General features: G+C 42.8%; 1 protein-coding gene across 3 annotated transcripts; it reads left to right on the forward strand.

Moving 5' to 3' along the window:
* Positions 1-37775: 37775 nt before the first annotated feature.
* On the forward strand, positions 37776-121674 carry CTDSPL (CTD small phosphatase like). 3 transcript variants are annotated; one of them, XM_058806863.1, is made up of 9 exons: positions 37776-38251; positions 86173-86327; positions 93230-93262; positions 96742-96795; positions 99850-99951; positions 104800-104856; positions 113081-113173; positions 114780-114965; positions 117183-121674. In XM_058806863.1, exons 1-9 carry the CDS (start codon positions 38176-38178, stop codon positions 117306-117308), a joined length of 882 nt encoding a protein of 293 aa, XP_058662846.1. In that variant the 5' UTR covers positions 37776-38175; the 3' UTR covers positions 117309-121674. The 3 variants fall into 3 exon arrangements, with proteins under 3 accessions (XP_058662846.1, XP_058662854.1, XP_058662864.1); XM_058806871.1 differs by lacking the exon at positions 96742-96795; XM_058806881.1 differs by lacking the exons at positions 93230-93262; positions 96742-96795.
* The last annotated feature ends 2663 nt before the right edge of the window (positions 121675-124337 follow it).

Genomic DNA, 124337 nt, shown 5'->3' on the forward strand with positions numbered 1-124337 from the left:
TGCTGTGCCACCCACACCACAGCCAAGAGCTGCAAGGAGCTGTGGGCCCTTTGTAGGCACCCTGTTCCAAATTGCCGGGCAAGATGTTTTCTATTACATCTGTATGGCAGTTGTCTTTTGTCACGTGGGCAGTTTGCCTTATCTGTCTCTCTGAGTGATCGCAATCACTCCTCCCTCAGGAGGGGACATCTGCTGATAACAGCTATTGAATGTCACTGCATGGCTGATAAGAACTACAGCATCCCATTGGCAGATGCCCCACACAGAGGGAGGAGCCAAGCATTCCTACCTGGATATAATCTCGAGATTCTGGAACACCAGCATGGCTTCTCCACTGGATCCCCCAGAGGAACAGCAGCTGCCTCTCCTTCCACTGGATCTTCAGAGGAAGAATCCATCCTTCTCTACAGGATCCCTGCTCCAGCAGAACCACCCCTGACACTGCAGGAGGGCTGAGCCACAATTCCAATGGGACTGCCGCCAACACCCTGACCCACAGGGTGTCAGGTTGGGTTCTGGCTCTGTCAGTGTTGTTCTAGTGTACTGCATTGTTTATTTTATCCTTTTATTTTTCTTTCCTATTAAAAAACTGTTATTTCCTGCTCCCATATTTTTTTGCCTGAGAGCCCCTTAATTTTTAAATTTATAGCAATTTGGAGGGGTGGGGAGGGGGAGGCTCCTGCCTTCCTTAGCAGACTCCTGTCTTTCCAAACCAAGGCACACCCGGGAGAGTCCCCACACCAATCTGGGTATGGCCCCTCTTGATCCTGCGTTGGTCTCAGGGAGTGAAGGGCCAGAGAACATCTCCCTGTGACTGCAGAAACACAGTGTCAGTGCTCTGTCCTGCAAATCCAACCCCTGGGCTCGCATCCATCCACCATCCCACCAGGAATTGCTCCTGCCTTGCTCTTGTAGCTTGCCCACCTTCAGGGGAGATGGGTCAGGGATGGCTCAACACCCCCGAGCCCTTTGGTGCCTCTGTTCTGGCAGAGCTTCCCAGAAATGAGCTGGAAATTAGGGTGAAAAGAGGGTTCATAAGAGGGTTCAATTTTTTTAAAAACGCCATGACCACATTCCATGGGTTTTGTGATGTTTGTGGAGTGATCCCTAAATCCGAGCCCAGCCGTGCTGTGGGTTCCCATCTGAGCTGGGTCTGTGTGCAGAACGTGCTGCAGCTCCTGGGACAGAGCAGGACAGAGGGAGGAAGAGAGAGAACAAGAGGGAGACATGCTGCAGATCCTTGTACACCAGAACATCACGTGAACATGTTTAGTATTTTTCCAGAGGAAAATATCATCCAAGAGGCATAATTATATCTTAGGTTCCTTTTTTTTTTTTTTTTTTTTTTTTTTTTTTAAACAGGGCTTTTAAAGCTGTTGTTTTGTTTCATTCTTCTCCTTTTTCTATTTTCGAATTACAGCGTTTGCAGAAACAGGAGGAGGATGACAGTGAACACAAGAGAGAAGCCACACAAGAGAGGGGTCCCTGAGAGGGAGAGAGATGCTGCTGTTCCTTGCCATCCCTGGAAGTGTCCAAGGCCAGGCTGGATGGAGCTCTGAGGAACCTGGAAGGTGTCCCTGCCCATGGCAGAGGGGTAGGAGTGACATGATCTTTAAGGTTCCTTCAAGCCTAAACTGTTCTAGGATTCTGTGACTCAAAAGCAGCTAAATTTAGGCCTTGTTCTGCAAGCTGGCTCCCCCATGGTAACTCACAAAGGGATTCTTGCTTGATGCTTGCTCTCAAAGGACAAGACCTTGGGAGGAGAGAACCTCTTTGAGTTCCCACCATCCCAACATGTCCAGAGCTCAAATTTCCCTGGGAACACATTGAAGAAGCATCTCTGATAAGCTGGATATTTTGCACACCTCTATCCTGACAGGTGAGATGCTCACCCACAGGCACCATTGGTGATGCTCACCCTCTTCCCAGTCATCACTTGGAATTATTTTGTGCTGCTCCACTGGCTCAGGGCCCCAGCTGGATGCCAGGGGAGCTGGGAACACAGCACATTTTCACACACACACAAGTGCCCAAAGGCATTTAAGATAGCAAACTCACTCCTTCCAGGCTGTCACCACAGTAACAGGGGGCTTCCCAAAAATAATCAACAACACGATTCTGTGCCACTCACTTGTCATCTTGGAATTAGCAGCTACTCAATATTTTGGCTGAAAAATGAAATACCCAGCAGGCATTGGTGAGTGGGTGTTCCAGAGAGGAGTTTTACATCAGGCACCTTGTCCTTGGTCACCTGTGGGACCTGTGGCAGTGGAGGAGAGATCTCTTCCTGGCACCAGGATTGTCTGCCCTAAAGCATGAGAACTGTGACAGCAGGGAACCATGAAAGCTCTTATGGGTCATTAAGTCACTGGGGTGTAAAAACCTCTATTTACTGTTTGAGATCCCAGCTCTAGCCATTGCCTCCTGTAGCACAGACACCTTCCAAGGAGAAATTTCTCACTGTTTATTCTCCAGGCATGGAGAGGGTGAGGTTTCCAGTGATGCTTTTATTGCTCAGCTAACAGTGTTAACCTCTTCAGCGAGGATATGCACCCATCTAGCAATTGTCATTTACTGAAATTAGCTTTGCACTTCAGGATCTGTCAAGCTGCAATTGTACTAAATGCTTTACTGGCTGCAAAGTGACAGTCCTGACACAGCTAATGCCATGACCCTTTGGCCTCAAAGCAGTGTGAGCAGACCCCTTGGTCCCTTTCCTCTCCTCAGGATTTGCATCTCCTGACATGTGTGTCACTATCATTTTTTACTTTTTGTTTCAGCAGGATACTTCTTTTCCATGTTGTAAGAATTTCAAGCTGTGCATGGATCATGTTTTCAAAATCTCTTCCATATTTACAATGATCAGAAGCCCTTTTTTATGTCTACACTTAATTACTTCATCAAGCACCAGAGTTGGGAGTGGGGAACACAGCACTGGGTATTTCAGGTGTCAAAATAAAATTAGGTGAAAGAAAGTGCAAATAACTTGCAGGGCTGCAGCAAGGATAAGAGACAAAGGTTTTCTCATGCTGTTCTGTAGAGGACAAAGAGCCCAGTGAGGGCAGGGGTTTAGGGCTCAGTCCTAGCTGGACTGGGGGCTGAAAGAGCAAGGTACCAGCTGGTCCCAGAAAATATTTAGTAGAATCAGATCTCCTGGTCCTGCCTGTTCAGGTACCTTGTGCTGTCTCACAGGGTGGCATTTAGTGTTTGGATAAGCCACCAGAAAAAAAAAAAAAAAAATTGATCTTAGCTCAGAAGGTGTTTAGTCCTGTTCCTAAATCCATGGCACCGCCCAGCAAAGAGATTCTGTTTCCTTGAGCAACAGCAGCCCTTCTCCAAGTGGCACCTCTGGGATGTGACACCGTTGAAGCTCACCTGGCTGATGAACATTTGTGATTAATTAAACCCCCACTGCCCTCCTGTTTTCCCTACAGACGTCCCATTAGGATCCAAGCAACAGCCACAGTCAAGAACGCAAAGACAATTGCGCACTGGAATTTAAAGAAACCATTAATTACCAAGATGCTCTGGCAGATGATGGCTCCAACAATGCTTATTACAAGAACCTTCATCAAGTTATCTGCTCTTTCATGTGAGCAGAGGTAACGATCCCCACTGAGATGGGAAAAATAATTAAAAACCACACAACAAGATGTTTTATTAATGACACGCACAGCTCCATAGCTCTAAGAAAATTGGGCAATCTGTTCCTACACCACAGCTCTCCATCAAGGGTTTGGATTTACCATCACTTTAATAATGGCTTGCTAGAGTGCTATCTAGTTCCCTTGGGTTGGCTTAGAGGAGGAGAGGACAAAGGGAGGGTTTATTTTTGAGTGGCACCCATTGAAGAGCAGATCTGTGGTACAGAGTGGAATAGAAAAAAAAGCCTTGCAAAGAGGGTCCCTGCTTAACTCATTGGTTTTTAAAGAAGGGGTTCAGCAATGCATTAACAAAATTCAAAGCGCTTGAAAAAAAAAACAACTATCTTTAGGGAAAATAGTTCCTCAAACGAAAAAACCCTACCTTGGTTTCTCTCTACAGGTCTAGATCTGATCTCAGCTGATCTGGAGTCAAATGTTTGAATCCCATCAGGGGATTCACAAGGTTTGGTGAACCTGAGTTCAGTGATGGGCCAGCAGAGCACAGCCCTGGGACATGAAACTCCTTTTCATTGCCCGTCATGGAAAGCAGGAGGCTGCCATGCATGAAAATTGAAGCCCTGTCTTGGTGTCTGAGCAAACCCCCGACAGGACAAGCTTTTCCAGCCTGCTGTGCCAGCCCAGCCCTGCTGCCTGAGGAGTGCAGCAGGAGCATCCATCCGCTCCTGCCGCCCTCGGGCTGGCACCAGGGATGTGACTCACCATGAGCACCTTCCCTCTTCCCACTGAGCGCTCATTTACTTAATCACCACAGATTAAAGCCTGTCTAATTAAGGACAGGCGTTAGATGTGATGAGGACCCGGCTCTTTCCCTGTTCACACACTACCCAGTGTCCCTCACCCGGTTTCAGGCTTTCAAACGGAAATGTTTTGTTCCTTTCCCAATGGAAGTTCAAAGTGTAGGTTTCACCTGAAAGAAGAGGGTGTAGAAGAACCTATAAAAAATACTTTAGTTGCTGAAAGTATTTTAGAGGAAACTGTTTTTGTCTGTCACAGGTATTTACGTGCATGGGTTGGGTTGCAGCAGGGGTGCAGAAGCTTAGAGTGGGATGGAAAAATAATAAAAGATTGTTATGAGGGCTACAGAAGGAAGCTCACTGGCCACAGGCTCGCTGCCCAGCATGACCACAGCTCTGCATGGAGACAAGACAGGGCCAGGACCTTCTCTGCAAGGGTTGCTTTGCTCTGTGATGGTGTTCACAGGGGTTCTTGGATGAGGGAAGAGATGAGGATCTGACTCCATGTTTCAGAAGGCTGATTTATTATTTTATGATATATATTACATTAAAACTATACTAAAAGAATAGAAGAAAGGTTTCCTCAGAAGGCTGGCTAAGAATAGAATAGCAAAGAATGATAACAAAGGTTTGTGGCTCAGGCTCTTTGTCCAAGCCAGCTGACTGTGATTTGCCATTACTTAGAGACATCCAACATGTTTCTAATTAATGGGCCAATCCCAGATGCACCTGTTGCATTCCACAGCAGCAGATAATCAATGTTTACATTTTGTTCCTGAGGCCTCTCAGCTTCTCAGGAGGAAAAATCCTAAGGAGAGGATTTTTCATAAAGGATGTCTGTGACATTGCTCTGCTAACCTGATCTTCAGTGCAGGCACAGCCTCAAGGGTTGTGGCACTGAAATCAGTCCTGCCTCATCCACATATTGCTGGGTAGCTGTGGGTGAGTCACTCAGCCTCACTCAGATGCACACTGCACAGCTAGGGAGCCATGGATACTCCTTTGTACTCCATGGACATCACTTGGCTGATGGAATTGTCAGATCTCTGTTGTGGTATCCATTGGCTACGAGGTGTGGGCACATTTCTGACATTGGAATAAATAATAATGGCAGTATTTGGCTTTTCTAAGATACTTAGCACAAGCAGATCTTGAAGTGCCGTCTAAAAGGTGTACAATTTCATTATTCTTGGTTGGTAAATAGGACCTTAGCCCAGGCAGGAGTTTCCAGAGACTGTCACAGAGCCTTTCATTCATGTTACTCATGTTGTCTTTGAAATTCAGTCAGCAACTGAGTTGCCTCACAGGATCACCCACTGGTGGCTCCTGACTCTCATTCATCAGGGCGCACTCACAGACGTCTCCCTGACCTCCAGCAGAGCCATGTGCCTGCTTGGGTTACACACAGCCTTCAGAAGGCATCTGCTGGGCTGGCTCACTGCAGAAGCTCAAGTTTCACTCCCTAAAATGACGAAACACTGAACACTTTTTTTAGCTGGATGTAGCCATGGAGTTACTCAACTCTGCTGAGGTTTCACTGTGAGAAAAGACCAAACAGTTGAGGACCAGAGCTTTTCTTTGATATTTAAATAATTCCAGCAGAAGAAGCACTTGCCTAAGGCTGAGATGAACCAGGGCATGCCCGGGGGTGTGCAGCACAGTGAGCATCACAGCTGCCCACCCCAACACTGTCAGCGTGTGGCCAGCACCACATTGAAGACCTGCAAAGGGTCTCCCGTTGTAAAAGGCCACAACATGAGGTGCCAAGGGCTTCCCACGGGTCTGGCAGCTCCTTCCCAGCACAGGTGGGGTTTGTAGGAGGCAGAGCAACCAGCAGTGTCATCTTTCTGGTTGGAGAAGGGATGGCTGCAAGGTCGGGCTGGGAAGGGGGTGCTGTGAGCACCGTCTGTGCTGCCAACGCCGCGACGCCGAGGGAGGAGGAACGGTCTGCCAGCCAGGGAGAGCACCAGCCCAAGGCCAAGGGAAGGGATATCTGCTCAGGAAAAGCAGGAACTCTCTCCCCCAGCAGACCTTGCAGGCTCACAGGCCCCAAGAACTGGTGATGTGGACAATGCAGACACCTGGTGCCAGCAGTGCCCTGAGCCGTGCGTGCACAGAGGCCACCACGGGTGCACTGGGGACATTTTGGGCTCACCACGGGTGCAGTGGGGACATTCAGACCTCCCCAAAGCCCATCACCCTGCCCTTGCCATGGAGAGGGCCTGGATCTGTGGGTGGGTGCCTCACTGGGATGTCAGGAGCTGCCAGGAGCAGAGACAGGAGCAGCAGGGAGCACACGTCTGCATGTGACCTGAGTGACACGAGGCTGCAGGCACCAATTACACACTTTGCAAGTGACATTTGCTGTCACGGGGGGAGGTTAGAATGAGGCTGTTTAAAATTCAACTAAACTCTGCCCAGAAGCAGGGCAGGACATGGTCTTCTTTTCTTTTCCAGCCTCCAGGGTGGCCCTGTGATGTTTCCAGCAAGGAAGTCCCTCTCCCTCTCCTGCTTACAGGTTTGGCAGTGGGCTTTGCCCCAGGGGTGGGATTCACATTGCATGGGAATCTCCAACTGCTTTACAAGCTGCAGGCCAAATCCCTGTCAGTAAATACCGCAGGAATTGATTTACACCATCAGAGGTCTGAATTAGACCTGGCAGACCCCTCACAGCTGAGGAGATGCTCAGTAAAACCTGCAGCTCCACTGTGCAGATGGAGAAATGTCGCAGATATCTTTTCTGAAAAATACTTTCCTTAGGACTTTTCCTCCTGAGAAGCTGAGAGGCTGCAATAACAAAATGCAAACATTGATTATCTGCTGCTGTGGAATGCAACAGGTGCATCTGGGATTGGCCCATGTTGGATGTTTGTAATTAATGGCCAATCCCAGCCCAGCTGGCTCAGACAGAGAGTCCAAGCCACAAACCTTTGTTATCACTCTTTCCTATTCTATTCTTAGCCAGCCTTCTGATGAAATTCTTTCTTCTATTCTTTTAGTATAGTTTTAACGTAATACAGATCATAAAATAATAAATCAGCCTTCTGAAACATGGAGTCAGAGCCTCATCTCTGCCCTCATCCTAAGACCCCTGTGAACACCGTCACAGAGAAACTGAGGCACAGCAGCTCTGTGTTCCATCAGGAGAACTCATAGCAAGATCAAGACCTCTGCAGAGCAATCCTGTTCTTTTTCTTCCTCTAGAAATGATGAAAAAGAATGGAAGGTTGTTTCTGAATTCTGCTCAAATCCATTTTCCAGATAACTCAAGAAGTGAAAGTAAAAGGAATTATTGCTCCCCTTCTCTCCATTCAGCATTCCTGTAACTACATCCATTGGATATTCTCCCTCCATTTTTCTGGTCCTTCTGCCTCTCTTTGGACACACACACCTTCATATACTCTCCCATCCAAGAGTTGCTTGCACAAAGCTTTGCTCTGATTTGTCATAGATGGCTGTACCATGATGATGCAGTTATCTCATAACACAGAATTACTTAATAATTTGCTCCATTTGTCCTCATTGACGGAAACAATGTGCTCAACAATATCTTATCTCAGTTCTCAAGGATTTTAAGCACTCTGTCAAAGCCTTGAGCAGCTCCAGCTCTTCATTTTATCAATGGGAAGATCAGAGTATGTGACTCACTGCAGTGCTGAAGGATCCTTCAATCTGCAGAAGAGAGGCAGGACATAAACCGAGCTGGGCAAATTCAGATGAGACAATTACCAGTCACAGAGAATATCTATCAAAGGAATTGGTAGATAGTCTATGTCCTGAAGGTGCAATTCTTCTGATTAACGCCTGTATCCACAGGGAAAATCAACAGTAACTCTGTCTTGATGTGCACATTTAGACCCTGCAGAGTTCTAGTCACTGTGCTCAGGAGAGCCAAGGGGTTGTTCTAATCTCTCTAGAGGACACTTCTCACTGGGCAGATGCATTCTGCCCTTGGAGTGCACATTTCCCACCACCTATGGTAAAGGAGCTGGGATTTGCCACGTTAGATATAACTGTGTTATAAATGTCTAGTTGTGAGAGATGGACTCAAATTTTGGTGCTCATCTCCATTTCCAACTTCCCAGTGCTCTTTGGTGGGTATCTACACACATCCCTGCTGGCTGACATGATAAAGGACCCATGGAGACCTTCATCTCTCTGGAATTTGGTGTCATCCAGACTTGGTCCTCCTTTAAGTCCTTTGTCATGTCTGCAGATGCCAGAGGAATCCATGGTATGTGCTGGCTGGGACAGGCTGGAGCATCTCACAAATTAAAAGATGCCATTGCTCATAAAGCTGAGTCCCTCCTAACACAGCCAACAGAGCTGTTCTTCTGGCCAAAGGCATCATTCCCTGGGGTCTGTGGAGAGATAGACAGACACCCATTGCTCAGAGAGCTGAGTCCCTCCTAACACAGCCAGTAGAGCTGTTCTTCTGGCCACAGGATCACTCCCTGGGGTCCCTGGACAGATGGACAGACACCCCTTGCTCACTGGACACCATCCTGCAGACACTGTAATTCAGCCGTGCCTCCATCTCTCAGCTCTGCCCCTCACACCATGCAGGGAGCTCAGCCCTGCTGACAGCACATCACTGTCTCACACCCCTGGAGGGCCTTGGGGCTATCTTGCCCAGCTTTCAGCAGCTGCCCCAGGAGGGAGGAAGCTTGTAGGCCTGCATCATTTCCTGCCAGATGTGTGTGGATGCCTCAGATTCTCACAGCATCCCAAAAAACCCCCATGCACCTCCATTTAGACAAGTGAACAGTGCCCTGCATGTTTTCCAGGAACACACACATTACTCAAGAGTGCACTGCTGGATACATTGCACAAACACGGGGGTGAGTTTTTGTGGTGTGTGTACACAAATGCTCAGACTCAAAGACCTTGTCTCTGGCCATAAAATTTCCAAATGATCCTTACCTATCGTCCAGGATGTTTGCTTTGCTCAGTTCATTAGTGCAGGCAAGACACTTTTCCTGTGTTTTATCACAGGATCTCAAAGGGTAAACTATTTATACGAATACCAATGTTTATTCTATCACCAGGAACATTCAGTAAAGTTAAAATACAGTCAAACAAGATGCACTAGGACAGAAAACCACAAACTACATTTCATGCATGACCATAAACAAGCTCAGCTTATCAGAAAAACAGGTCCAAATGTGTCAGGAGCCAGAGAAAGGTTTTGATTACACAGCATTGAGCCCATGGCCAATGTGGCTGTTGGCCTCTTTTCAGAGGAGCAAGTTATAATCCATGTTGGCATGTGTGAAATAAGGAATTGGCGGCACTCATTAGGAAAGAAAAGGAACGGAAAAGCGTGAAAAGGAAAGTGGCTTTACCAGTATTTCCAGTGGTGAATCACTGGCATTCAGGGCTGTGGCCTGGTTAGGGCAAGAAGGCTTCTAATTTGGGTGCCCAACTCTGACAAATCCTGCTAGGGAAAAATGCTAACCCTCTTCCCCTGGAAGGTGAAAGGGAGGAGGGTTAGGGCTTTGCTGTTGCTGCAAGGGATTATTTTTCTCCACATCCCCCTTTCAGGCTCCTCACTCCACCCTGGCCAGACCCCAGCATTCTGTTCCCAGCCCCACAGGATGTCTTCAGCCCTGTCTACAAAGATGTTCAACCCCTCCTTTCCCAACAGAGAGGGAAAGTCCTGGTTCCTTGAAAACCATTGTCAATATTCTCAGAGACTGCAGGGAAAAATCCAGAGGGCTTTAATGTTTTCATCATCTTCCTGAGTCTGAGCTCTTACTGGTGCAGACTGGGAGCAAACTCTGCTCCCTCTCACCAGCAGTGCTTTCCCTATAAAAATAGGAGTTTCCAACAGAACAAGTTTTGCCTAATTGTTCCTGGCAGGTGTTTCACTGTCAGTCTCTCTCTGGGCAAACCTGCTACTGGTCCCTCCACTAAAACCACAGCAAACGAGGCCTGGAGAACACAGCTCAAGATGACAGGGAGATCCTTCAATAAAAAGGAAGGAAGAACAAAACCTACAGCAGGCACATCATCAAGAGAAACCAAAGGGTTTGTCCAAGCCACCAACAGCTGTGTGACAAATCTGCCCGTCTGGCATGCAAGAGCAGAGAAAGTGGCTCAGCAAACCATGCAGGGGCTGGAAGTCAGCGGCCTGTGATGAGTCATTGGGGCCAGGACTTGAATTTTGGGTGTCTGGGAGTGGAGAGGACAGCCCAGGGCTGCCTGGAGCCCTGAGCTCTCCAGGGAGATGCCTGTCCCCAGCTGGCCCAGCACTAGAGGGTAACAGTGAGTCAGGCTGTGGGCCAGCTGCTGGGATGGGGTGTGTTGGTGGTGATGGAGGGGTTGGAGGTGGTGATTCCAGGGACGTCAGAGCAAACAAAGGGGCTGATTGCACTGCCCTCTGCATTGTCCTTGCTATGGGGCCCCTGTGGGGCTGGGCTGCCCCAAGGACAGAGCTGTGGGGTGCTGGGAGGGGCTCTCTGTGCACTGGTGGGAGAAGAAATGAGGTGACATCAGAAATGGGCCACTGAGCATTGAGGGAGCGCAGGGCCATGTCGCAGACATCTTTTATGAAAAATCCTTTCCTTAGGAGTTTTCCTCCTGAGAAGCTGAGAGGTCTCATGAACAAAATGTAAACAATGGTTATCTGCTGCTGTGGAATGCAACAGGTGCATCTGTGATTGGTCCATCTTGGATGTTTCTAATTAATGGCCAATCACAGTGAGCTGGCTCAGACAGAGAGCTGAGCCACAAACCTTTGTTATCACTCTTTCCTATTCTATTCTTAGCTAGCCTTCTGATGAAATCCTTTCTTCTACTCTTTTACTATAGCTTTAATGTAATATATATCATAAAATAATAAATCAGCCTTCTGAAACATGGAGTCAGATCTTTGTGTCTTCCCTCATCCAAGAACCCCTGTGAACACCACCACAGGGCCATGGGGTGGGAGCCCAGGGAAGGGAATGAGGAGCCTGGTGGAAGGTGCTTTCTGCCCTTACAGGATGATTTTAAGCCAGGAGCCAACTCCCTGCTCTGCTCCTGCCCCCCCCTGAACTCCACGTTTCACTCTCAAAGCCCTGGTTGCTCATGTTCAGCAGCTGGATCACTCCTGAGCACATAACACAACCAAAGCCCAGCCTGAGGTGCAGGCACTCAGCTTGAGGTGCAGACAGACACACAGCTTGGTGCTGCTCCAGTTCAGGACCTCATCTGCTGGACATGGCCAAGCAGAGCCCTGGCAGCCACCTGAGCAGCCCGTGGTGGCAGGAGCCAGACCTGTGCCAGTGTGTGTTGGCATCCAGCCTGGCACCTCATGTGTATGCAGAGCATCAAGGGATCAGCTCCTCTTAAACAGTGTCTGTGTTCCCAGGGGGGCTGTGCCCAGTCACACATCACTTGGTAAAGTCGTAGTGAATTATTTTTCCTTTAAAGCTTCATTTTTAAAAAATATTTAATCAAAATTGTAAAGCCTAAGAGCAGGTTGTCTAGCAATTGAAGCTAGGTATCTAGTGGTTAGGAAAGACCAGCAGTCAGGACTCCTGGGTCCCATTTTCAAATCTCCCACTGACTCTTTGAGTGACCTTGAAGAAGTCAATTAATTTCTGTGTCATTTTCCAGACAGGTAAAAATGAGGAAATAATTCTTCCCTGGTTCACTGGGGGATTTTGAGTGTTAATTGTTTGCAGGGCACTTTTCTCTCCCCAGATGAGAAGTGAAGGCTGCAGGAAGGCTGAAGGTTGGCATGGCCATGAACACTTCAGGAGCACAGTGCAGTGCTCAGAGGGCACATCTGTGTTTGCTGCAGGGAGAGGCAGATGCTTGACCCTCCATCCCATGCCCTGTGCACCTGGATAGAAACCTGTACCTGGGCTCCAGCTCTCCCCACAGCTGCCCCAGCCTCTCAGCAGCTCTGGAGGCTGATGTCTCCTTGCAGTCATTTTAAGGAGGCAGTGAGAAGGAGCCAGCTGTCTCCATCCAGAGCCTCTCACACTTGTCCATCTCTCATCCCCCCAGGCTCCCAGCCTTGGCACGTTTGCTGATCCTCACCAATGACATGCTGATACCTCACCAACAGGGATGCATCACCAGCTGGCAAAGCTCTCAGCAACCAGCCACAGCTATGAATTCCCATCTGGGCTATCAGCTGCTTTGTAGACCCTACCAAAAAAATCCTTTGAGGATTTGGCTTTGTTCTAAAATGGAATATTTTCACATCTAGAATGAGGTGATCCTTTTTCTGTTGAGTGGAGCTGTGTCAGGCCAGCCCAGCCTGCCCTGGGGTGGGAATGACTCCTGCAGGGAAGCATCTCTGAGCTCATAAATGTGGAAGTTTATTTTTGCCTTGGAGGGAGGCTTGTCACTGCCCTGTCTGCAGAGCTGATCACTGCACAGGTTTCCCCAGGCAGGAGAGAGGATGAGGAGCTGCCACCCGGGAACCCCATCCAAATTAACCTACTTACCAGGCTGCTCTGCTGGCTGCTCCAGGACAGGGCTGCTTGTTTGCTTTAGGCCATTTCTGTGCAAGCAGGAACCAGAGATGAGCAAAATTCAGAAAATTTCCACTCCCATGGGAAATTTCAGCCTTTCAGAGGTGGTTTGCATCCCAAATCAGGCCACTTCAGCAAAATGAGATTCTGGTTCAACTCACTTGGAGCGGTCGGATTCTCCCTGGTGGAAAAGTGCAATCTGGAGAAAGAAGGGAGGGCAGAAATGGGGGAGCTTTTCTTTTACTTACAGGAAACTTCCCTTGATGAAAAATTGTATTTTTTTTCATTTGTTCCAGTCCCAAAATGCTCCAGAACTAATGCCAGGAATTCCCTCATCTATTTATACTGTTTTGCTGTCTGGGTCTTATTGTACCTGGCATTTGCTGTGACATATGACTGTGCTGCAAATAATACCAGGAACATTTACCTTGTGGAAGCATCATGGAGGGAAGGCATCCAAAAGGGCCCTTTATCAACCTGCTGTCAAAAACCTGCAGGGATCACCCCAGGCCTGCCAGCAAGGGTCCAAAGCCCTGTGGATTTTAGAGCACTGCAGCTGCAACAGTGTGGGCGTGTTTTGGGAGGGATAAATGCTTTTTCTGGTGAAAGAAAGCAGCAACACCGTGAATTTTTGTCGGTTGTGCCAAGTGAATTCATTTAGAGTTAAAAACCATAAGTTGCTTGAGATGGATTTCACTATGAAATGTGTCTTTGTTCAGAGATTTCCTTTCGCTCTGTTTTTCTTCTTAATGGGAAAAATCCTTAAAGAGTGAGCTGAAATGTTTTCTCTGGGATGGAGTGAATCTTTTTTTATTAGATCAGGAACAATATAGACGTGTGCAATTATCTTTCAGCATCGCCAGCAAACCAAAACATCTCTTACTCACCTCGTTGTAATTGAAAGCATCGTGGGACACCCTGTTAAAACTGAAGCTGCTCACAATTGGCTCGAACCCAAACAAATAACTCTTAACTGAAACTCTTGTTTTTACAAAGGGAGCCATGAAAACATTACCATAATGAAGATCTGTCAGAGCTTACTTTGGGGGAACAACTGCCAAGTGGTGGTTCTGTACCTAATCTCATCAACACTGCTGTAATTACAAGCAAAATCAGGCCCGTGGATTGCTGTTTTCTTGGTATTAAGTTCATGTCAGCGTGAGACAGACCAGATCTGGGATGGAGTTTGGCTGATTGCATGTAAATGTCTAAATTTGAGCTCCCTTCACAGCCACAGGAGTCTAGTTATGACAGCCTGTGGTGTTTAGGGAGCAGCTCTCTGAAGGAGGTGTCTAAAACAGTTTGGCTGAACCCCACCTTGAAAGAACGTGTGTCACTGCTGCAAAAACAGCCTGGCTGTGATGGAGACAGAGGCTGTAGATGTGCAGGAAGGAAGATAGATGCCTAAATAAAGGCATTTCAGGCTTTTTGGGATGCCCTGGTGTATCTCACCTGGCTTCTGCTTGCTTCTAGGAGGACACAGGTGACACAGCCTCATGTCCTGGCTAACATGAGGTATCCAAAGCAGCACGTGGTCACTGGTTTAATTCTCCTGAAGCTGCATGAGGTGAAAATCATTCCCAAAGTGCCCAGGTCAGCAGGGCATGGAAATACCCCATTTGGAAGCTCTCCTGATGGGCCTCTGTTCCCAAAGATGGATCATGTAGCAGCAGCCTGCAGCCCAGAATTTCGGGAGGCTGCCCAGCTGAGCAGGTCAGGCTCTTGTTACCTTACATAATACCCACAGCCAGAGGAGGAATTGCTGTGGAGACTGCATGGGGCTTTCTTGGACAGCCCTGCATTCACTTCCAGCCTTTTGTCACCTCCTGCAGAATGGCTTCCATGATTTTCCGGCTGACAAGTCACACCTCTTGCCTTGTGGGGGCAGGGCCATGCCAAAGTGCCCCCAGTCTTTGCAGAGTTTGTTTGCATCAGCTGGGAAGCTGGAGATTTACACCAGTGGGATTGCACAATCCCCCCAGATAAGGGGAATGTAACATGTCAGCAGTGTCCATGTCTTTATCTCTGTAGGAAAGACATACAGGAACACTCAGACCTCTGTGGCATTGATAGAAAAAATATCCTTCCCCTGCATTTCATCTGAACATGAGCACTGAGGAGTGAGCAGCACTGTCTGACCAACAGCCCCAGTGCTGCTTTATCTGCTGCTAAACCAGAGCTGGCACTGCTTTAAATCACACATTTCCCTTCCCCTGTCATTTTTAATCAATGGAGATAGTTTATGTTTGTGCAGCCTCTTTCATCCCAAGGATCCCTCAGTGTGTTATGGGGCATGATCCAGATTCTGCCCTCCTCTTCTGCAAGTGCATTCACTCTTGAGGACAACCCAGAATCATGAGATTATTTGAGTTGGAAGGGACCTTAAAGATGACCTCATTCCAATCCCCTGCCTTATGTAGGGACACTTTCACAATCTCAGGTTGCTCAGAGCCCCATCCAACCTGGCCTTGGACACTTCCAGGGATGGGACAGCCACAGCTTCTCTGGGCACCTGTGCCAGGGCCTCCCCACCCTCTCAGGGAAGAATTTCTTCCTGATACCTCATCTAAACTTGACCTCTGCCCATTTAGGCTCATCCCCTACTGTCCTAACTCTACATGCCCTGGTCAAAGGCATTTCCCTCTTACATGATACCTTCAGGGACTGTGGAGGGTTTGGGCTTTCTGCCCTGGTGGCTCCTTTGTTCATGGATGTACTGGTCCGTGGTGGTGTCCCAAGCAATGATGGAAAGAAGCACAACCATCCTATTTGTATTCTTCTGTTAAAAATACATCCTAGAGGATGGTTGGAAGGACAGTGCAAGAAACCCATGAAAGCACGACTTCTGCAAAGGGCCATATGTGCAGATTTTAGGGACTGAGTTCACATCATATCTTCAAAAGAGGGCAAATCCATCTCCAAAGGTGACTTACTGAAGGGAAAACAGACTGAACAGAGGTTTGTTTTAAAATCTGAGACCCAGTAAAAACTGGGCTCTGAACCTGAGGCTCTCCAACCAAATGTGAATATCTCAGTTGTAGATGTCTGTCCCTGAGCTTATTTGATAGACCCCACTGTGGTGATTCCAGGTGTGGGTTTCTCTGGGTCTGGATTGAAGGCACTTGAGACAGTAATTCATGTTCACACTCAGGTGTTTATTATTTCTTATCAATAAAACAGTCTCACTGCTGGGAGTTCTGCAGCTTTTCATTAGAAGGCACAAAATGGCCAACAATCTCTTGTTCCAAGGTATTTTCAGACTAAACTATCCAATTCAGAACTGACACCTGGATTATTTTCCCTTTTAACCCAATAACTGATCCCACAGAGCTGCAATGGGGACTTTTCTGCCCAATTACAAAATGCCACCCAAACCTATGGAGAAGGAGGAAGAAGCAGCATGGAGAAGAAACCCAGGATGACACCCTGTGCCCTCCATCTTGCTGCCATCCACAACACACTAAAAATCCCAAAACCTCTCAGCAAGTGACACACCTACACTGCTCTCTATGATCTGTTTCACACTTTTGTGGATTCTGGTCTATCTTGGAGTCTGGGAAACTTTCTCCATGAATGAGGGCCAGAGTCAGTGCTGCCCTGGGGGTCAGGGCACCCCAGAGCAGACACAGAAATATTCCCAGTGCCCTGGGTTTCCACACCCCATTAGAGTTCAGGAAGACAACCAGGGGTTTTTAGAGCATAACCCAAGAGGGCAAGTGTTGAAAATGTCTGCTTCAGGGTGAGGTACATTGCTGGACTGTAAAGGGAGTCCAGGATGACTATTCAGAAGTAAATGTCCATGTTGCAGATGTCTGAAGTTAGGAGAGATGAATCTTACCATGTAGCAGCACCTGTGAGCCCAAAACTAAAGAAGGGATCTAACCAGAAAACAGGAGTCCTTCTTTCATCTTGGCCAACACCTCTGCCTTCTCTGTCCTGCACCTTTCAGAGAAATGGAGAAGAGGTGGCAAGCTGCACTGGGCTCTTTGTTGTTTTGGATGCAGGTGAAAAGGCAGTGAAACAGGCCTTACCAGAAAATCCTCTAAAAGTAGCCAAAAGCTTGCTTGGTTTAATTACCAAGGCCAGAAGGGGATATAGAAATCAGCCAGGGCAGAATGAGGGATTCACACCCAGAAATAACAACCTTGATAGTCCACTGAAATAAACAGAGTGTGCTGGAGATGGGATGAGAAACAATGATCTTTGAAACACAACCCATTTTAATGTTTCTTTGGAGATCATAATGAGAACTGTGGAATTACAGAATTACAGGAGGAGATGAAAGTTTCCTATTTAGCAAATTAAAGAGAGGTTTTGAGGTTTTCCAAGAGCTTCAAAACAGAGTGCTCCAAAACTAAGCATCACCCAGACTAACCACAGCTCTGGTCAGGAGAACAGATCCAAGGATATTCTCTCTGAGCACCTGAGTCACAGCTGATGGGAGTGTTCCCACTCATGGGTTTTGGACACATGTGGAGTTTTTTCCCCTCAGACAGATGATCTTGGACCCCTGCCCAGCGCTGCTAACAGAGGCAGTGTTTGCCTGTCTGCATTCCAGAGCTAGAGCACATTCCAGCCCTGCGAGGACTTTGCCTCACCTCGGATGCACAAGGTCACCTCACCTTTGATCTCTGCCTGGGTGTCAGGCTAGAGGAGGGCTGGGCAGTGACTCAGCAGCTCCCAGCCCGCTCTGCTTCTCCCTTTAACCAGATTTTTTGCTCCAGTGGAGCTGCTCCCAGCCTGGCTGGAGCTCACATGCCCGATCTTGAAGCGCAATTACGCAGCAGGTGTAAAGGCAGCACAGCCTGCCCCAGGCACCACGGGCTGGCAAACCTTACCACGGGGAGAAGAGCATCAGGTAACAACAAATTATCACATGTCACCTTCACCTGCCCCACCAGGAGGAAGGGACAGTGAGCTGGGAAAGCTGGGGATCTTCGGAATATGTTTGATGAGTCCTATTTGTGTTGCTGAACCCCAGCAGTGACTGGTGTAGCCATGATTTTTCTGAAAAATCCTTTCCTTAGGATTTTTTTCTCCTGAGAAGCTGAGAGACCTCAGGAATGAAATTATCTGCTGCTTTGGAATGCAACAGGTGCATCTGTGATTGGTCTCATAGAGTTGTTTGTAATTAATGGCCAATCACAGTCAGCTGGTTTAGACAGAGAGTCCGAGCCACAAGCTTTTGTTATCATTCATTTTTTTTCTATTCTTAGCTAGCCTTCTGATGAAATCCTTTCTTCTATTCTTTTAGTACAGTTTTAATATAATATATATCGTAAAATAATAAATCAGTCTTCTGAAACATGGAGTCAGATCCTCATCTCTTCCCTCATCCCCAGACCCCTGTGAACACCACCACAGATTGGTTGTCCTGAACTCATGGGAGATGTAGCAGAAATTTAGGATGGTCAAAAGCCACAAGGTAAGTGACCAGTGGAATGACAGATTGAGGGTAGGGCTTGAGAAGTAGCACACAGACCACGTTTGTCAGCTGCTTCCCTTTGTGGCCATCTGTTTTAGAATCACAACAACTTGGGCTAGAAGGGATCTTAAAGACCATTTATTTCCAACATCCCTGCCATGGGCAGGGAGAGCTTCCATTAAGCCAGATTGCTCAAAGCCCCATCCAACCTGGCCTAAAACACTTCCTGGGATGGGGAATTCACAACTCCTCTGTGCCAGTACCTCACCACCCTCACAGTGAAGATTTTCTCCCTACCATCTTACTTAAATCTCTCCTGTTCCAGTTTAAAACAGGTATGGGCCAACACCCAAGGTGACAGCCCTAGGTGGTCCATGAGAGTGACTTCAGTAGGAATCTTGCCTGGATTCCTGCTTAGTTTTGCTTCACTCCATATCACTGGGCTCCCACAATCATGACTCAAAGTCCCACTGATCACTCCCCCATCCCACCACACCACACAGCTCAATTTAAAGCCCTTCAGGACCTGGCTCTGAAGACACACAAGTACCCCCAACACACCTGCTGCTGAAATGCTCCCTGAATTTCAGCCATCATTTATGTACACTAATTAGTACTGGTTGGAACCCTTGAGAAAAGCATGGATAAATACTAGGAAACTACTTAATGCCCCAAAGCCTAAAACATCTTGGCTTTAGCTATTTTATGCTGTATCATAGTACCCAACTTGCAGCAGAGGGCACAAAAATAGCTTCCAATGATATTATCACTTTGTTCTAATGGGCTAAATTCAGCCCTGAGGGGCTGTAAAAATTAACAGAGTTTGGCCCAACATGTAGTTAATGAGGATGGTCTATTTCAAACCCATAAGGTACCACATTCTGCCACTACAGATTGGCTGGGAATAACTCACCTCTTTAGAGACACTGTATTCACTTGCAGCCCTGGCTATGTTTGCTCTAAATAGAGGCAGCAAAAATAGACATCAAACACAAAAACATTTCTTTCAGCCTCCAAATGCCTCTGGCTCTGATTTTGATCTTGCATGCAGTAGAAGCTCAAGTGAGTGGAGAGGTTTATTTCTCATTTGTGTCAGTAAAAATGAAATGGGCCCACTATGTTTAACACTGCTACAGGATGCAGAACATTTGAGACAGTATCTAACAACCTAGAAATTGTTAATCTTTGTTCAACAAGGCTAACCTATAACTTCTTCCAATCTCTTTCTATTGATAATCTCTTGGCATTTTTGATTTCTGTATCCTCGTAATTTCTAACTTCCCCTGACCATACAGCCAGACTGTCCTTGGCAGAATTCCCTTCTCAGGAACTTCAGAATCAAACTCATCCAGCATCAGATTTCTAGCTCTGCACAACCCTCTCTTGATCTCTAGAGTTTGTTCATCTAGCCAGACCAATATGTGTTTAGCTTTTAGAAGAGGTGCACAAGCATGTTTTTTTGGAGTCTGCCCTGCTGCTCCCTCCTTTTGCATCTCAGTCTTAGACCCCAACTTGAACTTGAGCTTTAAGCCTTTGCTGCTGTTTGTTTGTTTTGAAATAAGGCACAACCACAGAGGCTCAAAATGCACCCTCAATTCCTATATCCCAGCTCTCCATCATGCCTTGTATTTTCCACAAACACTCTAAAAAAAGCAGAATGCTCCAGAAAGTACTAAATTTCAAATCAAGTGGTGTCAGGTCTTCCAAAAAGTAATTTTTAATGTGGATGATTTGTGTAGGAAATCTCTCACCTTCCCTCTCCGTCTTATATCTTATCCCAGCTGTTCTTAGCTGGAGAGGAAACTGTGGAAGGATCTCCTCTGAATGTCTGTTCTGGCTTCTTGGGGTGGACTTAATTCAGCCAGGGGACATTTTATGGTCCAGAAGCCAGCTGCCACAGTCCAGCTGTGTCAGAGTCCTCCAGCTTCCTGAAAAGGGTGGCTCCATCCAGACTGCCTATGGGGAAAGACCCCTCAACCATGGGAACTTCCAAACACCAGCTGGAGACTGTTTGGGACAGGTCTAGGTGGTCTGGGCCAAAAGTTGTGCCAGGGATAATTCTAACAATAGAAAGGAAATTCTGGGGGCTCAGAACTATTTCACTATTGTAGATGTATACTTAAAAATCTTGCCATCAGTATATAATGGAAAACCATACTGGATCTCTTTTTTTTTTTTTTTTTTTTTTTTTTTTTTTCCCTGGATTAGTTACTTTTATCTCAAGAATTGTTCTCCTTTCCCTAGAAAGAAAGAGAAGTGTTTACTGCTGATGAAGGTTGTGCTGAAGAGGAGCACATCCACCTCTTTCCTTTGGGATAAGCTTTTGATTTTATTCTTACAGCTCATAAACTGAACTCCCCAAACTTGCTGGCTTTTACAAGACAGACAAGGGTGGGACTTAGGACTGTGAGTGTGGCCTCACAGCTTTGGAGATGAGGACTTTCCAAGGAGAAAGAGTTCACCTCGCTCCCAACCCAAAGGTTCTTCCCTGACACAGACAGCACCTCCCAACACCACTCCACGTTCCAGCAGAGATGAATGGGCTGATAACCAGTTTATTATATTTGATCTTTTACCACATCCAAACACAGCCCATTAATTACTTGGATCACAGAAAATAAAGAGCTGATTTGAGATTCTCTTCTACTTAGTCATTTGTTAACTTCTGATAAAACTGAGCTTTGTCTTCTTATCTCTCTTTGCCAAACAAAGAGGCCAAGGCCAGCAAGTGAACCTCATCTTTCACACTACCCTCCTGATTCAATCAGTCACATATTGTAGTTGATCATTAAATTTTTTAGATAACTACTTGCCCTCTATTCTAGGATGTAAGAAACGTTTGGTGCACTGACCAGCTAAATAGGAAGGAGGAGGAAATGCAAAGCTCCGCTGATATCACATCTTTGTTATCAATTTATTTGGTGTAAAACTGGCAGTAATTTCACAATTTATTTGGTCTCTAACCAGATGGAATAGCTTATCTGTCTGGAATGAAAAGAGTCTTTATCCTCAATATACATCCATTATACCTCATTCCCCAGGGACCATTCTAACACAAGTTTCTCAGCAAACAAATGTCACCATCTTATCTTTTATCATTATAAAAAAGCTGGTCTTTCCTCAGGGAGTTGTGACACCACTTACTACATCTCACAACTCAGGTTTAAGGCCTAGCCCTCACTCTGTGAGTATCCAAACTTTCTCTCAAACACAAACATCATCAGGTCCATTCTTCTGGCTAAAGCATCTGTTCACATCTGCCAGGCCTCTCATTTGGGGGATATTGGGACTTTCTTGGGAACAAGATGACATCTCTAGCCTACGCTCTTTGAAGTCACATTCCTAATTTGTCACCACATCTAAGGGAAAATGGAAATCTTGAAAATGTTGAAAATCAACTTCAGAAACTTTGCCATCAATTCTGAAAATATCAGCTTTGGGTTTATGCCCTAATAGTGGAAAGACCTGACTTCATTTGGTGGCAGTTGATAAAATTTTGCTCTCGTTTTGAACAGCATGATTTTGCAGCAGATTTAATTATTCCCTGCAAACATTTCCTTTGGCTAAGGGTAGATTTACACGTGTGTAACAGATCATGACCTTTCTCCCAGCCACCCCAAAGCTCTGGCACCGCGTGTGCTCATGGCAGGGTGCACACATCGCCCTGCAAGACAGCAAGGCAGCTCTGCAGAGTGAGTTGCTGCCAACAGCAAAGAAGTGGTTGGTCAAAAGGGTGGTTAATGTTCTGACATACTGAGTGGTTAACAACACGTCAAGTGGCTGTGGAGAGAACGCTCTTATTTACTCAGAGGTCAATTATTCACTCATAAATTTATTGGTTTAATTTCCTTGTAGTCTATTTCCTCTATTACATATTCATAATCATCTTCTCATAAGTTCTCCTCCTACAGCTACTAATTATTCTCTATGTTCACCACACACCCTTTTGTGCCATATAGATGGGGAATATTAATTTCTGTAGAGCAGAGATTTTTTTCTTAATTAAAGCAACGTTCTTTGGAAATAAATGCAACAACCATCAATTAAATTCAACAAATAAGGAAAAGTCATTTTCCTTAATGCCAATCAAGATGCTGAGCTGAAATTCAAATGACATCAATCACACTTCTGTCGTTCCAAAACACTGATTTAATCAATGCAGAGTCCACAGGGCTTCAGTAAGGGAACCATTCGCACACATTACTTTTTATTCCTCTGGAAGATGCAGTTACAGCTCTGTACCTGGAACAGTCAAACATCATCTCAGCTACTGTGGGAAAAGGTGTGCAAAAGGTCTGCTCCATGCTCTGGGTGTCTGAGAAATCAACACAGGACACATCTCAGGCTCTGTATGGTATCTTCACTCCTCCATGTGAACAAGAGCAGGTATAAATAACTGAAATATTTGAAATATTTCACTGAAAATAAGGGCTCACATCCTCTGGAGACCCAGAACTATTTACTTTTATGGCAATCAGGTGTCACTCCTTTTTCAATGAGGATCTTCCAATATGCTTGAGCCTTTTAAGGTCTGCAAGGGAGTCTTTCTGCATCAACACTTCTCTGTTGTATTTAGCCAAAGCAGCAAAAAGGGAAGAACATGGTCAACAAGAAACTAGAACTAGATTAGGAAAAGTAATCCGGTGGGTTTTAAAAATTTTAAGGGAACAGGGTAAGAAACTTGCAACTCTGTAACTGGTGATGAAGGAGTTACATAGGACAGAGAGTTTCACGCAGTCATTCATGCTGTAGTTACGCAGAACAATAAAAAAACCCCATAATGTGCATCTTGCCAATTGTGTTTGGCCCCGAGTTAGAAAAACTTCTGCAGCAGAGGAGCCTCTTGGTCCAGAGGCTGGATTGTGTCCTGGAGCTATCTCATAGATCTGTTTTCCAGAGCGGTGGCCAGACGCACACAAGTCCCATTAAAGTAATTGATTGCTCTGTGAGCTTAATACTTCAACATCCCGGGATCCATAGATTACAGCACCATGCACTGGGTCATAATCTATGGCAAATTGCACTGGAGTCAGCTGGCCCTGGCTAAGCAGAGACCAGAGGGAAGATGGATATCAGAGTGCAGGAAGAGGCACGAGGGATGTGTTAGAAGCCAGCAGCCAGCTGTGCAGAGTTTAACCTTCCTGCGATATTTCTGTGAGGGCTGCGCGCAGAAAATCCCATCCCATTATCTCCAGAGAGGAAAGAGGGATCATGAGGAGAGAAGGGTGAATTATTAAAGGATAGGCTGAGTATGACTGAGAGCTTATTAAAAAGGGAGGAGGATGGGCAAGTGGAGAAACAGCTTGCTTGGCTGGTTCTATTAAAATCTAAGGCCAGATCCTCTGTGTAAATTAGCATAGCTCCATTGACTCGGGTCGACTGGTTGACTTCTCTGGCTTTATGGCAGTTTACCAGCTGACATTTTAGCCCATTAACTTGAAGCATTGCATGTTTTCCTGGGAGCTTGGTCTTTGTTCTGTCCCCCACTCTTTTTTTTTTTCCTGCCAGAACTGACAAAATTCTTCAGCTGAAACATCTGAGGAACGACATCTCATCAAAGATGGACGTTTCCATGGAAATATGTTTCGGATGAAATTTTTTTGAGTCTTTCACAGATAAAATATAAATAACTGGTTGGACAAGTTTTCAATAAATCAAAATAGAAACTTTTTGCTGGAGAATCTGAAATGTTGTTTGGGTTGCATTTTTCCTCTGTTTTCTCAAATAAAGAACATACAATGCCTGGAGAAAAGAAATGGCCAAAACGAAAATTTGCTGAAAAGCTTCCAAGAGGAGACAAAACCCTGTATTGGGTTATTCCCCCACAGATGCCTACATTTATACCCCTGAGGGCAGAAAGAGATGATGAAGAGCTGATGGCAGTGAATGCAAGGCAGAGGAGGGAGAGGGAGAGATAAGCACTCCTGGTTTTTCTCTGGATGAGTGCTTTTTCTTTTTTTTCCTTCTTTTCCCTGCTCCTTCTCTTCCCACTCCTTGCAGCTAGTGCATCAAAATGTAATCTGGTGGGAAAAAAACCCAGAGCAAGCTCTGCCTCCCCTGCACCAGGCACTGCTGATAGAGAGATCCTCTGACATGGATCCAGAGGGTTTTTTTCTTCCTCATTTTGAACCCTGATTCACCCACACAAAGGGACCAACATTTAATCATATGGGGAAATACATTCCAGGGGTGAAACTGCTGGGGCTGTTCCCCAAAATATGATCCTCAGGAAGAAGAACTGGTTATGGAAGATTATGCCCTGGAAACCATTTCAAAAATGAATATGTAAAATAAAATAAAGAGCTTTGTTCAAACACATAGAGGAGTCTGACCACAGTGGAAGTTGGTAACTGCATCCCTGAGGGTCTCATGGGGAGTTTCATCCCAAGAATATTAGAAGAGTAGGAATGCATTGAGGAATCCTGAATATATTATTACACCTCCACATGTGCTGCCCCCATCCCCCAAAACAGCACTGGGGAACCACTTCTGGGGGTTTAACCTCATAAGTTTAGTGACACCAAGGCTGTGATTTGCAGTGCAAAAAGATTATCAGAGATACAAGACTCAGTTGAGTATTTCCATGGCTTTGCCTTACATCAACTGCCCAGAAAGTTCTCCATTAATGGAATAATAGAGTTATGGCAATATAGAATGGTTTGGGTGGGATCTTAAAGACCATCTCCATTCCAACCTCCTGCCATGGTTAGGGACACCTTCCAAAAGACCAGTCCTACCTGGCCTCAAATGCTTCCTGTGAAGGGGAATCCACAACTTTTCTGGGCAACCTGTGCCAGGGCCTCACCATCCTCACAGGGAAGAATTTCTTCCTAATATTTAATCTAAACCAGTTCTCTTTGAGTTTAAAATCACTTCTCTTTGCCCCATCACTCTCTGCCCATGTAAAAAGTGTTCCAACTTAATCAATCCCTGGTTCTGGAAATGAAGTTCCAGCTTCCTTGGCACAGCTCAGAATACCAAAAAAATTAAGATGCCTCCTACGACCAGGGAACAGAGTTTGAGCTACCAGCTGCTTTGAACATTTGTAGAGGAATACTTGGGGACTGGGTTGCAAATACACTGCTATATTCCACTTTCGAGCAGCCTGAAGTGTGTTTGGCAATATACAAGAGAGAGCTGCTGTTGATGTGAAACACCAACCAGAACAGGGCCTAATCCCACACATGGGTGAATATGGCCATGCCATTCTACTGCTGTGCATGAGGTGCCATAGAGAATATGTCACTCGACTTACTTTCCCCACACAAAGCATAAAAGATAGGTTTAAGTCAGTGCTTAGCTTTAGGCAGTGCGTAGCTGCTGACCAGCATGGAAATCCCATCTGGAAAAGATGCAGATTCATCATCACTGCCAAAGTGGTATTCTACAGCAAGTGCTAATGCAAAATGAGACAAGAACTACTTACTTTGGTGCAGGCAAACTTCAGCTTTTCCTGTGAGCTTGTTGGGTGAGGTCAGCAACATTAAAAAAAAAAGAAAAAAAAAAGGTTTGCTAAACTATAAATACAATTAAAACCAAAGAGGGTAAGAGGGTGCATATTCAGATTGTTTGAGGGGGTGCCAGAATCTGGCTCTGAATAGTTTTGATTAACAAACCTGGGTCTGAATTGCTGAAGAACTGTTCATTTCGTTAAGCCATTATTCATGGCCTGTGACTGGTCATAAGTAATGTTCTGCATCCTGATGAGAGGATTGAAGCTTAGCTGGCATGATGAATGCCTGACAGCAGATAATGAATAGTGTACTTCCCTCACAATTCACAAGTGCTCCAGGGTTTCTGAATTGTAAACTACCAGGCCAACTCACTGAACAAGTACATTGAAATAACATTCCCAAAAGCAGCAGGATTTCAGCTCTTTCTCTATGGGGCAGAGTTTAATTTCCTTAAATCAAAGCAGTGCAGGTCAAGCAGGTGTCCTAAGAGCTGTTTGTTGGTTTTGTCTCAGGCCCAAGCACCCTGCAAATAAAAACCAACCCCTAAGCCACAAATCCCTCTTCAGGGAGAGAGCTCAAGGTCCCTACCAGGTCAAAACCCAACTCTCCCCAAAAGTTCCATCCCTCCATGACTCTACCAGTCCCACTTGTAGCTGGAGCTGTTTAAATACTTGCAAACAACAAACCACATGGTCACATAAATGGCAGCCAATGGAAGCCCAAGTAATTAATTTATCAGTATATTGGACAGCGGACTGTTTTAATTATTTAACTATTCTGGTAAAAGCTAATGCATAAAGAACCTAACCAGTGTGTGGATCTTGCACAGGGCCTTCAGCCAAGGGGAAAATTCAGGCTGTTCAAAGCCTTCCCTGCATGCAAATGGGTTGGAGAATGTTCCTGCAGCGTGGAGCTGTGGGATGACTGGCCAGGGGCAAAGCCTTGCAAGGGATGCTTGGACCAACACACTGCCATGCTGCTTTCCAGCTTTAGCACAGCCTCTAAATACCAGTTTGACTTGTACCCAAATATATCCCCAACTGAACATAACACAAGTATGCAAGGAAAGTATTTCATTCACTGACCCAAGGGGAAGTGAAATGTAGGATAGCTGCCCCGTGAAGCCTGGAGAAAATCACCTGGGAACATCAAAATGCAGGTGCTGCAGCTGAACACTTGACAGGCAGCCATGTGTGGAACACTTTACCCACAGCAGACAAGGAAAAAATTGTTTGGCTTGAGATATTTGTACTTCACAGGCTGATCTCTCAACCACGCTGAAGAAGCAATTAATTGAATTAACAGGGCATATCAGTCTCTGGAGCACTCAGCACTCTGTTGGTGTGACGGGCCTGCCCACACATCTTCATCTGAGAGTGCTGCATCTCTCTGCTTCCACTCCAGCCACGTCCTTGCTGTACATGACAGCCCTGGCACTCGTTAGGTTGGTGGCTTGGGACAGGCTTTAGGTTGGGAATGGCTTCTGTGAGAATCCCAGTGCAGCAGGATCCTGCTGGCATGGCAAATCCAAAAAAAAAACAAGTGGAGGCTTCCCTCTGACCCAGTGACCCAGCATGGGCTACGTTTTCACACTTGGCACCTTCCTAACAAACAATTATTGCTCTGGGGCCGTGTGAGGCCACTGTGCACGCTCCGTGAGCCCTTTGTGTCTGCTCAGACTCCCCATCCCACTGACCCACAGGGGCTCCTCTTCCTCATCCATGGGGGACAGCACCAGGAATTATGGACATTGCCTGTCACAGACATCTTTTCTGAAAAATCCTTTCCTTAGGACTTTTCCTCCTGAGAAGCTGAAAGGCCTCAGGAACAAAATGTAAACATTGATTATCTGCTGCTGTGGAATGCAACAGGTGCATCTGTGATTGGTCTCATGTGGTTGTTTCTAATTAATGGCCAATCACAGCCAGCTGGCTCGGACAGAGAGCTGAGCCACAAACCTTTGTTATTATTCTTTCTTTTTCTATTCTTAGCCAGCCTTCTGATGAAATCCTTTGTTCTATTCTTGTAGTATAGTTTTAATGTAATATATATCATAAAATAATAAATCAGCCTTCTGAAACAGGGAGTCAGATCCTCATCTCTTCCCTCATCCTGGGACCCCTGTGAACACCCTCACAACTGCCTGTCTTCCAGGAGGGGTACACTATCCAAACAGGATGACCCCTGTGGCAGGGAGGAATGATGAGGAGGACTCCATCTGTTGCCCTGATTTTTTAAGATTTTCTAAGCCTTCTGATGTTTCCATTCTTGTAACAAAATTTCTTCACACACTTTCTGTAAATAACTTATTGTTTTGCATTCTTTTATGGAAGAGGAGAAATTTGATGGACTCTTGGTTTGTCTAGTGTCATTGGAGAGGTGGCATTGTCACCCTCCAGTCCACTGTCACTTTTGGAAAACTATAAATGTTGGAGTCAGAAAATAAACTTCCCTTTTTTCCCCTTGAGAGCAGCAGTGTGTGCGCTCGTGTTGTTTCACATCCTATAGTGACATCCATCTTATCAGAAGGCTAATTAATTACTTTATTATACCATATTATTCTATATTATATTACACTATATTACATTACATCTAAACTGAATCTGCCAAGCACTCCACTCTGCACACACTGCACAGAATCTCGTGACTGTCACTGACAGTCCCAACACACACACACACACACACCTGGCCCTGACAGGCCAAGGAACAAAGCACCATCACTGTGGGTAAACAATCTCCACATTGCATTCTACTTTGGCACAAACACGGGCACAGCAAATGATAAGAATTGTTTTTCCTTTCTCTGAGGTTCAGAGAATGTGAAACCCAGAAATATTCTTGGGAAGAATTGTCCCTTGCTTTTCTCTGTGAAGAGAAATGTGGCTACACTACACACCTTATCACATCACCCTACCTGTGCCCGACCTGCCTTTACCAGGTTGGTTATGAAGCTGTTCAAGGGTATCTTGAGCCTCAGACAGGAGAGGGAGCAGCCTGGGTAGTCCCAACCCTGCCAGAAATTCCCTGTGTAATTGCAGTCCAATTACTCTTTCTATGCTTCAGTTTTCCACAGGAAATTATATTTCCTTTGACACTTAAAACTGTAGATCTTTATGCTGTGGGTCACTTCCTACTACTTTTTGTGCAGAACCCAGCACAATGAGACTAGTTTTGACAGGATTACTGAGCTATCTTGATCTCACAATCAAATATTTTTATTAAGCTCAATTTCATCCTGGTCGTTCAACATAAGTGCTTCTTCCTGAGGCTTAGACACTTCTGTTATTTGTAGATATTTATCAGGGAACATTTTTCATGGCCTTTTTAGTGGAACACAAATGTTACAGTAAAAAGTGGAGGATATTGCTTCAAACTAATGGTGGGTGGCCAGTGCCTCTGGCTTTGGGAATCACCAGAAACCAGTCAAGCAGCAGCACCTGTGTTGCTTTACATATTCAGGAAAACAAAGTTATACGGAGCCCTTGGTGCATTCAGAACTGGATTCCTTTTTATTACACAGGCAGCAAAAGAGACAATTGGAGAAGACAAAAACACTATTTCCAAGGACAGCCACAGAACTCCTTTAAATCATCTCTGCTTTTCCAATATCTAAAGTGCCTTTTCCCAACAAAGGTCACCAGGTTTCTTTGCAGCTCTCCAGCAACCGGGTGCTGAAAACCACTCTACGTTTGAAATTCTGAGGGAAAGACACCAGGATTGAAATGTCAAGATTCCTTAGGAGTTTTTCATCAAGGATTTCCTATTTCCTCCTCTTTCTGTAGGTCATTTTCCTTTCCTCTGCCTTACCATTTCCTCCATCTACACTTTCCCCTCGTAGCTTGTGTACAGAATTCACAGACGCCTTTCATAAATCTGTCCTCTTTCCTTCACTCAAACCTCCCCACTTTCACTCTGATTTCTCTACTTCCAGCCACACAGACCACGCCACATCATGAAAAATGTTCTTTCACATTCCTGACACTCTCAGGTTCCACTAGCAGCCACGTGAATGAAATCTCAATTAGAGGAATGGTGCAAGTGGAAGCGTCATAGCTCCAAAGGCTTCAAAGAGTGCCTGTGGTTTCCACGCCAGTGTTTTTTGTGGTAGTCACTCACTGCTAGTAGGGTCTGGTATCAGCCTTAACCAACCAAGCCACTTCACTTTCCACAGCCAGCCCATAATTTTAAAAGGCCAATGGACTCTCGGTGATGATGCAATGATGTGTTCTCAGGTGCTTCTCTAGGCATGAGGCCAAAAGCTAAGTTACCATTTATGCAATTTGAAATGAAAGGCACAGAATTAGGCAGTGACTAGAATTTCTCATTGCAATTCTTAATCATTTTGACTTTATTTTTCCAACAGTCAGCAGGTTTTTCCTGTGAGGAGTCCTTTAAAAAATAAATTAGATGGCTACTTACCATGACTATCAGTTGACTCAGATGACAGGACATGGCACTGACACGACCTTTCGTGTTCCTCACTCCTCCTTTTCTGTTTCTCAATTAGGCCAGATTCTACTGCCTTTATTCACACTATTGCTTTATTCCATAGCTCACACTAATGGTTTCAGCAGTGACTTCTGGAATAAATTACCGCTCCCGTGTGCCAAGATGACCTGAAGTCCTTGCCAAGGGCTGTTTCAGGCCCTTGTCATGACTTCCTTATCCCGTTTCATCCTCCACAAAGCCAGGAGTTTCTCACAGCTCCTCAGCTGGTTCCCCCAGAATCAGAAGACAATACCTGTTTGCTGTGCCTCATGGGAAACCACAACTGTGTCACTAACAGGGCAAGTATCAACCATTGCTGTCATTAACTCAGAAACCCCGCCATGGAACTATCAGCAAGAAGGTGTTTGCTGTCCTGTTTTATATGTGACAATGGTCAATGCCTCACTGAATCAGGTATTACATGAACATTTCCCACATTTGGGGAAAAAACACTTTTAAAAATGGGTACCAGCAGCTGGAATGAGAATGCTGAACATTTAGAAGCATTTAAAAATATTAACCTCTAAGACTTACCAAAGCATCATGGACCCATCCTATTTCCCTCCAGTGAAAGTCCAGTCAATCCCTTTTAAGTGCTGTGAAATCCTCACTGGAGCTGGTGCACAAGGTAGAGCCTAATTATGGAGCCTCCTTTAAATCAGCTGGAATCTTTGTAAGCATAAATCATAGAGCAAAATCAATTGTTTCTGAATCATGTCTCAGAAAGAATTACCAAGAGCATGCACAAAGTCAAATCCCCAAAAGACAGAGAATGCCAGAGTTAAGATGCTCATGACCTAGTCTGGAAAGGACAAGCTGCTACACTTGATGCTACGTAGCCTCAGGGGAATGTGCAGTAACTGGTTACCCCAGTGCCTTATAAAATCCACTCTCAGGCTTTCCACAGTTGCTATTAATAGGAGTTATAAACAGCCACGGAACCATAACATGAGATTAGCTGTTGTTATATCTGTTTCACAGATAAACTCTCTGACAACCAGTGAAACTGAAATGGAAACCAAGTCCCTACAGCAGTATTGGCAGGAGTGCTGCAGCAGGATACTGGAGAACAGAGTGCTCACAATGGGTAACCAGATAAGGGCAAAGCCACCTTTTATCCTGCCCCATTCTTGTGCTCAAGTGAATCAGCACAACAATCAAAAGTGAAGCCCTGCTGCTGTTGACACGTTCCATCTCTCATCTCTCACCAGCATCAAATGGTTGTAGAATCATGGAATGGTTTAGGCTGGAAAAGACCTTTAAAAGTCACCTAGACCAGCCCCCCTGCCATGGACAGGGGCATCTTCAACCAGATCAGGTTGCTCAGAGTCCCATCCAACCTGACTTGAATGATTCCAAGGATGGGGCATCCACCAGGGATGGGGCATCACCACCTCTCTGTAGCATTAATATGGTCTAAGGCTGCAGATAAACAAATAGCTGCACTGCTTGAAGTTGCTGTTGCCTCCTAAATCATTGGGTTTTGGCCCTGTGCTATTGCTTCTGGAGTTTGAAAGATTCAAAGTAATCTCTGATCTGATCTAGCACAAATGATTTGGGGTAAAGAACTCAACCTGCTGCCTTCTGTCACTTGGGTTTGACAGAGGGAGAGCTTTACAAATGTTACAAATGTTCCTGCCAGCTGCATCCTGGCAGCAGCTCCCCTCCAGCTCCAAAAGGTAGAGGAGCACCTTAGGGCAGCAGGAGATGGTTTAAGCTTGACCAGATGAACTAAAAAATGCAATGAGCACATGAATGGGACTTTTCACCAGCCTCTGACAAGGCTGGAAGATGATTTGGTTGCTTGCCAAAAGAAAGAAAAGAAAAAAAAATAGCAGGCTGCCTTGCAAAGGTGTAGCATTTGCAGTTAGGTAGAACTGGATATGTCACTTGTAGGTCACCTGGTGATGAGCCCTCAGAGCCTTCCAGCTCTGGGTCACCAGCTGAATTCAACCCAGAACCAAAATTACAGCCAGGCATTTTAATTATATGTTTGCTTCCCTCTGGGTTGAACACTTTTCAGGCATCGTATCTCCTGGGGGTGTCTGACATCTGGCACAGCCAGGCTTCATTTTAGTTGGATTCCTTAATCAAAGCTTTTGGATTAGCAGTCTACAGAAATTTGGGATTAAACATAAATTGTTAATGTTAGTAAAAAACCCGTTCCCCTTGTCTTCAGCACTAATTTAGTCCAAGGTCAGAAACGACATTTTCTATCATGGAGAGTAAAAAAGTCACTAGAACTCATAATTTCCAGGGTTCTTTTTCCCTAAAAACCTTTATTTGGGAGAAAGAAGAGAGACAATTTCTGTTACAGTACTTGAAAGCCAGTTTCATGACTCTTTCTCAGATTGACAGTAATACTGATTCCACCCAAACAACTCAGCCTGAAACAGACAACTCATAATGTTAAAGTTCAGGACAGTTACAGTTGACTGAAAAAGGGACTCAGAATGGAAATTGTTGTACAACTGCTACATTATGACTTGCTGCCAGATCTGGAGATAAAACTAAAAGCAGCCATTTCTTCTGATTGATTCGGTTCTCTCTTATCCTTCTGTGGAATGACAATAGTAACATCTAAATGACAGCACTGCTTGGAGTTTTCTCTTTTTTTACCTCAGGAATAAATGCATTGTATTCAAAGGCACAAAATCCTCAGAATTCACAGCACTCAGTGAAACCAAAAGTGATCAAACAAGCACTAGTTTAATAAATTCTGATGTGCACATATATTCCAACAGGGAATATGCTGTGTTTTACTTGGGTAAAAGCAGAGTCCCAGCACACTTAAAGCTCAACTCTTTCCTCATCAGAATCTCTCCTGTCATAGCAAATAGGTCACTGTGAGGAAATCACAGCCACATCTTGAGGAGATTGAGTTAACTTTATGAATGCATCATAAAATGGGAACTTCATAACTTCCTATTGACACTGTTTTACTGTTGCAATTTACCATTCTAATGGCACTATGTAGGAAACAATGACTGAGCTGCAATGAGATAATTAAGGAATAATGTCCATTACTTCAAAGTATACAAAGCAGTAAACAGCTGCCAAAAGTGATTAATAGCTGAGGTGAAGTTAAGACATTTAATCAATCTAATAAACCATTTATTGCAAGAATATAGCCGCTTACACTAAGTATGAGACATTTATCTTATTGATACCAACTGCAGTATTTTCCTTTCTTTAGGATGTAATATCACGAGACCTTGATTGTTCTCCCATTAAAGTCAAGGATAAAACTCCCATTGTGGGCCCAGGGTCAAGACTTCACAGAACTGATACCAATGAAAATAAATGCTTCCTTTTAATGTAGAACAGTTCTGCTAAAAACACCCCCCTCCCCCCATTATAAAACATCCTGTGGCATTGAGAGAGGAACACATTTTAGTAACAAGGACAAATGTCAGAAGTCATGATGAAAACCTGGATCCCCTATTAGCTGGTGCTGCAATTCCTTGCTAAGTATTGCTTTGTCTGTACCTCCACCTCTGATCTGTGACAGGGAGATGAAACCATTCCCTTGTTCCGTGGGATTATTTAGGATTTAGCTCATGTAGCACACAAAGAAACATGGACAGAAGATACTGTACACACTTCAGAGTGTTCCTACAGTAAAACCAGAAAGGATACAACGTGGATTGCTCTCGATTCTGTAACATCTCTCTCATAACTGGCACAGGACTGGGAGTGGTGGGGGTGGAGAGGCTGATCCCACAGCCAAGGGAAGGGACCTGTTTGAGGTTACAGCTGGGGTGAGAACAGCTGCATTTCCTCAGCTTCCATTCTGCTTCTCACTGCCCTGCAGGAGTATGGACTTTCTACAGCTCCTTGTGTGCTGCCAGTATCCTGCTTTTTTACCTTCCATCTTAGGCTGGAAGGGTGAGGGAGCATCATGGCAGCAGCAAAGGGAAAAGCACCGTGAGAGACAGCCCCTCTGGCATATCCTCTCACCCTACTTCCCCCTTTTATATCACCACAAACAGCAGTTACCCCTCCAAACTGAACTAAATACCAAATTCCTGATGAAGATGAGCACACAGGGAGCTGTTGGACTGGAGTTTTACCACATGAGTTGCAGAAACAATCTTACCAGCATTAAAATCACACAGACCACATTGGCTCGAGGTGAACCTTGTATTTGTCAAGCCTTGCAAAACGTGCTTTTCATCAGACAAGATGTTTCTGTCTCCTCATCCCTGCATAGAAAAGAGGCATTGGAAGGCTTGTTCTTCCACCACACATTACAATTTCCCTTTCCCTGCACAGAAAAGGAATGTGTTCTTAGTGCTGGCTGACTCCTGAACCTGCTCTGAAACAATTCTTTTGTCTTAATGGTAGCAGGAAGCTTCTTTGGTTTTTACCCAAATATAAATATTGATACAGAAACTCATACCAGATAATAACAGAGGTATGAATTTATTGTTTCAGCAAAAGCTCCTATGCAAATGAACCCTCAGATAATTAAAAATGCCTGCAGTGCCTGGGCGGGTAAAAGATCAAGCACTTGCAGGGTTACAACACAACCAGAGCTGTGATAAAGCTGCATAATAGCTCAGGAGCAGCAGCTGCCAGCCTTCACAGGCAGCAGGGCTAATTCCAGCAGCCAACATGTACCAACTCCTGCTCCTCTGTGCCCAATCCAGCCTGTGAGGGACTGCTTGGAACTGCAAGGTTCTTGTCTGGAGGAGCCAAAGCAGGAGCAGGTTGGAACTTGCACAGCTGGATGCAATGCAAGCAGTGGCATCGCGCTCACTCCCCATGCAAGGGTTTGTCATAAAGAGTAGGACAGGAAAACCTAAAATACGAGTCCCAGAAACCTGCAATACAGGTATCTCTGCTCTGCAGGGAGTGTTAGTTTTGGAGACAGAAAGCACAGGTAGATTTGGAATGACTTTTTCTACACTGAAAAAAAAAAAAAAAAACAGCAGTGATTTGAAGGCTTGCAGCAAATTGTTTAAATCTGTTGACTGCAGGAACAAAACAAAGCCCCCGAGCTGTTAAGTCATTTTCTCCAGAAACTGGATGTGGCACTGCGCAGAGCAGAAATTCCTCGAGGCTGGGCCCACAGTCTTCTTTCACAGTGAGGAAGAGCTGCAACAAAAACAGCTGCTTAAATTGCTGGAATTAAACAAAATGGTCATTTCTGGAATCCAGCTTGGCAGCTGAAAGGAACCACAGAATCCCAGAATGGCTGGGGTTGGAAGGGACCTTAAGGATCACCAAGTTCCAACCCCCTGCCATGGGCAGGGACACCTTCCACTGTCCCAGGTTACTCCAAGCCCTGTCCAACCTGGCCTTGGACACTTCCAGGGATGGGGAGTCAATGCCATGGCTTTGTTACTGTTAGGGAAAACTGTTCATAGATAAATTTTAAAATATTTTGTTAATGTAAATTGTCACCGGTTTCCCCTTTAGTGCAAAAAGAAGATAACTGTAACCAATATTACTAAAATTCATGTGGCCTGGGTCTATGCTGGCTACAGAAGGATTTTCCCCATTTATTTAAATAATTATAAAATTATACCTATCTTTAGTGTAGCACGGTTACAACAGAGGCTTGAATATACATTAGTTTGTTTTTTTCTAGGAGGCACAGGAGGTTGCAATTCTTTATTTATGTAAAAAACACCACCATGCTTTTTTAAAGGTTTTCTCTTGGTTCTACACTCTGGCAGCCCCACAAAAGAGCCATTATTTGGGGTGGGTTTTCCCATGTACTTTCCCCAGTACTGGGCCCGAGGCCCTGGGTAATGGCAGGTACCAAGGAGGGTGGGAACAGGACAGGTACAGCATAATTTATATCCTCATGCACCAGCAAACAGCAGCTCTGGGAATTCCTGGAGAACCAGACATGCCTTTTAGAAAAAAGACAAGAGGGTATTTGCTGTGAGAGAAGCAGCCAAGCCTGCCATCAGTACCTCTGCAGTGCAAGAGGGACATGGAGCTCCTGGGGTGGGTCCAGCAGAGGCTACAAGGAAGATTAATGGACTCTCTTATGAGGAAAAGCTGAGGAAAAGCTGTTCAGCCTTGAGAGGATGCACTGAGGGGATCTCACCAATGTCTGTCAGCATCTGCAGGGAGGGCTCGGAGCAGGGCCCAGGCCCAGCAATGGCACCAGAGGAATGGGCAGGAATGATCCCAGGGAGTTCCCCTGGACATGAGGCAGAACTTTTTGTGCAGTGACCAAACCCTGAACAGATCCTCCAGAGAGGCTGTGGGGTCTCGCTCCCTGGGGATATTCCAGAGCCATCCGGACACAATCCTGTGCTGTGTGCTCTGGGATGGCCCTGCTGGGGTCTTCTCTGCCGGAGCTGGGACAGGGAACAAGGTGACCCACTGTGGTGACTTTCAAATGGAGTGATTCTGTGATTTGAGCTGCATGCTTGCTTCTGAAAAAGACACCTTACAGTCACCTGTAAAAATACTTCACATGTCTTCTAATAGATGGTTTATATCTGTTCAAGAATCTATTAATATTAGGTCTAGAGATGGCCAAGAGAGCTGGGGAAGGGTCTGGAGCACCAGGAGGGGCTGAGGGAGCTCGAAAGGGGCTCTGCCTGGAGAAAAGGGGGATCAGAGGGGACCTTGCGGCTCCCCATAACTCCCTGAACTCCCTGACAGGAGGGGACAGCCACGGGAGTGGCTCTGCTCCCAGGGAACAGGGACAGCATGAGAAGGAACAGCCTCGCATTGTGCCAGGGGAGGTTTATGTTGGACATTAGGAACAATTCCTTCACAGAAAAGTTGATTAAATATTAGGGACAGGACGCGGCAGTGAGGTGGTGGAATCACCGTCCCGGGAGGTGTTTGAGGAAATCCCGCACGTAGCACACAGTGGCTGACAGAGCAGCGCCGATCCCACAGCCCTTTTCCCTCCCAAACAATTCCGCCGCCGTGATTTATTTTTTCCCGCGCAGCCCGAGGCGGGAAATGGCGGCCGGGCCGGGCCCGCCCCGCGCCCTCACGGCTGCCCGGCCCCACCCCCGCTGCAAGCCCGGCCCCGGCCCCACCCCCGCGGTGTTGTGCGCGCCGCCCGCCCCGCTCCGCCCGGCCCAGCCCAGCGCGGCCCGGCCCGGCCCCGCCCCGTTGTTTATCGCGCACCGCCGGGCGCTGCCGCTCCCGCCCCTCGCTCCGGACCCGGCGCGGGGCGGGCCGGGCGCGCTCACGGGCTCGGGGCGGCGGCGGCGGCGGCAGCGGCGGCAGCGGCGGCGGGCGGGTTGTGGCGCAGCGCGGGGAGCGGCTCGGCCCCTTTCCCCTCCCTTCCTCCCCTCGCGCCGCGCTTCCCTCCTCGCCCGCGACCCGGGAACGGGGGGAGGAGGAGAGAGGAGGAGGAGGTGGAGGGGGCGGCCCGGCGTCGCTCCGCCGAGCGCTGCCCGCGGGAAGAAGGGGGGCGCGGGGATGAGATAAGCGCGGGGGCGGGCGGCGGGGGGGGGAATGTAGGGGCGGCTCAGGTGGATGCGGGGGGCGGCGTGAGGCCGCGGGGGGAGGCGCGGAGCGGAGGGACGGGGGCTCTTCCCCCGCCTCGGGAGGCGGCGGGGGCTCGGGGGGCAGCGCTCGGCGGGCTTCCCGCAAGGGTGAATTGGATTAATTCGCTTTTTTTGAAAGGGGGGGGGAGGTTTGCGCTCCTTTCCCCCCCCCCTTCGCCGTGCAGAATTGGCGCCGGCAAGAGGCCGCTGTGGCATCGCGTTTGGCGTCCTTCCCACCCCCTTCCCCTCGGTTTCGCTCCTGGAGGAGTTGCTTGTTGAGGTTTTGGTTGTTTTGGGTTTTTTTTTCTCCGATAGTTTTTTTTTTTTTTTTTCCAAATACGAACCTGCGTCTTGATTTTTTTTTTAAACAAACAAACAAACCCGCTCCCCCCCCAATAACCCCCTCCGCACACAAGCCTGCCTCTGAGAGGGAAATAGCCAGGTGGAATCTCACTCTGTTTCCATGGACAACCCGTCCATTATCACCCAGGTGACTAACCCCAAAGAGGAGGAGATCCTGTCCTGCACTCAGGATAAAGGTGAGCTGCTTTCTATCTTTCTCCGTGATTTTTTTTTTCCTCCCCTTCTGTTTAAAAATGCACGTAGTAACAACTCGCATTCTTCAGTGGCCGTCTAATCCTCTCCAGGCTGCTGGGAATAGAGGAGGGTTTGTTGGGTTTGGGCTGGTTGTTGTTTTTTGGGTTTGTTTTTTCGTGGGATGAAGGTATTTGCGTGAAGGGTGTCTGAAACTGCTTGTTGGATACAGCTGAGAACTTGTTAAAAGTGTTTAAATACCGAATTTCATCTGTCATTAAAAAAAAACCCACTCTCGTTCCTTGATGTTTGGGCAGGTAACTTTATAAGGTGGTCACTGTGCAGTTATGCCCTGCTTGAGGGAAGGGATACCTGTGCTGGGTGTGTTGGAAGGTTTTGAAATATCCGCTGGAAAGATTTTAAATTCTTTTCCCCTCTCCTTGTTTATTTTTTTTTTAACCAGATTTCTTTCCTATGTTCTTCCCTGCCTCCCCATTTGAGAATCTGTGCAGCTTTCGGGTTTGTTGGAGGTTACTTGTGCCTCTCAGAAAGAGACACAGGCTACTTGTTAAAGCAGGCTCTGTTTGACTCCTTGGATAAATAGTTGTTGCTTGCGTAAGGCATCGCACTTGGATTGGGTTTTACTCCCAAATGAGATGAATCCAGCCTGCCTGAGGGAGCTGCTTCCCTCCAAAGTCTGCTCGTTGTTGAGTGCCTTTAACCTTGTTTGCTTTCAGAGGCTTGGAGCAGTCTTGGGGCTGTAAGTGGTTGTGTTCTCGTGTCTGGTGGGTGAGAGGAGGGTTCAGGTTTTTGGGGCTTGTTCACGGCTTTGGGAAGTTACTTGGATGTCACTTTTATGCTTTGTAACAGGCAGTGCTGGTAAATGGGGGAGAAAGGGCAGAAATTAGAAGTAACGAGTTATATCTCCATGTTCCTTGGTAGGTACAGTCAGATCTCTGAGCAGTTGTCTGAAATGGTAGATTGGTAGCTCCTCCCCTGAAATTTATGGATTTAGTGCCCAAAAAGCTTGCATTTTTGTGTGGCTCATCTTGGAACTAGTGAGGGCTCCTATATTGTTGGAGAAGTTGTTCTCAGTTGCTTCTGACTGTCAGGCCATACATGAAATCTGTCTCTTGCTTCACCAGTGCTGACTGCAGAAATATGGAGGTAGATCAAAAAAAAAAAAAAAGCCCAAACCATCAGGTTTGGGGGGCGTTTGAGAAAAAAATTACTTATTTTCAGCATAGGAGTGTTTATGTAACTCTCTAATTCCTTTTGCTTGTGAGATGGTACTTCCACCACGAGGCCTGGTTTGGCTCAAGAGATTTTTGATGCTTTCCTCTGTTTTGGCAATGTGGAGGATGGGATACCTGCAGTAAATAAGGTGCTGTGCTCTGCCTACCACATCTCCTGAGACCTGTTTTTGGCTAGACACGTGTGATACTGTGCTCACATGTTGTGGTTTTAATGGCCTAGATTATTGTATGTAATGGAAGGGCTTTGTTAATATCTGCAGCAACTGCTTGAAATTTTAGTGCAAAAAAAGCCAGTTGAGACAAGCAGAGGAAGATTTGACAGCTGGGAAGAAGAGTAGGCATCCACATCAAACAAGTGGCTTCGGAGTCCTCGGCAGAGCGAGTGAAAATATGCATCCAACTTGCATAACTCTGCAGTAACTTGCATAATGTGCATTGTGTTCTTGCTATTGGTTTGTCTTTGGCAGAAAATCGTGATGGTCTTCTTAGCAGAGAAGGAGCTTTTCAGGCTTGGGGTTGGGGGAGAGGGGAAGGAGGGGACCCGGAGTTGGAGATGAGCAAACTTCAGCGTCATCTTCAAGCAGGAGGTGAATTACCATTTTTTTTCAGCTTTTAGGGTGTGTATTTTTTTTTTAAACGTGTTTGGATTGACGATGAGCTCTGTGGAAAGACTTTCACATCGCTCCAGAGCAACTTTTGCAGCGGGAGAACCGCGGCTCTGTCTGTGCTGGGCTCTGCAAGGAGAGCGCTGCTTGCTCCAACCTCTTCCCCTGCAGGTTTTCCCGGTGCTGGAGGTAGGAGCTTGTGGGAGCCCGTGGCTCTGCCTGCCTCCCTGGCGTGGCTGCCCATCCTCACCCAAATTTCTGTCAGATTTCAGAGCCTTTGGGTCCGGTGAGCTTCGAGAGAAAGAGCCCGGAGCGCAGAGAGGGAGCCCAGATAACTCAGCCGTGCTGCTGGTTCAGGGATTGGTACAAAATGGCTCACAAATGTGTGAAGGCATCGTGAATTAACTCTCTGTTTCATGAAATCCAGAGTCAGCTGAGGCTGAATTCTGGAGTTTTGTGATAAGGTGAAATACAGCAGCGCTGTGCTGTGTGAGGCAAGGCTGTTCAGTTTAATGAAAATCTGGGTTTTTTTTTTCCCTCTGAGTTTAGCATTTGGCTGCAGAAGGAAATTCCAGGGTACTAAGTGGCATGTGCTGGCTTGGGGAATCAGGGTTTTCTTGGGGTTGTTGAGACCTTGTGTTGGTGTTTCTCGTGGAAGAAAAATCATTTATTTTCTTGTTGTTCAGCTGGAGAGAGGCAGTTCCAGAGTAACTGAGCAGCTGCTAAATAATGCATGTGTATACCTTCAAGGTTTTGATTTTTTCCCAAGATTTTTTTTAAGCTTTTAATCAGATGTGAGACCAGCATTTAGCTTAATTTATTTATTTTAAATGTATTTGTGTTTTAAAAGGAATTCGATGTGCAGTATAGGCTTTTGCCAGATTTCTCCTGTGGGAGGGAGTGAGGTTGGCAAGAAACAGAGCTGCTTCTCTGGTCCTGGGGCAGTTGTGTTTGTAGGTAAATAATGTGTTTTACAAATGCTCAAGCTTTTTCTTACTAGTCCAGGTGTATTAAAAAACAGCCTTTTGAGATGGGTGAAACTGTGGCAACTTAAGGGAGATCTTTTAAACACTAAGAAGGATTTGTTAACATTCATTTTTTAAGAAATAGCAAAAAAATTTTGAAGGTGGAAAAAACCAGGTCTTGGTATGTGAACCATTCCCTAATATGTTGCCACATGGTGGTGCACTGGATTTAGTTGTCTGTCAAGATGAAAGCTGAGCATGGAAGGTTTGCTACAATCATATTTTGTTATTATTATTATTGTAATGTTCTCAAATGCCTGTGGTGTTGGTGCTGCTGGAGGAGTTTGGTCCCTATTTGTGTTGTTAAATTAGTTCTGGGAAATAGAAACTTAGATTTTCTCAACTGGAAGTGATTCGTAGGTGCCTGGAAATTCTTTGGACACTAAATTCACAGAGAATTCAATTCTCTGTTAGTTTTTTAAGTAACAGAAGTAGGAGTTCTTTGCAGAATATTTTATGGTGTGGTCATCTGGCACTTCTGGAAATTGGGAACATTAACAAACTTGAAGCTAAAATGGAGACCTAAGTATGTGAAAAGGAGTTTTTTTTTAACCAGGGTAAATGTGAGCAACTAAGAAAAATATAAATAAAAAATATGAAGAAAAAGTGAAAGTGTTGATCTTTATAAATCAGCACAGATAAAATCAACTGGTTATTTTAAAATTTGTATTAATTGATATTACTTCTGATATAAAATCTGTATGGTTAAATGTATAGAAAACTGAGCAGTGCTGCTCTGAGTGTCACATTGAGAGTGTGGTCATGGATGGGCAACAGGCATTCAGTCCAAAGAAATAAATTTCCCTTTTTTTTACCTGCCTGCATTAATTTGATCCTCATAAATGATGCAAATTCTTGGCTGTTTCCAGGTGCCAAGTTCAATAGTGGTAAAAAGCCAGTCCAGTCCTTCAGGTGCCTCCTTCAGGCTGTGGTGTTTTGTTTTCTCTCTTCAGCTCCATCTTTCCTGACTTCTCTAAAATTTTCCTGTCAGCTGAGTGTCTGTTTTCAGTTATTTAGAGTAACAGAATGTTTTAGTGTCCCTACAGGTGTGAATTGTCTTCTGCAATAAATTGTATGCAAAAGGTTCACAATGGAACCTGAACCATTAGAGTTTTTTTAAAATCACAGTGTGAATGAGTCTCTGGGGATGTTTTCACAAACTTTTTTACCTTCTTTTCTTTCAAATAGAGTTGGAAAAAACCAGCAATGAGAGCAATACTCATTATAATTTTAAATAAAGAGTTCTGAAGATCTCAAGTTAAAAGCCAAAATAAATGTCTTTAATTGTGTCTTCAATGAAAAAACCATTTTGAATATAGCTGAAAATATTTTGAATGTACTTTTTTGCCATTACATCACCCGAATTCAAAGTACTCAAACACTTGAACATATGTTAATGATCCTGAGACATTGTCTCAACAGATTTTTATAATATTGACTTCAGAATTTTAACACTAAAGTAGCATTTAAAGGGGAGAAGAAAGAAAAAAAAAAAAAAAAAGATTTGGAAACCACTCCAGCAATCCACTGGAATGTGAATTGCTTGCAGAGGGTAAAATTTTAAATCATTAACTAATGACATAGCTGTTATATGAGACCAGAGTAGCCATACAGTAGGTTTTATGTTCCAGGGAGTCTGTAGTAACCCAAGGTTTGATTTAGGGTCCCAGTTAACAGGCAGAAGTGCACTGGCAGATGGGAATGATAATTTACCTAAATATCAAATATTCACTTTATAACCTGCAGTGTGATCATTTCTTCCCAGTGCTTGTTGTCACCTGAAATTCATACTGGATTCAATGTGGTGATTTAACTAAAGTGTTCAGAAGTTTAACATGCCTTTAAAAAAAAAAGGAAAAAAAAAGAAACTCAACAAAGTTGACCTACATTTTGTTAATTCAGTATTCAGAAATGCAAATAGCATTTTCTGACATAATCAGTAAAATGCAGTGTGATCGATGCCACGCTTCAGCTCTCAGAGTTGAAGCTGAACATTCCAAATGAGCCTCTGGATAACAGCTCCATTTGTGTTTCTGTAAGGGGATAAAAACTGAAATGCTGAGAAGGCAAAAGGCCAAGAGAAATGAAACTGCCTGACTTGGGCATTGTTGTGAAGGACTTTCCTGTTGCCCTCATAGATAGGTTGGACTGTGGGAAGCTTATTTTCCCTTCGTGGAATGCTTGATTTATGAGCTTGACTGTCCTTTAAAAGTTACCACTCTGACATGAGAGTGGTTGAAAATTAGATCTATCCCATAATTTTTATGTGTATGCCAAATCTTAGTTCTTCTCTCTGTAAGGAAGTGCACTTTTGAATTTTGAATTTTTGGCAATGACCACCATGGTTGGAGCTCAGTATTACATTTCCAATTAAAAATCCAATTTTGAGCAATCCTGCCTATGGAAATGATAACTTTAGGGTTTGAATTTATCCATTTCTCATGCCCAGCCAACAGAGAATTAGACAATTTGAAGTTTTTCTGTCAACAAGAGCTAACATTTTCTTAAAAAAAAAAAAAAAAAAAAAAAAGGAAAAGCAAAGACAGGTCTAATTATCTCCATTCTTGCCTAGGTTTTGCCTGCTGTGTGAATCAGTGAGGGAAAATGTGGCTCATCCCTCTTCCTCCTCCCTGCCTGGGGGATACATCTCGCCGGGAGGGCAGGGGAATGTGGAATGTGGATGTGTGTGGGACCAGGAGGGAGCCGAGAGCAGCCCGAGTGCTCCAGCCTGTGTGGGGGATGGAGCAGGGACTGCAGTCCTGCCTTTGGAGCCTCTGGAGCCCCAAGAGCCTGGTGGGGACACAGGGAAGAATTTTGGTGTTTGGGATGGGCTCCCAGCCTGCCCTGACCACTCCTGATGGAGTCTGAGCGTCTCTGCCCACACACTTTGTGTGTCCCCTTATCCCAGCTCAGAATTATTTCCAGAAAGGGATGGAATCTCCCAAGCTGAAACAGGAGAAGGGCTGATACAACTGCAACAGTTTAGATGTTTATAAAGATCACATCTGGATTGCTGGTGAGGATTGCAGACCATCCCATGCTTCTCAGCAGTGGAAACCTGGCTGGAAAAATCTCTCAGCAACATCTCCTAGGGCTCCATGAGTTGGTTCTAGTGGATGTTCCTGATCTAAACTCTGTTTTCAGTGCTCAGCTCAAACATCTCACTGGGTTTGAATGATTTGCTGAATTCCCAGAGCAAAGAAGCCTTTTGTGCTTTAATGTCACCACAGACACTTCCAAGAGTTTCATGCTGGAAATGTTAATCATCTATAAATTCTGTTTTTGCTGGAGTTTGAGGAGAGCTTGCTTTATTTTTACTTAGAGAAGTTGAGCCATGAAATGGACATGGATGGGATGGATATGGAAAGCATAAGTAGCATCTAAATAGATCTGAGTGAAAATATCTTCCATGTGCTCTGCTGTGGTATAATTTTGGCCTTTTTTTTGTATTTCTGGAATGTTTGCTGTAAAACAAGAAAAAAAAAAGTCTAAGAGTCTTATACAGTTCAGTCCTTTCAGTGCCAGCTGCTACTGTGTAACACAGATACAAGCAGTAAAAATATCAACTTTAACCAAATGAGCAGAGAAAGTCCTGTTCTAAAGCTTGTGGGTTTTATTCAGCCTGTTATCAAAATGATCACTTGCAAAGTGCCACTTATTGTTTTCTTTGTACAAGATAATAAAGTATGATTTGTAAAAAGAAGAACCCAATTATTAGAAGTGATTGGCTGCACTAGAAATGAGAATTCTATTATCTAGAAAATTTATGGTGAGTTAAAGCTGAATAAATACATGATAGACTTGGATTCTAAGGTTGTTGGGGGTTGAAATGAGTTTTTTTTTTCCTTTATTTATGTTTTCGAGAAGCTGTTAGTCTCTTCTCAATGTTTATTAATATATGTAAAGCCTGACAGATGGGGAAAATATGACTCTGCAGGACCTATTTTGTACAGAGGAGCAGCCCCAAATAATGGATGCCTGATCAAAATCTAATGTGTATATAACTTTTCAAATGTTTCTAAAATATCAGAACAGGTTTGTAGGAGGCAAATATTTCCTGAACCTCAGCCTGCAGTTACAGTTTGCATATTGATGATATTGTTTAAAGCCAAGTCCTCTGTGCTGAGTAGCTGGCCAGCTGTTTGCTGCCACTGTTGCAAAGCTTATTTTGCTGGTAGCAAGGGAAATATTGATTTTTATTCGCCGCCCTGCTCTCCCCACCCCCGCAGCTCTCTGCTTCCTGCCTTGTCCTCCAGCATTCCCAGCGGAATTGGCAGTAAAAAGAACCTTGCTGTTTCCTGGCCTGCTGTAATCAGCAGTAAAATTTGAAACTTTCTTGTTTATTTGATGATTTGCAAAGCTTGGCTGTTCCCTTGGTGTGTGGGACTCCTCCCTTGGTCTCTGGGAGCCAGGGGGAGGGATGTGCTTCCAGCTCTTGAGGGTGAATTCCTGCCTTTGGGAACACTTTGGGGGAGATAAATCAGTTTCCATCCTCATAATCACATAAAGAAATTGTGCCACAAAGCTGCTCTTACAGTGGACACATGTAGAAAAATTCAGGTGTGAGGTTTTTTTTTGAAGCAATGTTAGTAAAGAGTTTTTATAAAAGATACAAATTTTCGACAAAGTCGTTCTGAGCATGCATTTAACAATTGGCAGACAGTGCTGCTTTATTTCTGTCCACAAAAGCTGTCTTGTATTTTCATGCCTGAATATTTACATACTTGCATTGGTTCCCCATGAGTGCACGTCCGTGTGGTTACCAGGGATCCAATTCCAGGAAAGCTCTCACAGGATCACAGGAGCCTTTGGGTTGGAGGGAACCTTAAAACTGAAACAGTGCCACCCCTGCCATGGCAGGGACACCTCCCACTGTCCCAGGCTGCTCCAAGCCCTGTCCAGCCTGGCCTTGGGCACTGCCAGGGATCCAGGGGCAGCCACAGCTGCTCTGGGCACCTGTGCCAGGGCATCCCCACCCTCCCTGAGAAGAATTTCTCCCTAATATCCCACCTAACCCAGCCCTCTGGCAGTTTTAAGCAATTCTCTTTTTTCCTGTCATTGTTCCTTGTCCTCAGTCCCTCTCCAGCTCTCTTGGAGCCCTTTAAGGCACTGGAGGGGGCTCTGAGATCTTCCAGAACCTTCTTTTCTCCAGGTGAACAGCCCCAACCCTCTGCTTGTTGTTGAGGGTGTTCACAGGGGTTCTTGGATGAGGGCAGAGATGAGGATCTGACTCCATGTTTCAGAAGCTGATTTATTATTTTATGATATATATTACATTAAAACTATACTAAAAGAATAGAAGAAAAGGTTTCATCAGAAGGCTGGCTAAGGACAGAATAGCAAAGAATGATAACAAAGGTTTGTGGCTCCGGCTGTCTGTCCGAGGCAGCTGACTGTGATTGGCCATTAATTAGAAACGATCACATGAGACCAATCCCAGATGCCCCTGTTGCATTCCACAGCAGCAGATAATCAATGTTTACATTTTGTTCCTGAGGCCTTTCAGCTTCTCAGGAGGAAAAATCCTAAGGACAGGATTTTCCATAAAAGATGTCTGTGACAATTTGTCTCCATGCCAGAGGTTCTCCAGCTCTCAGAGGTTTTTTTTTGTGGCCTCCTGGTGTTTCTGCAGCAGGTCCAGCTCAGTGAAGCTCAGAATGGTGGGTGTAGATTTTAAACTTGGTTTGCAGTGTGAGGTTTGCCAGTTTTCCCCTAGTGATTGTCATATAGAGGCATTCTGCAGAGGAGAGGTCAATAGTGACACATTCCTAGAAAATATTTAATCATTTATATCCTTGCTTCAGCCAAGCACAAAGAAAGGTCTGACATTTATCACCTGGAGAGAAGGGTACAATTGTAAAGTATCTCATTGTGCCTTCACAAAACCCTTAAAAATTTTTACAAATGGGCTTATGGGACTCCTTTCAACTAAAATTGGTTAAAAATACACATTAACAATTTGATGAATGCAGTGTAAAGTGAAGCATTTCAGGGAAAACACTTCAAGTATGTATTTCACAGGGATTTTTGGAATTAATCTTTGACCTTTTGGGGTTTTTTAAAATTCTCTCCCTTGCCTTGTTTTGCTTTCTTGCCTTTTTATCTTCTCCTCAGAAGATCTGGACTGCAGCAGCTGTCTCTGTGCTCTGATGCTGTTGAAGCTCCCTGGGCTGAGGTGTTTGGTGGCAGAATTACCCAGGGATAATTCTGGTGTCACTGCTGGGTTAAAGGTTGGACTCTACCTCAGAAATCTTTTCCAAGTTTTCTGGTTCTGTGGACAGTTGATGTTTGGGGCTGAGGAGGAACCCTGGACTGTGCTGTAGGGACAGATTTGTCTCCTGGGAAGTTGGTGATGTAGGAGCAGTCATAAGGAGAGATGTTCTATGTGTGAAATATAGGAAAATAAAGGTCTTTTATCACCTCCTGTGGATGTTGTGCTGTATTTAAAGGGAGGAGATGCATGAAAAATAGCCAGAATAATAGAGTAAGTACTCCAGGGCTCTTCCCAGAGCTTGGCTTCAGAGTGAAAGGCAGAAAGTCACATTTGGGTTAAAGGAAATATTTCCTCATGCCTCATACAGGTGACCTGCATAACCTGTGAAGAAATGGTTTCCAAAACTGTTTATCTGGGAGTTCCTAAACAGGATTAACTGGCAGCAATTTGCATTTGTTATAACTGATGCAACCTTTAAAGGTACTGAAAACCAGTGTTACAAACGCTGATTGTGTTTCAGCATATGAACTGTGTGTCATCAGTCATAGAATGGTTTGGATTGCAAAGGACATTCAGCATCATCCAGCTCCAACCCCACCATGGGCAGGGACACCTTCCACTAGATCAGGTTGCCCCAAGCCCCTCCAGCCTGGCCTTGAGCATTTCCAGGGATGGAAATGGGGCAGTAGAGGAAGGAAAGGTAAAATTTCATTACAACGGAACACATCAAGTGTTTGTACTTGTATTTATCCTGAACTCACTGACCCTTTTCCTGTGCTGGGTGCTGCAAGATGATTACCTTTGCCAAGTCATTTGCTGGCCAGCTGCCAGTTCTCATTACTTTTTATGATGTGAAGCTGATTTTGTTGAGAATCCACAAGTTGAAAGTGATTTGGAGAGTTTTGCTAGTGGAGAAAGGGGGGAAGGTTATGTTAGTTGGGGAATTAAGAAAAGAAAAGGAAAAGAATACTGAATGCAATCTGCAGAGCAATTCATTTGCTAATTACACATTGACATAAATTGGAAAGTCCCAGAAGGAGGGGGTTTACAGCATAACTGGAAAACAATTTGCATCTGTGTGGAGGTCTGTGCTTATCCACAAAGGAATGAGATTTTAACTGGATTTGTTTAATCGGGTTTATCATGAGTGCAGAGTTGTGGGCTTCCTTCTCCCTCACATTGCATCAGCTCCTGTCTTTCTGGAAGATTCCCTCTTGTGTTGAGATTAAATATGTCAGAGAAGGATGTACGGTGAAGTTTAATGGAGATTGAAAGTGAAACCTAAGAAAAAGCAGGAAGTGTCCCTCTGAATTTTAGAGTGGATTGAATACATGAATGTTCCTGGCTCCAGATTACCATGATAAAACTGACAGCTTAATGCAAACTTGGCCCTGAAATTCAAATGCCTTTTTTTTATCCCTACCCTCTAAGAAATCTGAAACACTCCAGCAAATTCTTCCTGTCTCTGCTGGGAAGGTTGCTAATGGCTAATTGTACACACTAATTACATGCTAACCAGTATTGCTACAAAGAGCATTCAGTGTTACTCTTAGGATAGTTTGGGGATTTTTTCCTGTAAATCTTTCATATTTATTGGTGCTCAGCATGTTACCCTAGAGTTGCCTCCACTTTCCCCTTGGTAAACGTGTCATGATGAAGAAAAGACAAAAATCTGAACAAAACTGGAAATCAAACGTGACAGTTTTGAAATAGGAATCTGTTCAGGTCTCTGAAATAGGAATCTGTTCAGGTCTCATGCCTGTATTTACTTGTGCTGCTGCACATCATTATAAATCACCTGTTTAGCATCCTTCTGGCAGGCAGGGGAGCTCTGAGAGCAGAATGTTTTTAAAAATGTCACTTGTAGCAGTGATGGATCCTTTTCAGTACCTTTAAATCAATCAGTTGTTTATCGAAACATAAGAGCTAAATGCTGTTACTAGCTCATGATACAAAACTGTAATAATATTCAGAGGAGAAAAATGAGCTTTCAGAGCAAACCTGGCCCAGGTGCTGGGAGCAGCCTCAGCAGATTCCTGAGGACCAGGTGTCCCTCAGCCAGGTGCCATTGCCACAGCATGCGGAGCAGCATTCAGTAACTAAAAACAACAGATCACAAGGAGGTTTTGATTTATAATTTTTCCAAAGTGTCTTTTCAGAAAAAGCCCTAAATAGAATGAAACTCTGCCATTTCATTTTGTGTGATATGCTGGATTAAGCCCTGAAGTACAGAACTTTTTGTTGACCATGTGCAGCTGTGGTTCTGTTCAAATACCGCTTCCACAGTGGTGAATTTCTGATGTCCCAGATGGTTCTGGTTCTTTCCCTCATCACCCAAAATTATTTATTCCACCAAATCCTCCTCAAATAACATTTGCAATCTTCTTAAATTGTACATCTAAAAATATTGATTATGGCTTTACAACATAAAAAATAATTACCTGTTCTCCCCAATCCAAGGAAACAAAAAACCAACACAAACCCCCCTAGGAATAAAATCAAGCAAAGCAGAATAAAGCACAGGAAAAATTTCCAGTAATATTAGCAGGGATGTAAGCTGTGAATGTGAAACCACTCCTGGAAATGTGCAAGGTGACCTTGTGGTGGTGACCAGGAGGACACAGCAGGACAATTTTTAGCAAGGTGACCTGGCACTCAGCCTGGACAAACCAGTCTGCAGCCCCTGGAGAAAGGGGGATGCTGGTCTGCAAGGGTGTGCATTTATCTCAGTATTGTTTATGCCAAAACACAGAAGTAACTCTGGTTTTATTTTGGAAATACCTTCAGTGGGCACTAAAAGACAGATAAGAGTAAAATATTTCTGGGCTGACTCCTTGCAGAATGTGCTGAGATAATCCTGAGTTGCTGTTAAGGTTAATATCTGCTTAGTTTAGGCTTTGTTTATCCTTGTGCTGTGGATAGAGGGTGTTGGAATTCACCCGAAATAATTTTAGAAGTTCATAGGTAAAAAATTCAGTATTTTTTCAGCAAACAATAGTAATTAACAAAAACAAACAAAACAACTTGATTTTTTTTTTCTTTTGCTGATGGTGAAAGGCTGAAGTAAAATGTTTCCACTGGCCACTTAAAATACCAGGTGGCGTCAGATGGGAAAACAAAACTTCATGGTGCTGTTTTTAAACTGTTTTCCAGTAATTGTCAGCCCAATACATGCTGCTCTTTAAAAAAAAAAAAAAACTGCAATTTTTGTTATGAAGATGGTTTCTGAAGTCCCTCTGTAGGTGGTCCTTGTATGAAAGCCTTCCAGTAATAAATGGCTTTATCTTCTCTTCTGCTAATAAGGTCAGTAAAGGTTTCTCTTTTGGATAATAATAACAAGTTTCAAAGGCATAAGAATCCTGAGTGGAAAACAGGTTCAGAGTTACCAGGTGATTGGCAGCTGCTGCTGCTGGGAGGTGTTGTACAGGAATAAACTCCTTTTCTTGCTTTAATTAGGACCATATGTGTACAGCAACTGTGATTGTCTGGGAAGCTGCATCCTGTATTTTCAAATAGCTGAGAAAATGTTGCACTTGTGGAAATCACTGCCAAGTCCAGTGGGCACATATCTTTGAAAACTTTTGGTTTTGCTTTTTATTTATTCGTTCAGAGCAGTCAAACATTGATTGAGGTTTGATGGTCTTGTGCTGGAATGAAATAGACACAGAATATTTCCCTCAGGTGATAAAATAACTGTTTGGGCCCAGTATCCAAAAACATGTTTAAAAACCCACCAAATTCCAAGCTTACTAAGCAACTAAAACACCTGTAAATTGTTGTTTTCTTTGCAAAGTCTTCTTGGATTAACTTCTCTGTAATCAGTTGTGCTGCATGATAAATAATAGCAAAAATAATAAATGGACAAGAGAAATTAATATGAACATGATTTGTGTTGTAGTGAAAGGGACCATCAAGTATTTGCTAGAATTTTTTATTCTAGAAAATTTTAGTTTTAATTCTAGAATTAAAACTTGACTTAATTATAGAATTGACATTTTAATTATAGGATTTTTAATTCTAGAAACAAAACCTGTCAGCTGAAGGGAGGGCTTGGATGCTGGACTTTAAGATACTTCTTTGGCAATGTTTGGGTAGAAGTGACCACGAACGCCCTTCCCTCTGGAAAACATCCCATTTATTTATAGCACTTCCCAGAGGATAAATGCAGCCCTTGGAACACTCACAGGAAATAATAGCAATGAGCTGCCTTTTGGTCCAAGTGGCCAAATATGCCACTTGCCTTGGTTGCTGGAGTGCCCACATCTCGCTATTCCTGCCCTGTGTGGTGCCAGGAGATGTCCCAGGGCACTCCCTGCCCATCACTGACTCCCCTCTCTGCTGCCTGGGGTGTTTTATTGGTTTGGTTTGGTTTTTTTCTGTGTTTATTCACAAACAGCACTGTGTTTTCACCATCCATTTCAGCCTTTTTCAGGAGAAGCTGAGCCAGCTGTTCTGTTGGCTCTCAGCTGTGGATGTGTGGCTGAAAGAGGCAGTGTCCTGCTCATCTCTGCTCGTCCTCATTTGGCAAAAATTGTCTTCCAGACAAGGCTTTCTGCCATCATTGGTGCTTTCAGTTCAGTCATTTGGCTTGCTTGGAGGGGTCCTAAATAATGCAGCACTTAAAAATCTGAAGGGACTTTTTCAAGAATGATCAAGTATTCAAACTGTTGCTAGAACCATTTCCATATCTGAAAAAAGAAAATATTGCTGTGCCTGGTCCTTACCAGGTGCTGAGGAACAGGAGAATTTTCCTTTTTTTGTTGATAAAGTTTGAGGTGAGGGCATCTTGTACTTGAATAGTTTTTGGGTTTGGTGGGTTTTTTTTTGGATAAAATAATACTTGATAATAAAAAATTTAAGTGTGGCTTTGTCCTGTGTGCATATAAATAAAGAAAGTGGGTTTGTCTTACAAATTGGTGGAGGAATCACAGGTGCTGTAGGATGACATGAATTTTGGGGACTCCATTAACAGTGAAGAAGCCTGTACAGATTTTCACTGACTTGTGTGCACAGAGAAGTTAAATAGAGTTCAAAATCCTGATTTGGCAGCTTTGCCACCCTGTGTGTCAGCACTGGGGTTTGGCTCCATCACAGTGGAACTGGGGATACAGACCTGCAGAGTGCCACCAGTCAGCTCCTCTTCACAGGAGAAAGGAGAAGAAGAAGAGGGGGAAACTTGGCAGCAGAAATTCAGTGGTTGGTGGTGATGTTCTGCTTCTCTAAGTTTAGCAGCCTTGGGGGTGGTTGTTAAAATGAATTTTCAGATTTTTGAAACCCAGCGTTGGGAGCGGCGTTAGGTAACATGCTGGAAGCCCATCCGTGCTGCCAAACCCCCAACACCTGGGTGAATTGACAGTAATTCAGTAAAAATGGAAGAGATTTAAAAGCTCTCCCTGTTGCAGGCAAGAACTGTGTGCTTTTGTCACGGATGAGCTGGAGGCAGAGCATTTCAATTGGGATTTGTGGAAGGTTCATGTCACAGCCAAGTCCTGTGGCTCCACTCCATAAAGCAAACCTGAACCCAGCATCAGCAGGGCTGGGTTGTTTTGCCAGTGTAGAGAAATTTCTTGTGTCTGTTGCACAGCCAGGAGAACAATATAGAGGCTTATGGAAAGGCTGCATTATTATCCCAGGGGCCTTTTGGATGGATGGCACTGTTTCTATAGGATGGTAGCAAATCACCCATTGCAAAAAGCTGCAAGTGAATTCCATAAAATATCACCTCTCCTCATTCTTTCTCTGATGGATTTTGTCAGCTGCCTTCCTGAGTGAGTACCACCAACTTTTTTTGTGTTTTTCCTTCAGCATTGCCATAAAATCTTGTCTCAGTTGCCTGTTTCTGAATGAAATTATTTTTGCAAGATCGAGATGCTTTGCATGATTATTCAGGAAAGGTCTTTGTAAGAAATTTTTCATTTCCTGCTTTTTTTGAAGGAAGAGCATTTCCTGCTCTTTTCCCCATGCATCTAAGGGAAATCAATACTCAGGTCTGAAAAGGGAGGGGGATTCATCTGAGATAATGGTTTAACACTGGCTGGAGAGGGAGATGGGATGCTGTTGTGGAGTGATATCACATGAACTGGATTCTGGATTTGTCTTCTATAAATTTTGGATTCTGAGTGGATTTATCTTCTATAAATTTTGGATTCTGACTGGATTTATCTTTTATAAATTTTGATAGTCCAGGGAACTGCTAATGGGGAAAAAAAAAAATTCCAAAATTCCAAAGCCTGCATCCCACTAGAAGAATTCCATACTGTCCTGTATTTCTCTTTTCATGTATTCAGGAAGCATAAATTTCTGGACTTACAGTAAAACAAAATTTTCATAGCTGTTTAGAACTTAGATTTTATGTATTTTTTAATGAATTTTATTGGATTTTCAGTGATTTTGGTCTTCAAGGTGCTCTTTGTCAGTGGAAAGAAAGATGCAGGAGTGGGGAATCCTTGGCAGAGCTGTTCCCATGGCTTCTCCCTCCCTCATTCCCATTTTTCTCCTCTTGTGAGCTTAGAGCTGGGATATTTTGGAATCTTTCCTCATCCTGCAGGTATTTGTGCCTGGCCCCTGTACAGGAGCTTAGCTCTGGTGCAAGGGGAGGCATTAACACAGGTATTTGTGTTTTGGCTTGGGAAGGGGTTGAATTTACAGCCAACTTTAAACTCCTCCTCTAAAATCCTCCCTTAGGACCAGATGAAATCATTCTGCAGCCTCAGCTGTGAGCTCGCTGTGATTTTAGTGGGGCTGGTGTGTGGCACTAAGGATAAAATTCAGCTCACTCCTGGAGCTTGGCATGGTGAGATTCATGATCAAAATTTGCAATTTAGGAAATATTTACAGGGCATTTAGCAGACACTGAAACTCTAACACTGTGATCACCGATCAGCAAGGTGTGTTTATTTCCACTGGCAGACTGTGAGGTTGCTGGCTCTACCTCTGCTGTTAATGTCCCAGGAAGTAATGTAAGGGAATGAGGATGCTTGAAAAATTAGGATCTGGAAAAAGAAGATATTTCTACAGTAAATAGAAAACTGAGAAAAAGGAGAGCAAGGTAACTAAGAGAAAACTGGAGGAAAGCTTTTAAGGAATTCAGTGTGATATAAATGTCAGTTTAAAAAAAAAAAGTCACCTTTCAGGTGTCACACAAGCCCTTTTAAGGTTTTCTTCCTTGGCAGTATAGGTTTTCAAGATAAAAATACTAAGCTTTAATTTTCTGCCGCAGAAAAGAATTTAAAAGAAAAGGCTTATTGTTCATACAAGACTGGCAGACTAATGTTAGAGAGGGATTTTTTTTTAAAAAAAGCAGTGGGGTTTTTAACCCATTAATGTTATTTCAGCCATTGTAAATGATTCTTTGAGTAGCTGAGGGTGAGTTTGTGCTCCTGTAATCACATGGAACAACTGGAGTTAAATATTGTTGCCTGGTTTTGTGTTGGTTGCTGTGAGAGGAGGCTCCAGGTCATGGCACTGCCCAGGAACTCAGGTTGGAAGGGACTTCTGGAGGTCCTTGTTCAGAGCAGGGATGGAGATGCTCCAAATTTGGATCCACAGCCTCTGGAACCCTATTGGAGTGTTTAACCACAGTAATTATTAATATTTAGGGGAAATTTATCCTGTTGCAAGTAGGATCTGTTGCCTCTTGTATTGCTCGTGTGTCTGTAGCTCTACAAATCTCAGTCTGTGTTCTCCATAACCTCCTCAGAATCTGGGTCTGCCTAAAACGTTAACCTAGGTGTGCAAAAGAGTAATAAAATGATTCTTTATCAAGTGTTTTCCTCTTAATCAGGCAGTTCTGTGTTTACTTAAATGTAATTTATCTGCAAAGATCCTTCTCTCCCACAGTGTTTGTGGTGATTTTCAGTTTAAAGCCAGCGTTTCCTTCTGTCCTCACACCTGCCTTGGCTGTATTTATTTCCTGAAGATAGTGTGGCTGTAGAACCCTCCTTAAAAAATAATAACAATTTTGTTATGCTCTCATCTAAGCCATTTTTTGGTGTAGTATAATTATCTGTTGGGAGTAGCTGCCCTATTGTACGTGCAGGTTTTCTAGAGTAAGTCTAGCTTTTCAGGTTTTCTAGAGTAAATAAAAATTCCACTTTCATCTAAGTCATACTACAAGACAAAACCCTCTCAAAATTGTTAAGTCACTTTTGAAAGAGGTGTTCCTCTTTTCCAGCCCTCTTTTGATAAAGATTTAAGGTGCTGGCTCTTGAGATGCTCTCCCCAAATTACTGAGTGTTCCAGAAAAATACAAACTGTGCAAAGGAGTAATAAAATGATTCTTTATCAAGTGTTTAAGTCAGGCAGTTCTGTGTTTACTTCAATATAATTATTTTGCAAAGATCCTTCTCTCCCACAGTGTTTGTAGTGATTTCCAGTTTAAAGCCAGTGCTTCATTCTACCCTCACACCTGCCTTATTTATTTCCTGTAAATACTGTGGCTATAGATTCCTCTTTAAAAATAATAACAATTTTTTTATACTCTCATCTAAGCCATTTTTTATATAGTATAATTGTGTGTTGGGAGTAGCTTCCCTATTGTGCATGTGCAGCTTTTCAGGTTTTCTAGAGTAAATAAAAATCCCACTTTCAATAAGTCATACTGTGTGTCAGAACCCCCTCTGAATTGTAAGTCACTTCATTTAAAAGAGATGGTCCTTTTTTGATAAAGATTTAAGGTGCTGGTTCTTAAGATGCTCTACCCAAATTACTGAATGTTCCAGAAAAATACAAACTGTTCAACTATCAACTTTTTTAATTTGCCCAATGACATATCCAGAAAAATGAACAGTGTATATTCATCCTCATTCTTGAATTCAGCCAAAGTTTGGATTCAAAATTTAGATGACATTCTTTACCTCTGAAAGTCTACATTCTCTGCTTTAAAATTCAGCAGTTCTTAATGTCCTGCAGCAACTTTGTGTGGCACTTTGATAGATTTTCTGTAAAGCACACAGAGTCTGTGTGTTTATAATTTCAGTGAGTATGAGAATGGCTCTTGCACAGTGTAGAGTGAATGTGAGGAGGCAAAAATGTTCCTGCTCTACAGAAAATGGGAGTGAGGATTCAATGGCACAAGGTGATTATGGCCTCCTCCAGAAATGAGATGATGATCCATAAACAACTCAGTGAAGCAGCTTAAATGATGGGTTACTTCTAAATAAATTTATATCTGACAGCTTTCTCCATTTTTTAAGGGTGTTTGTGGGTTTTTTCCCTAAATGTATAATGGTTTAAAATAGAATTTCAGGTTATGCTGTGAGGTGGTGTCTGTGGGGGCTTCATGTAGAGCAGGCTGGGTTTTGAGGGAAGGGCAGCATGGGAGACCTTGGTGCTTTGGGTTTGGGGGCATTTTCATCCCTTCTTCCCTTCTGTCTGTTCCTATTTGCTGAAGCTGCCAGTCACATCTTCCTTCTGAGGTTACAGAAAATAACTCTTGAGACTAAGTAGGGGATTTTTTTGTGGCATAACTTCTAGGGGCTCTTTGTATTTCGTTTTTATTATTATTATTTTTCCTCTTTTTTAGTTTTTGTGGGTAGGATAATTTTCCTGCTGCTTGACTTTCCTAGGACACGTAGGACAACAGTATTCTAAAAAGACCCTGTGGTCTTATTTACCACAGAGCCTGCAGAGGTAAAATAACTTAATACTTCCTACAGTCTGCTGTTCTCACAGCCTCAAGAAGAATTTTAGTAATAATTATTATTATTATTAGATTAATCAGAATACCATGAACATTATTTTTCAATGCAGAAGATTCAAAAAAATCAGGGGCTAAATATCCCTATAGAAAATCTGTACCTCATTTTACAAATCCCTGTGAATCCTGTCTTCAAAGAAAAAAATATATAAAATTCCCTTTGTATCTCCCAATAAAATTCTGACATCTCCTTTTTTAGCTTCAGCTTTGCATTTTGCAGTGCCCTTTGTTTTATTGCTGTAACACCAGCCAGCCCATAAGAAGCCAAGTCCAAACTGCATCATGATGGCAGGTTGCTTGTATTCTGTTAATTCTCTCAAATAAAACAATTTGTGTTAATTACTGCTTGGGTTTCTCACATTATTTGGGCAAACAGCTCTGTTACACTCAACAGCACATTTTCTGATTGTTTGTTTGTTTGGGGAGAGTATTAGTGTTTCCCTTCAGTGTTTTGCTTTAAGATTAACATATCATTAAGCTGCATAATAAGACAGAGGCTTTATTCTTGTGCAGTGAAATGGCAAGGGAAGGCAGGGCATAGTCTTGCAGTTTAGTCAAGAGAAATGAAAAAACACAACAATAAACAACCAAAAAAAAAATCTCAGAAAGTGGATTAGGGGCTTTTTGTTATGGGATACAAGGCCCAAACTGAAGCATCAACAGTAGAACTCATGTTTGTGGAGGTGCTTATTTATCCATTTTTGCCCAGTGTTTCAAAACATGGACTTCTAGTACCAAATGAATCCATGCAGCCAAATTTTGCACAATCTGGGGAAAAGTATTCTCTGATTTATCAGCATTATTTAGTATATTTAATATATTTATATATTTTATATATTTAGTATATTTTATATTATATCAGCACTATTTAGTATATTTTATATTATATATTTAGTATATTTTATATCAGTATATTTTTATATATATATATATATATTAGATTGTGCTCTCTGTCTCTGGTATGAATTAATTGAGTTCCCTGTAATAACTGCAGTTTGGGAGATTACCAGTTAAAGGAGCCTTTGCTTTTGGAAGTAAGAAGTTCATCTTTGACAGTGTATTTTTGACATGTTGCTGGAAATCATTCTCTGCTGCTATTTCCAGCATTTGTTGTGGGGCTCATTTCAGCAAAACTGAAATGTTTCAGCAAAACTGAGCTGTCAGAGCCTCATGAAATAAAAACCTCCCAGCTAATCCACATGTGTTGTATACATGGAGTTAAACATTTCACCTAAATGGAACAGAGACTACAGAAAACCTCAAATTCTGTCTTCAGTTTTGGGTCCCTTGATACAAGAAAGATTTGAGTGTGTCCAGAAAAGGGAATGGAGCTGGGAATGGCTCTGGAGCAGCTGTGGGGGCTCAGCCTGGAGAAAAGGAGGTTCAGGGGAGGATCATCTTCTCCTCTACGACTACCTGAAAGGAGGGTGTAGCAAGGTAGGATCAGCCTGTTCTCCCAGGGATCAAGTGACAGAATCAAAAGAAATGACCTCAAGCTGCACCAGGGAAGGTTGAAATTGGATATTAGGAAAAAATTTCTTCACCAAAAGGGTTATCAGGGATTGGAACAGGCTGCCCAGGGCAGTGGTGGAGTCACCACCCCTGGAGGGATTTCAAAGAGGTGTAGATGTGGCCCTTGGGGATGGGGTTTAGTGGTGGGCTAGGCAGTGCTGGGTTAATGGTTGGACTCATTGATTTTGGAGGTGTTTTCCAAACTAAATGATTCTGTGCTTCACTGGTGTGCCAACCTGCTGCAGCCTCATCTGTTCCTCCATGAGTTTGGTTCCTTTTATAACCTAAGTTTAAACAGGAGTTGTATTAGGCAGAAGAAAGACAAACTTAAACCACCCAATTGTGATGGTGTTCACAGGGGTCTCAGGATGAGGGAAGAGATGAGGATCTGACTCCATGTTTCAGAAGGCTGATTTATTATTTTATGATATATATATTATATTAAAACTATACTAAAAGAATAGAAGAAAGGATTTCAGCACAAGGCTGGCTAAGAATAGAAAAAGAAAGAATGATAATAAAGGCTTGTGACTGACCACACTGTCCGAGCCAGCTGACTGTGATTGGCCATTAATTAGAAACAACCACATGAGACCAATCCCAGATGCACCTGTTGCATTCCACAGCAGCAGATAATCAATGTTTACATTTTGTTCCTGAGGCCTTTCAGCTTCTCAGGAGGAAAAATCCTAAGGAAAGGATTTTTCATAAAAAAGGTTTTTTTTTTTTCTGAAACCTTTCTTTCATTCTTTATGCTTCGTAGGACTTTGCCTTTAAAACATAATTCCACATGGAACAGATGATGGTTGTTCCTCTTCTGGCTTTTCTCTTCAGCTCCTTTATTGACTGGTGCCAAAACAATGTAGGACACTGGGCTATCTACTAGCAGTGCTCCACTTAAAGTTCAGTGAGTAAAAGCTTTTGGCAATCCTGTGCTCTGAAAGGCTGCTTCAGAAGTTCCTGAAACACGTGGGGTTCTTTTCTCATCAAGGAACCTGGAGGTGCAGTCCTGGGAGTTGTCCATCCTTGTCTGCCACTGGTACTTGGTGGCTTCTCATTTCCTAAAGCAAATGGTGTGTTTGGAGTGAGACTAATATTTATTTTTACACCTCTGTCCACAAAAAAAAAATGGGTTATTAATGTGCACTTATATCTTCTTAAAAGGGGTTGCAAACACAGAGCCCTATTGCTTCAAAAAGGGATCATCAGGCTGAAGGTTTCTTGTGGGAACCCAGGAAATCCCTCGGACTGCCCTGGAGGGCTTGAGACCCTTCCCAGGGGGCTCAGAGACCTTGGCACAGAGCCCAGGACCCCCGTGCCTTTGATTTAGCCCTTGGAAAAAACAATTACCAACTTTAATATGAAGAATTACAAGTCAAGAGGGTTTAAGTAGAATAATAGTGAATTTATCACAGGGTGAAAAACAGATTTTTGAGGATTTAGAATGGGGGATTGGGGTTCCAAGATGGAGGAATCTGGGCGTGCCTTGTCCTTTTTCCTTCTTCCTAGCCTCCATCTTCTGAGTGATGCTGGCATTGGTTTAGATTGAAACTCACTAGATTGAAACTTTTGGATTGGTTTAGAGTAGAAACTCACTGTGTAACATGGGTGATGGGTATTGGGAAGTTATGGTAAATAATGTACACGTAGTTTTTAGTATAAAAGATAACACTGCCCTGAGGTAGTCAGAGTGCCTCGGACTGTCTTGCTGAACAGACCTCTGCAGGCCAGGAGAAAGAATTTTATAGATAAGGTTCCATAAACAACCTTGAGACCAAGAACTGAAGAGCTCTGACTCCTTCTTTGACTGCTGGGCTGGGAAAAGAGACTTTCTGACAAATCTTGGGGTCACTGTGACCAGCAGAGATTGTGAGAGTTTCTCAAGTCTGACCTCCCACCATCACCTTCACAAGTGCCACTAGGTTTCCATAGGATTCATCCTTTTCTCCCCACTCCTTTTGACTTCATGACCCACTTGCAGAGACAAACACACCAAACAAGCTGTTAATTGTTGTGGTTGCTTTAGCTGGGGTCTGTAATAAGACATCTCATGATGGAAAGGTGGTTGCTTCTGTTGAAAAGCTGATAGATGAACATGTCACCAGCAACACAGAACACAACAAATGTGCCTCCAGTCATTTCATTCATCACTGCAAATGTGATTCTCTTCATCTGCTTGGCATGAATATATATACAGAGCAGATCTGAGCATTCCTGTGTCAAGTGATAGTGTGGATTGAGTGTGGTGGTAGAAACATTTGTAGTTACAAGAGCCTCTCAAGCTTGGGGACCTCCTGTGTCAGCTCTGAGTGTGGTGACAGTGGTTATTGCTTGACACGTGATGGGAACCCATTGATGTCCCTCTGAGTTGTCATCATTGGCCTGGAACATTCTGTTTCCTCTTTTTTTGGCACTCCTTGAACTCTTCAGGTCTTCATTTTTTAGTGTTATAAACAGTTGAGCATACAAAGTGATGTTCAGAAATAGTGTGTAAAAAAATCAGCTTGGGACAGCTACAAAATTTTATATTTCTTTAAGGATGTTTAATACTGATTAAAGTGTTGGTGGCCAGTTTAAATCCTACCTGTAAGGAAATGCATAGTGTTTACAGACCTGTGCACACAATGCTGTCCACAAAAGTTCATTTAAAAACACTACAGAATTGCACAAAGGTTTGTTGGTTGTTGTTTCTTACTCTTCTCTCATAGGCATTTGAGTTAAGAATTAATTTTTTTAAAGGCTTAAGCATTAAAAAACACCCACCAAACAAAAATAGTTGGATTTGTTGTGTGAAGGGGAGCCTTGGTCCCATTGACAGCTTCCTTAAAAGCAGCTGGGCAGAGCCGGTTCATGTTGGATCAGAGGGGAAATGTAAATCAAGAGGTGAATGTAAACCTGAGCTGAATTCTGTGTGCTACTCTGCCTCTCTGGCAAATCTGAAATTCTCAAAAATACAAGCTGAAACTGTCTTGGTAGGAAAGTAAGATTCATCCCTCAAGAATTAATAGGCCCCTCTCAAAATATGACTTTCATATTTCATCTGGACACGAAGAGTTGTTACAGCCCTTAGGTTTTTAAATATCTGAGTTTTAAATATCTGAGTGCATTGGTGAGAAAGGATCAGCGTGAGCCACATAATGAGGTTGGTAAAAGTGTGGTTGTGAAAGGATCAGGAACGTGCAGGGTCTGTCACAGGAGGGGATTTTGGTGGGGACAGTCCTTCACCTGTGACAGGGCAGCCCTGTGAAGGGTCTCTGTGACACAGTAATTCATATTTGAGTTTCATTTATGGGGTTATCAAGAAAGAAAGATTGAGATGAAATGTTAAAAATAGCAGAACTGACAAATAAATGGTAGCAGCAGAAAGCTGCAGCAGTGGGCAAGTTTCATTAAAGCTCCTGTGTCCCAGCAGAACAGGCTGTAAAATGAGCACTGCTGGTGTCACTGCAGCCACATTGCAGTGGAGAATTTTCCTTGGAAAACCTTACAAACCTTCACAGGGCCTTCCTTCGGGTACCTGCCCTTAGTGGGTGGGTGAGAGTTTACATTTTTTGGGGGGCAAGGCAACCTTACAGAAATACCACTGCTATGGTAGAATGGTCCCTAAGGGCAAAAAGGCCTCTGCTCTCTGCTGCAGCTTGTTAGATACTCAAGGCACTAGTATCTACTAAAAGCTAAAATCTATATTCTAAATCTCTATTTCTGTTTCTCTTGGTGGCTTCATATATCTCAGTTTCTCCAGGGGTTTCAGTTCAGTCCGTGTGCCCTGAGGGAAGCCCCTCACTCATTCCCACAGGTGAGTGCTGCAGAGATTCCAGCCACACAGGCTGCTGGTACAGTGATTTTTTTGCAATAGTCACTTGGGGAAGGACAGCAGGGCATGGTGTCCAGCACATCCTTCTCATATTGCAGCAGGCTTTGGTGCAGGAAATGCAGCTGACAGAGATCCCTAAAGGCATCACAGGTGTAAGGAGGCACCACAGGACAGGAGTGGGATGTGGCTCAGAAAGGGTGGCTGACATGGTGACATCTATCGGAGGTTCAGAGGAGAAAGAGCAAAAACTTGAAAATCAGTGAGAAAACCAGTGAGCTGCAGGGTGGCAAACTTCAGTAAGCTCTGAGAAGCTGGAGACATGACTCAGTTCCTTCAGATGCAAACCTGAAAGGAAAATAGGATTTAAGAAGATGATGATGTAGCAGTTTAACAGGTTTTTTTATTGTGGAGATGGGCACAGGCTGTGCCAGTTCAAATGCAGCATAGGAAATATTGTAGTTCACTAACTTGATGAGTTTTTCCAGTGCAGGAGGAAGGAAGGAAGCCTGCAAAAAGTCTGCCCTGCTTTCCAATAGGGATGGTTTGAGCAAGAATATTTTTGCTTCCCTGATATTTTTGGATGTTGTTTTTAATTTTTCCTTAATAACTTTTTAATGTTCTCTGTCTTGTGCTTGCCGGAGCATGCACCTGGCAGTGGAGAAGGCAAAGGATTGGCAAAGTATTGTAGTAATGAAAGGAAGACAAAGGATTTGGTTTGGTGCTCAGCAGGAAAGGGGAGTCACCAACTTCTGACACTAAAATTTTGTATTAAACTGGGGGAGGGAAGCTTGCATCAGTCTTTGGCTATGACTTTAATTGGGAGCAGATGGTAAATTAAATCACTTGGTGGCTGGTGTGAAACTGTACAACTTCAGAACTGTGAGCTGTTACCTTTGACACCTTGGGAAGAGTAAATAAGCTTCTAAAAAAACCCTGTAAGAACTAAAATAGTGCTTAGGCTGCCTTATTCATAATTTCTAATTTCAGTTTTCAGAAAAGAACACAGAAGCTTGAGAAATGTTGCAAGAAACCAAGGAAGCCAATAATACCCAGCAGATTTTTCTACTCAAAAATAAACCATGCCACAGAGGCTGAAGTTAATTCTGTAACATGGGGAGCAAAAAGGAGTAGATTGCCGTAAGCTGAAAAGAAGCTTTTTAAGAATAAACTAGGAAAATGCTGGTCTGCATATAAGCTGCTATAAAACGGGTGCAGAAATGTTTGCTGATGTATCAGCAGCCTTTAGAGGGACGTGGCAGGTGGGAATATCCAGATCTGGTCACCCATTGGTGACCTGGTGCCCTGGAGCAGACTCTGAATGTGCAGGTACTGAAATCTGAGCCATACTGGGTGTTTCCACTAGAAATAGAAAGGGACTGGAGGGAGCAAAACATAAATCATGTGTTTTTCATATTACGCAATCAGATTATTTCAAGTTTTTGTGGAATAAATCACTGCAAACGCTGAGAACAAGAAGACAGCTGGTACTGTTGGTAGACCTTAGAAAATCTTGAGGTATTTGTAGTAGTCAGATCTGACTTGTAGCAATGAGAAAAAAAAGAGATATATGTCTGTTTACACATTCCAGTGTGACAGCTGATTTGTAGGAATGGTGAAGTTGTCCTGCTGTACCCTGTTCTGGAAGGACTTTTCCTTCTCTGAGCTTCTGTGTAAAGCTTTGTCCTCTGGATTTAGAGTTGAGAGCTTTCCAAGGAGCTGGGAGAAAGCAGAGTAGAAAATCTGACCTGCAATAAAAGGCTGAACAAACTGAGAATTTCTTCTTTTTGTCCTGTGAAGGGGTATTTTTATTTCTTTATTTACATATCTGCCCCTGGTTTCTGTGACTGGTGTGACCACAGCATTTCACCAGTGAGTTTGGCAGTAGAAGTCACAGTAGTGTGACCCTGGCACACAGATTTTCATGTAGAGGAAGTTTGTTGGTGTGGTTAACTCTGCACAGAGTTAATTCAGGTCTAGTTACTTTTCCTTTCTTCCCACCTCTTGTTGCTATTCCATTATTAACCATTATATCTGTAGTAAATAAAGAGTGAGGGTTTTAAAGCATACCAAGTTCATTCATACCATGGGAAGCACCTTGAATCAGCATTTCAGACAAATAAATCACTGGAATAAATCACTTCAGCTGGTGCTTTAAGCCTGTTCTTCCCTCCCTTTTCAGAAAGTACCTTTTCTCTTACTCATCATATTAAATGCTTTTTGCAGAACACCTCCATTTTAAGGAGGGTTTAATACCCTCCTTGATTTGTGGAGCCCTTTGCAAATCCCCTGGTGTTTCCATGAGTAGCTGCTGCTCCTCAGCCACCCACAGGCATCAAAGAGGCATCAGCTCCTTTGGCTGAGGCCCTTCCTACAACAGTAAACAGCAATTTGCTGCTGCACATCTTAAATGGTGTAAAATTATTTAGTGTAAAGCCTGTAAAAGCTGTGGTGGAGTTGTGCTGATCCCAGCTGAAGGAAGGGTGAGTCTGGGATCCAGGCAATCCTGCCCTTCCAAAGTGCCATGGATGCATTTAAGCAAATTGCAGATGTCTTTATGTGTGGTGTAGGAGTTTTTACCCACAGCCAGTAGTTGAGGAAGCACCAGAATAATTGGAAAGGATGACAGGAAGGCTTTTTTACTCTATTTTAGGCTGTGAGGTTCAGGAAGAAGGAATTGAGGAAGCTGCTGGGAGGGGACACACACAAATAGCAGTACAAAACATTGTGTTTCAGTTTATGATGCTTGCTTGTTTTTTTTCCCCCTGGAGCCTGGTGATCTTGTAATGGCCAAGAGACAGGAGAAGGAGGTTCATTCTTGTAGGCTGAGAAGGAAACAGTTCTGATGATGGAAGGGGCTGACTTGGAACAAGCAGGCAGAGAAACTCAGCAGCTTTCAGAGAAAAAAGAGATGAATTAGAGCTGTCGATGGCTCCTTCCTCATTTTACTTCCTTGACCTGATACTCTGGGTTCCCAGACTGCTGTGGCCAAGCTCAATCTTCTTTCAACCACGTCTTCTCCATCTTCCTCCCCATCTCCCACAAGTGCTGCTGCCCCAGCCCCACAGGAGTGAAAGTGCCTTCAGAAACACTGAAACCTGTGAATAAAGACCTTGGCACCTTCCAGAGTTTCTGGCTCTAGTGGTGTTGCAAAGTTTGTTTGTACCTTTCAGATTTGGATTATCTGCTTTCTGTCTTGATGAATAATGTTCAGTGTGTTTGTTCAGCTGCAGGAATTTGTTAATCTTTCCTTCAGTTAAAAAGAAAAAAAAGAAAAAAAGAGAAATAATCTCACCGTGGAGAATTTTAGCAAAGATTGGATTGCGAGAGCTTTCTGTGCCTTTTTTTTTTTTTTTTTCTTTTTTTTTTTTTTCTTTTCTGGAGAGTACATTTGTAGTGGTAGCTGGAAGAGCAGAGAACTGAATGTGCAGGATTAAGTTTGAGGCCCCAGCTTCCTGTATGAGGGGAGAGGAGCTCACGAAAGCTGAGGCAGCAGCCAAAGGGAAAAGGGTGATGGACAAACATGGGCTGTGTGCATCAGGGCACTGATTTCCAGCTGCTCCTGCTGGGGGACACCAGGGACCTTGGGGACAGTCACTGTCACTGCAAAGCTGAGCCCAGGAGCTGGCTGAGGGAGCTCCTCATGGGTTTAACCGCTCAGAACGCAACAGGAGTTCATTTCTGAGAGGTGCAAAGAGCTCCTTATGGATTTTGTGTTTAAAATCGTGGCTGAAAAGAAGGAAAACAAGTTTGTAGGGAAAAAAGTAACAGAGGAAATTCACAGGTCTTTAGTGGAAGAGACACAGGTTTGTAGGAGCTTTTTCATGGACTGCAAAACCAAGCAGCTTCACAGTGCAGACTGAAAACCTTGCTCGGAATCCACTTCCCTTTGAAAGCTGGGTTGGAAATGTGTGTGTGACAGGGTTTACAGCTCACTTCCACAATCTGTCATCTGGGAACAGATCAGCAAACTGTGTTTGTAGATAATTCTCTGCAGAAGAGGCAGAGAGAGTCTCTGGTTCCCATGTCTTGCGCCTTAAATCTGCTTTTTTGGGGGAATGTGAAGAGCCTCCTAGAAGTTCAGCCCAGAGTGAAATCTTTGAATGCCAATCAGTAATGATATTTTTTTTTAATTGTGATCAATTAGGTAAAGAAGAAAACTGTATTTCCTACTATTTTGCTGTAGTAATGAGCAGAGTATCCCAACTCCTGTTGGGATACCTTAAAGAGAAATTAGAACAGGATACCTTAAAGAGAAATTAGAAGTAATTTTGAAAGAGTGTTGGGAGGGGGTGATGGTTGGCTGAAATCTGCTGGTGCAGGCACATATTCAAGTTTGTAACATTTCTTCCATTCACCTTAATAAAAATAAATCTTTTGCCATTTTTTCTTTCCCATTTGACTCATCCTTAGACCAGGCAATGCATGGAAATCCTAGAATCATTTAGGCTGGAGCAAACCCTTAAAACATTGAACCCAGCCATTAGTCCTGCTCCGTGCTGAGGCTGCCCTGCTGGCCCAGCCCTGAACAGTGAAAGCAAAGTTTCTGCTGGTTAAATTTGTCCTTTGTGCTGCAGATTGCAGTGTGTGTGCTCTTTCTCAGAGGACACCTTGTCCAGTTCCTCAGAGTGTCCCGAACTTGCTGCTGGCTTCCTGGAGAAGATGCTTGAAGCCTCCAGGGAGCTGAGCCCTGGCGGTGCCGCCTCTCGACGCAAACGCTTAAAAATATTTCTGTAGCAGCATGATGGGACTGCTGCTTTCTGAGCCCTGAAACATCTGGGTTTGTACTCCACAGTCTGTTCGTTTTTGTTTATTTTTGAGAAGGGCTGGGAGCCTGAGGCTGTGGCAGAGCCCTCAGCCTGCAGAGTCAGGGCTGGAGCAAGTGGCACGGGATCGATGCGGTTGCTGTTCTTAGAAGGACTCTCCTCTTCCTGGAAGTTCTCATCCTTTCACCAGGCACTTGTTTCCCTCCCTCTCCCCCCTTACATCATTTTTGCAGCTGTTTTTTCTTGTGGGTTTGGGTTTTATTTATGTCTGCTGTTAGTAACATGGACTAGAGATGCCTTCTTGAAATCAGGATTCTCCTCTGTGCAAAAAAACTGGGTTTTGTGAATGGCTGAAAAAAATCTGTTCCACTTCAGATTGTTACACTGAGCTATGGAACAAAATGTCTTACACTTACACTTATTGTGGATATGGTAAGGAATTCTCTTTTTTAATGACAGTTACAAAGCTTTACAGAATTGTTTCAGAATTGGGCTGATAAATGGGGAAATATTTTGTTGCAGCTTAATTATGGAGAACGGGAGCTTATGGTTTACCCTTATTTAAATATGTACATGAATCTTTTCAAAGTAATAGGGCAAATATAGTACTGTTTCTGGAGGCTTAAAAAGAAGATTTGTGCTCTAATATTAAATTTTTAATGTATTATTCATGAGGAGAGCCAAGCTGAAAGCTTTTTTTCTTCCCCTCGGTGGAAATGAGCTTGAAGAATACATTATCTGTATAGAAAAAAGAAAAAATGTAAAGGATTCTAGCTCTTGCTAATATTGGTGTGGTGCATGCAATTTCCAATGCTGGAATTTCCTCAGGGAAACAGAATTTGGTGGAAAATAAGCTGATACAATGATTGAATAATTCATACAACATTACTGGAATTCAATTCCTAAAATAAGTCAGGGTAATTCCAGTTAGAATGTGCTTTTTAGAATGATGGAGTGATTGTTTATTGAAGTTGCTTTAAACCCCATGTCTAAGAGTTATTGCCTCTGGTTTGGATGGAGGGCTTGGCTGCATATTTTTGTTACTTGTGCCACTTTCAAGCTGGCTTTTGCAGATGTGTGTATGTGCACACCATGTATTCCTGCAGATCTCTGTGTACTTTTGGGTTGTTAAGGCAGGAAAAATGCGTGTGAGCTTTGGAATTTGGAGAAACTCTAAAGTATTATGTAATACATTGCTTCTTTTCAATATGGAATATTTTATACCCGGTGCAGACTGATGTTTGTAATTATATTTCCTGCTGTGGTATAAGTATAAACAAGAAGTATAAGCCAAGTGACATAATTTTTGATGTTCTTTTTCCTTTGTACTTTCTCATTCCTAGATCATGCTTAGTTTTAGTTGCCTGAGATGACTCCAGGAAAAAAAAAAAAAAACAAGTTGCATGTTTAAGCAGCTCTAGAGATATTTTTTTCCATTGCCTTGTTAGAATCTCAAATAACAATTAGTTTATGAATAAGAAAAATACCAGTAATTAGTAATATCCAAACACCACAGTTATATCTTATTTTAAGGCCTAACTTGAAATGTTACTTAAATGCTAAGATTGATCTATTAGGATTTCCTAGATATGGTTAATGCCATTTCTAGACATTGGATAAAGCAGGAATATTTGCTCTGTGTGATAAAGGAATAAAGTTAGGATGTTACAAGCTAAATGCTCCTCTAGAATCTACTATTAAATTATATGAGCACCTCTCAATTTTTAATATATATTCTGCCCCAAGGTCCTACTCAACTCTGTGTATGTGCCTTACCTAAGAATAAAACTGAAGCAGAAAATGTTCTGCAGTTGGTTTTTACACTGGGTTTAAAAATTATGAACAAGGAACTGTTGCACAAAGACTTAGAAGCTGCTTGTCCAAACAAATGGGAATTTGGAGTGGAGCAGAAAAGGAGACCAGGGTTCTCTTTGGGCTTGAACTGGTTTCCATGGATGGGGCTGACCTATTCCCTGTGCTTTGCAGGACATACATCCTATTAAGAAGTACAAAAAATGCCTGTTTCTCACTTGATCCAGAGTTTAGGAAGCCTCAATTCCACGTGCCCAGCTGTCATTTGGAACAGTTAATACCTTCTGGCATTACTTGGAACTCTTGAATTGTCTTTCCTTTTGATGGGAGTGTCCAAAACTTGGGGTTGCAAGAGAAAATACCCGTTTGGTACTTACTTGGAGCCGCATTCCTTCAATATTTGCTGTGAAACTTTCAGTGATGTAAATTACAAACTGATACAAGAATACCACAAGCAAAACAGCAGGAGGATGGTCCCACATTTGTAGAAATTGCCATTTTTTAATGTTAACCCTGAATACAATAATCTTGGGGATTGAAGAGAAGATGCAAGGTGGTGATGGGAAAGTTAAAACTTGTGCCCAGGGAGCAGGTACAAACATCCCAGGAGTGTTGTAACCACCTCATGGTGCTATCAGGTGCTGCTGGAGCATGTTTGGACATGAGGCTTGTCACAGGTGTTTGGAAATTGTGCTCATCCTGCATTAAAGGCTGGGCTGAAACAGCTTCCTCAGTGCTTGGGCTCAGCTGTGGGTGTGCACCAGCTGATTAAATAAGGCTTTTGAACAATTGAATTTCCTAAAATGAGAGAGGAAAAAACCCCCAAGTTTTGTGGATAATGTGTTTGCTTAAGTGCTCAGTGGTCAAAGCATTCTCTGCCTGAGAAAACTTTCCACTTTCACCTCTGGGCGAAAGGAGGAAGGAAGAGAGTTCAAAAAAACCTCAAAAAACTGCTGTGAGAGCCCATCCAGAAGCTTTGCCCTGTTTGTGTAAGCTCTCCCCCTTGGGAATTGTGTTGTAGTCTTTCAGCTGGTACAAAAAATACTTGGAGCAAACGATCCTCCGCTAAATGTTCTGCCATCAGAATTTTCTGTATGGTGGCATTTTTTTCACAGCACCTCATGGAGAACTCCCAGTGTTCCTCAGAAATCCTGGAGGCATCACCTGAGAGGTGCAGGAAAATGTGCTGAGAGTCCAGAGCTCCCAGGTCAGCCTTGCTGAGGAACCTCATTTAAAGCCCTGATCCTGTGTTTTATTTTCCTTATGAGCAACATTTTCCATTTTGGATGTGCAGATCGGTGGTGTGGAGTGGTCAGGAAATAGCAGCACTGGGCACAGAGGCAGGAGGATTAAATGAAGGGGTTGTTTTGCAGCATTTTTAGTAAAAGCAAGTTTTGCTGGACTGTTCCTGGTCTTGGCCAACTGCAGTGACTTACAGGAAGGACTGGAGCAGGGATGTGGGGGATGGTGATCTTTCCCTTAAGTGTAAATGTTTGCAGTACAAACAGCTGAGCTGTTCATCAGGGCTTCCCAGGGGAGAGGGGAAAAACAATATTGGCATTTTTAGGGTGGGTTCTGGTGTGGACAAATGAGATGCATTGTGCCCTACAGGTTCTTATCAGCTTGGCTTTGTGAGCTCTGCTGTGGTCAGCTGGGCTTGGTGGCTGAGGAGAAAATTCAACAGAAACTACTTGGGACCTGTAATGATGTAGTTGAAACAAGAAAATAAACCAATTTTTTTTCAATGTCAAGACCCATTACTACCCAGAGACTTTCCCCTCCAGGTGGCTGGGTCTTGGCAGGAGGTTTTTGGCAGTGAGTGTCTCAAACACACTGGACCTTATTTTGGTTTTTTTTATTTTTTGTAGGGTGGAATTCCTTGTGTGTGTGGGGAGCCGTGGGGGGGGGGACTCAGGCCTTGGTTTCAGCTCCTGTGTCACTGGAGCACAGTTCTTCAGCAGAAAGGAGAATGTCCCTGCAGCACTGCAGAGTTATAGCAAGAGTACAAACCTGGGTGTTTGGTAGATTTTGATCTGGGAAAATCCTGTTGGGTCATGGATTTCACAGAATCCCAGAATGGTTTGGGTTGGAAGGGACATTAAAGATCATCCTGTTCCACCTCCCATGCCATGCAGGGACACCTTCCCCTAGACCAGGTTGCTCCAGGCCCCATCCAGCACTTCAGGGCCTTGGGCACTTCCAGGGATGGGGCATTCACTGCTTCCTTGGGCAGTCTTTTCCATTGTCTCCCTTGTCATGTTTTTCTGTGTCACCAGGAGAAATAAGATCTAAGACAGGCCCTAATGAAGCCAATAATGCAGCTGTTTGTCCTCATTCTGGTTATGTAGGAGCGGGAGAGGTGCCAGATATTTATCTTGCTTAGCAGCAGGCATGCCAGAGCATACAGAGCTTTCCTGCTGCAGCTTTGGGAGAGCAATTGAAATGCAGAATCTGTTTAGATTTGAGTAATTCATTGAATGTGCTGGGGCTGGGCAGAAGGAGCCAAGTGGGCTCTGCCCAAACTGATAGAGCTCAGCCAGTAGCCAGAAAAAAGCCTTTCAAATTGCTTGTGCTGTGGTATGGTACAGAACATAATACTTACTGCTGGTGCCAAAAGGGATTTTTAAAGCTCTTGGGATAAACAACACACCCAGCAGTGCAGGTGTGACTGTCTCAGGCTCTGCTTTTCTCAGTGCAGCTTTGCTGCACACAGCTGGGGGGGGTGCTGGAGGCACCCAGAGGGTTTTCAGTTAGAAATTGTTGGTTTTGTACCCCTGTTTCCCTCAGTCTGAGTACAGCCCACATGGCAGGGGCTTGTTGTGTGAACACCTGTGTGTGTGGGGTCAGTGCAGCCTCCTGAGCTGCAGAGGGGCACGGGCTGGGGTGCTGAGAGCAGCACAGGGAGCTGGAAGCAGCTCAAGAGGAGTGATGGTGGCTGTGGACTCCCTGGGCTTGGAGCTTGTTACCTGCTGGGAGAGGAAGAGCAGCAGGAACTCAGCCTGGCTCTCTGAGTGCTTGGGTATTTCTGTAAGTATAGACTTGATGGGATCCAGCATTTATGAATCCTCATGCCTGGGGTTTCCCATCTGAGCTAAGTGCAGGAATGTGCTGGATCCATCATCTGCTCAGGGCTCATGGAGAAGCCCTCATCTGCTTCTGTGCCCTGAGCCAATGTGGGACCTTTGTGAATCCTCATCTGCTTCTCTGCCCTGAGCCAATGTGGGACCTTTGAGAATCCCTCATCTGCTTCTCTGCCCTGAGCCAGAGACCTTTGTGAATCCCTCATCTGCTTCTCTGCCCTGAGCCAATGTGGGACCTTTGTGAATCCCTCATCTGCTTCTCTGCCCTGAGCCAGTGTGGGACCTTTGTGAATCCTCATCTGCTTCTGTGCCCTGAGCTGAAGTGGGACCTTTGTGAATCCCTCATCTGCTTCTCTGTCGTGAGCCAAAGTGGGACCTCTGCTACTGAAAGTGATGGTGATAAAGCAAGGTTCCTGCCTCCCTAGGAGATGAAATGTGCTTCCTTTACCTCTGAGATCTCTCACCCCATCCCTGGCAGTGTCCAAGGCCAGTTTGGACAGAGCTTGCAGCAGCCTGGGATAGTGAAAGATGTCCCTGCCCATGGCAGGGTATGGAACCAGCTGATCTTTAAAGCCCCTTCCAACCCAGACCATTCTGTGCTGCTATGACATGTTTGATGTAAATGGTGAAAATCTGGCTGTTCATGCCAAGACAGAAGGATGCAAAGCACTGGGGATGGTATTGCATCATTATGCACTAAACACACAGCTCACCCTTGTCTCTGCATCAGTGCTGGAGGAAAGCAGCAGGGTTTTATTGCCAAACTGGGCAGAGACCAGCTGATCTGGAGTGTTCTGCATAAACAGCTTGGGCAGGAATGTAGGCTAAGAGAGGCTGCTTGGACAAGATGCAGAATTAGAATAATTCTTCTTGCCTCATGCCTGGATTCTCTCTTAAAATTAGCACAAAGGCACATGCTGACAAAGTAAGATGGGGAAGAGTTTCTGCCTTGTTAATGGGGTTAGTTGGAATTTTTTTACCTCCTTTTAGTCTGCCTTTGATAAGGTCAATATGTGGCCTTTGTTTGGGGATAACAGGAGTGGGGTTTGTAGAATGAATCAACATAGTTACAATTATCATCATTTTTGCTCCAGTAAGCAGCAAAAAATCACTGTACTGCTTTTGTTGCTTTTTTTCCCCCCCTCTAATATAATTTAGGAAACAGTTTATTTATAAGGTTTCTAAACTTGTAGTCCTGAAGACACTGGTTATTTAATATCCTTAGTTATTCATACTTGCTCATGCCTCCTCTGTGAAATAGCAAGTGGGCTGCTCTCAGTGCTGCAGGATTGTCAGGAGTTCAAGCATGGGCATTAAATCTTGTGCATTCCTTTAGTACAAAGTTTAGGATATTTCAAATAGGTCACAGGAGAGGCAGTTAAACATGTCTGCAGCTGTTCCAACCTGCAGCTGAATTGTCAGCGTGGTGGAGGCATCTGAGTGCTTGTTCAAGATATCAAAATGCTTTTTTAAAAATTCCCTCCTCCTAAAACTCATTTTAGAAAATAATTTTTCTTATTAGCTGAGTTTCTCAACGGGCAGTAAACTGTGGCTTTGTTCTAGAAAGGAATTGCTGGAAGTTCATCAAGTTTCACTGCTTTTATTTTTTGTCAAAACTGTAGTCACTTTATCATACAAAGCTTGCAGTTTCCTCTATCTTTTGTTTCATTCTTAATCTAGTTTTAGCTTTCTAAATATCATATTTCCAGGTGGGAATGTGCTGCTTTTAATGGTCTGGGAATGCTGAATGGATAAAATACTCATGACTCCAAAGTACAAGGTCAGAAGAGCTAGGGTTGAATATTTTCCAGCTTATTTCTTGGAATCAGTTGAAAACACAGTTAATATAAAATAAATAAAAAAAAAGGAGTTTGAAAAGTGAAGGGAGAGATGCAGCACCAGGGCAATGTGAGATATTTTAGCAAATTATTAATGAGCCTTTGGAATGTGCTTCTGTGGGGGATTTTTCCTTACTTCTTTACTTAGTGGGTAACAATAGATGCTCTGTTACAGCTTCAATTTTTTGTCAGAGATACCTGGCAGAGCTGCTGTTCTGCAGGTGACACTTCAATTGAACTGAAAACCCACAGTGGTTGATATTGTAATTACTTTAGATCTAAAATAGTTACAGAAGATGTGTAGGTTTTACTGAAAACGTAAATTGATCAAAATCCTTTCCAGCTTCACTGGTGAGGGTGGATTCAACAGCTTGAAGAAGAAGGCAGCAAATAAAATTACATTTTTCTCTCTGTAATAGGCATTTGTATTACATGTCTATAAATATTATAATTATCTTTAAAAAAGAATTTATTAAGAGTAATCCAAGATAGGGTAAAATAAAAGCTAAAAGCTGGAGAAGAAATTACCTTGGCAACAATTTCTCCAAGTGAGATTTTGTCCCAGCAGATACACTCCAGTGTAACCCAGACCTCTTATTGAGAAATCCCTGCAACAAATAAGTTTATAATCAAAACCTGATGTTTTTATTTTGCTCCCAGAAGGGCTGGATTCAAGTAACCTGCTAAGTTATCCTTGCTGTATGGTGCCTGTAAATGGATTTTAAGAGCATTTTTAGTTGTTAGAAACAGCTGTTGCTTTCAGATTCTATTAATGACTGAAGCACAGATAATACAGTGATTCAGAGAAAGTTTCCTCTTCCAAGGGAGTGGGATTCCTCTTTATTCCTTTGTATCTGGGTTTCATAATACAGAGAAATCTGAGGAGGGGCATGGGGGAATGGGGAAATGACACCAAATAAATCTGCATCTCTGTTTAAATCAGTGTCTTTTCGAAGCTAAGCCACCTCTGTTTTTCTTCCAAAACACAAGGTAAATGTTTCATACATGGTCACACATTGTTCCCTGCTCCATTAAGAATCTTTTCAGAACTTACATGATATAAATGCCTTTGGTTCTGTAGAACATGTCACCAGAAGCAGCATCATTTTAGATGTGTATTTTCTCACAGGGTGAATGTTTTATGAGACCTGCACTCAATATCCACAAAATACCAGTGGGTTGGGAAAAATAAATGGGGCTTAGAAAGAGAAGTCAAAGGAAGTGCAGAAAAGATGTCCCAGTTTGATATTTTGCTATTAGGGATGTGTCTTTTGGGGAGCAAACTGTGGATGAGTGAATTTCCCTGGCAGGAATTAGACTTGTAGCCTGGCCCAAAAATATCCCCAGGAGAGTATGAAAAATTCATAAGGCAAAATGGAGAAACAAAACTTTTCTTTGCAGAGACCCTTAACATACTTTTGCAAGATGAATTTGTTAGAGAAAGAGCTGTTCCTAGGAAAGAGGGGAGAAAGCTTGCAAAAATAGACTAATGCTTTGGATTTGATGTCTTGCTGAAGTATTTGCTGCAAAAAGTACCATATAGAATGTTGCTGTCTCTATGGGAACATCTTTGGGCTATATTTAGGAAAATTAAATTAAGCTTATTCTCCTCAGACGAATTTGATAAGGTTTTGATAAGGCTTTGGTTGGAGGTGTAATGATATTTTTTGGGGGGAGAGAGTAGAGGAATTTCTTTGACCTTTGTGTTTGGTGAACCACTTGTCTTACACTTTTCAAGTCAAAAGAACTAAAACTGTCACTTCAATTTAAATCAACCTGAGTGTGGCAGGAGGCAGGAAGAAGCTCTGCTTAATTTCACAACCCCAGGCTCTGAATTTGGTCACTGGGGGTAAAGAAAACCCCATTAAAACCCTTATAAAGCCCAGTTTATTAAACTGAACCGATCTGATGAGGAAATGAGCTGGTTATAAGTCCCATATCCAGCAATGTTTTTTAGGTTTGGATCTCTCTTTGTCTTGAAAAATCAGTGATTGGGTAAAAGCTGTGTGGCTAGGTGAGGAGCACAGAAAAAAGAGGTTTTTGCAGCTCTTCAGTAACTTCACACTAATTTCATGGCATAATTTCTTCAGGAAAATGTGACCTGGGGCTGCAGAGGGTGTGTGTGTGTCCGTCCTTCTGTCCGTTCATACCTGTTCGCAATAAGGAAATACTCTCCCAAACAACCTAAAGAAAAATTTGTTTGTCCCTTTTCCTTGTTCAATCAGCATTGGTTCTAAGACTTTTTTTACTATCATGATGCTGCCAGCTGTGAGTTCCATTAATGTGTGGGCAGCAGTGACTGCCTGGGCTGTGTGACGGCTCCGGGTGCCGCCTGTTTCTCGCCTGTTCCTGCTTTTCCCCGGGTTTGAGCTGCTGGGGATGGAGCAAATTGTTCTCCCCTGCCTTTCCCAGCGTGTCCCACGTCAGCAGAGGCTGGAGCAGAGCGGATGCTGGACATATTTCTGCTCTACAAACACGTGCTTGTTTACATTCCCTTCCCTGCGTTCCCACTCGGATCCTCTCCCCATGCCAGAGGGGCTCAGCCCTGACTGACCAACGCTGAGATCCGGCCATTTTGACCCCGTGTGCTGCTCCTGTTCCCATTTGTTTGTTTCTCCTTTGTCTTCCTTCCCAAGTATTTAACAAATCAGTATTAAATATTTTCCAGAATATTTTTTTCAAACAAGCCAACCTTGGAGTGATTCGAGTTGAGATACGCAAACATCTGATCTGGTTGCTGTGCGTGGTTGATGGTGGAAAACAAACTTAAGTGCTGAGTAAAATGGAAATAAAACAATCCTTTTTATTGGAAGCTGCTGCTTATATTTGGCAAACCCTCCCCAAGAGAAAGCCTCTGCTGTGGGTGCAGCAGCTCAGGGAACCTCAGCAGTGCAGATTTTGCAGCTTTAAAGCTGCCAGGTCTTTGCTGATCCAGCTCCACCAAACCGTGACGTTACACCAACATTGCAAATAAATCGAATTCTTTTTATCAGCAGAAAAGGCTGGGTTGGATTCACAGGCCACATCTGCTGGTGAACTTTGTGCAGTGTATTTTTTCTCTCTCTCTTTTACTAGAAGAAAGGTTTGTTTGTTGGCTGCTCGGGGCGGGACAGGAATGTAATGCATGCACAGACTGTGCAGTATTTCCTGTTCAACTGCCGCTCCAAACCCCAGCGCTGGGAAAACATCCAGATCCAGCAGCTCCAAGCTTGCTCAGGCTGCACAGAAACACCACAGAGGCCCAAATGCTTTGTTTTTCAGAAAAACTACCATTTTTAAAGGGAGCAGTCACGGTGTGCTGGTGCTGTAAATGGATCAGTGTGTGGCTGTTGCTTTGTAACGTTTATAAATTATTGGGCTGAGACAAAACACTTGAAGTGCTACAGGGACAGGGAAATGGCTCCATAATGCCCCTGCAGAAAGTTCTGTTTATTTTGTATCATAATACATCTCCCCAGCATTGCTTGCATACTTCATTTAGCTTGGTTTACCACCCAGTTACAAACCATGGCAATCCTGTGGCACTGCAGCGACTTTCTCATTATTTGCTGTGTTTTACTTGGCCCTTAAACTGCTTTAAGGCATCACTTTTACACTACATGAATTTCACTCCAGGAGTGAAAGATTTCAAGGCAAAAAGCTTGGAGTCAAATCACTTTTGCCAGCTAGCACTGAACTCCCGTGCTGCAAACCTGGCCTTGAGTGTAGTGTGAAAGGAGTGTAGTGTCAGATGAGTGACCCAAATTATTTCTTTTAATTTTCATCCTTTTTTTTTTTTTCTTAAATGGTTCTGGTCTTTTGTACATGTTTCAGACTGTCAGCTGATGATTGTGGGGCGTGGCTACTTATTTACTTACTTTATTTAATCATTTACTTATTTTCTTCAAGCATATGTGTATTTTGAGCACGTGTGTTCACAGGCTGCTCTGGGAGCTATGAAGTGCTATCACTCTTCTCAAAGAAAAGCAAATAGTAGGAAAAGATTTTATGTGTGCATTAAAAGTTGTTGTGTATCCTTGTAGCACCTTTTTTAGTGTGTCCAGTAGTTTTTCAGCCCTGTGTAAAAAGGAATTGTGCACAGGTAATGCTTGAAGGATGGGGCACATCCCTCCTGGCTGCTCCAAGCAGAGCACAGGCAAGGCTGGATGGGCACATTCAGCTCCTTTTTAAGAACTGTTCAGGTGTTTATGTCAAAGGCACAGGTGCAGCAGCTCCCTGGTTCTTCTTGCTGAGGGATTTACTAGAGCTGAGCATCTCCTGGCTCCTCCTTTGTATCCTCATCCATCTTCTGATCCCAGTGGCTGTTTCAGTGGCAAGCAATACAGGCACAAGAATGAAAGTGCTGCTTGTTAATTAGCTCCTTCCTAGATTACAGGAGCCCTACTTTTGAGTCCTTTGGAGATACAGATCTACATGTGCTGCTGCTCAGAATTGGAAGTGGTCTCAGTGTAGCCCTCTCAGCACTGGAGCAGGGGAGGAGGCAGCCAAAATCTGCCCTGTTTAATTTGAATTTGAAGGTATTTTGCTCAGAACATGGTTCAGCAGGTTAATTGGGTTCTTAAAGCAGTATTTAACTTTTGAGCTTCTCTCTGAAACGTGGATACCCCTGAAGCTGTGGATCTGCCTTCAGTCTTGGGGCTGAACAAATGCAGAGTTGGGCTCTGACAGATGAATTTATTTTTACATGATCTTGCCTAGTAGCAGCTCTCCTCACTCGTGGAATACTGCAAAAGATGTTTAAATCATGGCTTACATGAGAAGCTGACACAAATATGAAGGTTATACCATCATATATATGTGTCCAGCCAAACCACAGTATGAAGGCTGAAGTGCAGCAGCAGCTTTAAAAGGTTTTGGAATTTGCCTTGAGATCCATCAGGTTCTTGTGCTGTTTTGAGCCTTTTCATGGTTTCTTATCCCTCCTTGTCGTTTAAGAGGCTTCTGGGTGCAGTTGGTGTTTTGAACATTTACTGGCTGCATTTCATGAAGCATCAGAGCCCTTCCAGAGACAGCAGTGCTGAGTTCTCAGTCGTGTCTTTTAAAAGTGACTTCAGAGTTTCACTACCTTTGATCCTTAAAATATGAGCATCCAATAACCAACAGCAGATATTTAATCTACTCAGATTTGAGGGCTGTAATAAATCATTTATGTAGGGTGAAATAAGGGGAGTTTTTTAGCTTTCAGCTGCTGCAACAAAAACATTTCCAAAGCTTTGTTTGGTTAGGTAGAGTTCTTTTTTCTTCATACAGCTTTAGCTGAATTGATGGATGAATTGACATCCATCCTGATGATTTTTGTGCTAGGTATTATGTGAAATTTTATGTTAGATGACTTTGGGAGGTATGGAAGTGAAACTGTAGTTTCTGATATCCACTGTTAGAGTTATTAATAGAAGTATAAGTTATAGGAAAAGCAGTTCTTGTGTAGCTGTTTCATCCTAGCATACAGGTGCAGCTCATAAACTTGTTTTCCAAAGCATCATGGAATCATTTACTAAGAGTAATACTCAGTTTTTCCCTAAAATTCCCTAAAAGCTCCTAAATCATGTTGACATTTTTTTGCAGATCCAAGGGCACTGACCTAAAGAAATTCTCTCAAAAATAAAAATGAGTTTCTTAGTCATTTTTCCCTCATGTCCTCACCTTCCTTATGTATTCAGGTTTTATTCTTTGCCCATCAGCTTCATCCAGAGCAAACTACTCATGGAATGCCTGGGAAACAGGTTGGTGGAGAGGGCGAGTCAAATGTTTTGGAAAGATTTTTTTATTTCACTAAACTAGTCTGGGATCTCTCCCTTCAAAGTAATAATTTCAGTGGAAAACCCAAAACCTTACTTTTAATTAATTGTGCTGCTGGGGGGAGAAAGATTGCCAGTTTCAGTTGAAATTAATGTAATTCTGGGGTATCACATGCTGAATTTCAGCAGAGCAATTTGCTTGGGCTTTACATGCTTGAAGGTTGAACCAGTTGTGGGTGGTTGTTTCAGGTATGTGACAGTGCTTTTATTGCTTTTATTGCTGTTTTTGCTGCAAAGTTTACACAGGAGATGGAACCTTTCAATGATAAACTACAAATGGCATTTTAAAACCAAAGTTATGAGAGCATCACATGCAGATTTGGCACCAGGTGTTGTAAAACAATTCCTGTCCTGGTCACACCACAAAAAGAGGAGCTGTATCAGCAAGTTGATGATTTTCTATTTAACTGTTTCTATCTTGAGGCATGTGGGATATAAAATTTCTTTCTGAGAAAATCAGATACAGCCTCTTCAAAAGTTGGAGAAATTAGGCATTTCTAATCATGTTTAGGTTTTAAAATTGCTTTCTTTGAAGAAAGGCTTTGTTTAATATCACTTAATTCTGACTCTCCTCTTTCCATCCTGTGTTATAAACAAACTGATGGTGAGAGCTCACCATACCCAGATGTTCCATTTTATTGCATTTACTGAGTTCATCTGTAAGCAGAGAAGTCTCCTCATTCCCCAGCTGATATTATTTGGAAGAACTGGATGTTGCATTCATTTAATTAGGACAGATTCAGCAGTAATTAGCTCGCTCCTGGCTGCAGAGGGTGGGCTCAGAGCCTGCCGCTCATCCCGAGGTGGCTCCTTGTGGTGCTGTGGCTGCACAAGAATCTGCTTTTGTCATTTCACACCACCACAGCAAAATCTGATGGGGGAAGCCCTCAAGTAAACTTTTTTAGAGTACAGTGCATGAGAGGAGAATCTTTTCCTTGGCTGTGTAACTTGTGCTGCTGCTGGTGGGAGAGCAGCACAGCCCTTCTGCCTCCTCTTTCCTGGGTATGAAAGGAGCTGGGAGAAGATGCTGTAGATTATTTCTGTCAGCACCTCTTGTATTAATTTCTGTTCTAACATTTGAGTTATTATACTGTGTGTGTTAAAACCTGGGGTTTGTTATGGCCTTTTTCTCCCTGTTCTCTTGGAAACCCCCCCAGTATGGCTCCATACCTCCCATTTAAGCTTATGTGATTGCAGTAATTTATTTTAAAAACTGCCTTTATCTTTTTCCTTGGGCCCCTCTCCTGCCTTAGCAGTGCTGTGGGGTTGTTAAGACTTGCCAGAAGACTTCCATAAGAACAATTTTGGGACTGTTCTTGGATTCCAGACAATTCAGGGATTAACATGCCCTCAGACCATGGGTGGCACAGGGGTCCTAGATAGTGAAGCTTGTTTTTAGAAATATCATCTGGAAACTACAGGTGAGACCCTAAATTGGGGCCAGTCTGCACCAGAGTTACTTCCCTTCTAGATTGTGCTGTTTCTGACCCTGCTGTAAATAATATTTTACAAATTCAGGTAATTTGGCCAAGTATTTCACTAAAGGCTCTTGCAGACCCCCAGGAGTGAAGCAGTGCTGGATCTGTGCACTCTCCTCTTCAGTGTGGCCTTACACCACATGGAAAAGGAAATAAAGTGCTAAAAATGAGTGAGGGAGAAGGGTATGCATTTGTTGGTGCATGTAAATAGATGCGTGTGTTTATATGGGCATCTGTATTTAAAATTTAACTGGGAAAAGTTGTAGGAAGGCATCATGACTTTGAATGACTGGCCTCTAAAACAGCAGATGGAATTAAATGTAGATACACGTGACATTTTCTGCATGGAAAGATATGAGAATTCTTGATTTATATTTTCAGTGATGCCTGAAATCCCTTCTAATGAAGAGGTCTTGGTGTTATAATCAGATCTGAAAAATCACATTAGCCCAGTGCTCACTTGTTGTAAACCTCAAGTAAGATATTAAGAATTATTAGAGAAAAGCAAGAGAACAAAGCATTGTGTGGGTGTATAAATTCAAGGTGGAATTTCTTTCTTTCATCCTGGATATTGTGTGTGCTTCCTGCTTCAGAAATACCAATTAGGGCCTGCAGAAAGGTAAGAAACAAGGATGCTCAGAGTTCTGAAGCAGCTGAACTCTTGTTCATGTGATACTTTGGGCTCTAAAAGTTGGTGTTGGTGTGAAAAGTGATGGGACAAAGCCATGAAAAGGGAATTTGTTGAGGGTTTTTGCACACACACATTTGGTATGTTCAGGTCCTTGAAGTGCACTTGCAGTGAACCTGGGGTGGTGGGAGGGGAGAGCAGCTCCAGCTCACCCTGATCCTTCCTCAGCCCTCCTGCAGGCACCTGCTGCTCTCAGCCTTCTCTGCTTCCACAGATAACACATTTTCATGCTCTGGGGTTGCTCTGCCTGGGTTTTTTTGGGCCATGGTGTTGACGTGTTCCATGTGCAGGGTTTGAGAAGGAAAACGTCACTGAGGTGTCCTCGGTGCTCACAGTGCTGGGGTAGTGATGGTTCACAGTGTCTGGGGAGGAAATCAGCTCCAGAAACTGAGCTTGTGACTTCTGACAGATGGAGGAGGGAGAAAAGAAAATCTTAATTCTGTTTTTTTAAACTCCATATGCTGGATGCTGCTCAGACCTGCAGTTTGGATAACTCAGTTCACCCTTCCATTATTGTCAGTATCTGCTCTCACCTATGAACTTTTTAAGGAATGCCAAGTTTTCTCCTCACCTGTTTTTTCTCTTCTCTTTTTCTCTTGCTCCAGAATGCCTAAATTTATGTTGGTAATTCAACATCAGTGCTTCTTTGCACCTTTGTAGTTGTTATATTTATGCTGTCACTGCTTCAAGGAGAAGAAATCCAGTCAGCAGCACACAGATTGCAGGTGGCTCAGGGTAACTGAGGAGGGAGGAACTATTTTCCATGATGCACAACACTGTCAGAGTAGCTAAAAATGAGATATGGGTGCAAACATTTTCTGTGTGTGCAGTACTTGTATTTTAATGTAACACAGCACATAAAACCTGAAAACTTCTTTTCCTTGCTGCATCCAAAATTATCATTTGTTAAGTCACTGTAAAGCTTCTATAATAGCTTATTAAATAACATTGAAATTAGTGCAAAGACCTGTTTGAAACAGCACTGTGTTATGAATGGCAGAATTGTCAAGACTAAAAACCAAAATGAAGGATTTTATTCCTAGTAAAATGTTTCACTAAGTGAAGGGAGTGGCCAGATTTCAAATGTATTATTCTATCCAAGTATTCTTAGAAGGTTTGGACCAATCAGCATTTTTTGTCTAGAGATTTTTGAATGTTTATTTAAACAATTTACTGTCTCTTTCTATAGTAAGTAGACATGATACAAGTATTAGTTCTGGAGTGGTTTTGGTGTTCCCATTGATCTGTTGTGAGTTAGGAATTTAAGCACCCTGCTGTAATTGATACCTGCACTCAAATGAGATAATTTGCCCTCATATTTTTAAGCAGAGGCTGAAAACAAAGCAGAAATTATTAGCAAGGTTTCTGTGGCAGTAGCTGTAGGCAGCAGGACACAGAGCATTGTTCCTCCTGTTCTAATTTCAGCATATTTCAATTTTTAATGGCGGAAAGGAGTTCTCCTTGCCAGGATTATATTGCACCTACCTTGCTTGTGCTGCAATACCATTTTCTCTGAGTGCTTTGAAAATGTCCTTCCCAACTGCCCAGGTATCCTTTGGGCATTTCTAAACCAGTGTTGTTGTTGCAAACAGAATATGACATTTTGAGAATTGGAGAATTAGCCTTTGACTGTAACTTGTAGCACCGGTGGCCAGAGTTCTGTGGGATCTCAGCACCTCAGGACTGAGGTGCAGAGGCACCAAGACCACCCTTGGGGGGCTCGGGAGTCCTGGAATGTTGCCAGAAGTGTCTGGTGGCTGGACTTTGATCCTACACAGGAGACGACACCTGTATGAGGATGGGAGGATTTCACTGGGGTAAATGGTGAAGGGATAAGTTAATTAGAGAGTGAAACACAGGGTTTAGGATTTCTGTACAGGGGGGTCTAAAGAAGTAAGATGGAGGAATTGGGGCGTGTCCTGTTCTTCTTCTTCTTCTTCTTGGCCTCCATCTTCTGTGGTGATGTTGGCACTTTGGGATTGGTTATTACTAGAAGTGCACCGGTTAATAAGGGTAAAAGGTATTGGGGAAAATTGATAAATATTGTATACGTAATTTTGAGTATAAAGATAGGTGACCGCCCCGGGGGCTCTCAGTGTGCTCATGGCTGGCTGCTGTGCAGACCTCTGTCAGGCTGAGAGAAAATCTTTTAGATAAACAATTAATAAACACCGAGACCGAGAAAAAACCTGAAGCCTCTTCTCGTCCTTTGAAGCGCGGGCTGTCCAAGGCCACCCCTGGGCCTTTCCAGGTCACCCAAACAGACAAAACCCGGCAGAGTTCTTCATGTGTTTTCTGTTTAACTGGAATATTGATAAGTGGTGCTGGGTTGGTTTCAATTTACAGATGTTTTTTAAAGTAATGAAACACTTCCTTAAGCACACAAATCTCTGCATAGTTCTGACTTCATCCTGTTATCAGAGCACTTTTGAAATTGGTGAGAGTCTGTAAAACCCATTTAGTTTTTTATATTGGTACGCTTTGCTCTTATAGCAATTAATGACTGAACCTGGGCAGTGCTCACTGCCCTGAAGTGGAAAAGTATTTTGGCAAATATGGAAATGATGGCACTTATTAAAAATTTCACCTACCCTCTAATTTTTGGATGGGGAGGGGGTTGATTTCCTACCCAAAGCAGGAAAGAAATACTTCTAAATAAGCATTATCTACAAGCATGATAATAGATCATTAAAACATTTGGTGAACAAATCAAGTATTATTTAAAACATCCTAAAAATTTTCTCCAACTCTTTTATTTTAATGTGTATTCAGGAGGTTTTTTTTCCTTAGGGGAATCCGTAGATGTCTTAGGTGCATTTCTTTTCTCTCAACTATTGCTTTCAACTACAGTATTCATTCTTTAAAGATCTACACTTGCTTTCATTCAGCTGCATGTAATTTTTTACCACTTAAGGGTTATTTTCATCCTGGTAGACCAGTAAGCAAGTTGAAAGTCAAGGCCAGGGCTCCTGTTTCTTGAGAACCACCCTTGTTGTTGTAGCCTCTGTGTTGTGTCTTCTGTCCTCCAGCAATGCTGTCAAAAAGAGGAAACTCAGAAGCATCTCAGAGATTTTCCTGACCCTTACAGGACTTGTAAATGTTCCACCCATGATGGTGTAGTTGTGTAGAAACACTACAGGAGGCATTTAGTGCATCTCTGCTTTTTAGATCTCTTTGCTTCCTCTGTCCAGAGATGGATTTTGGCAGTGAGTTATTTTGTGTAATTGCAGTATCCACCTTGGATGTTACTGGGAAAACTCTTTGTGTTGTCTCAGTGTGATTATGCAGAGTTCCAGGATGTCACAGTACGAGTCTGGCAAGGGAAAAATGTGTTAAAAAAGAAGAAGAGCAGTCTCAATCTGCTGGGAAATCTCAGTAATCTTAAGACTTGAGAAAGATTTCTGTGTATAGAAACCTTACATCTTCAATTACAACAATTGAATATTACAATTCAGTTGTAATCTGGAAAACCAAATCTGTACCACATGAATTTATTTTTCTGCTTTGTGATTTTTTCCCCCATTGTCCCAGTGTAATGACTGGAAAATCTCAGTAGTCTTCAGACTTGATAAAGATTTCTGTGTATAGAAAACTTACATCTTCAATTACAACAATTGAATCTTACAATTCAGTTGTTGTAATCTGGAAAGCCAGATCTGTACCACATGAATTTATTTTTCTGCTGTGTGGAGGTTTTTTTCCCATTTTCCCATTGTCCCAATGTAATGACTGGAAAATCTCAGTAATCTTTAAACTTGATAAATATTTCTGTGTATAGAAACCTTGCATCTTCAATTCAGTTGCTGTAATCTGGACAACCAGATCTGTACCACATGAATTTATTTTTCTGCTATGTGGGGCTTTTTTTCCCAATATCCCAGTGTAATATCTGGAAAATCTCAGTAATCCTAAGACTTGATAAAGATTTCTGGGTATAGAAACCCTACATCTTCAGTTCAGTTGTTGTGATCTGGAAAACCAGGTCTGTACCACCTGAATTTATTTTTCTGTTGTGTGATTTTTTTCCCCCATTGTCCCAATATAATGACTGGAAAATCTCAGTAATCTTAAGACTTGATAAATATTTCTGGGTATAGCAACCTTACATCTTCAATTCAGTTGTTGTGATCTGGAAAACCAGATCTGTACCACATGAATTTATTTTTCTCCTGCGTGATTTTTCCCCCTATTATCCCAATATAATGACTGGAAAACCTCAGTAATCCTAAGACTTGATAAAGATTTCTGTGTATAGAAACCTTACCTCTTCCATTCAGTTGTTGTGATCTGGAAAACCAGGTCTGTACCACATGAATTTATTTTTCTGTTGTGTTTTTTCCCCCCAGTGTCCCAATGTAATATCAGCTTGAAGAAGCAGAGGAGTCGAAGTATCTTTAGCACCTTATTCTGCTGCTTTCGTGACTACAATGTCGAGCCACCATCCACCAACAGCACCAGTGCTCTGCCTCCTTTGGTGGAGGAGAATGGAGGACTTCAGAAGGTCAGGATTTTGTCTTATTTTGCTGTCATGTGGGTGGTTTGTAAGCAAGGATTAATTCTGCTTCCAAAGGTTTGTCCTGACAGATTTCCCTTGTGAGATACAGGAAAAAAAATTGCTGGTTTGATGGTGGATTGCTAATACTGTCTATTCATCTGTGATATAAAATTAATATTTTTGTCGTGGGTGTTGGCACTTTACTTTCTGTAAACAACCAACATTTAAAACCTGAGTAAGACACTAAAAAAATGGAGACTTCTCGTAAAATTTCAACTGCTGAGTTGTCCCCAGCTTTGGTTCCTTTTTCTGATTAAAGGAAAGTTAAAATGTGTTCCACTGCAACATAGTGGAACCTTCTGAACATCATTTTAAAGGATTTTCAGTGACATAAAAACAAATCAAAAGGACCATAATTATTTAGACCTTTTTTTCCTAAGTAGTCCACTTACATTCAGTACATGCTGAGGCCAGGGCTAGCAGCTTTTGGCCTTATTTTCCCAAGTTACTAAGTTGTGTTTAATGAGTTAAATGAATGGATGGGGATTTTAGATGCAAATACAGATAGAATACAAACAGTGCAACACACATTTCTTCTTTATAAATCTGATAACACTGAGAGCATTTGTGCTATTGTCTGAAGAATTTCAGTTCAATCTGGCAAATAATGCCAAGTTTTCCATGCAGTTTCCAGGACTCTGAGATTGCAAATCCAGGTGAATCCATGGTGGAGAATTATGGCAGAAATGGAGATGTCTCTCAGTTTTTTATCCTTCTGTTTTTCATGTCTGATGCAGCTGATTCCTTCCTTCCCTTGTCCAGTCCATTTTATTCTGGTTTGAATTCTGCTGGTTGTGTTTGAATTCTGAAAAGTTCAGGGGAAAGAACAAGGAACTCTTTGGTGGGAGAGAGGGAGGGAGAGCAGATGAAAGTGATGGAGATTTCTGTGTGGAGGTAAAGCCTGAACTGTACCAGTTCCTGCTGAAACTGCTCTCACAGAGGTAAAATGCCCTGAAAATCCTGCCAAGAGGAGGGATTGTACATGTATTTTTAGACTTCTCCTGCTAGCCAAGGTACATTTGGAGTGAAAGGAGGGAAATCTAGCCTGGATGTGCTGAAGGGAAAGCTGAGGAGTGTGTAACATGTATGCACACATTCATCTGAGGGGAAAAAAAAAGGGATGGGAAGCTACTAAAATTTCCTTTCCACTCTGCTGGGGAATTGAAAGCAAAAAGAATTGAGGCTACTGGCAAAACTACAGCTGAGAGAAAATGGGACTTCAGTAGAAACTAAAACATAAAAGCAAGTTTGTTTTTTCTGTAGAATAACGTGAATCAGAATGGTCTGGAGTCAGTAGTGTCCAGATTGCATTTTGCAAAACAATTACTTTCTAAATATGTCCTATGCCTTGAGAGGTTGCATGGGTGTCCACACAAGTTTTCATTCTCACTCTGTGCTGCCTCACTGAGCAGTTCTGGAGCTGTACAATACTTGTACACAAGGCCAGGACAAAATCACAGCATTCCTAAAATGACCAGATCAAAATGTGCAAGACAAAATATAATTCAAAGAATATATTGAAGAGAATTTAATTGAAGAGTGCTTTCTTCAACTGAATGAAAGGCACTCAGATACTCATATCTTTTTAGAAGAAATCAGTATAGCTCAACTTTCAGGTGGTTCTTCAGGTAAAAAGTCAGTGACATTGCTATTTTAGATGCTGTATTAAAGATTAATCTCTATATATGTTTATACTGTTTTTATTTTGAGTGCTAACACAGTGTAAGTAGGAAAATCCTCTAAGGAAATCAAAAGAGCACTGAAGACTTTTGAATATGTTTGAATATTGTTACACTGTTGGACTGGTGATTTTTACCAGGAGAGCTGTTTCAGAGCTGTGCAGGCTGCTTGAATTTGGTGGAGTTACACTGAGCATCTTGTCTAGATTCAGAAATAAGAAAAGTGGGGGAGGCACCACTGGGCCTTGGATTCTAAATTGGTGAAATGAAATGTCCAGGAATGACAAAATTGCCTCTCAGGAAAGAAAATGAAACCTGACAACCCACTGCTTAAATTCCTCTGCTGTTTCATTAAATCTCTTTTTTTTTGCATTAGTTTCACTGCCAGGTAGGAATTGTTGAAATTCTGTTAAGCTGCTGCTCAGATGGTCACTTGGTTATATCTGCTCTCTCTTCTGTGTGTTATTAATTATTTATCACATCACTGTTCACTTCTGGCTGGCCCCAGTCAGTTCATGTGTTGTGACCCTTTCTTTAAAAAATGGACAAGGAAAATTGCACAATAATGTCAAGCACTTACCACTAGAAATGAGTGCAAAATGGCTTGGAGGTACTTCCCTCATGTCTTTGCTGTTCAGTGGAGTTGGTACATGAAAACTGATGGTAAAGACTTCAGAGGAAGGGAAGAATGGGGGAAACTTCTGCTGGTTTCACTGGAATTCAGAGTTCTCTGTTGCTTCTGGCACATTCTGAAGCTGATGTGATAAGCCAACTTTCTTCTAATTAGGAATCTTGATTTTTTTAAATGCTGCCCTGTTCAAAAGGAGGGAAAGTGGGGGAGAAGGATATTTTATAAAGTAGTTGAAAACACAGCACTGAAATTTTGTTCAGAATAATTGTGATGTGTGAGACAATTCTTATTTGGCTCTAGTAGAAAAAATGAAATCAGTGCTTCAGATTAATCAGGGCTTCATGATGTGACTTGATGGTGCTTGACATGTCAAGTGTCTGTCACTTCTTCATGGGGTTGGAAGAAACACCAAATTGAGCAAGGTTTTGATTAAACAGTTACTTTCAGTGCTGAATTCTATTCTCTAAGTGGGGAAAAAAAGCCCAAAAACTTCTTCAAAGTATTGAGTTCTCTTTTAAACCTTCTACTCACAGAGCAGCTGCTTGTTCAAGTGTGACTCTAGTACTGGTAATGAATGGTCCATTCCGTCTCTGAAGTTTCAATACAACATTTTTTTCAATAATAACTTGTATTTACTGAAACTGTGGCATATTTGTTTTCCTTCAAATGCAGCAGCTCTCCAGCAGAGCAGAAGATGCACTGTGAGAGGTGATATCTGTGGGTATATCAGCCTGCCTGCAGCTCAGATGCTGAGCCAGATGTGTCACTGGGAACACAAAATATTCAACCTCATGAACTCCTTTATAATATTTTCCTGCCCCTTCTGCTTCTGCATCAGGCAGCTCCCCAACACCTTCCAGCCACTGGTTTGTTTTGTTTTATTTTTCTTCAGAGTGTTGGGAGAGAGAAAATAAAACTTATGTTTTGTTTTCTTTGAGATAAATTCAAATCTCAGTTTCCATTCTTCAGTTAGCAACTTGACTCAGTTTTTGTATTTTCTGCATATAAGTTTTTTCTTCTGGGTAAGTTTGTTACTTGAGTTTTGAGGTGTTTGTGGATACAGATTTCATTTATTCAGACTTGAAGGGAGAGGGAGTCCACATAGACAAAGGTGAGAAAAGCAAGATACAAACTCTTTTTTTCCCTTTGCTTTCAGTCCTGGTGGGTGAGGGAGCCCTCACATGTCTGTGGGCACTTTCCATTTCACCCCCAGCCCACTTCCACTGGAGTCAACCTTGCTTTTGTTTCACAGCAAGATCCAGATCAGGCAGATGGCTCCAGTTAATGAGGTGAAACATGAATGAGGAAAGGGATTTTTACGCTTGCTGGGTTAGAGGAGAAGCTCTTGATCCACATGCACCAGGGAAGAAGACAGAACTAAGGGGAGGATTTTTCTGGGGGCAGCAGCTGCTCCCTCTGCTTTTCCTGTCACTGAATTTCCACCTCACTCCAAAAGCTGTGGCTCCTCCTCCCCACTGCATGATGCCATCACCTCCCAGGTGAATTCCTGTCACTGAATTTCCACCTCACTCCAAAAGCTGTGGCTCCTCCTCCCCACTGCATGCTGCCATCATCTCCCAGGTGATGTTGGCGAGCTGTGTAGATGCTCTGTGGTCGTGTCTCCAACACTCTCCTCTGCTTCAGGGATCTCTGTTTATAGCACAGCACAGGGAAAAGGATCTTCTCTCAGTCCCTCATGAATGTGGCCCAGCAAAATGAGGAAACAGCTTGGAGGGAGCACGTTCTTGAGGTCACAATAGCATCTGCTTCATGCTGGAGACCTCGAGGAGCAGCAGGAGTGTGGGCTCTGTGTTGGGGACATCATTAATGACAGGATGCTGAGCAGAGGTGGGAATCCCTCTCCATGTGGAGGAAGATGATTGAGATTGATGTAAATCATTGTGCTTTGTCTCCTGCTTACCCTTGGCTGATCAGAGCAGGAAAATTCCACGTGTTTGGTTCTGTTGGTCACCATCAAGATGTGGTGTGGAAGGTGTTCAGAAAACAAGATCTCCTCTCCATACCTATTCAAAGATTCCCAGAATGACCAGGTTGGAGGAGACCTTCAAGACCATCGAATCCAGCCCAGCCCCAACAGCTCAACCAAACCCTGGCACCCAGTGCCACATCCAGGCTTTGTTAAACACACCCAGGGATGGGGACTGCACCACCTCCCCGGGCAGCCATTCCAGAACTTTATCACTCTTTTATCATTTTTCCCTGCTATCCAACCTGTATTTCCCTTGGCGCAGCTCGAGGCTGTGTGCTCTGGCTGTGTCAGTGCTGCTGCAGACAGAGCCCAGCCCCAGCTGAGCACAGGCACCTTTCAGGAGCTGCACAGAGTGATGGGGTTCCTCTCTTTGCCCACTCATTCTGACCTTCTTTATTAAGAGACAGCTTGAGAGTTTGTCAAATCACTTAAGTGTCAAATAATAACTGTACTACTGTTGTAAAAGAACCTGTCATGGTCTAGAGCAAGCCTTGTGCTAAAGAAACTAATAGGATGAATCTGTTACATTGGTCAGCTTCTTCTCTAAAGTGAAAATAGCTCCTTATCTTTCAATACAGACTCTGAAAAAAAGCAAAATATTGTGGCCTGTCACTTGTTGCTCATCGAGGCCACACATGACCATAGGCAGTGTAAGTGAGGAACACAGTGCTGGAAATTGTTATTTCAAACTAAAAATTATGCAGCTAAAGGAAAAGAATGGATTTATCGTTCCATCTGTATATAGCATGGAAAAAATAAAACCCATTAAAAAAACCCTGTATTCAATGGCTGGGGACAAATCAGTTCCTGGGTTGTCTTAGGGACACAATAGGGAAATCTTGGCATTCTAGGAACAGCTTTGTTCTGTTACCAACATCAGCAGCTCGTGGAAAGCCTTCAACAAATGCAGTCATCTGTCATCTTTCAAACTCTGCTGTTTGACCCATTTCCCTTCCTGTTCCAAGGCACTAGGAAATGAGGCAGGAGCTTGTAAGAAGTTTCCCAGAGCAGGCTTGTTTTTAAGAAGCATTTGCCTGTTCATGAACACTTTTGCTTTCCCAGCAGACTCTTGCACTTCTTTCTGCTTGTTTTTCCTGTTCTCATCTCTCTTACTACTGTTTTGATTTTTGCATAGGTATTCCCAGGGTTCCTCTTAAGAAATTTGCTTGTTTCCCCCTTTTTTTTTTTTTTTTTTTTAATTTAAGAAATTCTTTGAGAGAAATTCGGCAAACAGTAATGCAACTTTGGTTTTAGGTTCCCATGAAAGTCAGTTCCACTAACAGGACATTAATATATTGAATTGTCTTTTTTTTTTCCTATTCTTATTGCTGTTACCCTGAGGAAAACTTGTATTCTCACCAACTTTTTTGTGTGTGTTTTTTCTAGAAATCAGGTACTTTTTACTAGTGCCAAGTTTTTGATAGTTCATGGTAGTTGTTCCTTCAGCTTCTCAGGATTTTGGGCAAACTTCAGTAAAAAAATTTCTGCTGAGCAACACTAAAAAAGAGCACTTTAAAAATAATAAAGAATTATTTCTGTTTGTCAGTGATGTGTCAACACTGGTAGACTTGAAAACAAATAAGCAGGAGGTTTCTTCAGCTGGAAAAGGCTGTTCTAGAATTGAAAACAGCCCTTGCAATATTTCTCTGCTGGAGATCAGAGCCTGTGTTGCCCAAATATTAAAGAATAAAACCAAACCCAAGCAACATCTATGCTAGAAGGATCAGCTTCCTTTTCTTTATGTGCTGTGCCCACCAGAAAATAAAGTTGGTTTTGAAGGATTACATCAGAAAATAGAATTCTGGCTTCAGAAATCTCTTAGATATTGGAGTGAGAGTTTGAGAAAATAGAATTCTAGCTTAAAAAATGTCTTATATATTTGAGTGAGAGTTTGAGTGAGAATTGCCCATTTGAGCCAGGCTTTGTCCATTTTGGAGCTGTCCTTGTTTCTGCATGTCCAAGGATGAGAAGGAAGGATCAGGTTGGCCAAGAATTTCCTGCCTTCTCCCAAGGGTGGTGCAAAAGTGAGACCATGGGAGCAGCACTGGCACTGCTGGATGGAAAAAATGGAATTCCTTGGGTTAATTTAACATCATCATGTCCTTCTCAGACATTCTGCTGTTGCCTGAGTGAAAATGCTGATTTTTAAGTCAGTTGTCTCAAATGAAGGTGGGTTCAAGGAGTGGGGTTCTGCCAGGCTCTGGCTCAGCCTCTTGCTGCAGTGCAATTTGACAAATACACCCATTAGTAGATCTTAAAGCTGAAAAGGTTCCAGTAAATACAGGTACTTTCTTATTGTCATCTCTTATTAATCATAGCATGGGTTTTATCAGTCCAGTCTCCTAAAAATCACAAATGCCAGTGTACTAACAGATCATTTCAGCAACTAAAATGCAAAATCCTATTTTTATTTTTTTTTACCCTGGTTTCTTGAATACTTGGAACTTTTGGTTTAAAATGTTTGAGTGCTACATTTACTGCTCCAGACCTTTGTTCTACCCTTTAAAAGCCATTACCCTTACAGTGATTTTTTTTTCTTTTTCCCCAGGGTGACCAGATGCAGGTCATGCCTATACCAAGTGTATGTATTTTTATCCCTTTTTCTTTTAATAATTTTCATGACTTTTGCTTTGATTCATTTTATGTTGCAGTCTAACAGGTCTGTTTTGTGTTGCATGTTAACAAAAGGATTTTATGTTCTGTCTGTAATGTTGTATCCCCAGAGGTGGAGTGAACTGCATGTCTTCTACAGGGACTGAAAGAAGAGTTTGGGTTTTATCTGGGTTTCTTCTGGATTTTTAGCATGTTGAAAACACATGAGGTAGTCTGAAAATTATTTATTTTAATAGAGGCAAAAGGTGATTCATCATCATTATGTGAGACACAATTACAAAAACCTTTTCCTCTCATTTTCCTCTATATTCCAGTTGAAAAGAACAGTTGGAAACTGCATAATTTATTTGAAATAAGTCACATTAAGAAAACAGAGCACACTGACTTGCTCATCCCTGCACTTGTTTGAGATGATGCTCTTGGTATCAGCTGCTGCTTTATGAGCCTCAATATTTCTGTTTATCTTCCCCGCATTAAACTTGGAATGCCGTTTGGCATCTGAATTATTTTTCAAAGCTAAATAAAAGGAAGAAAAAAACCCGAGTCCTTCAAACTGAAGCTTTTAATTTAATTAGTTTTAACCGTTTTTGGTCAAAAAGCTGCTGGTTTTTTTACAAGGATGAAGGCTTAGGCTTTGTAAAGCTGAAAACACTTTTTTTTTTCCTGATCTCCTTTGCTGTTTACAATACTTCATCATTGCAGAGTTTCCCAGCAAGCAGCAGTGCTGATGTGTGGAGATAATGACCCAACCCTCTTGTTTGAGATATTTGGTAGCTTTTAAAGACCTGGATATTCCCCAAGATGCCATTCTTTATCTTCTTTCCCTTCCTTCTCACGTAGCCCAGCATTCCAAATCCTCCTGTAGGAACCCCCCTGTCTGTGCTGCAGTGCACCAGTGCCAGGGACTGGGCACATCTTCCCTCTTCCAACAGCTTTCCTTGGGGTTGGGAACTGTTGGAAATTCCTCTTTATTGCTTACCTGTGATTTCTGGTGTGGCTCATGCATGCTGTGTATGCAGGCAGGCATGGACATGCATGTGATTTGTATTTCTGCAAGTCTAGGAATAGAAAAACCTCAAATGTAAATCAGAAAATGCTGATTTCCAAACTACTTTTCTTTTTTACATACCTGCCAAATTCTGTTAGGTGGCTGTAGCTGCTCCACTAGGAATTATTTGAACATGAAACATGTTCTGGCTGTGCTCTGACCTGGAATAAAACCTTTCCCAAGAGTGACTGTAGCTACTAACAGAATAAGAATTCAAAGAGAACAAAATTTTGGAAGGATTAATAAGTAGAGCTCTGACAGGTACAGAAATTAAATCAGATGCTTTGCTAGAACATTGTCTTTGCAGTGTTAAAGCAGTATTAGATTTGGGCAGTGGTACAAAAATGAATGCTTCAAGAAGGGACATCTTTTTTTTCCCCTCCTTTTTTTATTATTTTTTTTAAGCTCAGCTGTAATTTTGCAGACACATTCCCAGCACTAACCAGGCAGTAAAATCAACTTATCCCTGCAGCCATGCTGTGGAGTTCTGAGCAAGCAGGTGACTTTAAACCCTCCTTCCCCTTCTCCAGTGCCATCTGATGCTTGTCCCTGCAGCAGGACAGGGCGGTGTTGTCAGGCAGCCATGGCCCTCGGGCACTCTGTGACATTTGCTGCCAGGATCAAAGAGCTGCTGCCTCTCAGGAGCCAGCCAGCAGCTAAATAAAGGCACAAGGGAGCTGCACATGCAGGGAGTGCAGGGAAGGAAAATGCAGGCTCGTGTTAGGAAAAACACCTAAAATTGAAGTGTTGGTCTTAGGAGGGGTGTTGGTCCAAGACAGCTCTAATGTTGTGTTTCAGACCCATTAAGGCAGAAATTGTTGATTTTCTGCTACCTAGGGATGAGAAGTGAGGCTGTGTGAGCTGCCTCTTGTACAAACCAGGAGAAAAATCTTCTGAGCAGACACAGAGCTTGGCCACAATTCAGTGGACATTTCCATGTTACAGGACATTCACATTTACTGGTTGCAAATGTCATCAGTTCAAGTGTTCAGAGATTTCCTGAGTGGCTCTAAAAAGAGCTCTGCCCACTCCCCCCTTTCAAATTGAAGCCTCCAGTCAAAATATGAGGATTTCTGGAGCTTTGTTGTGCTTTTTATTGTGTATTAAACCTGGCAGTGTGCTGAGGTCACCTGTTTGAAAGCTTCCATTGCTTGATGTGCAGTTTGCATTGCTTTTATTTGCATTTATGTGTGCAGTTCAGTGAAATGGATCTTCTGCTCAATCAGATTTGTCCTGCATTAATTGACCTGAATTGAAAAGTTTGACTTAATGTGAATTTTTGCTTGGTTATTGATGAAGATGACTGCTAAACAAAAAATATTCCAGTTTAAAGTTAGGTTCTTCAGAAATTAGAAACAGCATTGCTTTGGAGTTTTTTAAATATGAACTTTGTAACTCATGTTTTGAAACTGTTTCCAGTTAAAGCATAGGCTAAACAGCAGCATAATTATTTTCCTTATACTGCAAAATTAATTATTCTTAGAGCTGAAATAAATACAAAATTTTTTAAAAGGCAAACCCTAAACATCCCCAGCTGACACATTTTGATAGACCTGATGACAAATGCAAATATAGCTCAGGATGCCTGTGTTTTCATGGATTTTATTCAGCTTTGTTTGGAAATGATATGGTAGAGAAATCATAAAATCATACAGTGGTTTAGGTTGGAAGGAACTTCAAAAGATTATTTTCTTCCAACCCCCAAATCAAAGTAGACCCATAGCAGCTTCACTAATTTATATTCTTTTGAATGAAGATGGAATTCTTTTGAATGTAGATGGAAATACAGAGCCATGCTTATGCAACAAATTAAATGAGATATTGTCAAACTTCAGCTCTTAAATGAGTTGGAGTGTCCACTTTTGTTCAGCTTAAAATTCCACTGTTAAGGAGTGGTATCAGAATTATCCCTCAGAATCCCTGCAGGAGTTAAATCTTAGCGCAGGGATATTGGGGTTTTTTCCATTTGTCCTCACCTACATTAGCTAAATCCTTATTATAACTTGTTCTAGCAGAAATTTTGGGAGCTGCCTGCTCCACAAGAGGAGCTGGCATCTTCTGGCAGCTGTGTTTTAAGTAGGAATAATTTATCTTCTTTCTGCACAGAGCTGCTGGGAGAAGCTGCTAGCCTGCAAGTGCAGCCCAGAGTGTGAGCAGAGGACACAAACAGTAAATTAACGTGTAATGTGTTGCACTTGAGCTTAACAACACTGCCAGGACAGAGAGAGAGACTAAAAAAGGCTTATTAATTCTGATACCTGTGGGAAATACAGGCCTGCAGGGAGGAGAGCTGATGGTTGTGAATTTCTGTAAGATTTGTGTTGACCAGCTGTTGATGCTTCAACCAAAAGTCCTGTTCTCTTGCCACCACCATCCCCTTTTTTTTGTTTTTTTCTTAGGGAATTTACTATTTCCACGGGACTGAAGCAGTGCAGCAGTCGTTCCACTACAAGGTCTGTTGAGCTGATCAGCCCTGAGACCTGGCTGGAATGCATAAATCCCAAACAGTGACTAGTTTAATTTGTGTACAGTTTGTGTCTTGTTGGAATTGAGCAAACCAGTGGGATAGCACGTGGCATTTTTCTGCTGAGTTCTTTGTGCAGCCTTTGGGGGAGTGTTGCATAGTAAATATGAGTTGCTGTTAGCCACAATGAAATATTCTTAATCATCTCAGATGTCTTTAAAGTGATGTGTGTAAAAAAATAAAAGACTTTGTCAAACTTCCATAACTATTCACCGTTAACTGTGATGGAAATTGGTATTTAGAGCTCTTCTTGGGTATGTCTCCATTAGAGAGAAAATTAAAACACAGTGTTGAGTAACGCTTGTTTCTGACTAAAAGCTTTGCTGCCCTTGACAGGTGGAAATTGCTTTAGATCAGAAAGCTTGAACAGCAAAACAAATGGGCTGATACTTTGCATACAAATCCTTTCAAGTTCCTAAAAGCCTCAAAAATGCCACCTTTGCTCCCAAGTCCTTCACCAGCTATTTAGCAGCCTCACAACTTGCAGTGGCTTCAGCTTCGGAATAATTTCCTTATCCCTGTTATCAAGAGGGTGAATGTTTGCACAGTTGAGGACAACAGAATTGCAATTTGTGAAATGGAAAATTCATTTATTCTGATCTTCAAAAGCGTGAATTTAAGGAAGCAAGATCAGAATGAACTCAAGATGCCAAAGCTTGTGTGAGAGCTGGTTGTGCCCTTGTTAGATGCAGTTGGGTCAGAAACTGCACATGATCCCCTAAAGCAGTGCTGAGGAGGGAGAGGAGCTCCAGCAGTGACCAGAATCTCTGTGTGGGTACCACAGGGGAATTGTGCCTGTCCCAGCCACTGCTTTTGGATGAAAAAAAAAAACAGATGCAGGTCACCTCACTGTGCATTCAGGGAATTTGGGCTCTCAGAGATGAAAGTTCTTGCATTTTGTAGTCCTTGGTGTGTGTCCATCCTTTTCTTGATGACAAACGCAACAGTTTGCAGCTAAAAAAATAAAGATACCTATGGTAAGACAGTGCTCATATTTTTCATATATGCATTTTTACACTGAAGAATATACAGTTCCATATATTTTCCATAGATACAGATATTTTCATTTTGATAAGGAATTCACATAGCAGAAGGAATTTCTGGCTTTGAACTGCCTGTGCAGATTAATGTAGTCAGAAATTCAAAGGAGATAAAAGTTTTGAGTACAACAATAAACTGAGCTATTTTTTTTTTTTTTTTGGAGAAGTATGTTTAAGGTTTCTTGGGATGTTCCTGCCTTTTTTTCATCTTTAAAGACAAGAAGTACTGGAACATGGCTTGTGAAGATTACTGGTTTTAAATGGGTCAAATTTTTCTTTCAATAAGCTTTTACTTTATTTAGGTTGCAAGTTTGGATCTTTCTTAATATGAAAACTGAGGTGGGGTGCTAAATACCTTTTAGGCTTTGAATAGGAGGAAAAACCTAAAATTCTTTAGGTTTGGTCCTAGCTGCCAACAAGCAGAGGTGGAACTGAAGCAGCTGTGGGGCTGTCCATAACCTAGCCAGGGTGTTGTATAAATCCCAGTCTGCTTGGGTGGCTCTGGAGCCTTTGCAGTAATTAGGCAGGAGCTGTTTTAATTGGAAAGTCCTTGTCAGATGTGTGCTGAGAGGAAATGCCCTGAGAAAAGTGGTTTTAGGCAGGGTAGCTTCCAGTTTGGTGGCTGAGGGAACTGTTGTCAGTGTTAATTGTAAGGAACTTAATCAATTTCAGTGAATGCTCCTAAAAATGCCCCAAGAACTCCTGCTTTAGCTACAAGCACTTAATTTAAGTCCAGAATCTGATTTGTTAGGTGCTTCATTTAAGAGTTCATTAGGCATCATTAGCCAGTATCTATCAAGGTGACATTTGAATTCAGCCAGTGGTTGATGATCTGTCCTGGCCGCTGGAGGTGGCCCTGCCTCACCTGTGTCACCCCTGCCTGCACAGGGGTGGCCTCAGATCTCTGCCAGCCCCTCTGCAAAGAGCAAACCCATAAATAAATATAAATGATAAATGATGAATCCTTACCAGAGCAACAGTGAACAGATAAAGAAATAGGAAAAGAATGGAGTTAGAGTTGTGTATCCAAGTCTAAATTAATTTAATTTCCTCTCTGTCTTAAGCTTCTCCCTACTGATGCTTTTCTATAAAGCTAATCCTTTTCTTTCATCAAAAAACCCCAAGTGGCAGCAGTGTTTCAGCTCCAAATGGAAGCATTCTCTCCCATTTCTGTGATTTCAGAAAGTAACATATTTCTATTGCAAACTGGGGTGTTGAAGTGGGAAATGATCCAAAGAATATGAGAATGTCTGCATTGCTTTCAGAAAAATTGTCAAAATTCATGGGATTGGTTCCATTTTTAGTAAGGTGTGCTGTACAGGAGCCCAGTTCAGGTTCTTCACTGCAATTTTAATACCTTGACTGGGAGCATAATTCACATGGAAGGTGATCTCCACCCTCCTAAGTGGTAAAAACAAGAGTGAGGACATGTCCTGGAAGATAAAATTAGTAATGCTGTCTTCCATCAGGATGGATTCCTCAGTTTCAGCATTTTTCATGGCAAACAGAAATAATGATTTGTGTAAGTGTCCATCAGCCTGATATGGCTGCAAATGGATTGACTGGAAATAGGGTAACAACAGCAACCAAACCAGGCATTGGGAAAAGAGCCACTGGAAAAAGATGTTGTATCAAATATCCTGGTTTTATGATTATTTTTCTTTGGATAGTGGTGGTGTTTTACCATTTTCATTTCCAGTGCTTTGGAGGTCATTCTAAACAAGGCTCTAATTTAAAAAAGAAAAGTCTGTATGGGTATTGCAATTGCATGAGCCATTAATACCCATACATAAACTTGGGATGAGCCCAGAAAATCATTTGATTTCAAGTCATGTATTCCAGCTGCCAGTAATTACTGGAATAGTAATATTGACAAAAGGGTGCCCCTTCCATAGAGGTTTTACTTTTTTTTTGTTGTCTTCCTCTTTTCTTTTTATTTATAGCCACCAGCTAAATACCTCCTGCCAGAACTGACAGCATCAGACTATGGGAAGAAGTGTGTGGTCATTGATTTAGATGAAACTTTAGTGCACAGTTCATTTAAGGTAAGTAAATTCAAAAGGGATCTCTTGCAGCTTGGATCTGTCAGTGAATGCTGCAGGAACTGTTAAGCCTCTTAATACTTGAACTCCTCTTACATCCTCTGCCTGGGAGTCCTCATTGCCTCTCCTGTGATTATTCATCCTAATTTAGCTCTCAGGGGAGTAACAACAGGGATTGCTTCTTAAATTTTATTTTATTTTATTGAGAAAATCACACTGACTGCAACAAGGCCTGGAATAGGTATTGACTGCAGGGCTTTGTGTATTCCACCAAAGACCTGAGTTTTCAACAGGTGCAAAATTTGTTGCTTTGAAAATAGCAACAGATGCTTTGAAGTTTTTTGTTTTTGCAGTTCAAATGATGCCATCGTTAGTGTAGGAGAATGGAGAATCAGCACAGCTTTGTGCTGGGTTAGATGTACCTTAAACCAGGAGATTTTGGGCACCAGTGGTGGCTCTTCTCTCTTGCTGGAGGATGTTGTTTTCCTGATCCCAGCAATTGGTTTTAGGTATTTAGTTTTCAGAGCAGGAAAACAAATACCATTTAGCTGTTGGTGGTGAGTCAGTCATCTTCAAGAAGCAGCTTCTGTAACCCTTCAGAGTTCAGCATGTGCTGAACAAATGTTTCTTCAAAATACTGTATGTTATGTATTTTTTCTGTTGTTTAAGTAGGGCTGAAATTAGGAGACTTCAGAAATACAAAGTCTAAATTGGCTTGGGGTACTGATAGCATTTCTGGTTAGTACAGCTAGTACTGATAAAGCATCTGCTGGTTTTATACATTGATTGGGGAATTTATAAGAATTAATAATGTTATTTTACCACTCCCAAACCAGATTAACCACCCTTACAGTCTTCCAGCTGCTTGCACTCCATTTTTCACTGGAAACATCAGCTCCACTTTTTAATCCTTCACTTGTTGGTTGCCAGTGTTTAAAATGCAAACTTGTAATTCATGTTGTGGTTAGGATTTGGCAGCAGCCTCTCTTTATTGACTTAAAGAAAACCTTATATGGAAATATTGGAACAAATATTCTTGTTTCTCAGTCTGAAATGAAGATTTCTTTTTTCTCTTTGTTGTGCCTGATGGTACAGAATAATTTCTGGTGTACAGGAAACTCCAAGCCTCAGTGCCATATTTGTCTTCTGTAGCCAGACTGAGTTTGCTGTGGAGAGCTTTTCAGGGAGATAAAATCCACAGCTGGATTGGGCAGGGACGAGCCATGCCTTCCTATTTAAGCAAGAATCAAAAACAAGAAGAGAAAGCTGAATGTAAAAGTCTAATTGTGTATAATAAAGCTGAAGCATTAGGCTTATTGTTACCTGAAAGGTAAAAATACAATTTTGCTTTCTGAGTGCTGTGGGTAATTTTGTACTGTGATTTTTTTTCTGGTTTTGAAACAAAATGAGATTCAGTTTAAGTGGTTATTAGTTATTTTTTTTAACCATTTTAAAGAAATATATGTTTAATGGTTGACACAGTTGCAAATCTCTCTTGTAGGACTGAGATTTGCAGAGTGTTTCTTAGAGGACTCCTTTTAATCCTCCCACATTCAAATGATATTTAATGGGTATTTAAATGATGTTGAGTAGATATTTAAGAAAAACCAAAAGCTTTTTCTGCTTGATGCTGAGCACTGAATAATGTTTTGTGTGAGGGAAAAAAAAACTGGTCCTTTTTTTGTGTGAGGTCAGTAGAGTTGGGCAGATGCTGGATTTTCTGCAGAATTGGAATTTTAGGGTGACAATGGTGTTATTTCAATATGAAATCCTGTGATTGGGGGTGTTTAAGAGCAAAGCAAGTGCTGGAGGAAATTAATTTCGTTGTTTAGTGGTTGGCACTGTCCAGTGGTGCTGTCTGGGTTTTGTTTCAAGTTCTTCAGCTGAATTAAGACCATTAATTGTCATCAAAAATAATGATACATTCCAGCAGAGAAAGGGTTTGAACACCTGGGTGCACCCTGCTCTGCCTGGATAGTCAAAATTACTTTTGTAGCTTTTTATTTTGTAGGAGTTTCGGGGTATTTTGGGGGTTTTCCTTCCATTAAAACGTATCTGCTCTAACCAGGTAGCTCCCCACTTAAAAGGTGGAAAAGCATACATAAATTTGAGAGTTTTAGTACAAAAGGCTTTATTTAAAGCACCTGATAACTTTAGAATTTGTAATTCTGTTATGAAATAGGCTTCATATTTCAAATGCAGATTACATGTTTTTTTTGACACAACCAGAGAGGCAGAATATTTAAAGTGCTCTTTATAAAAGCAGCAACATCTGAGGGAGGGTAATTCTCATCTTTTTATGCCCCTGCATATTTGTGAAGCTTTAAGGAGGTACTGGTCTTTCATGTTAGGTGCATATTAAAGGAATAAAGTTTGGGGTTCTTTGGCAAGAGTAAAAAAGGAATAGATAGACAGGGTAGTTATCATTCCCATCATAAAACAATAATAGAAGCAAAAAACAATAAATTATTCAATCAAGGAGATGTAAACACGGTTTTGTATAAAATGTATTAAACCACATGCAAGCCTGGAATGTAGTCCTATTCAAAACTGGCAGTGAAACACCTTTAGAACATTTAAAATGCTGAAAGTTTGGGGTTTTTTTAATACAAAAGTTCTAACTGAGCTGAAGATTTTCAGTGGAATTCCATTCCCTTCTTCCAGGCTCTGTCTCTGTGCTTCCCACTGGAGGCAGGGACGTGCTTCATGTGCCCAACAACCTTTGCCCAGCAAATTGCTGCAGACTTTTCTCCTCTTTTCCCTCCCTGAGGAGCACAGGAATCCAGGCTGTGCTCCTTTCCTTATCACCAGTGACAACAAGAAGCAACAAAATACCTGAAATATAAGTGGGGGAAGCAAATTGGGAGTAGTTTGGTGACAAAGTCTGAGGCTGAGAAAAACCAAAGTTGCTCACACTGAATGTGGTTTGATGTTGCTCCTGTTAGGTTAAATTCTGTAAAAGCTGGAGTTTTAACAGTGGATTTCAAAACCTCTGCAGCTTGCAGTGACCTATTCTTTTTCAGCTGCTGCTGCTGCAGAGTGTTTCTCTTGCTGAAGGGAGTCATGCATATATAAATCCTTCAAGTGTGTGCAAGCCTCTTCAAAGTCTGCAGGGAGCTGGCACCCACTGGAAAACTGGTGGCTGAGCCTTCTTGACAATTCATTTGAGGTTGTTCTTTTTTAAGGTGAAGCAGCAGAACTTTTGTGTGGCTGTTCTGTGGCTGTTGGAGCTGCACAGTATCTTCTCTATCTGAGGGGCTTCATGCAGGGAGCAGAGGGGAGCCTCCCTTCTGTCTTTTTCCACAGCAGAAAGGGGAAATTGCTCAGTGTTAGATAAGAAAAATACAGATTGATCTGTGTGTATTTGAGGAATTATTCAGATCATATCAGCACAGGGGGCAGCATGAGGTCTGTTGCCAATCCTGGCTGGTCAGGATGAGAGGATTTCATGTAGCCTCTCCTGTGCCCTCAGAGCAGCACTCGCAGCTGTCAGATCAAACCACCTTCTTTATTTCTTTTCTCCTGAGAAAGGGTGTTTCCCTCCACAGAAATTCTTTGTGGTCACCTTGCTCTCCTGGCAGGGAGGCTGTCTGACAGGGGAATTACAATCTGGTTTATCCAGGGAGTGGGATCAAAGTGCTGCTGGCAGGTTCATACTGCAGGATCCTCTTTTCCCACCATTTTTTCACAGAGCACCTGTTCAGACTCCCCAGTTTGTGATCTGCTTCTCAAGTCACTTGACCTCAGCTGCTTCTCTGCTTTCTTGGCACACCTTTGCCCCCTTGAATGAGTTTAAAGTCTGTTTCCAGTCCCACAGATACTCCAGGGACACCTTTTTGGTGGTTCCTGAGATCAGCCTGCTGGTGCAGAAGAGAGCTGGGACCATCTGTACAAATCCCCCAGAGCTGAGTGAAGATGTTCCCCAGCCTGGGCAGTATCCATGCAATATACTGGCTGTTAATCACTCATGTTAAAACTGTCTTTGGCAGCTCTGTCTCAGCCATTTCCAGGCTGCAGGTGATGGAATGAGCTCCAGGCATGTTTACATGACTGCTTTTTTAGCATGGACACAGTGCATGAGCTGTACCTAAGTGTGGTGTCCTCTTGAACCAGCAAACATTGGCAGCAGCCTCTTCCCAACTGCCCCTGCTGTGTAGCCAAGATTAGATTATGAACTCCTGAACTCTCTACAAGGCCACTTTGCTGCTTTCCAAGGCAATTTTCCTTGACCAGCAGTTTTTCACAGTCAGTCTTCAGAATTAAGTTGTGTTCGACAGGCTGGAAAAACAGATTCAAGGACTTGGGCAGAGTGTGCCTGCTCTTCCTTTTGGAATTAAAATGCAATTTTACATGATTAGGTTGATTGAATTGGCATGTTTACAATCCTTTAGTCTTGCTGCAGCTGCTGATTCAAATATGATCATTAGGTATTACTTTTACCACACTCTGTAATTTAGTCACGAGTTGATACCCTCGAGTAGAATGTGTGCAGCACACAGTTGATATTCTTGATGGTCATTTATCCATAAAGACTGGATGGAAGAGTTTATCCAAAGAGATGTTTTCCTGATGAACACACTCAGTGGTAGTGGGGGTTATTCAAGCAGTGAAGCATGCTGGATTTTATGAGGCTTAAAAATAGGAGAGAAAAGGGAAGTGCAGCATCTGAAATTACAACTGGGAACTTCTGGCTCGTGTAGGAGCACACACAGAGTGGATATGTGTGGTCAACAATGATTATTAACTTGTTCCTCAGAAGTTGGTACTCTTCCCTTTCATGCCCCTGAAATTTTCCCTCTCACCATTTGATTTTTAAAGTGTTGCTGATTATTTCCTTGTCATTCTTTCCAGCCAATTAGCAATGCTGATTTCATCGTTCCTGTTGAAATTGATGGAACCATACATCAGGTAAGTGCTGGTTTTTTCTTCAGCATTGTGTCCTGAGTCCCAGAATGTTCTCTTCCTCCATTTGCTGCTTTATATCCAATAATTTCTCTTGCAAAGCTGTTTATTCTGGAATGCAGACAGGCATCCCTGTGTGCTCAGGTGGAGTCTCTCTCTCAGGACTTCAATACTCAACTCTTTGTCAATTTTAAAACGTTTTCCAGCAGGAAGTGATGTAAGGATGGGGTTTCAAACATTGCTGAGCCTAGAAAAAGCTGCTTGAACACTGCATTTTTCATTCCTTCCAACATAAATAGGACATAGGTTGGCTTTAATATATGTTGGTAGCTCATATGCTAAAGGGTATTTATATTTTAGAAAAATATAAAAGAAGAACAGGCATTTATTCAGTTTTTATGGCAGTCTGTGTTCAATTTCTGTCCCCTTTTATTCCTGTAAGTAATTCAAGTTCCTCTGATAGGAGTCATTATATACTTCAGCATATTTGAAAGGTCTGGACAAAATCATGAGGAGACTGATTTCTGTGTCTTACTCTTGAAGAACTTCACTTAAGGCTGTGAGAAATGGTTTTGAGTAAATGCAAAACACCCATAATTTGAAAATCAGTCCCTTCCATGTGTCTTGGATTGGTGTCTTTAATCAGTGATCATTTCTGAAGGGCTGAATCAAATAAATTACAGTGCTGTTACTTTCCCTCTTCAGGCAGACACTGAGGTTCTTGCTGGAGATGAATTGAACAGGTTAATGTCAAGTTGAGCCTTTCTGATACATGAACTCTGTAAATTGTTTGAAACATCTTCTGTTGGGTGTTACAGTTAGCAAACCTTCTGTTTGATTTAACAGAAATTTTAAGTACTTTAAAATCTGAAATGTTGTTTACATATTATCTTTATGGATTATCTCTACTTGGACAAAGAGGTTTGTGTATTTTAAAAGGTTTTATATTTTATTTGTATATTATTTCTTGTGGGTCATAAAGATAGTTCATAATTTTGGCTGATTTCCTGTGATGGAAGCTCTCCATGTGTTTGTCACTCTTAAAATGATTACTGAATATCAGTCAGTGGACTGAAATGTGCTTTAAATTAATAGTTATTTTGACAGTTCTTACACTGTGCCTGTTTTATGTAGAAAAAAAATATTTGTGGTACTTCCACCTGCAATGTTCACCAGAGCTGATGCTTACAACATTTAAGTGATGTTTTGGAGATTTGTGATTTTTAATCCTGATTTGATGTGGGCTTTATCTGTGTTTGGTGCTGTGGAACAGACAAATTCTCTCTCCTAAAACTTCACAGAATGCTTTAAAAAGTGAATTTCTGAGTGGCTTAGAGTTGTGATCACTTGGCTTGTCAGGATGACATATTCACATTGGAAACAAATCCCAATAAAAGGTTTGGGTTTTATAGTCCAACATTTCAAAACCTGATTGCTTTTCCATTCCCTGCTGCAAACTCTGAGATTCTTCACCAAAACTGATGCAGTTTGGCACTTGGAGATGACTCCATGTGGAGAAAAGAGAAAATAGCAACAAAAAAAACCCCTGAAAACAAACAAAAACTCACAGCTGGGTCCAAAGGGAGCGGATTTGTGCATCTCCTCCTCTGACAGAGGAGAACAGGTGAAATTGGTCTCTGTGCTTTGCTGGAAAGTCCCTGCATGATTTTCAGGGAAATTGCTTCACTCTTTGAATTTCAAGTTCTTAACCTCTAAAATGGGTAAATACCTCAGGCCCATTTGGATGGTAAAAATGAAGGTAATTGTAAGGAATTTGTTATTCTTGGAGTAAAGGTAATTTGTGTGGCACACAGGATATGGCAAAGCCTGGGTGTGTAATGCCTCTTGTGGTATTGCTGACATTCAGGAATCTTTTCTTTTTTGTTTTGCACTGTGATAAAGGGCAAAACTGGATATTCTGGCTGAGTGTGATGTGCATTAACACAGCCTGTAGAGCTCTGACAACCTGTTCCCACTTCAAACCTGTAATTCTGTAGTCACTTAGAGCCTAAATGAACTGATCTGAGCAATTTCTGTCATTTATCAGGATTTGTCATCTGTGTAATGTGTGTCCATTTTCTTAAGCAGTTTATAAACTCCAGGATTAATCACTGACATTGAGAAATATTTCCACCTGTGCAAAATATCCCAGGAGATGGGAAATATTGTGGAACCACACTGTCCATAGTGCATATCTCTGTTTTTCCAGTGAGCTTGGTACCTTACCAGGAGGAGGTTGACAGATTTTTATTGTCCTTGACCTCTTCCTTAGGCAGAACCCCAGTGGAAAAGAAGTTTCCTTGCTGAGAGACACCATTTCAGAGTTACCCATTCATATAGAAACTTGGAATTATATGAGATTGTTCAGCTCTCATATACCAAAAAATACAAGTTGTGGCAAATGGAATTGCTGTACTCCTGAAAGAGTTTTGAGATTGACTTATCTAGCAAGGTTTTTCATGGTAAATGCTGGTTGGGTTTGGGTTTTTTTGGTTTTTTTGCAGTTCAACAGAGGTCTTAAAAAATAATGTCTTTAGTTTGGGGAGTTTGCTTTCCCTTATATAATTTATAATCCAAAGGTCAGAAACACTCTTGGGGTTTTTTTTATAGGGAGGACAATTCATCATCCTAAAGGGTGCTTGGGTAAATGAGCTTCCCTAGATTAAAAACCAGCTTTTCTTAACATCCCTTCTCCCTTTCCCATCTTTCTTACTCCTGCCTAAATTGCCTCATCTTTTGAAAGGATTTGTCATTTTATTTTAAGACGGAAATAAATCAAGTGTGAAGGAACCTTCCTTTCTTTCTGTGGGTCTCTGGATGCCTGCAGAGCTGCCCATCCTGGGGCAGCTGAAATTCCAGGGATGGATCCCACATTTTCACAGAATGACCAGGTTGGAAGAGACCTTCAAGATCATCGAGTCCAACCCAGCCCCAACCCCTCAACCAAACCCTGGCACCCAGTGCCACATCCAGGCTGTGTTAAACACACCCAGGGATGGGGACTGCACCACCTCCCCGGGCAGCCATTCCAGAACTTTATCACTCTTTCTGTAAAAAACTTTTCCCTGCTATCCAACCTGTGGTGATTCCAGTTGTTGGTTTCTCTGTGTCAGGATTGAAGGCACTTGAGACAGTAATTCATGTTCACACTCAGGTGTTTATTATTTCTTATCAGTAAAACAGTCTCACTGCTGGGAGTTCAGCAGCTTTTCATTAGAAGGCACAAAATGGCCAACAATCTCTTGTTCCAAGGGCTTTTCAGACTAAACTATCCAATTCAGAACTGACACCTGGATTATTTTCCCTTTTAACCCAATAACTGATCCCACAGAGCTGCAATGGGGACTTTTCTACCCAATTACAAAATGCCACCCAAACCCATGGAGAAGGAGGAAGAAGCAGCATGAAGAAGAAACCCAGGATGACACCCTGTGCCCTCCATCTTGCTGCCATCCACAACACACTAAAAACCCCAAACCCTCAATTTCTCACCAAGTGACACACCTACACCACTTTCTACAATCTATTTCACACTTTTGTGGATTCTGGTCTATCTTGGAGTCTGGGAAACTTTCTCCATGAATGAGGGTCAGAGTCAGTGCTGCCGTGGGGGTCAGGGCACCCCAGAGCAGACACAGAAATATTCCCAGTGCCCTGGGTTTGCACACCAACCTGTATTTCCCTTGGTGCAGCTCGAGGCTGTGTGCTCTGGCTGTGTCAGTGCTGCTGCAGACAGAGCCCAGCCCCAGCTGAGCACAGGCACCTTTCAGGAGCTGCACAGAGTGATGGGGGCAGCCCTGAGTCTCCTTTTCTCCAGGCTGAGCACCCCCAGCTCCCTCAGGGGCTCCTCACAGGGTTTGTGTTCCCAGCCCCTCTCCAGCCTCGCTGTCCCCTCTGGATGTGCTCAGTGTCCCCAGGTCCTTCCCAAGCTGAGGGGCCAGAGCTGGGCACAGCACTCGAGGTGTGACCCCAGCAGTGCCCAGGGCAGGGGCACAATGAGCTCCCTGCTCCTGCTGGCCACTCCATCCCTGACCCAGGCCAGGAGCCATTGGCCTGCTTGGCCACCAGGGCACTCTGCTTTGGGCTGGGAGTGGTGGCCCTGGTACACAGGGGGGGTTCTGGTTCAAGCTGCCCCTTCTGGCCACTCCTCTCATTCCACTCTGGTTCTCTGGGTGCAAGGAGATCAGAGCTGGACCTTCTCTCCCAAATGACAAGTGGGGAGTCCAGTGGAATGTGTTGGAGCTGTGAGGAGGCTCATTGGGGATGGAAGTGGTGGCTGGAGATGTTCCCCCTGTTGGGCACCTTGATTTAACTCTGCAGGACACCTCCTCTCCTTTGGACCCACTGAGCAAGAGCAGAGTGACCACAGCCCCCAGAGCAGAACTGCATCAAACACAGCTTTAATCCCCGAAGGGTGAATGAAGGCTTTTAGGCAATGCTTGTCCTTCATCTGTCATCCAGATTGAATTCCAGTGCCTTTGTGCCTTGCTTTTGGTGTCCAGGAGTAAAGAGAGCTAGCCAGGAAGAGTTTGATTTGGTGTTATTTTGAATTTTATTTTTAAATACAATTTGTTTATTGAGTAAAACTAATTTTTAAGTATTTCTTTGGGGTGAGGGGGGAGTTAATTCAATTAATTGCTTATTTTTAATTGTTGAAAGCTGAGGCAACATTTGGCATGTATACTTTGAATATAATATGCAAATTTTTTTTCTTTTTTTTTGATGATGGGTGGAAAGGCTGTTTGAATAATAATTTTCCTTCCTGTAAAGCACAGAATTCATGGATTTTCTTGCAGAAGGCTGTGGCCTGGTTCAAGTAATCCAGGATAGGCTGTATCCATTCTAACTGGCCTATTCTTGGTTACTTGCACTGGGACAGGGCCACAAGTGTGTGACCCAGGACCACGAGGGACACGTGGGATTTTCTGCTCGCTGCTCAGAAGAGACTTGAAACAGGAGATTACAGCAGTTGGAGTTGTCATGGGCAGGATTTTTGGTCATTACTTGCAGATTTCCTCACTGTAAAGGTGGTTTTGAAAGGCTGTTCTATGTGTCCTGTTGAATTGGTTGAAAATGAGCTGGGTTTGTCATTGGATTTCACAAATACTGAGTTCTCTGTAGGCTGAGGCTGCTTTGAGGTATAGAAAATTCATGTGGAAATATGAAATGTTTGAAAACAATTAAAGATAATTGCTTGTGTTCTGCCATTAGTAAAAATCCTGTGGAAACATGCCTAGTGCCTGATTTGTGCTTAAAATGTTGAGTAGGGTTCATTTTAAATAATAAAAAAAATACTGTGTTCCTCTAAATTCTTGCTGTGATAAGGAAAAAAAAATTAGTGAGCATACCAAAAAAAAAAAAAAAAAAAAAAAAAGATGGATTTAATTTTTTTTTAATGCCCTGAAGACAGTATATAAATCTCAGAAAAATGCCAGGAGCCAGTTAGTCTAGAGATTTCAAAAGCCATCAGGCAATGGAGGAAAAAGCCAAGCCACAAATAACCATACAGCATTGAGATTCAAGTCCAGCCACTAACAAAGTAAAGGGGAAAAAATTCCAAATGAGAAGGAAGAGGAGAAAAGAGCTGCTCTGTCAGCTGAAGAAAGCTTTCTATGTGGAGTAAACCAAAGAGATTTTGTAGCCCAGGATACCAGCACATTTTGGAGTTGCTTCCAGGCTCTAAGCAGGACTTCTCAAAGAAAACTTCAACTCTGGAGAATAACTATCCAGAGTATTAAGATATGTTGTTCTGCCAAAAAAAAAAAAAAAAAAAGGAAGAAAAAAAAAGTCAAGGAATTGGGGCTTTGTACAGAGGGAAATAATTAAGGGAGAAATTTGGTGAGACTTCATCTTAAGAGGTGACATTTATTATTAATTAGGCATTAACATGAGAAGCAAATCTGTTGGCCAGGTCCCAGCAGGGAAAGATTTAAGGCAAAGCAGCAGGAGAAACTCAAGCAGAGGAGGCTGTGAGTGCTCTGTGGTGGATCAGGAGCCCCAAACTGCAGAGGGGAGACTAACTAAAAATGCTGTGTATTCACAGCTAACCCTGAATAAGGGGCAGGATTAGGAGCCCTAAAAACAGCCAGGGAGTGTTTATTGCCAAGGCTGCCAGTGCAGCTCAGGGCTCTGGGCTTGATTTACTGAGTGCTCCTGATGGAGGAGGTGGCTTGTGTTGCAAGCAGCAAAGTTCAGATCCTTGGCAGGGAGTTTGTAATTACATTCCAAGTGGAAATACTTCACTGACAGGGGCAGAGATAGGGATGGAAAGCAAAGAGGAGACTTCTTCTGCTGAGGCTGGAAGCACTGGGCTTTAAAAGGGACATTAATATTAAATTCCAGCACTTACTCTCCAAGACTGATGTTAAGACTCTGGGGTGCCCCTCAAAAATAAGTGTAGGAATAAAATTAAGGCTAAAGAATCAAGAACTTAATTATGAACTTGGATCCTGCTGTCTTTCCTCTCACATCTGGGAAGTTGGAAACTCTCTGGATACCCAAAAGCAGAGGGACTGCAGCTGTAAAGGTGGAATCTGGAGAGGAAATACTACAGCACAACTTTGTGTAGAAAGAATTAAATGAAAAATTAATTGCCTTGTTATAGGAGAGGAAATTACTTGGTTTATGCCTGGTGAAATACAGGAAACATTGCTGTAATTATCTGGAAAGAGTGGTGGTGAAGTACATCTGTTAACTGTCTTTAATCCATAAAATGTCACCATTATTTGATGTGTTAGATGCTGCTGTGGTTGTTTAAAAAAAATCTGGGTTATAAATTGTTATCTGTATCAAAGTTTGAATGTAATGTTTATGGGGTCAGAAATACTTTCGATAAATTTCACAGAAATAACTTAAAAGATATAAAGACTTCATGGTATGATCTGTATGCTGCATAAAGGGGAAAATTAACATTTCTGCTTTAGTCATTAAGATACGGCTCCTTATATGTGTTTTTAAAAAAACTTTACTTTCAATTTTAGGTTTTCAATTTCAATTACACAGTTCCTTTTATTCTGTTTTTGCTGAAGGCTTTAATTGTTACACTTCAGTTCAAGCTGCTGTTTCCATATTTTTCTCCTTCAGGCTTTTTCTCTGAGTACCTTGATTTTTATTTTTAACCTCTTATTAATAGGAATCTAGTAAAATACATACAATTAATCTAGTTTTACATATCAAAGAATGAAATTCCTGAAATAGCATCAGTCTTGCAATTCTTCCTGAATTCAGCTCTATGCCAGACTTCTCCACTTGAAATTTCCAGCATTAGGGATTATTTGCCAAACAAAAGAAGATAAAATGCTGCCAATATTTTCTCTCAAACTTTTAATCTAACTGCAAACAAGACAGATAAATATTTTTCAAACAGACTCCCCTCTTCAGCTTCCCAGTATATTGTGAGCTGTTTCCAAGCTTTCTGAGCAGCACTTTCCTTGTTCTGGTATCTTGTGTGAGCACAAAATCATCTTGTGGGCTCTGCAAGGAGAACCAGGGAGGTTTTAATAATCTGCTAATCAGGTTGTTGACAGCAGGCAGCCAAGGCAGTGCTAAAAGGCAGCAGAGCACTGCTGAAGAGGACAGAAATCCTGGGAATTTGCCTTCTTTTGGCAAGGTCCTCTTCAGAAGATGCTGTAGACTTTGTCAGATTTCAAACCCAGCACTTTCAGGCTTTCTCCATGGTGCTGGGAAGATTTTTGGTGAGAAAAGTTCCCTGTAGAGCTGGAGGGCTTGATCACTCTCCATAGTGAGCTGTGGTACTCAGCACCTGGAATTTCAGAAATGAGACAATCAGCCACAGAAGGAAAACAGGTCCCTGTTGAGCAATGCCTGCTGTCAGAGAGGTTTAATCAGATTTATTCCTTCTGTGGAGCTCCTCAGCTTCCCAGCACCAGAATGGGTTTGGTGGAAGGATCCAGATCCTCACTTCTTGAGAAGCCCTCCTGTCTCCTTTTGCCTTTAATAGGATTTTTGAGGGGCACCCTCCTGATGATGCTCAGTGTTTGCAGCTCCATAACCAGCAGGGGCCTGGCAGCCTGTGTGTGCCAATCTCTCGTTATTGCAGCTCTACTTTTATCTTGCATACTTTCCTTTTTCCCCAGCATTTCATTTGAACTGCTTCCCTGTTAACTTTTGTTTCAAGTGCTGGCATTGCAGGAGTGGTTTTGTTTTTTTGTTTTTTTTTTTTTTTCCTTTCCTTGAGCAACATCTGACCTAAATGCTGTTATCATTCCAGGTTTATGTGTTGAAACGACCACATGTGGACGAGTTTCTTCAGAGGATGGGAGAGCTCTTTGAATGTGTACTCTTCACAGCCAGTCTAGCCAAGGTTTGTTCCTCCTTTCATCTCTTTAACCCTGATGGTGCTGGTCAGTGGACTTTTGGTTGGGTTTTCTATGGATGATTATTTCCACAGTTGGTACTATCTTAATTTTTCCCCTTCTTTTCTGCTTCTTTGTCTGACAGTGTGTACTTTGTCTGCTAGTGTGTGGGTAAGTGTTTCCATGGTAACACCATCACATATGGGCTTGTCTCATAATGTAGCCTCCATGCATTGCTCATGATGCCAATATGAAAGGCTCCCAAGTTACCATGGTTATAGTGAGAAATTACAACAAATAGAGTGCCAGTGAAGCAGCACATGAAAGCTGGGCATGAAATAAAGCACCGAATTAAACCCTGTCTACACCATCAACCAGTGACTCAGAAACTCACTGGAAATTGGGAACCAAGCTTCTTGCTCTCTTGAGGGGCAATTTCAACCTGGAGTTAAAGAAAGGAGACTTTTTTGCAAAGCTTGGAACATCCCCAGTAATATTTTGTGCCCTCTGGTCCTGCAGTAGCAGTAGTGGCTCGTAGGTAGTTTTTGTGGTAGATGTTACAGTAGTAGAGTGATCTGGAATTCTCCACCTCCTTCGGTGTATTGTATTTGTGGTGTGTTTGTAAAATGATTTGATTATTTCTAAGTAGTGCTGTAGCATGGCAAGCTTTTGCTCCAGCCTAGTGTAGAGATGGTGGCAGGGGCCAGGACCCTGATCTCCTGTAAAGCCTTTTTCCCTGCATTCTCTTTACCACATACTGTTCAGTCATGTTGAAAAAATCCTAAATACTGCCCCAATTTCATACTGAAATGATGTGCATTATTTCATAATCAAGAGATGATAGATTTCAACATCAGGTTTTTTTCTTGGTTTAAAATATAGGAAAATGGTAACTCCTGTTGTGCAATAATAAGATCTAACTACAGTTTTCAACTATGTGGTTATTCATGTTTGAGTTTATTTAGATACTTGTTCTTGGTCACTTTATATAAATGGTTGGATTCTAAGCTGTGCCTCACTTAAAATCCCATCTTATGTATAAAATGTTAATTTCCCTGATATTGTACATGAGTATTTGTATTAATAACATCTTTAGCTGATCCTTTTTGGCCTAATTATGCAATTTGGTAATCTTAAGAGTCCTGCTGACCCAGTTGCTCCAAGGGCATCATTTGGTAGAGCCATATCAGGCTCAGATTTGTTCACTGCATTTTATCTTCAGAGGCACATGGAAACAAATCAGCTGGGGAAAAACTTCCTGTTGATTTTCTACTAGCATTGGCTGGTTTTATGGTAATGGCAGGTGAGATCTCTGGATCCATCAACCTCTAGGAAACTCTCAGGTTAACACTAAGTTGGCCCTGAGAATAAAACTTAATTAATTAAATCACAGAAAACATTAAGTTAGGCTTTTCTAGAAAGAGAATTGTCCTACTTTTGCTTTATCTCTTTATTAATCACTTCAGGTTTGCAGGCAATTGAGTTAATTAACGAGGAGCAGGGACGAAAATGAAGAAAAGGGGCATTTTATCTGAAACTATTTTGTGTCCCTTCTCTGTGAATCAGCCTTTTCTGCATGTTGCTAACTTGATGTTTCTGACTTGTATTTTTAAGTATGCAGACCCAGTAGCTGACTTACTGGATCGCTGGGGTGTGTTCAGGGCAAGGCTCTTTAGAGAATCCTGTGTTTTCCACCGAGGCAATTACGTGAAGGATCTGAGTCGACTGGGCCGTGAGCTGAGTAAAGTTATTATAGTAGATAATTCTCCTGCATCTTACATCTTCCATCCTGAAAATGCAGTAAGTATTCAGAGTACTCCAGCCTAACTTCATCTCTCTGGCCCTCACCCAGGTTTTGTGATTGAGAAAATGGACTTTTCAGAGCACTGTGTCAGACTGTGTGTTTTTTAGGCTGCAGTGGGTTCTGGAGTTCACTGAAGGACATGGGCAAAGTGATCTTGACAGAATGTCACAGCCATGACTGCTCCTGTGCTCTGAGCTCTGGCTGCTGCCTTGAGCTCCAGCGCTTCTGAGAGATACACAGTGGTGTGGAACCTGAAAAACCAACCTAGCTCTAAGAAACAAAGCTGCCCTGCAGCACAGATTTTGTTCCTTGGAGTAGTGACTGCAGAAAGAGTGGTTTGCTTGTGTTGTATTTTCAGGCACCCTTGATGAAGGCAGGAATGATGAATCTGACTCCATGTTCTCAGAAGGCTAATTTATTACTTTATAATACTATATTATATTAAAGAATACTATACTAAACTATACTAAAGAATACAGGAAGGATACTTACAGAATGCTAAAAAGATAATAATGAAAACTCCTGACTCTCTCCAGAGCCTCAGCACAGTTTGGCTCTGATTGGCCAAAGAGTGAAAACAACTCACAGCAGAATCCAATGGAACAATCACCTGTGGGTAAACAATCTCCAAACACATTCCACATGAGCACAGCACAGGAGAAGCAAATGAGATAAGAATTGTTTTCCTTTATCTCTGAGGCTTCTCAGCTTCCTAGGAGAAAAAAATCCTGGGTGAAGGGTTTTTTTTTCATTGTGTGAATAATATTTTATTAGGCAAGATAATTAATGATTTACTGGTTGCTACTGAGATCTGCATTTGTGGGTAAGGGAAAGAAAAAAAAAATCAAGATCTAATTGTGTTGTTACACTTCTCTCTCAATTATTTTTGTCATAGCTCCATAATTAGAACTGTTAGTCAACAAGTTAATCAAGGTTTAGGAATAAGGATAAAGGGCAGGCAGCAGTTCTGTAGGGCAGAACAATGAGGAGCAATGTGCATTTTCACTGTGTGTTTGCATTGGCTCCAGGAGCTCTGATGGAGAGGTGTGGGGTGCTCCATCCATGCTGCAGCCAGCACAGCTGCTCACATCTGCTTCAGCTGCCAGGGGAGAAGCTGGAGCTCTCAGATCTGCTGACTTTTAGACAACCAGGCTGTGCACTGTTGGCTTTGATGTTTTTAGGCTGCCTTCTCTGTGAACTGTTAAAAATCAATGTAGGAAATCTTTTATTAAGAACGTTGCTTTGCACAGTCCTGCCTCTCCAGAAGCTTTTTTTTTTTCTTTCTTTCTTTTTGTATCAAGAGCTATTTATCTTCCAGCAGTCAGCTTTCAAGTTCAGATCCTAATATTGTGATGCCCTAAGTGATGAGGTGAAAACATTTTTCTGGTTGGTGCCACACATGGTTTAAAGCTGCCATTTATAATAACCAGGACCTGCAGCTCTAATTTATGTTCATGGTTAAAATTAAAAACCTGATCCAAGATCATCATTTGGTATCTCAGAAATCAGTGCCAAGGAAATAATGAGCTGTAGAAATTTGGGAGATGAAATTGAGGGCCTTGTCAGAGCGGTTTAATCATGTATAGAAAAGTGCTGCTGGCTGACTGATACTGGAGTCTCTGCAGAAACCAGAGCTTGTAACAAGATCCAAGATAGTCTTGGAAAGACCTCAGTGTGCTGAAGATACACAGAACACCTTCCCCAAATCCAGGCTGCATATTTAATCAGGGTTATTATCTGTGTTGTTCTCTGAACCCACTCACTAGATGTAACATTTTTCCCTGAACAATGTTCTGCCCTTGCAGTTAAACATTTCCTGCAAACCCCATGCTGGAAGGGGTTGTTGCTGCCTGCCTGTGCCTGGTGACTCACTCTGATAATTCTTAAAAAATAATTGCCTGTAAATAAAGTGTCAGTGCAGCTTCATAAGCTGTGTGTGCCTTGCAGCCTGTTCTGGATAGCAGGGAGGCAGAGCAGGGAGAGCTGCCCAGTGTGTGGGGTTCATGTGGGTCACCTGGACATGCAGTGAAGCTCAGCTGTCCTCCTTGGGCTTGGGGTTGACCCTGCTGCTCCACCTGCATGCTAATGAGTGGCTAATTGCCATGATTATTATTAACCATGGTGGTGATGCTTACAGAACACCTACACAGACAAAACTCAGTGTCTTTTACATCATGAAACCCTCTCAGTGTTTGTTGGTTGCTCTGTTTCAGGTGCCTGTGCAGTCCTGGTTTGATGACATGACAGACACAGAGCTGCTAGATCTTATTCCTTTCTTTGAAGGACTAAGCAAAGAGGAAGAAGTTTACAGTATGCTTCATAAACTCTGCAACAGGTAGCCCTTAACTCTGACTGACTCCTGCTCCTAGATTGCAGTTGCTAGAGGCTGTCTCCATCTCTTTCAGCTCTTTCAAATGTAAGCTTGGGGAGGTCGCCCCAGTCAGAAGTGCTACTCTTGATCTTCCTGTTACATTGGACACGAAGGACAATCATGAGTGATGCTATTAAGCCTTCAGAAGCCTGACTCCTAAGGTCATGTGTTCAGACTACTTTTTTAAAGGAAAAAAAAAAAAAAGCTATTTTAAATGGGACTCTTTTAATTAATTTCATAAATGGACATCTTTTACTGGATCAGCTTTTCTTAAAACATGCCAAAAAAAAAAAGAAGCTTGTATTTCAGCAGTTGAATTTCTCTCCCTTTCTTCCCCTCCCACTATGCAGACAATTTTACCCCCCTGCTTAGAGCAGTTGACCTGACTCTGAATTTTTTCTTACAGAATGAAGTGCCTTTTTGAATGTTATTTTAAGATAAAAATTCATTTTTGTATAAGACGTATTTCCAGACATCTTTTAGTCTTGTATTGTCTAAATGCTTTAAAAGGAAAAAGGAAAAAAAAATTTATAGAGCACTGTAATATATAACAAAGGAAAAAGTTGAAACCAAGATGCTGGGTTCCTGTCTCCACGATGACAATGAGTTGTGTTACACTTTGTCATGCTCGGAAGGTTCAGGCGGTCGTGGGAGGGGTGAACTGGGGTCATTAACATGGTTGTTTCACTGAGGAGGATTTTGGGCACAGTTTTAAAATATATCTGCAGTTGTTTTGAGTGTTTAGGGAGTGATGGAGTTGAGGAAATGAGGTGGCTGATAGACCTAAAGCACCTTTAATGCAGACAGATGAAGTTCTGCTGTCTCTGCTCACGCACAACTGCCATGCCTCTTCTTTTTTGGAAAACCATTCTCTTGGGAGAACAGCAAGATCATTTATTAGCTTCAGATTCTTTTCTCAAAACAACCCATCTGGGGAAGCTGGATCTACATTGAGCTGTTTGGAGTACTTTTTTCTTTTCATTGCTGCTACTGTATACTCACCAAATGGAGTTGACCATCGGCTGTTATACTGTTTTTGCCACTGTGCCTGTGCTATGAGACATGTTCTGTAAGCTGCAAACTTGGGCAATAAATAAACATGCAGGCTTCATAACCCACCCCCATGGATTAATCCATTGGTATCTGATATACCAGTTAAAGGTGACCTGTAAAGGATTTTTTTTTCAATTAAGATGAAGCCCTCTCCTTTCTTTGATACACAAAAATGCAGGAAGTTCACTGCCCACACCTTTGATCTGTATTTCTTTTTCCCCAAGGTGTGAGGTGCAGATTATGAGCTGTGTCAAGTCTTGCTGAAGGGCAGAATTTACTAGCCTAGACTAAAATTTGTCCTCTGGCTTTGGAGTTGAGTTAGACTCATCTCTGAATCTGAGAGCCTGCTTAACATCTTCTGCAGTGCCATAGGTATTTCAGATGAATGATTTTTAAATATTTTATGCCTTTGAACAACAAGGCACCTTTTTTTCCCCTCCTCCTTTCCAGTGTCACCTTTCAGTTATTGTCCACAGCAGAAATCTGCAAACATAAAAAGTGCAGCTGTGTTTGGCTGTCATCAGAGAAGACTAAATGGATTATTTGGTGCTTCTAATTAGCCTTGTGCTAAATTCTGAATTGTAGACCCCCTTTGCCTTTTCTCTTTTCCTTGAAAAGTCCCAATGACTTGGGAAAAACACAAATTCCTTTGTGATGGACCTGGGGCTTGTGATCCTCATCTCAAAACCATTGGTGAAGCAGCTTAACAAATCCATCTGAGAGGGGCAGGCCAGTCTGCACAGGCAGTGAGTGGGTGGTGGTGGGTGCAGTGTCAAACTGAGCCCCCCTTGCAGTGCAGCTGTGCTCCAGCTGTGCTCCAGCTGTGCTCCAGCTCTGGCTGGGCCCAGGGGTGCTGGAGGCAGCCCCATCACACCCGTGAGTCTCTAGGGCATCACCCTTTTGTTTCTTAACCAGCTGGCATCACCTCAGTACTGTATAAATCTGTGCCACAACAAAAAGACAAAAGTGTCAGGTTTGAAAACGAAAAATCTAAAAACAAAAAAAAAAAAAAAGCCTACTTTGTTTAAAATCTAACAAAAAGAATTAAGCAAGAAAAAAGAGGACGTGTGGATTCTGGTTAGTCCATTAACGTTTACTTTCAGTTTAAGATGGTTTAATTTTGTATTTGACTCCAGAGTAATTAAACTGTAAGCTGCCAAAAAAAAAAAAAAAAAAAAAGTTGTTCTCTGAGCAGTATTTTCAACTGTGCCTGTGGCCCCAGGGCCCCAGTGCAGTTTGCAGGGAAGTATTCAGGTTGTAGTTAGTCGTGCAGGTATGAGAGGAATGGCTGAAGAAATTCAAAGACTTTTTCTCGTTAGCATTAGACCAAACAATCACACAAAGAGTAAATAACCCACGAGCCAGTGTGACAGTTGTGACCTGTGGGACGTGAGACAAACCATGTCACCCGTCTGCATCTCTGCAAGCAGCGATTTCATGAACCAGTTGCCTTAAGTCTGTGAATGAATGTTAATTCTATTATTAAAGTGTCTTGTATTGTTTTCCAATCCACATAGAATGGGCAACTGAACTTCTGCACCAGCCTCTGCAGGAATGGTTCTGATGATGTTCTGTACAACCATACTTGTACTGTATCATTTTGGCTCTTAAAAACCCCCAAATTTTAAAAACCCCAACTTGTTGTAATTTGCTACAGCATTAAAATGACACTTGGTGACAATACAAAGACAAAAAACGTAGCACAGCTTTGATCTCTGTGAGCATTAAGAGTGTTTTCTATAAGTTCTGATCAGTTCTATTGTTTTTTAACCTACCCAACTCGTGTGGGAATAAAACTCAGAGTGCTCTGCAATCAGGTTTGGACTCCCCTGGGTATTCAGATTTGGCCAACAACTGTCACAGTTGTTTATTTTGACACTATCATCATACTTGAAATTTCAAGTGTTGAGTTTGCGTGGATATACATACGCTATATATTTAGAGTTTCTAGATTCTAAAAAAAAAGCAATAGAGTTCTGTCCATAAAGTCAGAAAACGAGTGGAATGTTTGTAAAATTTGCAATACGGGTATTTGATTGTATTTTAAATACAAGATTTAAAAAAAATTTCAAATAGGAAAAATTAAAAAAAACAACCCTTGTTTCCTAAATCTCTTGCATATTTTGAAGTGCAGTTACTGCATGCAGGTCACCAGGGCTGTTCTAAACCCTGGGTTTCAGTTCTAGTTCTGGATATTATAGAAATATTAAAAACCCTTTTCCCAGTTGGTCATTCTAAAGACATGCTGCCTGGCCTGAAGTTCTGTTGTCCTTTTTATGTTGGGTTAAAAAACGGTTTTTTTGCCTGTATGGGTATTTTTAAATGAAGCTGTAAGGCAGAATGCCTTAGACCCTTGAAACCCAACAGAAGTGTTCACAAAGAAATTGCCATTTGTAACCTTAGGGCTGTGCACAGAATCCTTGGTCACACCACGAGGCGTGGCAGGCTGGGCATGGGGAGCTGGTGGCAAATGTACAATATTGCTGTGTTCATTTAGGTAGCTTTGGAAGAATAATTTTGTCTCTTTGTTTCGCCCTTTTGGTCTTTATTAAAACAGCAAAAGTTGTACGTGGAAGAAACTCAACACCTGGAGGCGTTTTTGGTTGTCAGTGTATGCAATCACTTTTCTTACAGCATGATTTTGATTAGACTGGTTGGGGACAATAAAGTATCTAAATGACACTGGTGTGTGCTGATGTTGCAGCTTTTGAAATTTCAATGTAAAAAAGAAAAAAAAAACAAAACAAGAAAAAGAATCTGTAGCTGTGTGACTTCCGAAGGCGTAACCCTCTGTTGGACAGATTGTTTTTAACCTAATAAACCACAGTTCTGCACAGCCCTATTTGTAAAACAAAAACAAGTTTGTGCCTCTGATTCCAAGGTGCTGTGATGTTTTTTTGCCTTTGTGGGGTGAGGAGGGGCAGGTGAGGCTGGCGTGGGGCAATTGCTTCAAAATCTCTGGGCTAACTATGCAAAACCAGCTGTCAGTTCTCTGTTTCACATGATGTTGTAAAATCCCAGCTGACTCTCTCTTATTTCTTGTTAAAGATCTGTTGGGAGCTCCTCAACAGAGGAGTAAGCAATGGAAATGTTTCTTTCTTTCTTTTTTTCCTTTTTTTTTCCTTATGATGGAGCTGTTTACACTTTGATGCAATGAACAATCCAGCAATACTTGAGAAACACTACAGATACCATATGAGTGTTTGCAGGAGAGAGAAGTGTTGTCAATCAGGTATTGAATGGTTTCTTTACTGTCACAAATAAAAAATTTTAACAATATAGCTACTTGTGCATGTAATACTTCTCTGGGAAAAAGCATTTCTGCACTTCTCCTTCAGTAGCAGGCGCTGATTCAGCAGGGAATCGCTGCTGCTAATGCACATCCGTGGCAGAGGGTGAAATCACCCATGCCTGTCCCTCCTCCTCCTCCTCCTCTCCCCTCCCAGTCATGGCAGGACTCCTCAGTGGCTGCCCTGGCACCTGCTTGTGCAGGCAGAGCTGATGAACTGCTGGTGAACTCTGCTAAATAAATTGGTGGCGACTCTTGCAGATGTTCCAGCTATTTAGATCTCTTGGATGAGATCATACAATAATTTGTTCAAGTCTCAAAGCTGTGTGACTTCTTTTGAAGGGCTTACTTCAGCTACTTGAATAGCTGTTCTTAACATCACTGCCATATCCACATGAATATCTGAATAAAACACTTTATTTGCTTGGAAAAATCTATTTTGGGACTTTTTATCTGACACAGTAAGACTTAGGCAGAGCCTTCCTTTCTAGGAAAGGCACATATTATTGATGCTTTATGAGCACAAAACCTCAGGCCTGTTGGAATTAGCAGCTGGCTCAAGATAGCACATTAGTTGCAATTAAAAATATTTTTTTAGTTAGTCCTGTGATTGGTTGGGAGGACCTGACCTGCCTTTACTTTGTACTGGTTGGTCAGGTTTTGATTATTTAGGTTTGGCTTTGTTTTGGTTTTGTTTTTAATTTTACCAATCTCCTTAGCTGCTACTTAGGATGAAGATGAGGATAAAGATGCCTTTCTCTTTTTTTTGTTTTTTTCACTCAGTAAAACAAGTGTTTCATAAAATTCATAAAACAGCTCATTTATAGTGGTGAGAAAGCTCCTGTTGTTGTGTGCTGACAGAAACCAAGTGTCTGCACAACTGAATACACAATAACCTGTACACCTATAGGCTTTCCAATGGGTTTTTCCCCCTTTTTGTTGTTTTTTGACTCAGGAGGAAATCCAACTGCTCTGCAATTCCCTGCAGGATGGGGTGGGGCTGCTCCAGGTGGGATGCAGCCTCCAGCAGTTTTACTGGCAAGCAGCATTTGCCATGCAGATTATCCAGACTGCCACCAGCCCAGCCACACTGGCCGGAGCCCAGGAATGTTCTGGAAAGTTCTGGATTCTGCTGGAGAAGCAGGGATCAGTGGGTAACTCTGGTTTGGGCAGGTGGCAGCCCTGGCTGCAGGAGTTCTGTGGGAAGGAGCTGTGCTGGAGCAGGGTGTCCATGGTTCTGTTGGAAGGAGCTGTGCTGGAGCAGGGTGTCCATGGATCTGTGGGAAGGAGCTGTGCTGGAGCAGGGTGTCCATGGTTCTGTTGGAAGGAGCTGTGCTGGAGCAGGGTGTCCATGGTTCTGTTGGAAGGAGCTGTGCTGGAGCAGGGTGTCCATGGATCTGTGGGAAGGAGCTGTGCTGGAGCAGGGTGTCCATGGATCTGTGGGAAGGAGCTGTGCTGGAGCAGGGTGCCCATGGTTCTGTGGGGATGGAGCTGTGCTGGAGCAGGGTGTCCATGGTTCTGTTGGAAGGAGCTGTGCTGCAGCAGGGTGTCCATGGTTCTGTGGGGATGGAGCTGTGCTGGAGCAGGGTGTCCATGGATCTGTGGGAAGGAGCTGTGCTGCAGCAGGGTGTCCATGGTTCTGTGGGAAGGAGCTGTGCTGGAGCAGGGTGTCCATGGCTGGAGCAGGGTGTCCATGGCTGGAGCAGGGTGTCCATGGCTGGAGAGGGTGTCCGTGGCTGGAGCAGGGTGTCCATGGCTGGAGCAGGGTGTCCATGGCTGGAGAGGGTGTCCGTGGCTGGAGCCGTGTCCAGGGCATTTCTGAGACACACTAAGGGTCAGTGTGGCTCCACAGGGCAGGGTCCCCCTGCACTGCACCCCAAAGTCAAAAGGGGAGGTTTGGCCATGGCTAAAAGGGCTCACAAGGAGTTTGGGAGGAGGTGGCTGTGGCTGTGTCCCCCCATGGTGCCTGCCATGCTCTCCCCAAAGCAGCATCGCTCAGGTTTGCACCCAGGCTTTGATTCCATGACATGGACACCCCTGGTGGGGATGGAAAGGCAGGAAAAGCTGGACACAAGCACAGCTGGCACCCATCACCCTCCTCACCCCAGCAAGGACCAGGCTGCTGCTGCTGCTCACAGGGAACAGAGGAGTCACCGCTCAGCCAAACACGTGTCACCCCCTGGAGAACCTCTGTCACCCCCTGGAGAACCTCTGTCACCCCTGGAGAGCCTCTGTCACCCCCTGGAGAACCTCTGTCACCCCCTGGAGAACTTCTCTGACCCTCCAGATAACGAGGGGTGATCCTTTTGTCCCTGCAAACATGATGTCACCACCTCTGAATTCCCAACCTTGCAATAAATGTTGCACTCAGAAGCTGGGGGGGTTGTTGGGGAGTTGCTGGCTTGACAATGGGTTGTTTTCTTTGATTTTTAATGAGCTTTTGTGATGGAAACCAAATTTCTTTACAGTGTAACCTGGTAATTTTTTTTTTTCATGCTTTGATTCAGTTTGACAATAAACTATCTGTGTTATTTTTTTTTCATTCTCTTCATGTCTGATAATGCAAATAGTTTAGGTCTGTTCCCAGAAATCCCCTTTTCTCTGTCCACATGCCATTCTCTGTGGGGAAAGCATTGGGAGGGGGAAGCAAAGACT

The sequence above is a fragment of the Ammospiza caudacuta genome, chromosome 1, assembly GCF_027887145.1.
Source record: "Ammospiza caudacuta isolate bAmmCau1 chromosome 1, bAmmCau1.pri, whole genome shotgun sequence".
Taxonomy (NCBI): Eukaryota; Metazoa; Chordata; class Aves; order Passeriformes; family Passerellidae; genus Ammospiza; species Ammospiza caudacuta.

Bases quoted from the DNA above. Each gene is read 5' to 3' on its own strand.
- CTDSPL (XM_058806863.1), top strand. From the start codon at position 38,176: ATGGACAACCCGTCCATTATCACCCAGGTGACTAACCCCAAAGAGGAG. The intron at 86,328-93,229 runs GTCAGGATTTTG...CTTTTTCCCCAG, and splicing joins AGAATGGAGGACTTCAGAAG to GGTGACCAGATGCAGGTCAT. The intron at 104,857-113,080 runs GTAAGTGCTGGT...TTATCATTCCAG, and splicing joins TTGATGGAACCATACATCAG to GTTTATGTGTTGAAACGACC.